The sequence below is a fragment of the Scyliorhinus canicula genome, chromosome 8 (assembly GCF_902713615.1).
Source record: "Scyliorhinus canicula chromosome 8, sScyCan1.1, whole genome shotgun sequence".
Taxonomy (NCBI): domain Eukaryota; kingdom Metazoa; phylum Chordata; class Chondrichthyes; order Carcharhiniformes; family Scyliorhinidae; genus Scyliorhinus; species Scyliorhinus canicula.
In genome coordinates this window covers 153,473,723-153,617,901 of record NC_052153.1, presented here as the reverse complement: position 1 = coordinate 153,617,901, position 144,179 = coordinate 153,473,723, and the positions used below count along the sequence as shown (strand labels likewise).

At 47.9% G+C, this 144,179-nt stretch overlaps 2 protein-coding genes across 5 annotated transcripts in view; one reads left to right on the top strand and one right to left on the bottom strand.

Annotated features, from left to right (window-relative positions):
- Positions 1–25,743, top strand: part of gfm2 (GTP dependent ribosome recycling factor mitochondrial 2) — a 68,306-nt gene extending 42,563 nt beyond the window's left edge. For both annotated transcript variants that reach the window (XM_038805479.1, XM_038805480.1), the window contains exons 10-16: positions 2,883–3,063; positions 3,162–3,238; positions 4,095–4,233; positions 5,218–5,403; positions 7,950–8,065; positions 20,868–21,050; positions 23,152–25,743. In XM_038805479.1, coding sequence (XP_038661407.1) covers positions 2,883–3,063; positions 3,162–3,238; positions 4,095–4,233; positions 5,218–5,403; positions 7,950–8,065; positions 20,868–21,050; positions 23,152–23,280 — 1,011 coding nt within the window. In that variant the 3' untranslated portion in view covers positions 23,281–25,743. The remainder of the gene's footprint in view (positions 1–2,882; positions 3,064–3,161; positions 3,239–4,094; positions 4,234–5,217; positions 5,404–7,949; positions 8,066–20,867; positions 21,051–23,151) is intronic.
- A 30,132-nt stretch (positions 25,744–55,875) lies between these two features.
- On the bottom strand, positions 55,876–130,311 carry hexb (hexosaminidase B (beta polypeptide)). 3 transcript variants are annotated; one of them, XM_038805476.1, is made up of 13 exons: positions 129,836–130,308; positions 106,920–106,985; positions 106,496–106,542; positions 104,655–104,765; positions 103,028–103,129; positions 86,266–86,395; positions 83,979–84,159; positions 78,135–78,221; positions 75,898–75,970; positions 67,144–67,318; positions 60,753–60,843; positions 58,575–58,679; positions 55,876–56,377 (listed from the first exon to the last, which is right to left on the bottom strand). In XM_038805476.1, the coding sequence occupies exons 1-13, from the start codon at positions 130,248–130,250 to the stop codon at positions 56,317–56,319; spliced, it is 1,644 nt and encodes a 547-aa protein (XP_038661404.1). In that variant the 5' UTR covers positions 130,251–130,308; the 3' UTR covers positions 55,876–56,316. The 3 variants fall into 3 exon arrangements, 2 of the variants coding, with proteins under 2 accessions (XP_038661404.1, XP_038661405.1); XM_038805477.1 differs by lacking the exon at positions 67,144–67,318 and adding an exon at positions 66,380–66,551 and having other exon boundaries at positions 129,836–130,307; XR_005461648.1 differs by lacking the exon at positions 55,876–56,377 and adding an exon at positions 66,380–66,551 and having other exon boundaries at positions 129,836–130,311.
- Between the last annotated feature and the right edge of the window lie 13,868 nt (positions 130,312–144,179).

Genomic DNA, 144,179 nt, shown 5'->3' with positions numbered 1-144,179 from the left:
GCCCTTCTTTGCAGAATTCTAAACTGCTCCCAATCCTCAGACCTATTATTTTTCTTGGCCAATCTGTATGCTTCTTCCTTGGATCGGATACTATTTCTAATTACCTTTGTAAGCCACGGACTGGTCCTCTTACCCCTTTTGCTTTTGTGCCAGACAGGAATGAACAGTTGCTGTGGTTCCTCCATGCGTTCCTTGAATGTTTGCCATTGTCTATCCACTGTCATCCCTTTAAGGAACTCTCCTAAATCGATCAAGGCCAACTCGCGCCTCATATCCTCATAGTTCCCTTTATTAAGATTCAGCACCCTAGTCTCCGAATCAACTACTTCACTCTCCATCTTGATAAAAAATTGTATCATGTTATGGTCGCTCATCCCCAAGGGGTCTCGTACAGCCAGATTGGCAATAATTCCCTTCTCATTACTGCAACTGTGCGTTGGTGGTGCAGGGAGTGAATGCTTGTGGAAGGGATGCCTATCAAACGGGCTGCTTTGCCCTGGATGGTGTCGAGCCTCTTGAGAGTTGTTGGAGCTGCACTCATCCAGGAAAGTGTGAAGTGTTCCATCATACTCCTGACTTCTGCCTTGTAGGTGGTGGACAAGCTTTGGGGAGTCAGGAGGTGAGTTACTCACCATAGGATTCCAAGCCTCTGATGTGCTTTTGTAGCCACAGTATTAATCTGGCTAGTTCAGTTCAGTTTGTGGTCAGTGGTAACCCCCAGGATGTTGATAGTGGGGAATCCAGTGATGATAATGTCATTGAATGTCAAGGGGCGATTGTTTGATTCTCTCTTATTGGAGATGGTCATTGCCTGGCACTTGTGTGGCGCAAAGGTAACTTGCCACTTTTCAGCCCAAGCCTAGATATTGTCCAGGTCTTGCTGCATTTGCACATGGACTGACTGCTTCAGTGTCTGAGTCATGAATGGTGTTGAATATTATGCAGTCATCTGCGAACATCCCCACTTCTGAGCTTATGTTGAAAGGAAGGTCATTGATGATGCAGTTGGAGATGGTTGAGCCAAGGATACTACCCTGAGGAACTCCTGCAGTGATGTCCCGGGATTGAGATGATTGCCCTCCAACCACCACAACCATCTTTCTTTGTGCCAGGTATGACTCCAACCAGTGGAGAGTTTTGCCCCTGATTCCCATACTCCAATTTTGTCAGGGCTTCTTGACGCATTACACAATCAAATGCTGCCTTGATGTCAAAAGCAGTCACTCGTATCACCTCTGGAGTTCAGCTCTTGTGTCCATGTTTGAAGTATGGCTCTAATGAGGTCAGGAGCTGAGTGACCCTGGCAGAACCCAAACTGAGCACCTGTGAACAGATTATTGTTATGCAAGTGCTGCTTGATAGCACTGTGATGATCCCTTCCATCACTTTACTGATGATTGAGGTTAGACTTATGGGGCAGTAATTGGCTAGGTTGGATTTGTCCTGATTTTTGTGTACATGACATATCTGGGCAATTTTCCACATTGCTGGGTTGATGCCAATGTTGTAGCTGTACTGGAACAGGTTGACTAGGGGTGCAACAAGTTCTAGAGCACAAGTCTTCAGTACTATTGCCGGAATATTGTCAGGGCATTAGCTTTTGCAGTATCCAATGCCTTCAGCCATTGTTTGATATCACATGGGGTGAATCGTATTGGCTGAAGACTGACATCCATGATCCTGGGGACCTCTGGAGGAGACTGATTTGGATCCTCCATTCAGCACTTCTGGCTGAAGATTATGGCGAATGCTTCAGCCTTGCCTTTTACACATATGTGCTGGGCTTCTCCATCATTGAGGATGGGATATTTGTGGAGCCTCCTCCTCCAATGAGTTGTTTAATAGTCCACCAGCATTCACAGCTGGATGTGGCAGGACTGCAGAGCTTAGATCTGATCCGTTGATTGTGGGATCGCATGGTTCTGTCTGTTACTTCCTGCTTATGTTATTTTGCACAGCTCCTGTTGTAGCTTCACCAGGTTGACACCTCATTTTTCAGTATGTCTGGTGTTGCTCCTGGCATGCTCTCCTGCACACTTCATTGAACAAGGGTTGAAACCCTGGCTTGGTGATAATGGTAGAATTGGGGATATACCGGGCCATGAGGTTGCAGATTGTGGTTGAATACAATTCTGCTATTGCTGATGGCCCACAGTGCCTCATGGATGCCCAGTCTTGAGTTCCTAGATCTGTTCTGAATCTATCCGATTTAGCACGGTGGTAGTGCCACACAACACGAACGAGGGTATCCTCAATGTAAAGTATCGCCGAAGAAATAATGATATCAGATCACATGGCTGAGAAAAGAGATGTGGACGGAGGAGAAGCTTGTGTAGAGATGCAAATGTGGAAATACTTGCTGTAAATAAAGAGTAATGCTATTGAGAAACTACAGACTCAAGTATGATACTTTGGGAGAATAGAATATCCCCAAAAGTCTTATCTAGGCCCTGACCACACATTGAAACATGGGACAGAATTTTACGCTCTTCCCACCCCAGGTTCTGGTTGGGGGGGGGGGGGGTTTAAAATTGCATCATCGGGATTCCCCCCGGGATCCCGCCTGTCCTGATCCAGACTCAATTTCGCGGTTGGACGTGCAGGGCCTTGGGTGGGAAACCTGCTTTTCACCTATTAAGGTCCTTAAGTGGCCACTTAAGAGCCTTTTCCTCCTAAAGTGCTGTGTCTGGACAGGTTCGAGAGCTGTCCGCCAAGGGCGGGACTCCCCTCTAAGGGTGGACAAAAGTCCTGCCCAATACCAAGCAACGCAAACTTGGGAGTTTGAGAGTCGGCAGTAGCCTGTTAGGCGCTGACTCTAAGGATGGAGAGCTCTCTTAAAATTCTACCCATTAATATTTGACACATCTTTCCATTGCTGTCAGACAGCAACAGGTGACACAATAGTTTCATCAAAGTCATCGGCAGCAGCTGCAGCCTGTCGCACAGGAAAGAAATCTGGGGGAAAATACAAGGAGCAGGAAGATCCCATGTTGGCTGCAGTTGAAATTCCAGAGCCAGTCTTCTTTTGTACAATTGAGCCACCATCAGTGGCAAAGCAATCAGGTACAGTACATTACAATGTGTTTGTCAATATCCAAGCAATGAGACTACATTTTGCAGATCCTTACAATATTTGACCTAACTTGTTTCTGCATATATAGATTTGGACCGTGCTCTTACCTGCCTCCAGCGGGAAGATCCCAGTTTAAAGGTGAAGATTGACCCGGATTCTGGTCAGGTGATGTATAACTTCACAAGTTATGGGCAGGATTCTCCGTCCCGCCGCACCGACAGCAGAATTTTCCGTCCCACCAGCCGGCCAATGGCGATTCCCCATTGTGGGCAGTGTGTGCGCTGCTGGCACAACGGAGAATCCCGCCAGTGGAGAATCCAGCCCTATATCTTTTTTTCTTTACCGCGTAGTGTTGTGCTCATCTTTTTGAAACTTAGATGCTATTTGTGTTAGTTCTGCGACTCAGTGGTTAACTTCATTAGATCAAATTTTAATGTGTGGGCACTCAATTCGAGGTCCAATTGATTTGCAGCGACTATAAAGGTATGGTGCACACCATGACTATACTGAAGTATTATGGTATCAAAGGTCCACTTTACAGCCTTGCTATTTAAATTGGCAGTGCAGAAGCGTGAAAAATGTCCTCATTGACTGAACTTCTCTCTCAAGCTTTTGAGAAGCTTGCAATCAATCGACAAGGTAACAAATTGCCACTTCAGGGCATTCTGTGTCAGACTATATTCTGCATCACACTGTATCTCTCTTTCATCACCCACAACATTTACATTTGCACATTTTCTTCACAGCTAGAAGTGTTACTTAGTTTAATTTGGCATGGCTATTTTTGTAGGTATGGGAGTCGGTAGATTAGTGCACCCAAACCATTTACAATAGAATGTAAAATGAAGAATATTGTCTAGACAGATGAATACACAGAACAGTAGTAATTTTACTCGATACAAATTAACTAATAGGAAGCCATTAAGCCCCTCAATCCTGTTTGCCGTTCAGTTCGATTTAACCCCATTTACCCTCCCCCTCCAAAATGAAACATCACTTGACTGTTCTGCTACTTTGATAGACTATCTTATGTGGAATGGGTGAGCTGCACATTGAGATAATCCATGATCGTATCAAGAGAGAGTATGGAATTGAGGCGTATCTCGGACCCCTCCAGGTGGCCTACAGAGAAACTATAATGCAGTCTGCTAGTTCAAGTGGTAAGCTCTTAATGTGCTGCGATATTCGGTCAATTTAATGTCATTGAAGCAATTCCCTAAATTCGGTTTTTCACTAATAATAATCTTTATTGTCACAAGTAGGCTTACAACTACACCAGTACACAGGCAGAGGCTGTATGCTTTTCAAACGCTGCTCACGTAGCCCTTTTGCTTCCAGTATTTCCCACTAGAAATGAAATGAGGTGTTATAACACATCCACCCAGAAATTGGCAGGTGTGCTATAATTGTTCACAAGTTACAGTAACACACCACACATTGGATTTCCTTAATCATATTAGCTGCAAAGGACACCTGCTTGTTTCTAGCACCCAACATTGTTCTGGGTGGAGGGAATTTAAGGTGTTTGCAGTCAATTTCATCCCACAACCAAGGGTACTGGCTCACAGAGGCTGTGCAGCTGACCGCCAAACACAAACTAACCTGGCTATGAAATATCATCACAGGATCCAGGACCCATCTTGGTCACTGACAGAGGTTGCAGCCTGGCAGGAGTTCATTGAAATTCTGCAATGTTCAAAAAATATTAATCCTCATTCACCTTTGCAATATGGAGGCCAAAGATTAAACCAGTTGCAACAACTAGAAAAAAAAGTCAAATGAAATCACAACAAATAATGTCGAAGAATGTCTGTTTCTTGGTTCGGGCGCCACTCCACTTCAGAGATTTAAGTACATTATCCAGGCTGACACTTCAATACAGTACATTAGGCATTCAACCAAGATTCCACCTGCCTGCTCAAGGTGATGCAGAACAACCCATGGAAATATCTGAAGAGAAGGGAAATTCCTTCACTGTCCTGGCAAACAATGTCACACAACCAACATCACTGAAACAGATAATCTGCTCATGTATTTAATTTCTCTTTTTGGGATTTTGCTATGGCACATTGTTTATTCTATTGTCTTCTAAAACAGTGACTACACATTTTGAGCAGTTTCAATGCAGTTGTTTCTTTCTTCAGATACATTGGACAGAACAGTTGGGGGGAAACGTAACCTGGTAACCGCTGAGCTTTCTGTCCATCCATGGCTCGGAGAAGGGACAATGTCAGCGCCACTAATTGAGATTTCAGATCTGCTAATTGAACAGCTTTCTCAGGAAACACTGCATGCTGTAGAAAATGGAATCCAAAACTCGTGTCTGCAAGGTACCAAACTACACGTCCAATCTTTATCAAGTGTATTCAACTGGGGGCACAGTGGTTAACACTGCTGCCTCACTGCGCCAGGGTTCAATTCCGAACTTGGGTGACTGTCTGTGTGGATTTTGCACGTTCTCCCCGTGTCTGTGTGGGTTTCCTCCAGGTGCTCCGGTTTTCTCCCACAGTACAAGGATGTGCAGGTTATCCAGAGGCTTTATGGATGCAGATGGAGTTGAGCTTGTGTAGGGGGTCGGGGTTAAGGGTGCTGGTCATGGCTTCTCTACCTTTTTCTCCAAGGAAGTACTGAGGGAATTGGGTGATGGCATCCACACTGAAGAATTTCGGCAGCATTTTAAATTGCGGGTGGTATTGAAGTTGGTGCCGGTTTACACAAACTACGGGGGTGATTCTCCGAGCCCCGTGGCGGGCCGGAGAATCGGCGCCATTTCCGCCGGCGCGTTTGGTGCGGTTCCGGCCATGGGCTGCTGGAATCAGATGGGCCGAGCGGCTGCGCTGATACAACAGAGTCCCGCCGGCGCCGTTCACCACTGGTTGCTGCCGGCGGGAATTATGCGGGGACAGTCGGGGGCGGGGGGGGGGGGGGCCTCCTTCACCAGGGGGCCTCCGATGGGGTCTGGCCCGCAATCGGGGCCCACCGATCGGCGGGCCGGCCTCTTTCCCCCCCCCCCCCCCCTCCCCGGGCCTACTTCCTGGTCCAGCCGGCCCCTGAACACCAACCCCATGTTGGTCGGGGCCGGTGGGCTAAAGAAGTCCCCTGCGTATGCGCAGGTTGGCGTGGCCCAACTGCGCATGCGCGGGTTGGCGCGGTGCCCATTTAACACCACATAAGGAGGCTGGAGCGGCATGAACCGCTCCAGTGCCGTGCTGACCCCCTGTGGGGGCCGGAATCTGTCGTACCCGGGTCCGGTTCGCGCCATCGTGAAACGTAACAGCGTTCACAACGGCGCAAACACTTTGACCCAATATTGTAGAATCGCCCACCACATGCTTGAGCTGGCGAGGCTGGATGCTAAGGTTTAGGGGATGGGTGGAAACGTGGCGTTTCTGTGATGAAGGATTTTTTTTTTGGAGGGTTAATTTGCGAGCCTTGAGGAGTTGTTCAAGAAATTTGGGCTCTCACAAGCGGATGTACCCAGATATTTACAGGGTCGTGAATTTGTGAAGAAAATCTGTCCGGCATTCCCCATGGTGCCCCCTTCCTTGTTTCCGCCTTGTTCTTGGCGGAAGGGAGTACCTCAGCGGTTTATGGGAGGCTTTTAGCGGAGGGGGGTATCCTTGGAAAGGGTGAAGGCCAAATAGGAGGAGGAGCTGATGTCTTGAGTTGCCAGAGGGGGTTTGGTGTGAGATTCTGCGTAGGGTGACCGCAACATCATCCTGTGCAAGGCTGACGTGTATAGAGCCCAGTTGACCAAGTCCAGGAGGAACAGGATATTTGCAAGATTGAAGGGTGAGTGTGTGTATTGTGGGAGGGGCGGGCCCAGCTAATCATGTACATATGTTCTGGTCATGTCCTAAGCTTGAGGGTTTCTGGGTCTCCTCCTTTGGCACCATGTTGGTGATTCTACAAATTGAAGGGCAGCACGGTAGCATGGTGGTTAGCATCAATGCTTCATAGCTCCAGGGTCCCAGGTTCGATTCCCGGCTGGGTCACTGTCTGTGCGGAGTCTGCACGTCCTCCCCGTGTGTGCGTGGGTTTCCTCCGGGTGCTCCGGTTTCCTCCCACAGTCCAAAGATGTGCGGGTTAGGTGGATTGGCTATGCTAAATTGACCTTAGTGACCTAAAAAACAAGGTTAATGGGGGGGGGGGGGGGGTGTTGTTGTTGGGTTACTGGTATAGGGTGGATACGTTGACTTGAGTAGGGTGATCATTGCTCGGCACAACATCGAGGGCCGAAGGGCCTGTTCTGTGCTGTACTGTTCTATGAATCCTTGTCCTCTCGGAACCATATTCGGGGTATCGGACTTGCTGGAGCAGAGGTCAGCTTCTCCACCCAGCGCCTCTTTATGGCTGGGCGATCTTATGGGGTTTTTGTATCTCGAGAAATTTAAGTGCACCATAAGTGGCACAATTGAAGGGTTTTACCGAAGGTTACAGCTGTTTATTTTATATTTTAAAGAGCTGGTCACCGTTAGTTGTTGGGGCGGGCATTGGTGGAGTTTTTGGTTGGCTCTCTGGTTGGGGGCGGGGGGGGTGTTTGTTGTTATGTATAACATTTGGAAAAAGCTGAATAAAGATATATTTTTTTGAAAAGATGTGCAGGCAAGTAGGATTGGCGTACTAAATTGCCCCTTAATGTCCAATGGTTAGGTGGGGTTACTGTGGAGTAGGCCTAAGTAGGGTGCTCTTTCAGAGGGTTGTTACAGACTTGATGGGCTGAATGGCATTCTTCTACACTGTAAGGTTTCTATGATTTATTTTAGATTTATTTCAATTTTATTCATAGATGACAAAGTGTCATGTTCTGTAAGTCACAAAGTGCGAAGTCTGAAGCAAATGGCAATTATGTCCATTTGCCTGTTTCTCGTTGTAGGTCCTCTGTTGAGATTCCCTGTTCAGGATGTGGTGGTTGTACTGCAGTGTCTCAGTGTGCATCCTGGAACATCATTGGCAATGATTTCTGCGTGCGTGTCACGTGGCGTGCAGAAGGTAAGGCCTTGAGAAATCCGTGCTAAATACTGTACACAACTGTTTTTCCAGACAGTGTCAGGTACTACCTGTTTATAGGGTTATAATCTGATTAAAACATTCAAGGAACATCATAATCCAGGAGGTGGTTAATAAGGGCAAGTTGAACTCTGAAATTAAATTGCTGCCTTGGAAGTGCTCCAGGATTTCTGTTATCTCCACCACTCATTTTAGAGGTGGTCTTGGTGTACAGCTATAATAATGAGCCACTGATGGTGCGATTGCCCAATAACACCTGCTGAATCTGCACTGAGCCTGAAATAGAATGACAACGTTTAGTTGTGTGGCAGGATAATTGAACAGGAAAAACTGCTCTGTTCAGGGTGGTGTCAAGCTTCTTGAACCCATCTGCGTGAGTGATGAGTCATCTGCCATACTCCTGACTTTGAGCCTTTTATATGTTGGAGAGGTTTTGAGAGCAATCATTGCGGAATAGCCGCTTTCTCCCCGGTTTGTGCTAGGTTGGCTGATGCAGTTAAGTTGTTAATAAATGTAGACGCCCCTACCCCTGGCCCCCAACTTCCAAGATGATGGGAATTTCAGCAATGATCGTACTGTGTTAAGGGTTAGGGAGAGAGGGTGGGCCTTTCCTTTGTTTGTGCTGGCAGCACTTAGTTGCCTGTCACTTGTCAGCCCCTTACTGAAGGATGATGTGGAGATGACTGTGTTGGTTCATTCACCTGAGGAAGGAGCAGTGCTCCGAAAGCTAGTGTTTGAAACAAACCTGTTGGACTTTAACCTGGTGTTGTAAGACTTCTTACTGAAGGCTGACACGGTTTTCCTTGTCTGAAGACCAGTCACTGGCTGGTCTTCAGACAACTGAAAAGAGGGATTGTGAATGAAACTGGCACTAAAATCAGCAGCAGAATATGTTCCTGGTGTTCTGATGGGGAGAAGGTCGTTTCTGAAACAGCTGATCGGACAATAATTTATTTGTGCTATTTTCTGGATTTTACGTAACTAGAGTATTTTCCACATTATTAGGTAGACGTTAGCGTTGTTGTACTGGAGCAGCTTGGCTAAGGAAATGTCTACCTGTGCTTTTCAACTCTATAGCTTAAAGGTTTTCAGGTCCCATAACCATGACTGTGTTCACTGTACTCCAAACTGCTTAAGTAGCATAGTCACTGGCTGGTCTTCAGACAACTGAAAAGCCTTGGTTCGAATCCTCATACGATGAGCAAACAGGTACCGAGGCTCCTCATGTGCAACATAGTGAGCAGCACAACTTACCATAAGATCAGCGAGTGCATTGTGTTGAATTTTCCACTTGCACTGAATCCGGCCATACTTTCACCCGGAGCATTGCTGATGACAACAGAAGTTTGATAGCAAACAGCACACTTTCATTTGAGTTCATCTAAAACCCACTAAACTGCATCTGTATTGGAGAATCCCAATTCTTGTGAGCAGCAGTGTGGAAATTTGCTTGGTGAGGAACAAATGTGCAAGCCCAAGTTTCAGTGTTAGGAATTTACAATACCTTGAAGAATCATTCATGTAAGCTGGTGCAGTGGCACAAAATTATATACATTGGCAATAGTCATGGGTGATTTTTGCCTGCTTAACCATGAAGAGTATTGCAAAGCTCAGGAAGCCCCAAAAGTGAGGGAGAAATGAACTTGTTTCCCCCTTTTAAAGAGGCACTTTCTCCTGAGGGGCAACGGATTGCCAGACTTCTTCCAGTGTCACTGTGAAATCACCTGCAAAGAGGCACACTAGTGGAATAACTTAGTCCCTTTCTCTCCCTGTAAATGAGCTCTTTGCTTTTTCTTTTTTTTAAATAAACATTTTATTGAGGTATTTTTGGTGTAGTAACAACAACAATATACATGAAACCATAAACATAGTGCAAAAGCCATTTACCTTTTGTACAGGTCCCACCCTTATTGACCCCCTACTCTAATCTAAACTACTCTTCCCCCCCCCGGTCCCCCCGTCTTTTCCGCAAAGAAGTCGACGAACGGTTGCCACCTCCAAGGCGAACTTGATTTTCTCCAAACAGAGAAAGCTAGCCATGTCCGATAGCCAGGTCTCCGACTTCGGGGGCTTTGAGCCTCTCCAAGCTAATAGTATCCGTCTCCAGGCTACCAAGGAAGCATAGGCCAGAACATCTGCCTCTTTCTCCTCCTGGATTCCCGGGTCTTCTGACACCCTGAAAATCGCCACCTCTGGACTCAGCGCAACCCTTGTTTTTAACACCGTGGACATGATGTCCGCAAACCCCTGCCAAAATCCCCTCAGCTTTGAACATGTCCAAAATATGTGGACCTGTCCTCCACCCCAAAGAATCTGCTTGTCCGGGCCACTGTCATATGAGCCCAGTGGACAACCTTAAATTGTACCAGGCTGAGCCTGGCTCATGTTGCGGACGCGTTGGCTCTAATCAACGCGCCTGCCCATAGACCATCCTCTATCTCTCCTCCCAGCTCCTCCTCCCACTTGCGCTCCAGCTCCTCGGTCCACGTCTCCTCCAACCCATAAGCTCCTTATAAATGTCCGAGACGCTCCCTTCTCCTACCCACACTCTGGAAACTACCCTGTCCTGAATCCCCCTTAGCAGTAGGAGTGGGAAGGTTGGCACTTGTTTAAGAAGAAAGTCCCGCACCTGCAGATACCTGAATTAGTTTCCACTCGCCAACCCAAACTTTTCCTCCAACGGCCTCATACTCAGAAAGCTCCCCTCTCTGAACATATCCCCCATCCTCTCAATCCCTGCTCTCTGCTATATCCGGAACCCCCCATCCATTCTCCCCGGGGCAAACCGGTGATTATCACAGATTGGGGCCCAGACCGATGCTCCCACATGCCTCCTCCATTGGCTCCAAACTCTCAGGGCTGCCGCCACCACGGGGCTGGTGGAGTATCGCGCCGGCCGGAGCGGCAGAGGCGTAGTTACCAACGCCCCCAGATTAGGGTCCTTACAAGAAGCTGCCTCTATACGTACCCATGCCGACCCCTACCCCACCCCCCACTTCCTGATCATGGCTATATTAGCCGCCCAGTAATAGTTACTAAAATTTGCCAGCTCCAGCCCGTCCTCTCCCTGACTCCGCTCAAGCATTGCTTTCCATACTCTTCGATTTTTCTGACCACTTCTTAAATTTGACTTCAACACATTGATGATCACTCGCAATCACATCCTGTTGCTTTGTGGCGCAGTATTTTGAGGCTGTAATGCATTGCTAAAATAGGAAGTTCAAAAAACTGCAGTTTCACAAAGCTTTGAATAGAAAAACGAGCTTGAACCTGATTGGCATTGAAATCAGATTCAAACTGCTTTATTTTTCTGAGCTACTTACAAAGATCCCATCTTATTTGGCTCAACCATCTCTATCCGTTCGTGTTGGGTATGAGTAGCTGTAACTAAACAACCAGTGCTTCCTGTGGGGAAGGAGACTGCTTGTTTAATTTAGAAGCTGACTGTTAAAGAGCCAAAGCAAGTAGTCAACCCAAAAAGAAAATGAAGAAGATAATGAGATAAACTCGCTGATCTTGTAGTCCTAGTGGAGGACCATGTTCAAGGACAGCCTGATCTGCCGGTTGGTCTGTAACATTGTTACCCTGATTAAAATACTGCTATCAGTAGGGGGGTTCATTAAGCTGTAAGATTGTCTTTAAAAACTCAACTCTTTAGTGGTTAGCACTGCTGCTTCACAGCGTAGGGTCCCAGATTCAATTCTGTCCTTGGGGGACTGTATTTGTGGAGTTTGCATGTTCTCCCTGTGTCTGCATGAGTTTCCTCTGAGTGCTCCGGTTTCCTTCCACAGTCCAAAGTTGTGTAGGTTGGGTGGATTGGCCATGATAAAAAGTTGCTTTGAGAGTCATCCAGACTCGAAATGTTAGCTCAGTTCTCTCTTTCTCTCTCCACAGATGCTGTCAGACCTGCTGATATTGTTCATGGGTCCTGACAATATCCTGGCAATAGAACTGAAGACTTGAGTTCCAGAACTTGCCGCATCCCTAACCAAGTTGTTCCAGTACAGCTACAACATTGGCAATTACCCAACAATGTGGAGAATTTCCCAGGTGTGTCCTGTACACAAGAAACAGGACAAATCCAATCCAGTCAATTACTGCCCTATCAGTCTACTCTCCATCATCAGCAAAATGATGGAAGGAGTCATCAACAGTGCTATCAAGTGGCATTTACACAGCAATAACATGCTCACAGATGTTATTGATCGTGTTTTCGGGTTCCTTAAGGGGGAGAGGGAGCAGTCCCAAGTCGTGGTCCACATAGGTACCATGACATAGGTAGGAAAAGGGATAGGGATGTAAGGCAGGAATTCGGGGAGCTAGGGTGGAAACTTAGAGCTAGAACAAACAGAGTTATTATCTCTGGGTTGTTACCCGTGCCACGTGCTAGCGAGACGAGGAATAGGGAGAGAGAGCAGTTGAACACGTGGCTGCAGGAATGGTGCAGGAGGGAGGGTTTCAGATTCCTGGACAATTGGGGCTCATTCTGGGGTAGGTGGGACCTCTACAAACGGGATGGTCTCCACATGGACCAGAGGGGTACTAATATCCTCGGGGGGAGGTTTGCTAATGCTCTTCGGGAGGGTTTAAACTAGTTCAGCAGGGGATTGGGGACCTGAATTGTAGCTCTAGTACACAAGAAGCTGAGAGTAGTGAGGTCATGAGTAAGGTTTCAAAGTTGCAGGAGTGTACCGGCAGGAAGGAAGGTGGTCTAAAGTAATAAAGTTACTTCAATGCCAGGAGCATCCGGAATAAGGTGGGTGAGCTTGCGGCATGGGTTAGTACCTGGGACTTCGATGTTGTGGCCATTTCGGAGACATGGATAGAGCAGGGCGAGGAATGGTTGTTGCAGGTGCCGGGGTTTAGATATTTCAGTAAGTTCAGGGAAGGTGGTAAGAGAGGGGGAGGGGTGGCATTGTTAGTCAAGGACAGTATTACGGTGGCTGAGAGGACATTTGATGAGGACTCGAATACTGAGGTAGTATGGGCTGAGTTAAGAAACAGGAAAGGAGAGGTCACCCTGTTAGGCATTTTCTACAGGCCTCCGAAAAGTTCCAGAGATGTAGAGGAAAGGATTGCAAAGGTGATTCTGGATAGGAGCGAAAATAACAGGGTAGTTGTTATGGGGGACTTTAACTTTCCAAATATTGACTGGAAACACTATAGTTCGAGTACTTTAGATGGATCCGTTTTTGTCCAATGTGTGCAGGAGGGTTTCCTGATGCAGTATGTAGATAGGCCAACAAGAGGCGAGGCCGTATTGGATTTGGTACTGGGTAATGAACCAGGACAGGTGTTAGATTTGGAGGTAGGTGAGCATTTTGGTGATAGTGATCACAATTCGATTATGTTTACTTTAGCGATGGAAAGGGATAGGTATAAACCGCAGGGCAAGAGTTATTGCTGGGGGAAAGGCAATTATGATGCGATGAGGCAAGACTTGGGATGCATCGCCTGGAGAAGAAAACTGCAGGGAATGTGGAGCATGTTCAAGGAACAGCTACTGCGTGTCCTTGATAAGTATGTACCTGTTAGGCAGGGAGGAAGTGGTCGAGTGAGGGAACCATGGGTTACTAAAGCAGTCGAATCACTTGTCAAGAGGAAGAAGGAGGCTTATGTGAAGATGAGATGTGATGGTTCAGTTGGGTCGCTTGAGAGTTACAAGTTAGCTAGGAAGGCTCTAAAGAGAGAGCTAAGAAGAGCCAAGTGAGGACATGAGAAGTCTTTGGCAGGTAGGATCAAGGATAACCCTAAAGCTTTCTATAGGTATGTCAGGAATAAAAGAATGACTAAGGTAAGAGTAGGGCCAGTCAAGGACAGTAGTGAGAAGTTGTGTGTAGAGTCCGAGAGGATAGGAGAGGTGCTAAATGAGTATTTTTCGTCAGTATTCACACAGGAAAAAGACAAAGTTGTCGAGGAGAATACGGGGATACAGTCTACTAGACTAGAAGGGCTTGAGGTTCATAAGGAGGAGGCGTTAGCGATTCTGGAAAGTGTGAAAATAGATAAGTCCCCTGGGCCGGATGGGATTTATCCTAGGATTCTCTGGGAAGCTAGGGAGGAGATTGCTGAGCCTTTGGCTTTGATCTTTAAGTCATCTTTGTCTACAGGAATAGTGCCAGAGGATTGGAGGATAGCAAATGTTGTCCCCTTGTACAAGAAGGGGAGTAGAGATAACCCCGGTAACTATAGACCAGTGAGACTTACTTCTGTTGTGGGAAAAGTCTTGGAAAGGTTTACAAGAGATAGGATGTATAATCATCTGGAAAGGAATAATTTGATTAGAGATAGTCAATATGGTTTTGTGAAGGATAGGTCGTGCCTCACAAACCTCATTGAGTTCTTCGAGAAGGTGACCAAACAGGTGGATGAGGGTAAAGCAGTTGATGTGGTGTATATGGATTTCAGTAAAGCGTTTGATAACGTTCCCCACGATAGGCTATTGCAGAAAATACAGAGGCATGGGATTTAGCAGTTTGGATCAGAAATTGGCTAGCTGATAGAAGACAAAGAGTGGTGGTTGATGGGAAATGCTCTGACTGGTGTCCAGTTACTAGTGGTGTGCCACAAGGATCTGTTTTGGGGCCGTTGCTGTTTGTCATTTTTATAAATGACCTGGAGGAGGGTGTAGAAGGATGGGTGAGTAAATTTGTAGATGACACTAAAGTCGGTGGAGTTGTGGACAGTGCAGAAGGATGTTACAAGTTACAGAGGGACATAGATAAGCTGCAGAACTGGGCTGACAGGTGGCAAATGGAGTTTAATGCAGAAAAGTGTGAGGTGATTCATTTTCGAAGGAATAACAGAAAGGCAGAGTACTGGGCAAATGGTAAGATTCTTGGTAGTGTGGACGAGCAGAGAGATCTCGGTGTCCATGTCCATAGATCCCTGAAAGTTGCCACCCAGGTTGAGAGGGTTGTTAAGAAGGCGTGCGGTGTGTTAGCTTTTATTGGTAGAGGAATTGAGTTTCGGAGCCATGAGGTCATGTTGCAGTTGTACAAAACTCTGGTGCGGCCGCATTTGGAGTATTGTGAGCAGTTCTGGTCGCCACATTATAGGAAGGATGTGGAAGCATTGGAAAGGGTACAGAGGAGATTTACAAGAATGTTGCCTGGTATGGAGGGAAGATCATATGAGGAAAGGCTGAAGGACTTGAGGCTGTTTTCGTTAGAGAGAAGAAGGTTAAGAGGGGACTTAATTGAGGCATACAAGATGATCAGAGGATGAGATAGGGTGGACATCGAGAGCCTTTTTCCTCGGATGGTGATGTCCAGCACGAGGGGACATAGCTTTAAATTGAGGGGAGATAGATATAGGACAGATGTCAGAGGTAGGTTCTTTACTCAGAGAGTAGTAAGGGCGTGGAATGCCCTGCCTGCAACAGTAGTGGACTCGCCAACACTAAACGCATTCAAATGGTCATTGGATAGGCATATGGACGATAAGGGAATAGTGTAGAGGGACTTTAGAAGGGTTTCACAGGACGGTGCAACATCGTGGGCCGAAGGGCCTGTACTGCGCTGTAATGTTCTATGTTCTATGATGCTCAGTTTGGGTTCCACCAGAGTTACTCAGTTCCTGACCTCATTACAGCCTTGGTTCAACCGTGGACAAAAGAGCTGAATGCTTGAGGTGAGAGTGACTGCCCTTGACATCAAGGCAGCATTTGACCAAGTGTGGCATCAAGGAGCCCTAGCTAATCTGGAGTCACTGGGAATCAGGAGGAAAACTCTCTGCTGGTTGGAGTCGTAACTGGCCGAAAGGAAGATGGTTGTGGTGGTTGGAGGTCAATTATCTCAACTCCAGGACATCACTGCAGGAGTTCCTCAGGGTAGTGTCCTAGGTCCAACCACCTTCAGCTGCTTTATCAATGACCTCCCTTCCCTCACAAGGTTAGAAGTGGGGGTGTTTGCAGATGACTGCACAATGTTCAGAAACATTTGCGACTCCTCAGATAATGAAACAGTCGATGTCCAAATGCAACAAGACCTGGACAATATTCAGGCTTGGGCTGACAAGTGGCAAGTTATATTTGCACCACACAAGTGCCAGACAATGACCATCTCCTACAAAAAAGGACCTAACCACCACCCCCTTGACATTCAATGGCTTTATCATAGCTGCCATCCAGGACAAAGCAGCCCACTTGATTGCTCCTCCTTCCACAAACATTCAAACCCTCTACCACCAACGAACAAGGACAGCCATGTGTACCATCTACAAGATGCACTGCAGTAACTCACCAAGACACCTTAGACAACACCTTCCAAACCCACGACAACTATCGTCTAGAAGGACGAGAGCAACAGATACTTGGAGGTTCCCCTCCAAGTCACTCACCACCCCGACTTGGAAATATATCGCCGTTCTGTCACCGTCGCTGGGGCAAAATCCTGGAACTCTCTTCCTAACAGCACAGTGGGTGTACCTACACCTCAAGGACTGAAGCGGTTCAAGAAGGCGCCTCAGCGCCACCTTCTCAAGGGCAACTAGGGACGGGCAATAAATGCTGGCCTAACCAGCAATGCCCACATCCCGCAAATGAATCTTTAAAAAAAAATCTGCAGTAATCAGCTGTTATCTAAAATTTGTGTCCAAAGATGTACAGGCCTCCCCGGACAGGCGCCGGAATGTGCCGACTAGGGGCTTTTCACAGTAACTTCATTGAAGCCTACTCGTGACAATAAGCGATTTTCATTTTCATTAATTTTCAGGTTAGTCGGATTTACAGGGACAGGGCTGGGTGGTTGGACTTGGGTGGGTGCTCTTTCGGACTCAATGGGCCGAATGGCCTTCTGCACTTTAGGGATGCTATGGAAGGAAACTTGCCATCCTTACCCAGTTTGGCCTACTTGTGTGACTTCGGTTCCACAGCCTTCGGAAGCTGTCTATCAAGCCAGTCAGTTGCATCAAACCACTTGTTGAAGGTTCATGCCCAACCCCCAGTCTGCTCTCCAGATGATCCAGAGGAATTAGAGATGGGCAATAAATGCTGACCATGCCTGTGATGCCCACATTCCAAGAATGAATTAAAATAAAGTTCTCTAACTCAGACTCCCTTTGAGTGTGATTCCTCACTGGGAACATAAGATCAGTGAATTTACCCTTCTATTGTGACAGATACAGCAAAAAAAGGAAGATTTTTAAAAAAAAGTAATTTTAAAAAGCTAAACATGAATAAAGTACTGATGGAAGATGGAGTCTCTTGAAGAGGTTTTCCAGATGTATAACCTGACAATCCATGAAAATTAAACAAAATGGAATAGATTGCCATTGAGGAAAAAGAATAAAATATGATAAGCATAATCAAAGGCTGTCAACACCAAAGCATTTCCTGACTGACGTCTCACAAGGCAGTTACCTAACAATCTCTCATTTCCTGAATGAGGAAACTTGGCTGTTAGCAAACCATTTCCCAGTTGCTGATTTTGAAGATGAGCTTGTAGTCAACCGTAGCTGGAAATGCTCAATGTTTTTATATATAGTATTTAGAAAGTTTTTACGTATAGTATTTAGAAATCTGAATTCCGTTTAGTTCTCATTCATTCTGGTGGTAGTGTTTAAGGGCAGAATGGTCTACTTATGTGCCTAATGCGTAGGTTTATATGTCAAATTTAATTCCAGAAACCAGAATGTGGAATCAAAGTAACCATGAGGCTCAGGGAGCTCAATGCTACTCCTGTTTAAATGGTAAAGCAGCTTCTGGCAAGTGGCGATACATGGTTAAACTCAAATATCTAAAGGTTGCTGCCTAATTTGTTTTGCTCCATTGTAATCTTTACAAAAATGACACTTCACTGTCTGTTTCACTGTTGAATGGTGTGAAGTTACTGTGTTTGAGCAGTAGTTACAAACTAAGCTCTCCACATAGTTTAGACTTGTTCATTTCATTCACTTTTAATAATGTGTTAAATGGTCATTTCAGTCAAACAACCTTGCTGGCACTGAAAATTAACTGTTACAAATGAGGAATCTCATCCCTTCAGGTCTTCGTTGGTGTTGTCAGATTTAGCATTTTCAATATTTTTTTCATTATTGCCCACTTTTTCTCTCAATCCAAGTTTTTTTTTCTTTCTCCATTTCTTTTTCTATACATGATTGGACATTGAAATCACTCCTTCTAACTTACAGTTCCTTTCTCTGCCCTTGTGCTGTTAATTTCTCAGCCCTCCAATCTGATTGGTTAAGGTGTAACACAGTTGCTCGTCCTGTTCAGCAGATACCAGAGACAGTATCATTATCATCTCACATTTCTGACAACTTGCCATGCAAAAGATTTAAAAAGCTAAACAAACAAATATGACTCATGTCATTTGCTATGGAAAGTTTAAAAAAAAAAAAAATTTAGAGTACTCATTTTTTTTTTTCAATTAATGGGCAATTTAGCGTGGCCAATCCACCTACCCTGTACATGTTTGGGTGTGGGGGTGAAACCCACACAGACGGGGAGAACGTGCAAACTTCACACGGACAGTGACCCAGGACTGGAATTCGAAATCCGGGCCATAGGCAGCAGTGCTAACCACTGTGCCACCTTGCCGTCCAATCTGCTATGGAAAGCTGGAGTCCCTAAAAATAATTTTGAAGCTAAATATAATTTAGCATAATAATGAATAGCTCCAAACAATAGAACTTCATTCCCAAACTGTTAACTCAGAACTTATCTCCACTAAATACTGTTCAGTCATCACATCTGGCCTACCTTGGCTTCTGGTCCTCCTAAAATTAAAAATTATTTGTAGCAGACTTCCCTTGGCCCTATCTCTGTAACTTCCTCTAGTTTTACAACCATCTTCCAAACTCTGTTGTTAGGATACTGGACCAGACCCCAACATTTGTTAGGATACCGGGCGAGAACCCTAAACAATTTATTTCAATTTATAAAAATGTGAGGAATGGATACTTCACCCCGGTAGTGATGACTCTGACCAATAGGTATCTTTTATGTTAAAACCAAACTTTAATTTAAACACAGAATTAACCACATCAACATCAAATTAAATGGCTCTACAATTATCAGTTAAACAGTTCTTAGACAAAAAGAAAAACTTAAACTTACTATCTATACCTGCTACTGACTCCAATTAAGCACCCCAATACAGTTCGAATGCCACTTAGAAATAAAGTTAACAAACAGCTTACTTGCTTAGTTGTGTAGAGACTTGGGAGAGAGACCCTTTCAGGAGCAGAATCAGTACAGTTCTGTTCAACCTAGCAGCATTTGTCAGACTTAAATCCTACGGCAAACTGAAAAACTATAGACAGACCTGGCTTTTCCCATTAATTGCATCATCTGTGTTCCACTAAGATGTCACATGACCTTATCTAGGACTAAATACACCCCCTTATAAATTAACTACTCCAGGAATCTCCAGCAAGCATAACAATATTTAATTAGCCCTCTATATGTAAACAAGTAAATGGTTAGAAGCAATCATGACCTCACCTTTTAAGACTCCTTAATTATAGCTTGAGCAGATGCACAATCTGGAAAACGTAACCTAGTTTTTTTTAACAATATTGCTACAACAAATATATACCTAAACTCAGGATTTCGATAATATTACTGTCACAAATATAAAATGTAATATGGGCAGCAGGGTAGCATGGTGGTTAGCATAAATGCTTCACAGCTCCAGGGTCCCAGGTTCGATTCCCGGCTGGGTCACTGTCTGTGTGGAGTCTGCACGTCCTCCCCCTGTGTGCGTGGGTTTCCTCCGGGTGCTCCGGTTTCCTCCCACAGTCCAAAGATGTGCGGGTTAGGTGATTTGGCCATGCTAAATTGCCCGTAGTGTTCTAATAAAAAAGTAAGGTTAAGGGGGGGGTTGTTGGGTTACGGGTATAGGGTGGATACGTGGGTTTGAGTAGGGTGATCATGGCTCGGCACAACATTGAGGGCCGAAGGGCCTGTTCTGTGCTGTACTGTTCTATGTTCTATGTAACAATGTCTATATTCATCAAATTGTTAATTTGACTCCAGCCTCCTTTACTTCCGCCCCTCACTTTCATCACCAACTTTGTCCCAGTTTCGAATTTCCTCCTACACCCTGCTTTCTCTTCTTGAAGACCACCTCTTTGACAGAACTTTTGAATGACCCTTCTAATCTTTCTTACTTTGACTCATCATCCCTTTTCACTCACCTCGGTGAACGACCGTGGAATATTTTCTAGCCAAACAATGATGTATGAATATAAATTGTTGTTGATGATGACATGGTTTAAATTACAGTCAATTAAAAACAACCTTCAAGGTGTTGATAAAAGCAAAATACTGAGGATGCTGGAAATCTGACAGAAAAATGCTGGATAAACGCAGCAGGTTTGACGGCATCTGAGGAGAGAGAAACATTAACTGCTTCGAGTCCATTGACTCTTCTACAGGCCCTTTAACATTAACACTGTATTTCTCTCCACAGAGAGAATAATAATAATAATTGCTTATTGTTACAAGTAGGCTTCAGTGAAGGTACTGTGAAAAGCCCCTTTTTGAGGTTTTGAGACCAGTCTAAATTGGGGTCTAAAGACAAGTAAAAGATTTTCTGTCATTTTATTTAAGGATTCAATCTTTACTTCAACAGTGTAACCAGGGTAGAGTTTCAATGGTTTATGAATATTTACACTTTTGTTTGGCTGCAGATCAACTCAGTGACATAATCTCCTCATTAAAGTTGTACATACATTGTACATTCATGAATTGTAGACTTTTTTCTTCAAACTCTAGCTTTCTCAGTTCCATAGCCTGAATTTGCTATTGATCAAAGTGACACTGTTCCTTTACATTTAGGCATTAAAACAGGCTCAAAGCCAGGTGCTGGAACCTGTGATGAGCCTGGAAATCACAGTAGAAGAGGATTACCTTAGTGTGGTGCTGGCAGATCTGGCCCAGCGAAGAGGAAGTATCCGAGAAATTCAAAACCGGCAGGACAGCCGAGTCGCATTGGCTTCTGTTCCACTTGCAGAAATGATGGTAAGTTATAAAACACCTCCAGCTGAGCATTTGAAGGGTTTTATGAAAGGTTGGACCAGGGTTTTGTACACTTTAAGCCAGTAAAAGTAAGTAAGTAAAGTTCCCATAATCCAGGATGGCCATAGGCTGACTGGTGGTGATTTAACCTGAGGATCACCACACCTCAGGCGAGGGAAAATGTTATGAATGCGGGGCCTTCATGAATAACCTCAGTCGATATGGGGATTGAACCCGCACTGCTGGCCTTGCTGTGCATCACGAGCTAGCTGTCCAGCCAACTGAGCGAAACCGGCCCCTGGCTCAACAGTCGCAATGAAGAGAATTGTTCCAGAAAATTCTGAACAGCATGAGTAAACTAAGTGAATTGAGGTTAAAAATGTGTTTTCTGGGCAGCATGGTGGCGCAGTGGTAGCACTGCAGTCTCACGGCGCTGAGGTCCCAGGTTCGATCCCGGCTCTGGGTCACTGTCCGTGTGGAGTTTGCACATTCTCCCCGTGTTTGCGTGGGTTTCACCCCCACAACCCAAAGATGTGCAGTGTAGGTGGATTGAACACACTAAATTGCCCCTTAATTGGAAAAAATGAATTGGGTACTCTAAATTTAAAAAAAAAAAAAGAAAAATGTGTTTTCTGACTGATCTGCTCCTGAACGTGAGCCCGAAGAATCTGGGCATTGCCACATGTAAACAAAACTAAAGGAAAGTTTCCACTGTCAGAGAATTTTCTGCTACCTTGTTGGAGCACAGCTGGTTCGTCAGCAGTGCAGTGAACTGGTTACCTCAGTTTCCCACATATCGTTTTGTTTGGATAATTTATTCGTAGCTGTCTGCAAAGCTTACAGCCCTAATGGTGAAAGGGGAAAATCTGGCCAACAGGTCCAAATTTAAGGAATATGTATATTTAAAGGTAAGAGGGGTGTGTGTGGGGATGATATGATCTCAATCATTATCAGACTTCAAAATAACCTTTCAATGTTTATCAGCCATGGTCAAGGCAGGGGAAACGTGCAAGCAAATATAAATTGTGAGGAAACCCAATGCAGGGGTTGACAAAACCTATTCTCTGTGCAACTGAAGTTGTGCAGCACCCACTCTACATTATGCTGCGGGGATGGTTATTGTATTTCACATTGCAGGATGCCCTCCGACTCAGGTGCAGCTCACCATTCTTGATTGCTTGTGAAAACCAGACTCCACTCTATGCCCGATACCTGCAGGTCAGATGGATAAGAAAGCGCGAATAATCTATCAAAGAAAGAGTACCCAACATTGCTATATATTACATAGACGACTCAAGATTGAATCCCATAAGCTGTTGCTCGTTACCTGTTCATGTTTACAGCAGACGTTACAACCTTCTAGCTCTTTTATTGCATGTGCTGGACACCCATACCTCAGTAAGACATGCCTTCACCGTGCAACATGCACACCCCTTTTGAGACCTACCTGAGGGCTGCTACCAGCAGGTTGACCAGGGGAAGTGTTTAAGTGCATGTAACTCTTTAGACAATTTAAACTAAAGCTCAACATTAACTGATCCTTCGGCCTGCCTGTTTTTGGATACCATGGTGTGGAGATGCTGGCGTTGGACTGGGGTGAGCAAAGTAAGAAGTCTTACAACACCAGGTTAAAGTCCAACATGTTTGTTTCAAACACTAGCTTTCGGAGCACTGCTTCACCTGAGGAAGGAGCAGTGCTCCGAAAGCTAGTGTTTGAAACAAACATGTTGGACTTTAACCTGGTGTTGTAAGACTTCTTGCTGTGTTTCTGGATAGGGATAGCTCCCTGCGCCCAGTTCATTCCACCCAAGCAGCACAATCAAATTTTAACCTCATAGTTTACTGCTAAATTCAAAGAAATTTTGCACTCAGATTTGCATTGTCTTCAAATACATTTGTGATATATTGTATAAGACTGTTTAAATTATGAAATAATAGAATTGTGAGAAATTATTCTCATGTGAACATTATTTTTGATTTTGATTGAAGTCTCTTGTTTACAGTATAAATGATTTTGGTTGTATAACTCATTCTTGGCTTTGCCGGCAGTTTTAATGCTGTACGTTTTCCGATGGATCTGAACTTCTTTGTTAATTGGTTGCAGAGTTATTCAACTGCACTTCGCACTTTGACGTCAGGCAATGCTACTTTCACGTTGGAGTTGTCCAGCTACGAGGCAATGACTCCACAAGATCAAAAGGTGCTTTTCAACAAGGTGATGGGTGAGGTGTAAGGTCCTGTGAAGGTGAACAAGTGACTGGCGGAAATTCCAGACTGAACTCTTTTAAGGGTTAGATTTTCCCTTGAAACAGAAAATAATCCATCCGCATTCCAACAAGGTTGTTTAAACTCTGGATACGGATCAGGGTATTCATGGGATGTTACCTGAATCCTGTTGAGAACAGAAAAGACTTCACCTCCTTGGGACATCATTTCTGACCAGAGTATCGACAAAATCCCAATCTGTGCTCAAGTAAATCTTTGGTAGGAAGTCTATCTGTAAAGTTACCTCTCTGGTTTGTAGGGTTGCCAACTCAGAGTGAAGCTGTTTCTGGAGATTTATTTTGCCTGAATCTGATTATGTCTTTGATTGACCTTTGACCTGTCATTCCCAAATTGTGCACAGTAAAGCCAAGTTTTCTATTTTAGTGTGAGACTCTTGAGTTATCTCTCGGTGAAAAGCTTTCTACGTTTTAGGCCTTTGTAGCCAATGCAATGTTTCCAGCCCAGTGGTAAAACTGGAAACAGCGCTCCCGCATACCTCTCAGTCTCTTGGGACTTTCTCTTCAGCAAGGGTCCCATGAGCCGCTAAAGCTTTCTAGGCTAGGATGGACTGGTGGGTATCAATTCTCCAGCCAGGCAGGGGCAGTTGAAAGTTCAAACAGTAGCCCTTTATTGCATGCTCCTTTAGCTCCTGGCTGGGCTGGGTCCTTTGGTTTCTAATTGTCAGTCTCTCCTCGAGGTTGGGTTCACCTGAGGCTGGCTCGTTCTCCTGCTCAGTGCCAGATTCCGGTGGGGAAGTGAAACAGGCTGGGCGATATCGTGAGCGGAGTATGTGTGCGTGGCCGTGACATAAACATCCAGGTCATCGCGCTGCGTCTCCAGGAGTGCTGTCTGCAAACACATTTATCCATCACCATTAAGTAAATGGACTCTGTGGCCGCTGGGAATCAATAAACGGAATCCTGTCATTTCAAAATCTTCTGGACTGCTTTTAGCATCTGCCGGGAGATTGCTGAGGGCGAATCCAGTCGTCTCTCAGTCATTCCAACAGGAATGGCAACCCGACAAGTTTGGTGTGTATTGTTTGAAATCATGAAGCAGATCTCTCTGGTGCATCTTTATCTAAAGTGAACGATCTACAAAGTTTATTATTTAACTTTTTTATGCCGTAAAGTTTATATGCCAGGACGTTTCATTAAAATAACACCTTGACATCATGTTATTGCAAAACACAAGCACATACGGTTTGCACTGCACTGTGCGAGAGAAAATGGTACTGGTCAGTAGACGTCTGGGATAATAAGGCCCGTTGAACCTGCATTTGAAAGAAGAGCAAGTTGGCAACTCTCCCTTTCCTCAGGCTTTAGATACCTGGCTAATTTAGGCCTTGGGTCAGTTGGAGGTTGAACCAGGGTCTAAATTTAATTCAGGCTAATCTTTAGGCCGATTCTGCCCCCACCTCAACTGATTCCATTCTCTGCTGGTGCTGATACACCTGGGGGTGGGGGGTGTTCAATGGAGAAAACGCGTAGGATCATCTGCCATCCCCTTATCAAGTTCTGGGCAGCACTGAAGCTGGGGCATATCATGCACTGCGACAGTCTAACCTATTTTTACACATACCCGCTTTGCCACACTGTTCAATACGTCTACCTGCCAATGTAATTTTGGTCATTTGGCCAATGGCGACGGTAATGTAAAGGCGCCCTCTTTGCTGCTGGCATCCAACTTTGCAACATCAGAATGGGAGATTTCAAAGAACTCTTCCAGCTACAGTAGGAGGCAGTTTGGACCTTCATGTCTGTACTAGCTCTTTGAAAGAGCTGTCCAGTTAATCCCACACTCCTGCTCTTTCCGCATAATACTTCAGATTCCCTTTTGAAAATTTCTACTGCATCTGTGCTGTTTTCGAAAAAGCAGTAAACCTACACAATTGCACAGGATAGGTTTCTGACACCTGGAGCCAAGAAGCCAATTACATTGAAGAATTCTCACAAAATGGAAACCAGGAAATAAAATGCACTAAATTCTACAGAGAGCAAAATAAAGATAAGGACATAAACATTAAAAACGGAAATATAATTTTTTTCTTTAAAAAATGATTTATATTTAACTAACATATTCATCATAATTGAAAAAGTTAACATTACATAAAGAAAAGTTTTCCAGGGCTGCTGTTGGATGTTGTTAAAAACCCAGTTCTGCCTCATTAACAAGGCATAACTTTTAAGGGTTTTTCAAAAGTTATATTACAACACAAATGGACAAAGTATCATGGGAGTGTATCTTTAAGAAATGAATGTTTATAAATAGCTGCAGTGATGTCAGTGTGTGGGTGGAGCTGGGCTGTCTGTCTTTCACTTTTGTTTTGAGCTGGCAGCTGCAATGTGTTTAGTTTCGTTTTCAGAGTTGGAGAGCTGTATTTAAAGCAAGCAGATGTGTAAAATGCTATTTCTCTCTACAAGCTAAAAAATTTAGCTCATTAGTCTTTAACTCATTGATGATTTCAAAGTAATACCTGTTTCTGTAGAGAAGTTAAACCTGCTGTCTTTGTTTAAAAAAGGGGTTTAACTTGTGGGTGTTGCTAGGAAAGGTATCAAGGGTTACCTATAGAGTACTGTATCTTTTTGGGGGGTTATCAGGGTTGGTAGTTGATAAACTGTTTACTGTGTGTTTATAAAATGTTAACTGGATTCATAGAATAAACATTGTTTTTGTTTAAAAATACTTTTAGTTCTCTGTTGCATCACACCTGTAAAGTGGATCCTTGTGCTCCCTATAACCAAAATCTATTAAAAATTGTGAGTCAGGTGAACTCCCTGATATACTTTGGGGTTCTATAAACCCTGGCCCGTAATAAAAATCTTGTCAGTTCAATGATTTTTAAAGATTGTCATCTGTGGGATTTCAGTGCATCCTGTGAAGGAGCAGGGAGTCACTGACAGCAACTTCATCATTAACTGGGCTTATGAGCCAGCCAGCAGTTGCTGTCAATTGCACAATAAGAATGGTCAACTTTGACATATTTGCTGTTAGTGTAAGTGCGATGTCTAGTGACGGAGATGTGCTGAGCGGCGCAGGAAAGGTGGCTCTCCTGGAAGTTGGAATTTGGCACCTTTAGCACAAAAATAGGCTACTAAATTTGCGAAAAAAAACCCCTCATCCTTCAAGATCACCACAGCTACCGGAAAATGCCACAAACAATTCTAGGAGCTGAAAAGATGGCAGGATCAGTAAGAGCCTGGAAAGGAAGGATGCTGGATACAACATGGCACACAGGGCAACAGCAGAAACCAGAACACCAAGAACTGCCACCTTGGTTGACCCCCAAATAAAGGGAAACCCTGGAGTGCAGGGGCCCCATCCACATGGTGGATATGATGACAACGGCCGTTTTGGATGGCACCTGGACAAAGGGAAACCCTGGAATGCAGGGGTGCATCCACATGGCGAACACGTGACAATAGCCATTTTGGACTGCCACCCCCCCCCCCCCCCCCCCCCCCCCCCACACACACACACAAAGGGAAAACCCAGAGTGCAGGGGGGCATTCACAAGATAAGTATGGTTGACCCTGCAGGAAGGGATCAGGATAGTCACCTGAAACGTCAGAGGACTTAATGGCCAGTGAAAAGATCCTGCATCTTTGCCCATCTGAAAAATCTTGAGGGCCGACCAATTGGGAGTAGGAAAGAGTTGGGTTGGGCAGACTTACCTATCGTGCTTCAGGACGAGGGCTCAACAAGAGGACAGCCTTCACGGCGACAAGATGGTCACAGACCCAGGGGGGTGGTATGTTATGTTAGGGGTGTCCTGGAAGGGGCACCAGTGGTCCTTATAAACGTGTACGCACCCGACTGCAACGATATGGAATTTATAAATGCAACTCTGGCAGAAATCCTCAACATAGACACACACCGGTTTGCTATTTGGGGGGGGGGGGGGGGGGGAGAGAACTGTGTACAGGACCCACGAATGGACAGATCCAGTCCCAAATCAGGGAAACTATCAAACATGGCGAACAAATTGAATAACTTCAAGGAGCAGATGGGGGCAGTGGACCCCTGGAAGTTCACGCACCCAGGGGAGAAGTTCTCTTTCTCCTCCCAGGTACATACGTTCTACACCTGGATCGACTTCTTCACAATGTGGAAAGCGGTGCTTCCAGGGATAGTAGGAGTGGAGTACTCCGCAATCGTAATCTCCAACCTCACTCCATATTACGTGGATGTGAGGTTGGAGACGGGCCGAACACAACGCCCTCCATGGAGGCTGGACACGGCCTTCCTTGCCGACAAGGCGTTCTATGAACAGATATCACAGGCCATAGATGGGCATGTTACTAATGTTGTGCCTAAACCACAGTGTGTCTTTAACTCGTATACGATGGACAAGTGACTGAGAAGTACCGGGCAGATATGGCCTTATCTGGAGTCCGCAGTGTTTAAAGCCTATTGCTGGTCGTAGTTGTTCTTATTTCTGGTCCTTCCGTCGATGGCATAGATGGTCTTCCTCTTTAGCCGGTGAAGGGTCATCGTTGTTGGTTGCTGTTGAGAGCAGCTGTCGAGAGAGCGAGTGGTGAGCTACGCTGTTAGATAATTTGAAGATTCTGAATTCTCCCTCTGTGTATCTGAACAGGCGCTGGAATGTGGCGACTAGGGCATTTTCACGGTACTTTCACAAACACTCTCCATTGCAGGGAGAGTGCAGACAATCAAAATGAACGTACTGCCCAGGTTCCTTTCCTGTTCAGATCTCTCCCGATCTACATTCGGGGTATCAGAGCAGCCAGAGCTCTTCATGGGGAGGGGGCTGACTCCCTAGCCTTTGCCTCCATGATTGCTTGCCAGAGACACCTGCTTGGCTGATAATTGGCAGCAACACCCAAGGCTGCAGACTGGAAGAGAACGTTTGCCATCCATGGGTCAGACAAAGGTTTTTACAGGACGTGGAAGCCATTCACACCAACTTGTTCCAAGATTTGTTCGTGGTCGGCAACCAATAAAGTACCGGCGGGGGGGGGGGGGGGGGGGGGGGGGGGGGGGGGGGGGGGGAGACACCGAGCAAGTCACGAAACAAGGAAGAAAAAGAAAGATGGGCGGGAAGAATACACCCAAGAGAAACACAGGAGACAGGCAGAAGGGAGGAAAACAACAAGAGACCGGTTAATGCCTGAACCACAATGTATATAAACCACTGCAAATACGTGTTTTGGCCAAGTCTGGCAATGTAAAGTCTGCAAGAGAAGTATTTTTGTTAAGGGGAGCTATTGTTACAATTGCTGGTTGGAACTTCTTTTTGTGTTGGTCTTGTTTGGCCCTGTGAATTTGTGATATAAACTTTTTTTCAAATTTTCCCCCAAAAAGTACAAAATCCAGGCTTTTCTATATGTTTTGCAACAGAGCAATAAACCCATATAGTCCTGGATCATGTGACAGTGTCATGCTTATAAAATAACGTGGGTGTATTTACATAATCTCCACAGACACGGGCCTTTCCACCAATCACAAGAGTTTTGCTTAGTTCCTGTGAAGCAATATAATTTCACAATGCAATTTTACATTCCGCACAATGATATCTACCGTATGCACTTGAGTGAAAGCCGATCCTGGATTTACAGGGATCTGACCACGTTGTGATTGTTAATTACTTACCGGCAATTACTACAGTTCATTCATCTAAAGGCACAGGAACCTTTACATTTCCTCTCCACCAATGATGGCAGCAACCTCACAGCTAAATGTGTATCACAATCAAGCATGCAAGTCTATCCCTCAAAAATATTACCCATGTAAACATTGACCTTTACTTTTGGCCCAAAATATTGGTCTCAAAAATGTGACTTTACACAAGTATATACGGTAATTACAGGGACTTCTTCCTGTCTGCTATTTCAGTCATAACGAAAATCTTTTTGAAATATTGCACGTTTCTTATAACTTTATGTAGGCAACAATGTCACACTAATTCATTCTGTCTGTAAGAGGGAGTTATTCCCTAACCTGAAACCAAAGTGGGAAGCAGCTTAAATATGCAAATTAGAGTCTTCCATTGTCTGTAATTTTCTCGTTATGAATGGATAGATAGGGGTCTGTATAGAGACTGTTGGTGTTCGCTCGGAGCCCAGCACTTTAATGTTTCACATAGGCCCAGGAGGAAATAGTGAGTTCAAAGGTGGTCCAGTGATTTCCAAATAGCTGGATGCAGTCATCTATTTATGGTTTGCCTTTGTCCTGGTATGTTGCACAATTAAAGGCATTGTTCCTTTCTGCCTGTTCAAGATAAAATGCTTTTATATTTCTCTGCTGAGATATCACACCCCTCAATTCTGCAGTTACATCATTCCTGGCTTGAAATGCATTTACGAGGATATACAATGCTATTTTCCACATTCGACCTTTGGCCACCCAGCTTTCAGGTGCCAAACAGACAGAGATTTCTCTCCTTGCATGTCATCCAAAGCAGCATTGAGTATTTCCAAATCACCAGCAGACACTCTGTGTCAGCGAATTCAACCAACCTCAGAGATATGCCTCCTGTTGCACCAATATGAACGTTTCCATTTCTCAGAAAGCCAACCTTCTAACTTCTTAGCTAATTTGTGTTTGTTTTGTGGGAGTATGCCGGAATCTATTATTAAGGGGGTTGTAGCAAAGCACTTATAAAATCTCAGTGCAATCAAGCCGTCACCAGGTTTTTGTGAAAGTGAAATTGTGTTTGATTTATTTATTAGAAATCTTTGAGGAAGTAACAAGCAACTTGGATAAGGTGGAACCTGTGGTGTCCTTAGATTTCCAGAAGGCATTTGACAATCAGGAGTATTGTGCTGTCAGACCGCACGGGAGCGTCGTTCCAGCATTTCAAACCAGGGCCCATGGAGTAAAGCATGGGAAGCACAGTGTCGGAGAGCGGGACCCAGGGAGGAGTGGCTAACTGCGGGCCCTGGAATGAGACGCTGCGGAGCCCCAGGTTGTGTGTGTGTGGTAGTGGTGATTGTGAGTGACAGTGAGCGTGTGTGTGCGTGCGGGTGTGTGTGACAGAGCGTGTCAATGAGTGCGAGTGAGTAAGAGTGCATGTGTGAATGAGTGTGAATGTCTTGAGAGAGAGTGCGTATGTGAGTGTGTCTATGAGAATGCGTGTAAGAGAGTGCATGTGAGTGAAAGACGGTGAGCGTGTGTGAGAGGGCGAGTGCGTGTGTGAGAGGTGAGTGCGTGTGTGAGAGCGCGAGTGCGTGTGTGTGAGACTTTCAGTGGCATCAATGGTGTGAGTGGTCCCAGAGGTGGATGGAGCGCACAGGTCTCTGAGGCAGAAGCCAAGAGCTCTGGTGCCGCCATGAGTGGTGATTGTAAGACTCCACAAGTTTGTGGAAAAAGAGAAGATCCTGCAGTGGGCCAGGGAGAAGTGGAACTGTGAATGGGAGGGGAACAAGGGCAGCACGGTAGCATGGTGGTTAGCACAATTGCTTCACAGCTCCAGGGTACTAGGTTCGATTCCTGGCTTGGTTCACTGTCTGTGCGGAGTCTGCACATTCTCCCCGTATGTGCGTGAGTTTCCTCCGGTTTCCTCCCACAGTCCAAAGATGTGCAGGTTAGGTGGATTGGCCATGATAAATTGCCCTTAGTGTTGGGTGGGGTTACTGGGTTATGGGGATAGGGTGGAGATGTGGGCTTGGGTAGGGTGCTCTTTCAAAGAGCCGGTGCAGACTCGATGGGCTGAATGGCCTCCTTCTGTACTGTAAATTCAATGATTCTATGATGATTCTAATTGTCAAAAGTAGGCTTACATTAACACTGCAATTAAGTAATAAAACAGTAGAAACAATAACAAAACAAACGAGTGAATATTAACATAGTGTAATAAGAGAATATAGAATAACAATTAAATAGACATTACCCCACGCGACCCAGTCTTCCCACACCATCCCAATGAAGCACTCACCCCCCCACAGATTGCTGCTGCTGCTGACATTTTAATCTTCCCCGTGAAAGTTGACGAACGGCTGCCACCCCCGAGAGAACCCTAGCGTAGACCCTCTTCAGGCAACTTTTATTTTCTCGAGGCTGAGTAACCCAGCCATGTCGGTAACCCAAGGCTCTACACTCGGGGGCTTCGAGTCCCTCCACATTAATAAAATCCGTCTCCGGGCTACTGGGGAAGCAAAGTCCCCTGAACTGCCGGGTCTTCTGACACTCCAAAGATCGCTATCTCTGGACTTGGCACCACCCGTGTGTGAAGCACCTTGGACATTGCCCTCACCAATCCTTGCCAGAACTCTCTAAGCTCCGGGCATGCCCAAAACATATGGACATGGTTTGCAGGGCTGCCCTTGCACCTCATACAACTGTCTTCTACCCCAAAAAACTTGCTCATTCTTGCTGTTGTCATGCCGGTGGACCACCTTAAATTGAATTAGACTGAGCCTGGCACATGAGGAGGAATTAACCCTGCCCAGCACCTCTGCCCACAGACGCGCTTCCAACTCCTCACCTAGCTCATCCTCCCACTTGCCCTTGAGCTCCTCCACCGGGGTTTCCTCCGCCTCCTGTAGTTCCTGGTATATCTGACACCTTCCCCTCCTCCACCCAGGTGCCGGAGACCATCCTGTCCTGTATCCTCAGTGGCGGCAGCATCGGAAAAGCCACTAACTTTTTTCAGGAAGGCTCGTACTTGCAGATATTTAAAGGCATTTCCTGGCGGCAGTTTAAATTTGTCCTTTAGCACCTTCAAACTGGGAAAGCTTCCGTCTATGAACAGATCTCCCATCCTTCTGATGCCTGCCCTCTGCCAGCTCTGGAACCCACCATCCATCCTACCTGGGACAAACCTGCGATTGTTGCATATCGGGGTCCAGATCGACGCTCCCTCCACCTTCTTGTACCTCCTCTACTGTCCCCAGATCCGCAGTGTCGCCACCACCACCGGACTTGTGGAATAACGGGTTGGCAAGAACGGCAAAGGAGCCATTATCAAAGCTCCCGGACTAGTACCTTTACGTGACACCGCCTCCAGCTGCTCCCACGCTGCACCCCCCCCCCCCCCCCCCCCCCCCGATCGGCCACTTCCTAATCATAGCTACATTGGCCGCCTAGTAGTAGTTGCGAAAGTTCAGCAGCGCCAACAACCCCACCCCCCGCTCCGACTGCGCTCCAACAGCGATCTCCTTACTCGCAGGGTCTTATTCGCCCACACAAAGCCCCGTAATGATCCTACTCACCCGCTTAAAAAAGGCCTTGGGGATGAAGATGGGGAGGCACTGAAAGACAAACAAAAATCTGGGAGGACAGTCATTTTCATGGTCTGCACGCTCCCAGCCAGTGATAGCGGGAGCATGACCTACCTTTTAAAGTCCCCTTCCATTTGCTCCACCAACCAGGTCAGGTTGAGCCGGTGCAGGGTGGTGAATGTGTAACCACTATAATTCACACTGTACATTACTGTGTCCCTGTGGGCTCCATCTGTGAGCCGTTGCACGGCTCTGCCCATAGGGGGAGATGAGGAGCATGTACAGGGCTCCGTGCTCGGCTCCACCCCCTTCAGGAAGTATAAGTGCTGCGGTCCGCCTTTAGTTCAGCATAGTCGCAGGCAGGCTCAGCTGTAAGCCGATTAAAGCCACAGTTTACTTCAACTCGTGTCTCTGAGTGAATTGATGGTCGCATCAATTTAATCGGCTTAAGAAAACTACTATGGAATCAACCCTCAAACCTGACCGACTGGAACTCGATCCACAGGCCGCAGAGGCAAAGGAAATTTTTCTGCATTGGCTTCGGTGCTTCAAGGTCTACCTAGCTGCGTCGACTACCTCCTCTGTTACAGAAGAACAGAAACTCAGTCTTCTCCACGCACTGGTGAGCCATCGTATTTCTACTCAACTTGATGTAACTGACTCTTATACTGAGGCCCTCGCGATACTCGACCGCCTGTACGTGCGGCCCGTGAATGAAATCTACGAGCGACACATCTTTACAACTCGCTGCCAGCGAAGAAGAAGACTATCTGCGCGACCTTAAAGCCCTAGCATGCGAATGTAACTTCCAGGCCGTGACAGCCTCCCAGCACATGAAACTCGCCGTCCGAGACGTGTATGTTGCAGGGGTCTAATCCAATTATGTACAGCAGCGTCTTCTCAAGAAAGGGGCTCAGGACCCGGAGGACACGGTAAAACTAGCGACCTCGTCTAACCGCGTTGCCGGCCGATCACGCGACCCCATCGTGGACCCCCGACCAGAGACTGCCCCAAGCCTGTGCCGGGCAGCCACCCGCCCACCCCGGAGGGCTATCGTACCACTTTTGCAGCCAGCCCCAACACCCCCGGCAGCAATGCCCGGCCCGCAACGCAACCTGCAGCAGCTGCGGGCGGAAAGGGCACTTTGCTAAGGTCTGCCTGGCCAGAGCTAAAAACTCGAACCCTAACCCGAACACTCGCTCCTCCGACTCCCAGGCCCACAGACCCCGCAATGTGGCAGCATGTCTGCCGACTCCGCCACCGCACAACATATGCGACTCACGGGGGCCGCCATCTTGGCAATCCTCCCCCATGCGGCCGGCCATGTGCAATCCATGGTGGGTGCCATCTTCCTCGCCGCTCGCCACGTGTGATCCATGGGGGTGGCCATCTTGGACGCCATCTTCCTCGCCGCCCGCCACATGCGATCAACGGGGGCCGCCACCTTGGCCATCACCCGCTACGCCACTTGAAGATTACAACCTCTGCGAACAGTCATCACGGGGCCGCTCCAGCACCACCGACCACGCCACCGACTATCCGCAGCTCAGTGCAGTCACTTTGGATCAGTCGCGGCCAAAGGATCTCAAGAGCTCCATGATGTCCGTCCAGATCAACAGATACGAGACACCGTGCCTGTTCGACTCTGGGAGCTTCGTTCACCCAGATCTGGTAAGGCGCTGCTCGCTCCCGATATTCCCGACACAGCAAACAATCTCCCTCGCCTTGGGGTTGCACTCAGTTCACATACAGGGGCGCACTACTGTGACTCTGACAATACAGAGTGCCGACTACACCAATTTCCAATTGTATGTGCTCCCAGATCTCTGCACCCCCCCCCCCCCCCCCCCTCCCTCCTGGGACTGGATTTCCACTGCAACCTCAGGAGCTTTGGCGGACCCCTTCCCCGACTCACTATATGTAGCCTAGCAACTCTGAAAATCGACCCCCTCCACTCTTCACTAATCTCACCGCCAACTGCAGACCAGTGGCCACTCGCAGCAGGAGATATAGTCTACAGGACAGGGTGTTTATCAGATCCGAAGTCCGGCGTCTTTTGCGTGAAGGAGTCATAGAGGCCAGTAATAGCCTCTGGAGAGCTCAGGTGGTGGTCGGCAAAACCGGGGAAAAGCTCCGGATGGAGGTTGATTACAGCCAGACCATTAACCGGTTCCCGCACCTCGATGCGTACCCCCTCCCCAGAATTGCAGACATGGTGAATCAGATCGCCCATTACCGCATATTCTCCACCGGGGATCTGAAGTCTGCATACCACCAGCTCCCAATCGGCCCGGAGGACCACCACTACACGGCGTTCGAGGCAGACGGCCGCCTTTTCCATTTCCTCTGGGTTCCCTTTGGCGTCACAAATGGGGTTTTGGTGTTCCAACGAGCAATGGACCGAATGGTGGACCAATACGGGCTGCGGGCCACGTTTCCGTACTTGGATAATGTCACCATCTGCGGCCATGACCAGCAGGACCACGACGCCAACCTCCACCGATTTCTCCAAACCGCCCAAAAATTCAATCTCACCTATAATACGGAGAAATGCGTTTTCCGCACAACCAGGCTAGCCATCCTCGGCTACGTCGTGGAAAATGGGGTCCTAGGACCCAACCCTGACCGTATGCGTCCCCTCTTACAACTCCCTCTCCCTCACTGTCCCAAGGCCCTCAAGAGGTGCCTCGGATTTTTCTCATACTATGCCCAGTGGGTCCCCCAGTATGCGGACAAAGCCCTCCCACTATTTAAGGCCACACTCTTCCCACTGTCAGCCGAAGCTCGGCAGGCCTTCAACTGAATTAAGGCGGACATTGCCAAAGCCGCCGTGCGGGCGGTAGATGAGTCCGTCCCATTCCAGGTGGAGAGCGACGCCTCCGAAGTCGCTCTCGCTGCCACTCTGAACCAGGCAGGCAGGCCAGTAGCGTTCTTTTCCCGACAGGCTATCCACAATGACCTCTGCCATCCGGGGGGTCACCCGGCTCGCCCACTACATCAAGGCCAGCAACCTGCCCTTCTCCACCGAGGAGGTTAAAGCTGTCATCAGGAATTGCCCGATCTGCGCAGAGTGTAAACCACACTTCTATAGACCAGACAAGGCCTACCTGGTAAAGGCATCCCGGCCCTTTGAACACATGAGTATTGATTTCAAATGGCCCCTCCCTTCGACAACCGTAACATCTACTTTCTCAATATTATAGACGAGTTCTCCCGATTCCCTTTTGCTATCCCGTGCCCCGATATGACCACCCCCACGGTTATCAGAGCCCTGCACAGCGTCTTCACCCTGTTCGGTTTCCCCAACTATGTCCACAGTGACAGGGGTTCGTCCTTCATGAGCGACGGACTGCGTCAGTACCTGCTCGGAAAGGGCATCGCCTCGAGCAGGACTACCAGTTATAACCCCAGGGGTAACGGGCAGGTGGAGAGGGAGAACGCAACGGTCTGGAAGACCGTCCTACTGACCCTACGGTCCAGGAATCTCCCAACCTCCCACTGGCAGGAGGTCCTCCCCGACGTGCTCCATGCAATTAGGTCCCTCCTTTGTACGGCCACGAATCAGACTCCTCATGATCGCTTATTTGTCTTTCCTAGGGGCACTACCACGGGGGCCTCACTTCCATCCTGGTTGAGGATACCGGGCCCTGTCCTCCTTTGGAAGCACGTCCGGACACATAAAACAGACCCCCTGGTAGAGAGGGTCCTACTCCTGCACTCAAACCTCCACTACGCGTTTATCGAACACCCCAATGGCCGACAGGACACCGTTTCCCTCCGGGACCTGGCACCTGCAGGATCTACTACTACCACTACCATTACCACTACCGCCGATGTACCTCCCACCCTACACCCCACCCGACCTCCCATGCCCTGCGCCCCTGCACCTATTTGCTTCCTGCGCTCCCTTCCACTCGACACACCAGTCCGCAGGAACGAAGCTTAGGAAGAACCACCCCGGACCCTCGCACCGAACATCCTTCCACAGCCATCCAAAACGGCTGCAACACCAGTGCTTCGTCGGTCGCAACGCACGATTCGGGCACCGGACCGACTGAACTTGTCGACCCGTCACCCCCGCCAGACTTGATTTTTAACAGGGGGTGAATGTGGTGAATGTGTAACCACGATAATTCACACTACATTACTGTGTCCCTGTGGGCTCTATCTGTGAGCCGTTGCGTGGCTCTGCCCACAGGGGGAGATGAGGAGCATGTACAGGGCTCCGCCCTCAGCTCCACCCCCTTCAGGAAGTATAAGTGCTGCGGTCCTGCGAGTCCGCCTTTAGTTCAGCATAGTTGCAGGCAGGCTTAGTTGTAAGCTAATTAAAGCCACAGTTTACTTCTACTCATGTCTCTGAGTGAATTGGTGGTCGCATCGCAGGGCATCCCATTTCCTGGCCACCTGTATATCCAGGTAACAAAAACTTTTCTCTACCATCCTGAGCGGCAGCTCTTTCAGTCTCTCCTCCTGCCCCTTGGCCTGGATCACAAACAACTCGCTCTTTTCCATGATCAGTTTGTATCCTGAAAAACTACCAAAATCCCTCAGGATCCGCAGAACCTTCCCCATCCCCTCCACAGGGTCTGGAATGTACAGGAGCAAATCATCCGCGTATAGCGAGAACCGATGTTCCAACCCCCCCCCCCCCCCCCCCGGACCAGTCCCCAGCAGTTCCTCAAGGCTCTGAGCGCCGTAGCTAGTGATTCTATAGCTAGGGCAAATAGTAACGGGGAGTGGGGACACCCCTGCCTCGTTCCCCAGTGAAGCTCGAAGTACCCCAACCTCAGCCGGTTTGTACCTACACTTGCTACAGGCGGCTGGTACAGCGATTTCACCCAGCTAATAAAGCCCGAACCTCCCCAGCGTTTCCCACATGTACTCCCACTCCACCCGGTCAAAGGCTTTCCCTGCGTCCATCGCTGTTACCACCTCCGCCTCCCCTCCCGCTGAGGGCATCATAATAATATTCAAAAGTCTCCGGACATTGGTGTTGAGTTGTCTGCCTTTAACAAACCCAGTCTGGTCATCCTCTATCACCCCTGGGACGCAATCCTCAATTCTTGTGGCCAGAATCTTAGCTAGCAATTTGGCATCTACGTTTAAAAGCGAAATCGGCCTGTATGACCCGCAATGTTCCGGGTCCTTTCCTCGTTTAAGAATGAGTGAGATTAAGGTCTGTGACATTGTTGGAGGGAGGGTTCCTTTCTCTCTAGCCTCATTGAAGGTCCTCTTTAGGAGTGGGCCCAATAGTTCTGAAAATTTCTTATAGAATTCTACCTGGTAACCATCCGGCCCTGGGGCTTTACCCGATTGCATGCCCTCTATACCCTTGACAATCTCCTCCAATTCAATCGGGGCCCCCAGCCCCTCCACCAGGCCCTCTTCCACCTTTGAAAACCTCAACTGGTCCAAAAATTGCCTCATCCCTTCCGCTCCCGTCGGGGGCTCTGACTCGTATAGCTTACTATGGAACTCCTTAAAGACTCCGTTCACCCCCCCCCCCCCCCCCCCGGATCCAAGACCGCGTTACCCTCCTTATTCTTTACTCCCCCGATTTCCCTAGCCACCTCCCTCTTTCGCAGTTGTCGTGCCAGCATTCCACTCACTTTCTCACCGTACTCAGCCTGCCCCCCTTGCCTTCCTAAGCTGTGATACCCCTTTCCCTGTGGTCAGCAGTTCAAACTCCACCTGCAGACTCTGCCGCTCCCTCAGTAGCCCCACCTCAGGGGCTTCCGTGTATCTCCTGTCCACTCGGAGTATCTCCTCCACCAGTCTCTCCCTCTCCGCTCTTTCTCTCTTTTCCCTATGGGTTGGAATTTAGATGAGTTCCCCTCTGACAACTGCCTTCAGAGCCTCCCAGACCGTTGCCACTGCTACCTCACCCATATCGTTTGTTTCCAGGTAATCCTGGGTAGAACATAGAACAGTACAGCACAGAACAGGCCCTTCGGCCCTCGATGTTGTGCCGAGCCATGATCACCCTACTCAAACCAACGTATCCACCCTATACCCGCAACCCAACCTTAACCTTACTTTTTAGGACACTACAGGCAATTTAGCATGGCCAATCCACCTAACCCGCACATCTTTGGACTGTGGGAGGAAACCGGAGCACCCGGAGGAAACCCACGCACACAGGGGGAGGACGTGCAGACTCCACACAGACAGTGACCCAGCCGGGAATCGAACCTGGGACCCTGGAGCTGTGAAGCATTGATGCTAACCACCATGCTACACTGCTGCCCATTAAAGAGTTTTAATTCCAGATATTTTATTGAATTTAAATTTCACCGCCTGCCATGGCGGGATTTGAACCAGGGTGTCCATATCATTATCCTGAATCTCTGGATTACTAGTCCAGCGACAACACCACTATGCCATTGCCTCCCCTAAATGTGTTCCTGCTAATCCGGCCGCAAACCTCTTTGTCCGCCAGCAGCCCCACATCCAGTCTCCAGAGTGGGCGCTGCCCTCTCTCCTCACTAAGCCACAGGTCCACCCAGTGCTGGGAATGGTTCGATACTGTGATTGCTGAGTATTCTGTCCCCGCCACCTTTGGAATTAACGCCCTGCTGAAGACAAAGCAGTCTATGCGGGAATATACCTTATGATCGTGAGAGAAAAAAAAAAAGAGAACCCCTTTGCTCTCGGCCGTGCAAACCTCCAGGGGGCCGCGCAAACCTCCAGGGATCTCCCCCCCCTCTCAAATCTGCTCCATAAAACCCTTCAGTTCCTTAGCCGCTGCCGGTTGCTTCCCTGTCCTGGACTTCAACCGGTCCAGTTCGGGGTCAATGACAATGCTAAAGTCTCCCCCCATGATCAGGTTGTGTGACTGTAAGTCCGGGATTTTGCCTAGCATTCGTCTCATAAATTCCACATCATCCCAATTCAGAGCGTAGACATTCACAAACACCACACGGACCCCCTCCCACTTTCCACTCACCATTATCTGCCACAATTCTCCCAGCCTCGAATGCCACACCCTTACGGATCAGAATTGCTACCCCCCGGTCTTCGAATCCAGCCCTGAATGGAACACCTGGCCTACCCATCCCTTTCTCGATGTCGTGTGATCTGCGAGCTATAAATGTGTCTCCTGAAGCATTGCCACATCTGCCTTGAACCCCTTTAAATGCGCGAACATGCGCATTCTTTTGACCAGCCCATTCAAACCCCTCACATTCCACGTGATCAGCCTGGGGGGGGGGGGGGGGCGCTAAGCCCCCCCCCCCCCCGACTAGCCATCGCCCTTTTTTGGCCAACCCGGAGCCCGCATGTCTTCCTCGAGCACCCCCACATGGAGCAACCGCCCCCGACCCTCAATTGGTACCCCAAAATTGATACTTCCTCTGTCAGCAAAGCAGCATCGCCCCCTCCCCTCCACCCCCCCCCAACAGCCCCACAACCCAAAACCCCCCGCCAAGCGCCAGCTGAGCACTTGCTCACCCCCCATTACGCTCCCGAGAGTCAGCTGACCCATGCTGACCTCGGCAACTCCCACCCCTGGCACCGATCAGACTGTCGCCTCATTGTCCGGACCCCTCTCCCCACATGAATAAACCAATTAAAGTACCTCTCCAGCCCCAGTGAGTAAATAGTAATAGGAAGCGAAAAATAAACAGAAGACACCAACATTGCCCCGTGTGGAGACACTTATTGAACCAAGGCTCCAACTTCCCGAAAAATCGCACTAAGTACAGGGCCCCCTCCGTATCTCAACTTTGCCGAAAACACAGCACCCTCCAGCCACCTCCCACCACCCCAGCCCTTGCACGCACCCAACATTGTATACAATCTTATATAAAAATGGTACCATGTTACCCAGCCCCACCACCGCATTCCATCAAAGCTTAACTGTCCTTTAATTAGAGTCCAGCTTTTCTTGTTTAACAAATGACCACGCCTCGTCTGGCGTCTCAAAATAGTGATGCCGTTCCTTGTACGTGACCCATAGCCTCACTGGGTGTAGCATCCGAAATTTCACCCCCTTGCTGAAGAGGGTCGCCTTCACCCGGTTGAATCCAGCATGCCTCTTGGCCAGTTCCGCACCCAGATCTTGGTAGATGTGTATCACGCTGTCCTCCCACCTGCTGCTCTGTTCTTTTTTAGCCCACCGCAAGACAAGTTCCTTGTCTGATAAGCGATGAAATCTCACCACCATGGCCCTCGGCAGTTCATTCACCTTGGGCTTCCTTGCGAGGCCTCTGTGCACCCCGTCCAGCTCCAGGGGTCGAGGGAATACCCCCCCTCCCTATCAGTGTCTCCAGCACCTTGGACACAAATGCTCCCGCATCCGACCATGCACCCTGGTCTATACCGGCCACCACGCCGTGCCTCGGCGCCCGCTCCGCACGCTTTTGTCTGTTGGGACTTAAACGCTTCACCCGGCCACTCCTGGTCCAGCTATCCGTACACCAGAGAGGGAATCCTTTTGGAAGTGTTCACTTCACCAATCTGCCCCAATTAGTCCGTGATAGGTCCGAGAGTCCGTTCCAGATGGGAGCTGCCGAATGCGTGACCTACTCCTCCGTGGCCGCCACCGGAAGTCTCGTCACCACTTCTTCAATGGCCTTGTGATCTTTTCACAGTTGTTCCCTCTGCTGCTGGAATTCAGCATTAATAAAGGCCCTCAAGTCAGCTTGAAGCCTTTAAGCTTGCCGTTCCCCCGCCTGCATGCTGGAAGAGGCTTTTGTTTTTGCTGCAGCTCCAGCCAAATCCCTCACTGTTTCTGCCGGGTCTGGTAACCAAGAGACATACCATCCTGGGGGAAAGTACTCCTCCAACATTCACCTACATCTTTTCATCAAAATTCCACCCCATATTGATTAAAAAAAGAGCTCTTTTCTGTAACCTTGGGGAGGAGCTGCCTTGTGTGTGACCACTTACTCCATGGTCCACACCGGAAGTCACCAATGACTTTATTAAAGAGCACAAACTGGGGGAACAACTGAACTTTATTAGGAGATGGAGGTGCCGGCACTTTGGAATATGGAAGAGTGGGGGATGGAGGGTGGGGGGTTTTCTTTTGCTTCCAGGTGGAGGGTTTTTCTTTTTTTTGTTGGGTCGACAATGGGTAGCAGCGGTGAAAAGTTTGTAAGGGGACAACAGTGCTCTGTACAGAGCGAATTAGAGGGAGCAAAACCAAAAGGAGAGGATGGCGGTCGAGGGGAATTATTTTATTTTAATATATAAGTTACAGTGCAGAAGGAGGCCATTCAGCCCATCGAGTCTGCACCGGCTCTTGGAAAGAGCACCCTATCCAAGCCCACACCTCCACCCTAGCCCCATAACCCAGTAACCCCTCCCAACACTAAGGGCAATTTTGGACACTAAGGGCAATTTAGCATGACCAATCCATCTAACCTGCACATCTTTGGACTGTGGGAGGAAACCGGAGCACCCGGAGGAAACCCACGCACACACGGGGAGAATGTGCAGACTCCACACAGACAGTGACCCAAGCCGGGAAGATTAAGATCCCGGGAAGGCTTATTACATGGAACTGCGAGAGCTCAATGGACCAGTGAAAAGATTGCAGATCTTCGCACATCTCAGGTGTCTGAAGGCGGGTGTGGTCTTTCTGCAGGAGACACAGCTCCGCGTGAAGGACCAGGTTAGGTTGAGAAAGGGACGGGTGGTCAGGTATTTCACTCAGGATTTGACTCAAAGCCGTGGGAGGGGGGGGGGGTGGAATCTTCATGAGCAAGACAGGGATTGTGAGTGCGACAGAAATGAGGAACTGGGGGGGGGGGGGCGGAGATATATGATGGTGAGCGGGGTATTGGAGGGGTGCCAGTGGTGATGGTGAATGTATACGTACCGAATTGGGCCGATCTGGTGGTTATGAGGGGTTGCTGGCAGTGATTCTGAATTTGGCTACACTCCAGTTGATCATGGGAGGGGAGTTTAATTGTGTGCTAGAGCAGTGGGTAGACAGGTCGAGCCTCAGGTCAATGAGACGGCTATGGATGGCAAAGGTGCTGGGACAGTTCATGGAAAGGATTGGCATGGTGCACCAGTGGCGTTTTAAGAACTCGGGGTGGGGGGGGGGGGGGGGGGGGGGGGGGAGGAGATACTCCTTTTGCATGTTTACAGGGTATACTCCAGAATTGATTTTTTCATGATGAGCCATGAGGTGTTGATCGGGGTGGTGGGGACAGAGGATGCGGGGATAGGTATTTCGGACCATGCATCCCACTGGCTGGAGGTTCGGCTTAGATTGAGATGGGAGCAGAGGCCGGTATGGAGGTTTGATTCGGGGTTGCTAGGTTTTGTGATAAGGTGCAGTCGGTGATTAAAGATTGTGAAGTTGAAGCAAAACGGAGAAGTGTCAGCAGTCCCATTTTGGGAAGCACTGAAGGCGGTGGTCCGAGGGGAGCTTATCTTGTTTAAGGCACTTGAGGATAGGAATAGGAGTGAGGAGTATGAGCGGTTGCTGGGCGACGTAGTCGATGTGGACACGGAGCATTCGAGGTCACTCACAACAGATGGATTGGTGAGAAGGAAAAAGCTACAGGGGCAATTCGATAGGTTGATGACAAGAAGGGCGATGGGACAGCTGCATCAGGCAAGGGGGCTGCAGTCTGAGTACGGGGAGAAGGCAAGTTGAATGTTGGCACTCCGGTTACGGAGGCAGGCCGCGTCCAGGGAAATATTGAGGATACGGGCAGAGACAGGGGAGGTGGTATTGGAGCCGGGGAAGATAAATGAGACATTTAGGATATATCATATTCAAAATCCTCCCGGGGGTGGGGGGTGTGTGAAGAGGGAGACATGGGCGGTTTTTGGATGGACCAGAGTTCCTGCAGCTGGAGGAAGAGAAGAGGGAGACGCTAGAGGAGCCTTTGGGGCTGAGCGAGGTATTAGAAAGTATAAGGGATATGAAGTCAGGGAAGGGCCCAGAACTGGATGGTTATCCGGAGGAATTTTATTAAAATTACGCGACGGAACTGGCACCGCATCTGCTGGGGACGTTTAGTGAGGCGTTGGAGAAGGTGGAGCCACCTGAGGCGATGACGCAGGTGACAATTACATTAATACCGAAGAGGGGGGGGAAGGACCTGTTAGAATGTGGGTCGTATAGGCCCATAATCGCTGTGAAATACGAATGTAAAAGTGCTGGATAAATTGGTGGCAGGAAGGATGGAAGGTTTGTGTCCCGGGGGTGGTTGCGGACGACCAAACAGGTTTTGTGAAGGGCAGACAACTCTCCAGCAATATAAGGCGGCTGTTAAATGTGACTATGACCCTGTCGAGAGATCAGGTACCGGAGGTAGTGTTGTCCATGGATGTGGAGAAGGCATTTGACAGGGTGGAGTGACAGTACCTGTTCGAGGTCCTGGGAAGGTTTGGGTTTAGGCCAGAGTTTGTGGCGTGGGTGTGCCTGTTGTTATATGTGGCACCGGTGGTGAGCATACGGACCAACGATAGGAGCTCACAAAGTTTCAGGTTACACAAGGGCAGTGATGCTCACTATCACTATTCACACTGGCAATAGAGCCCATGGGAATGGCCGTTCGGTGGTCGGCAGAGTGGCAAGGGATTACGAGGGGGAGTAGAGAGCATTGGGTGTCACTATATGCAGACGACCTGTTACTGTGTGTGTCAGACCCACTGGAGAATGTGAGGAGGATTATGGGCCTATTAAAGAGGTTTTGGGCTTTCTCAGGATACTAGTTGAATGTAGGGAAAAGTGAGGTGTTCCTGGTGAATGAATTGAGCCGGAGAGCCAGCCTGGGGGGGACTGCCATTCAAGGTAGCCAGAGATAAGTTCAGATACCTGTGGATCCAGCTAACGTTGCATAAATGGAATTTAACAAAGCTGGTGGAGAAGGTTAGGGAGGATCTTAAGAGGTGGGATATGTTGCATCTACTCTGGCAGGGAGGGTCCAAGTGGTGAAGATAAATGTCCTGCCAAGGTTTCTATTCATATTTCAGACGCTTCCGATTTTTGTACAAAAGGTCTTTTTCCGGAAGGTGGATACGATTATTTCAGAGTTCGTGTGGGCGGGGAAGGTGCCAAGGGTAAAGAAGGCCCTGTTATGGCGCAGAAGGCAGAGTTGGCATTGCCAAAGTTGTTACATTATTACTGGGTGCCGAACGTGAGGGTGAAGAAGATGAGGCGGTGGTGAGAGGGAGAGGGGGCAGAATGAGTTAGGATGGAGGAAGAATCTTGTCGAGGGTCCAGTCGGAGGGCTATGGTGATGGCGGCGTTGCCACTAGCTCCAAGGTGATATATAGAGAACCCACTTGTGCAATCACGATGAAGGCGTGGAACCAACTGAGACGGCATTTTAGGACAGTGGGGATGTCAGTCTTAACGCCGTTGTGTGAAAACCACGGATTAGAGAGCCGGTGGGGGGGGGAGAATGGGACAAAAGACCGAATGTATAGGAAATGGAGAGAAGTAGGGCTGGTGAGGGTGAGGGATCTGTACCTAGATGAGAGGTTTACTAGTATAGTGGAACTGAAGTAGAGGGTAGAGCTCCCGAGATGAAGCTAGTTTAGATATTTACAGGTAAGGGACTTTGCACGGAAGGTCTGGAATGAGTTCCCCAAGCTGCCGAAATATACCCTACTGGTTGCTGTTCCCGGATATGTAAGAGGAGGGAGGGCAGGATCAGAGACATCTATGGAGGCTGGGAGAACAGGAGGGTGAGCAGGTAGTGAAGAATAAAGAGAAGTGGAAAGGGGAGCTGGGAAGGGAGATAAATTGGGGAGTGTGGAATGAGGCGATATGCAGGGTAAATGAGAGCCTGATATAATACAAGGTGGTACACAGGGTGCATATGACTCGGACGAGAAAGAATGGGCTCTTCCAGGGAGTGGCAGACGAGTGTGAGAAGTGTAGGTGGGGGCCAGCGAATCACACACATGTTCTGGGGCTGTGAAAAGCTGGAGAGATACCGGGCGAGAGTGTTCGCGAAACTAACAAAGATTGTGGGTGTGGCGGTCGGGCTGGACCCTATGGTGGCGATATTCGGGATATCAGAGAAGCCGGAGCTGATGGAGGGGAGGAAGGCCGATGTCATGGCCTTCACCTCTCTCGTTGCCCGGTGAAGGATCTTGTTGGAATGGTGGTCGGAAACGCCGCTGAGGGTGGTAGTCTGGCTTGGGGACCTACATGACTTTTCCATTTGGAAATGATTAAATATGAACTGAGGAGTTCAGTGGAGGGCTTCGGGGCAAGGTGGGAGCTGTTCATGACCATGTTTGAGGAGCTGGGCAATACGATGGCACAGTGGTTAGCATTGCTGCCTCATGGTGCCGAGGTCCCAGGTTCGATCCCGGCTCTGGTTCACTGTCCATGTGGAGTTTGCACATTCTCCCCATGTTTGCGTGGGTTTCACCCCCACAACCCAAAGATGTGCAGGGTAGGTGGATTGGCCACGTTAAATTGCCCCTTAATTGGAAAAGAAGAATTGGGTACTCTAAATTTATTTTTAAAATGCTTGGAGGAGCTGTTCATCGCGTGCAGGGGAATAAAATGGAGAAAAATCTGTTCAAACTGTAGAACAGTGCGCTGGGGCGCATGTTCCCTAGATTGTTCATGTTTTGTGACTGTTTGAATAAGTTTGGAATAAAATAGATTTTTTTTTTAAAGTGAGAGACTGCATGGATGAGGGAGAGTGTGCGGGGAAGTGAGAAAGCATCTGCGTGAGTGAGAGTGTGCGTATGTGAGTGAGAGTGCGTGTGTGTGTGTGTGAGTGCATGAGAGGGTACGTGCGTGAGTGGTAGTGCATGTGTGACGGTGCATGTGTGAGTGAGAGTGCATGTCAATGAGTACAAGTGAGAGTGCGTGTGTGAGCGAGAGAGTGCGCGTGAGTGCGCGTGTGTGAGCGAGAGTGCGAGCGAGTGTGCGTGTGTGAGCGAGAGAGTGCGTGTGTGAGCGAGAGAGTGCGCGTGTGAGCGAGAGAGTGCGCGTGTGAGCGAGAGAGTGCGCGTGTGAGCGAGAGAGTGCGCGTGTGAGCGAGAGAGTGCGCGTGTGAGCGAGAGTGCGCGTGTGAGCGAGAGAGTGCGCGTGTGAGTGCGCGTGTGTGAGCGAGAGAGTGCGTGTGTGAGCGAGAGAGTGCGTGTGTGAGCGAGAGAGTGCGCGTGTGAGCGAGAGTGCGCGTGTGAGCGAGAGAGTGCGTGTGTGAGCGAGAGAGTGCGCGTGTGAGTGCGCGTGTGTGAGCGAGAGTGCGAGCGAGAGTGCGAGCGAGAGTGCGCGTGTGAGCGAGAGAGTGCGTGTGTGAGCGAGAGAGTGCGCGTGTGAGTGCGCGTGTGTGAGCGAGAGTGCGAGCGAGAGTGCGAGCGAGTGTGCGTGTGTGAGCGAGAGTGCGTGTGTGAGCGAGAGAGTGCGTGTGTGAGCGAGAGAGTGCGCGTGTGAGCGAGAGAGTGCGCGTGTGAGCGAGAGAGTGCGCGTGTGAGCGAGAGAGTGCGTGTGTGAGCGAGAGTGTGAGCGAGAGTGTGCGTGTGTGAGCGAGAGAGTGCGTGTGTGAGCGAGAGAGTGCGTGTGTGAGCGAGAGAGTGCGTGTGTGAGCGAGAGAGTGCGCGTGTGTGAGCGAGAGTGCGAGCGAGTGTGCGTGTGTGAGCGAGAGAGTGCGCGTGTGAGCGAGAGAGTGCGCGTGTGAGCGAGAGAGTGCGCGTGTGAGCGCGAGAGAGTGCGCGTGTGAGCGAGAGAGTGCGCGTGTGAGCGAGAGAGTGCGCGTGTGAGCGAGAGAGTGCGCGTGTGAGCGAGAGAGTGCGCGTGTGTGAGCGAGAGAGTGCGTGTGTGAGCGAGAGTGCGTGTGTGAGCGAGAGAGTGCGCGTGTGAGCGAGAGTGCGCGTGTGAGCGAGAGAGTGCGTGTGTGAGCGAGAGAGTGCGCGTGTGAGTGCGCGTGTGAGCGAGAGTGCGAGCGAGAGTGCGAGCGAGTGTGCGTGTGTGAGCGAGAGTGCGTGTGTGAGCGAGAGAGTGCGCGTGTGAGCGAGAGAGTGCGCGTGTGTAGCGAGAGAGTGCGCGTGTGTGAGCGAGAGAGTGCGTGTGTGAGCGAGAGTGTGAGCGAGAGTGTGCGTGTGTGAGCGAGAGAGTGCGTGTGTGAGCGAGAGAGTGCGTGTGTGAGCGAGAGAGTGCGTGTGTGAGCGAGAGAGTGCGTGTGTGAGCGAGAGAGTGCGCGTGTGAGCGAGAGAGTGCGCGTGTGAGCGAGAGAGTGCGCGTGTGAGCGAGAGTGAGCGTGTGAGCGAGTGCGTGTTTAAGCGAGAGTGCGTGTTTAAGCGAGAGTGCGGGTGTGAGAAAGTGCGAGTGAGAGTGCATGTACGAATGAGTGCGCATGAGTGAAAGGGGTGTGATTGAGGGGGTTTGCATGTGCGTGCATGATGAGTGCATGTGTGTGCATAAGTGAGAGTGCATGCATGAGTGCGTGAGTGACTGAGAGCTTAAGGTGTGTGATTGAGAGTGTCTGTGTGATTGATAATGCCTGTGAGTGTGTGCGGGAGTGCCTAAATGAAAGTGAGCGAATGAATGAGAGTGTGTGGTGTGTGTGTGTGTGTGTGTGTGTGTGCGTGTGCGCGCACGCGCGCGTGATTGAGTGAGTGGATGAGAGTGCATGCGTGAGTGTGTGCGTAAGAGGGCATGCGTGAGTGAGAGTGCGTATGGGACTGCATGGGTGTGAGAGAGTGCATGTGGGTGTGTTTGTGAGCGAGTGTGGGGTTTTGCCCATCTTACTCCCAGTCTCCGTTTTCTCACTTCCCCTCATTAGCACACTCGCCCAGTGACGGAGGGACGGAGGGTGAATGAGTAAGCTCTCTGAGACTGGAAGTGAACCTGGCACACATACTCTTGTCCTCACATTCTGATCATTTTTATTAATTGCTCTTGTTTTAACTTAATAACTGCCTAGCATAAGGAGGTGGAGTTGACCCTGGGAAGACCCTCACTGCACATCTCCCCCCCACCCCATCGAAAACCAGGCCAAGTTCCCCCTCCCATTTCCTTTTTCCCCTCATCCAACGGAGCCTACTCATTCAACAACATCCGACCATAATCTTTCCCTCCCCATACCGGTCAGCGAAATAATCCTATCCAAAAAAGAGAGGACGAGGGTTCTAGAGAAAAGGAAGGAATCTCCTTGTGCCAAACGTTGTGTAATAAACCTACATATGTCATTCTTCAGGAGTTGGAATTTGTCCAACAGCGAATCCAAACCTGCCGGCACAAAGGGATGCCCACTGCAGATTGGGGCTAACATCAACATGGAGCTCAGCTTAAAACGTTCCCTGAACTGCTTCCAAATCCTTAGAGTTGTCACCACTACTAAACCCAAGTAAATTTTGCAGGGGAAAATGGAAGCGGAGCAGTAACCAAGGCCCTCAAACTAGTATCTCTACAAGAGCTGGTCTTCATCCACCCCCATATGGAATCTGGATCCTTAAGCCACCTGTGTACCTTTTCAATGTTCACAGTCCAGTGATAAAATAACAGATTAGTCAGTGCTACGCCTCCCAGCTGCTGCTCCCTCTGGAGAAACATCCTACGAATCCATGGAGTTTGCCTGCCCAAATAAAGGAAGATATCATTTTATTAACCTTAACAAAGAAAGACTTGGAGAGAAAAATGGGGAGTCACTGAAACAAAAATAAAAACCTCATAAGGATGTTCATTTTTACCATCTGAACCCTGCCCGCCAAGGACAGAGGGAGGTTATCCTCCACATTGGGGAGTGGATTTGTTAAATACAGCAACAGAACAGCTGCATAGAAGTAAATCCCTCCACTCTCTATCACTCTCCACCCCCAACGCTATGGCCAGAGTTTCAATTGCCTGAGGAAACAAAAGGCGAGGACAATGGGCAGTCCTACCTCATACCCCTATTCAACTGGAAGTATTTGAGCTCACGGCATTCGTATGAACACTTATGCTGGGCGCCCTGTTTAGCAGACAGATCCAAGTTATAAACTTAGACCCAAAAACTAACCCTCCAAGGATCTCGAAAAGGTACCCCCACTCTACCCTAGAAACGCTTTTCAGTCTATGGAAATATTCACCTCTGGCTCAGGGACTTGAGAGGGTGACAGGATGATACTGAGCAGTCGACGTACGTTGGCAGATCGTGTCAGCCCTTAATAAAACCAGTCTGTTCCTTCGAAATTACCCCCAAAAGGCAGGGCTCCAAACACATTACCATCACATTTGCACACAGCTTAGTGTCGTTGTTCAGTAATGAGATGGGTCGGTCCGACCCACTCTCTGTCGGATCCTTATCCTTCTTCAAAATTAAGGTGATCAATGACTGCGCCAATGTGATCAGCAGTACCCCCGGGACATGGAATCCTTGAACTTATCTAACAATGAGATCAGCTGACCCCCAAAACCCTTATGGAATTCAATCGGGAATCCATCTGGGCCCGGAGTTTTACCAGAATGCATTAAACCCACACATTTCATGAACTCCTCTGGCTCAATGGGGACTCCAACACCGTACTTCTCTCCCAACCACCACAGGGATGGACAAGCCATCCAAAAATTCCACCATGGGCTCTGATTTATAGAGGCTTCAGTAAAAGGCCTCAAAAGAAACATTGACCTTTGCTGGGGTGGAGAGCAACACGTCACTCGATTCCCTCGCTTGCACTATCTCACGGGTGACAGCCTGCCACCTCAGCTGGTGTGTTAACTGACCTCCCCATGTTCATAAAAGGTCCCACTTGAGCGTCGCAGCTGGTGCACTGCCTTGCCCATTGAGAGCAGCTCAAATTCCACCTGCGAGCAGCATGGTGGTGCAGTGGGTTAGCCCTGCTGCCTGACGGCGCCGAGGTCCCAGGTTCAATCCTGGCTCTGGGTCACTGTCCGTGTGGAGTTTGCACATTCTCCCCATGTTTGCGTGGGTTTCACACCCACAACCCAAAAGATGTGCAAGCTAGGTGGATTGGCTAAATTGCCCCTTAATTGGAAAAAATGGATTGGGTACTCAAAAAAAAAATTCCATCTGCAACCTCTTCCCACTCGACAATGACTCCAGTGCCAGGGCAAGCGAGTACAGGTGGTCCACCGCGAGGATGGAATGTATCAACCCTTTCATTCTTCTCCTTATGTGCCTTGTGGAGATTACCTCCCCCCATCCCTGCTAATGACTGCTTTGATTAAATTCAATGTACTTCCCAATAGCGGAGAATATGCTCTCACATAATCCTTTGTCCGCCAGTAACGCCATTTCCATTCTCCACGGGGGGGGGGGGGGGGGGGGGTTATTGAGAAGGGCCTGGCTCCAACATTAAATCTACAAAATGTGGAGCATGATCCATAATAACTATTAGCGAGTATCATACCCTATTCACCCCAGAGAGACCTACCCACCATAAAAAGTCAATCCAGTAGTAGACCTGATGGACATGAGGAAAATGAAAAATCCTTCTCACTTGGACGTAAAATTCGCCATGGGTCTGCCCCCCCACCTGTTCCATAAAAGCTAATAATGCCTTTGCCACTTCCGATGGAATCAAAGACTTGGGTCTTGATCTATCTAGCCGAGGTCCATAAAGTCCCGCTCCAGAATTAACTGGTGCGAGTCGAGGTCAGGAATTGAAGCGAGCAACTGGTTGACAAAACCTCTGTCGTCCTAATTCAGTGCTTACAAATTAGCTAAGGTCATTGGAGTACCTGCCAATGACCCACTAATGATCACATACCTCTTGTTATTTTAACCGCCAAAAATGATACCCTTGTATTAATCAAAATCACAGCCCCCCTGGGCCCTGCTATCAAAGCCCGAATGGAATACCTGCCCCACCCAGCCCTTCCATAACCTTATCTGGTCCTTGAGCCGCAAGAATTCCCTACAAAAATACCACATCAGCATTAAGACTCTTTAAGGTGCACAAACACCCTGGATCTTTTCACTGGGCTGTTCGACCTCTTTACATTGCAAGTGAACAGCTGGACAGGAGGCCTTCTACCACTCCAAAACAGCCATTACCTGGGTTGTAACCCAGCAACTACTGAGTGCCAACACTGGGTCCATCAAAGATGGTGGCCAACCCCCCGCACCCCACCACAATCAGAACAGAACAATGAAAAGATTGTAGTCACAATCATAAAAATAATCCCTCCCCACCACCCACCAACACCACACCCATATAAACCAACAAGCAGCAACAAGGTAAGCAAAAGCCCCCACCCTTCCCCCCACACCCCTAAACCCAAACAAAACTAAATCGAAAATCCTAAACTCATCATTAAAATGCCCCTACAGTAATGAGCTCCCATTAGTTAACTCTACAGGCAGCAGGGTGGCCTCTGCTCAGAGTAAAAATAGAACAAATAACCATAGCACCAATCAGCCCCCACCACCAACCAACTTTAATAGTCAAAGAAAAAAGAACAATACGCATCCCATAAACAGAACAGGAAAAATACAAATACAGAACCCCCCCCCCCCCCCCCCCCCCAGAAAATCCCAAAAATCACATACCCTCCCCCCAAACAGAGACCTCACAATAAGTACAATTTAAAGTTAGCCCAATCCCAGCCTATGCTTCTTCACAAATGCATCTGCCTCCTCCAGCATATCAAAATAGTAGTCTTTCCAGTCATAAGTCACTCGGAGGCATGCAGGAGATACCACACCAAATCGAACACTGTTCCTGTACAATGTGGCCTTGTTGATGCCACACACCTCCTAGCCAGTTCCCCCATCCAGATAGAGCCGAATGGCATTGTTCTCCCATTTATAGTCTGGATTGTCCTTTGCCCACTGCATGATTCGTTCCTTCTTCTGGTAGCTATGGAACCACACGATGATCAACTGCAGTGGTTCACTAGAATGGGGTTTTTGCTTGAGTGGCCAAAGTTGGAGCAGGATCCTCTGCCATTTTCTCAGCAGAGGATGCTCGAGAGGCTTTGGAGTCTGACAATGATTCTTTACTTGTCTGCTGCCTTGTCTCGTACCTTTTGGGCATTCTTTTTACGTGGGAACCTTATTCCATCGAACAAATAAACTTTTCCCCCAAATCACCCACAAAAAACTGGGCGCGAAGAACCAAACTAAAGGTACTCTGGCGGGAGCTACCTCGTGTGTGACTGCTCTCTACATGCCGCCACCGGAAGTCGCTATTATTAAATATTAACAAAACATTATGAAAATACATGGATTGCCCCGAAGCTTAGATTGTGCGCCTCAGTACACCTGGGGAATTGACACAGTGAAACAGAAAGAGGTACGCTGACTTTCATCAGAACTATGACCAAGTTGCATTGTTTGAGGATTTCCTGAGACTTCCCCAACCTGTAGAGCATGGTGAACGTCTGCCGCAGACACAGGCCTAGTTAGGAGGAGCTGTTCCAGCCTTCCACATCTTCTGTAAGTCAAACGGCTGGCCCAAGATATAGCAGTCTTGGAGAATGCTGTGGAAAAGGCTATCCTGGATGCTAATAGACTGGAGGGTTCTGGGATTGGCTAAAGGGATCGTACATATATACTTTTTTTAAATGCCTACTCATTTAGAGAAGTCAAGAGTATTTTTGTAACACTACCCCTTTTGGGAGATGATCTATCCTCTTTTTTTTTATACCTGATTTGACCAATTCACTGCATTTTCTTCAAATTCCTTCCACTTTATTTTTCATTCTTTAAATTCCATTAGTTAAGGACACAAGACTTTCTCTGGTCATTCATTTTATCACTTTCCAAAATCTGGGTTCAGTCCGATGGCAAGAATGTACACATCCTTATTTATTTTTAATAAAATTTGGTTTGCAACCAAATGCATGGAAAGGCCACCTCAAATCTCCCTTGAGGCTTCTGCAATGAATCAACTAGCCACCTCAAACCCCTGATACAATGGATGGCTAGGACAGGACAGAAATGGTACACAAGTTGGGGTGGCTGGTGCTTTTAAATGTTAGCTGTTATCACCAGTAGCTGTACAACTTGCAGGTTGTGCTTTTCCCTGATTTTTCTCTTCAAAGCCGAATAACAAGACTTCAGCAAGATGCATCAAGCAGCAGTATGTGCTTGTTACACAAATGGACATTAAGAATTTACTTGCAGATTCTCAATTGACAGCTTTAATTGCAACAGAAGCACCATTTACTGGTTATTCAGGATTTCCACTGGGCAGCTGATGTAAGAATTTCAAAAGGAAATTCCCCGATGTAACGGTCTCCAGTGAATATGGGGACAAACAAAAAGGTCAAATACTTGAGATTTAGGACAGAGAGCAAGTGCAACATTAAATAAAGGATTATAAATTGTCAATTAACCAACTATACAATTGAAGCAAAAGTCAGGTGAACACTAAAGAACAAACTGTGTCTGCTTCAAATGCAAGATGGCCACCAGTACTTGAATGGCAAGTGCACTGGCTTGTGTATGTACAGAAAACTAATGACGCCACTCCGCTGTGCACATAACTGGTTAATCTGCTTTGAGAATAGAGTGAGAGTGATAATTGATAATGGAGAATTCAAATAGTTTTAATGGATTTTGTGGATTTTAGCACTCTTGCACTGTTCTCTGGTTGGATATCTTCAAAATATGACAGGTACAAATGTTGCTAGTTGTCGAAAGTTTAATTCCACCTGTGTTGGGACACCTGGAAGATTCTGAATATCATAACTGAATGTTAATGTACATCAGATTAAAAGGTTTGCATCTGTGCTAGCAAAACATTTTATGTAACTCTGGATAAATTCCTGAAGTGTACAGTAGATCCAGGCAATGAGGAATAAGCAGCAGCAGTTGTAAAATACTAGTCTGCAACCCCAACAATTGTTTAAGGATCTCTGTTCCTGGCCACTGCTTACTCTCTGAATGATGTCAGAGCAAATTTATTGCCATGGTGTTGGCAATAAATGCAGCCTAAAGGAACATTCCCATCATCAACTACCTGAAGGGATTGATAGTAGTGCTTGTGCAGAGAATGAATATTGACCAACTTAGTCAAATAGCCCTTGTCCTATGTAATTTTCTATTGCTGATGCTTTTTTTCTACTAGCTTATCTGGACCAATTCTCCTCTTTCTTCAAATCAGTGTTCCTGGTCAATTTTGATAAACCCAATTGTGCTTTGGAGAATATTCTCCATCCCTTTATTTGCCATACTTTGCTACCTAGATTCAGCACTGGCCAGTGTGCTACCTAGATTCAGCACTGGCCAATGTTAATGGTCTATGATCTTTCATGGGACCCCTTAAACTTAAAAAAAAGTCACAGGAATGTGGGCTTCATTGGCATGGTCAGCCCATTCCCCATTGCCCCGAGAATGTTGCAAGTTGCCTTCTTAAACACTGCAGTCCATCTGGTGCAGGTACTACCAAAGTGCTGTTAAGTTCCAGGATTTTGAAACAGCACCACAGGACCAAAGTCAGGATGATATGTAGCTTTGGAAGAGAACTTGGTGGTAGTGATCACAGGTTTGGACGGTGCTCTTGGAAGTTGCCACTTGCATACAAAGCTTGGAGTATCATTGTGGTTGCAATCATCTAGGCAAGTGAAGATTATTGCATCACACACCTGATGTCTGCATCAGATGGTGGACTGACCTCTGACTGGATGAAGGGAAGGTCATTAATGAAGTGGCTGAGGATGATTGGGGCCTAGGAAACTAGAACTCAATGACCGAAGGCTATAATCACAATCATCTTCCTTTGTGCTAGGTCGTACTTCAACCAGGGGAAATAGTCCCTTTCACCCAATTCTTCCAGCAGTCAAATACTGCTGTGTCAAGGAGAGTGACCCTCACCACTCGAGTTCAGTTTGTTTGTCAATGTTTGGATCAAGGCTGAAATGAGTTCTGGAGCCTAGTAACACTGGCAGAATTCCAATGGAGTGGAAGGGTATTGTTGAGAGTGCCCCTTGATAGCACTGTTTACGACACCTTCAAATCAGAGGATGATTGAAGGGAGGCTGATGGGGCAGTAATTGGAAGATTGGATTTGTGGATAGGACATAGCTGGGAATTGCCAGCTAAATGTCAATGTTATAGCCTTGGTCAGGGGTGCAGTGCACAAGTCTTCAGTATATAATTGCTGGGATATTGTCACAGTCCACAGTCTTTGCAGCATCCAGTACCTTCAGCTGTTTCTTGAAATCATGAGGTGTATCAAATTGGCTGAATATCACACTATTGTCAGCTGTAAGAAGCCGATATGAAATCATGCACTTGACTCTTCTGACGAAAGAAGCCTTGGCCTTTTGCACAATATCCTTGGCTTCCCCCATCATGGAGGATACCGATATTTATGAGGCCACTTCCACACTTGCAACTCACTTCACAGATGCTGCCCAACTTGCTGCTGAGTGTTTCCATTGAAATTGCCAAGTTATTTTTATCCCCCCAAACACTACCAGATAACTAATCCAGAAATAAGTGGCTCTATAACTGCTTGATAAGCATTAAAAAGCAAAATTTTACAGGTGCGACAGATCAATTTTAAAAATATTTATTAAATTTAAAGGCAGCACATCCTAATCATTGTTGGGATATACATTAATCACCGTTTCAAATGTAGAGGAAATATAGCCCAGAGATATCAAAATGTGACAAGAATCAAATATTTGACTCATTTGGCAAGATAAAAGTAGACATTATTACATTTGCACCATTGGCTGAATAACGCACTAAAAAAAGCTAAATCAAGATCCAGAAGAGAGCAACAATAAAATTATAAAAATATGAACTTCATTGTACAATCCTTCCAAACCTTTATATTAAAAAAAATCAAACATTCATTCTTGTTCAAAAACAAAATTCTCTATAACTTGTGTAAAATCAATTTTCATTCAAATTTATCTTGGTTTTTACTGAGTTACAAAGTAGACACCCCAGTTTTTCCAGTGAAGATCCATTTGATCAGTTGAACTTTTGTTACCCTTTGTACTCATGATCACAGTAGCCAATGTACAGCGGTTGAGCTGATATCCCACGTCTGCAAGAGGGAGAAAAATAAGTCACTTGCTTGTGCAAACTAATTCAGTAAACAGTAGGGTTCAAATGAAAGACTTTCAATTTGCTGCAAAAGCACTTCGTTATTAATTTAGAGTACCTAATCTTCCCCCCCCCCCAATTAAGAGGCAATTTAGCATGGCCAATTCACATACCCTGCACATATTTTTGGGTTGCGGGGGTGAGACCCATGCAGACAGGGAGAATGTGCAGCTCCATAATCATTTCCAATGCTCTAGAATTCTGTTTTGAGAATATTTTTATTGGAATTCTGTATTTAATATTAAAATAATAGTAACCACAACACCACCACAAGTGTCATGCGCTGCCACTGTGCCAGTAGCTCCAGTACTGCAATTCCATACCTTATTTGTATTAGTATTTTAAAAAAAGGTGTTTTTATTAGGACTTCATAATTGTACACAACTTAGTTACTGGCAGGATTATTTCCAACTACTCATTTTTCTGGTTGGGGAGGGGGACAAAAAAAACCTCCCTTACGGTTCTCCCCCCCCCCCCCCAACCGGATTAAGCACCTCCATCCAGGGTCCTCCCCCCAATCTCCATACCCAGCTCCTCCTCCCATTTCTGTCTGGTCTCATCCGGTGGGGTCCTGACCTTTTCCAGGAGTTCAGGGATGTCACCAAGTCCAACCCTACCATCATGCCCAGGTCTTCGTGGGAATGGTGTGTCCTCGTGGAGAAAGGGGCACAGCTGCAGGAACCCAAGCATATATGTGTGTGTATTTGGGGGCGGGGGACAGGACAGCAGAGAGATGCGGTGTCCAGTGCTCCAATGGGGGGGGGGGGGGGGGGAGATAAGAAAGAGGATAGAGGAGATAAAAAAAAGAGAAGCGAAGAGGAGGTCGGCAGCGGAGAGAGAGACACGGTATCCAGCACTCGAAGAAATGTCCCCGTGCAGAGGCCTCCTCTCCTCGGATCCAGTCTGCCTCCCTTAGCCCTCACAATGTTTGCCGCCCAGTGGTAGAATAGGAGGCTTGGTTGCCTTTGCTACCACAGGGAACCTTCCCCCTCTCCCCCTCGGACAAAGACCACGAATTAACTTGTTGACCCTGGTGAAGAAGGATTTGAGGAGGAACCTAGGCATTTTGACCTTCTGCGCTATTCCCCTAGCGAAAGAGGGAGTGAGTCCCATCTTTGCAGGTTCCTCTTCACCACCTCCACCAGACTGGAGAGGTTCCATTTGTGCAGCCTCTTCCAGGTGTGGGCCACTTGGACCTCCAGGTACCCGAACTTGGTTGGGGTCACCCAATGTCAGTTCCTCCAGCTCCGCTCCTCCCTCTTCGGGTTTACCAGTTGATTTTGCTCTTTCCCAGATGGAGTTTGTAACCAGAGAAGGCACTGAACTCCAAGGAGCCCTGTTATCTTTCCCATGCTGGCTAGGGGGTTAGACATGTAGAGGAGCAGGTTATCCACATAGAACAAGACTATGCTCTCTGCCACTTCTCCGAATCCCTGTCCAATGCTCTGCCGATCCAAGGGCGATGGTCACCGTTCAATTGCCAGCGCAACAGGAGCAGTTATAATGGCAACACCTGCCAAGTTCCCCTGTGTAGCCAAAAGTATTTGGAGCAGTTTGTTTCCTTGCCTTAGGAGCACTGTACAGGAGCTTCACCCACACAGTGAACCCTGCTCCAAGCCCAAACCATTCGGAGGCACTTACATACATGTGTGTGTCCACATGCGTGCGCATGTGTGGTGCCTTGCTGACAGGCCATTCAAGATGTCCACCGTCTTGACCAGGCTTGCTACCTCAGCCTAGAGTTCCCTTGGTCGGTGGCAGCTTCAGAGATCCCATGTTGTTTTTTCCCCTCGGCATGTAGCCTCTGCTCCATATTGTCCATTGCCTCCTTGAGAGGGGCTGTCGATGCTTCCACTGCTGACCCGTCTCCTCCCCATGTCTCTGGAGCTTGGGAGGTGGAGCAGCCCGTCAACCTGTCCATCAGCACCTGGGTCTGTGCTGGGAGCTCTGCAGGGTCGACCCTCACCAGTTCTGTACCTCCACATGCAGTTCCATGTTCAGAAGCGGAGGTTTCCCTCACCTTTACTGGCTTTTCAACTGGGGCAGCCGATTCTTTCCCACCCTACATGGCAATGCGTTTGATCACAATTGTTAAAGCTATTTCACAATGCAATGTGTAATTTTGAAATCACTCTTACCGGACCATGCGACAGCGATGTTTGGTTAACCTCTTGTATGCATCATTTATATCTGTTGTCTCTTCACTACTCCAAAGACGCTCACCAACAGCACTTGCCCGAGGCCTTCAGGGAAATGAAAAATGAATGTTTGAAACATTTGATCGTGCGTTCAGCAACTAACCAAAATGTTCACTTGACTCAGCAGAATTTGTTCAGTTATTCCAAATTCAGCACTCCCTCCAAGCAGCAAACCAAACTCTTTCACAGCTGCTCAAACTCCCAAGATACCTCCTGTACTCATCTCCAATACAAAAGCATGCAAATGAGATCTAACGGAGAAGAATTTGGGGAGATAATCTCAAATTTCAATAGTCCCATCAGTTAAATAATGGTGTCTGTGGCACCACAGATGTTACAAATCCATGACCCAGCATCGATGTCCCTTCAGGAGTCATGCTGTCTCGACTGACCTAGAGGGCAGTAGCGGTAAACCAGGGAATTACAAACTGGTGAGTTCCACGTCAGTGGTAGAAAATTACTGGAGGAAATTCTGAAGGAGAAGGCATGGGTTGATTAGGGATAGTCAGCATGCTTTTGTCAGAGGGAGGTCATGCCCAACGAATGTGATTTAATTTTTTGATAAGAAGTGATGGATTGGAAACTGGCTTAGTAATAGGACAAAAGATGGTGATAGAAAGCTGTTCGAGTAACTGGAGGCCAGTGTCCAGCAGCATACCACAGGTACGGGAGAATGAAAAGTTTACAGATGACACCAAGATTGGTAGGATGGTTAACAGTCGTAGGTTACAGGAAAATATAGATGGGTTGGTCAGATGATTTTAACCCTGATAAGTACGAGGTGATGCACTTTGGAAGAAGAAACATGACAAGGCAGTATGTAATGAATGGCAGGACACTGGGAAGCTCAGAGGAACAGATGGATCTTGTGGTATTTGATCAGAGATCCTCAAAGGCAGCAGAGCAGGTGAATAGCATAGTTAAGGCCCAGTTATCAGTCATGGTTATATTGGAGCTGTACAGAATGTTGGTTATGCCACAGCTGGAGTACTGTGTGCAGTTCTGGTCAACTCACTATAGGGAAGGTGATTGCACTGGAGGAGGTACAGAAAAGATCAGCAGGATGTTGCCTGGGATGCAGCACCCGAGCAAAAAAAGGAGGGGTTGGATGTTTTCTTTCAAGCAGAGAAAGCTGAAGGGGGAATATGACTGAGGTGTGCAAGATGGAGGGTTATGGACAGGGCAAATAGGAATGAGCTGTTTCCCTTGGTTGGGATCAATCACAATGGGGCATAAATGGTAAGGGGCAGGGAACTAAGAGAAAAAGAAATCATTAAGAGGGTGAGTCATAGAATCCCCAAGTGCAGAAGAAGTGCATTCGGATAGGGCTATGCCTACCCTTCGAAAGAGCACCCTACCTGGGCTCAATCCCAGCTCTAGCCCTGTATGTATGCCCACCCAATCTTTGGACACCAAGGAGCAATTCAGCATGGCCAATCCACCTACCTGCAGTGATGAGAATGTGGAATGCACTGCCTGGGAAATTAGTGGAGGCTGGAAACCTCAACCATTAAAAAGCACTTTGAACACTATCACATTTAAGGATAGTATGTGGGATTAACAAAAGATTAGGGGTAGCTATTGTTGCTGCAGACTTGATGGGCCCCATGACTGACTCAAATTTGTTGCCCTGCCCCCCCCCCCCCCCCCCCCCCCCCCACACACACACACTTTGCCCTGCCGCCCTGCCCCCCCCCCCCCCCCCTCCAAAACACACTTTTATTAAAATAAATTTAGAGTGCCCGATTTTCCCCCCCTCAATTAAGGGGCAATTTAGCATGGCCAATCCACCTACCCGGTGCATCTTTGGCCAAGGGCAGCATCATGACCAGTACAAGCTTGTAGGGCCGAAGGGCCTCTTCCTGTGCTGTATTGTTCTTTGTGGGGGGCAAGACCTATGCAGACACCAGGACAATGTGCAAACGCCACATGGCCTGTGGCTGGGATCGAACCCGGGTTCTCGACACAGACAGCAGTCAAACCACTGGGGCGCCCCAAATCCAAACAGGCAACCCCTATTGAATTACATTGCCTTGCATTAATACAGGTTTTATTTGGAAATGGAAAATAAATGAATAGCTAATGCATTACAGAAAAGAAATAAAATAGGTTTGCTACCATAAACGTGAAGCAAGATTGGTTGCATCTACATATTCGCCCCAGAGACAAGCCTCTCCCCCAATCACTAGCTTCTTCTGTGCTGCAGTTCCTGGATTTGAAAAAAAAAGAGGGAAGGTTACTACTGGACTTACATATCGTTAAGCCTGGTGCTTAGTTCAATTATCCAAAATCAATAAAAGTAGATTTTTAGAACTAAGATTATATTGTAGAAGTTAGTTAACGAACATTCATTGTAAAATCAGCACAACATACAACATTTCAATTGGCCAAAATAGTGCACGGACAATTATGCTACAAAATGCAGGTCTCCTTAATTTACAGACTAGAAATGAAAAAGGTCTACTTCACTTTGTATCCAGGTTTGAGCTCATTAAGTTCTAAATCATTTACATACTATGGGTTTTATAAAGTAGGGGATTGGGCTGCATCAGTTAATTTGCACTATATCTTATTTGTGGAATGGTGACTTTTCTCCTTCATTCCAATCACACATTCACTTGTGTGGTTGGGGCAATGGGATTCAAGAGTTTTCTCGTGAAATATAGGCAAAGTTTTTTCACCTTTCAACAAGATGACATTCAGCAGTTTGTGTCAGAATAGCTTTGGTACTAGTCACCTAGCATCAATTTCAGTGTTCATTGCAGAATGTTTTTGAGCTTGTTCACATGTTCAAGTCCAGCATTCCAAAACCCCACCGTGTGGGTCCAATTGCTAGATTATAATTCATGAGAAAAGTTGTGGTCAACAACTCAAATAACAAAGCGCAAATACAAGTTAGGTGGTGGTGTGTAGTTAGATGGGGTTTCGGTCCCATATTCTAGCCACTGTTGGGGTCTGGTCTGGGATCACTATAAACTCAGCTCGTAACTTTTTTGGTAATGGCATCCTCTTGTATTTAAAAAAAATTCATTTTTGAGAGGCGTGGGCTTCGCTGGCTAGGCCAGCATTTGTTGCCCATCCCGAAATTCCCTTGAGGCGGTGATGGTGAGTTGCCTTCTTCAGATAAATCCACTGTGTTGTTAGGAAGGGAGTTCCAGGACTTCTGGTCCAGCGACAGTGAAGGAATAGCAATATGTTTCCAAGTCAGGATGGGTGAGTGATTTGGGGTGGAACATCCAGGTGGTGGTGTTTCCATATATCTGCTGTCCCTGTCCTTCTAGGGATGGTAGTGGCTGTGGGTTTGGAAGATGCTGCCTAAGGAGCCTTTGTGAGCTCCTGCAGTGCATCTTGTAGATAGTATACAATGCTGCTACTGTGTTGGTGCTGGAGGGAAGATTTGAGGAAGAGTGTGCCAATCAAATGGGCTGCTTTGCCCTGGATGGTGTCAAGCTTCTTGTGCTGTTGGGAGTCTCACTCATCAGTCATATGGATCACACTCTTGACTTATGGCTTGTAGGTGGTGGACAGGCTTTGGAGAATCAGGTGGTGAGCTACTCAACACCGTATTTATATGGTTAGCCTGGTTCAGCTTATGGCCAATGCTGAATGATGTTGAACATCAGTGAACATCCCCACATCTGATTTTATGTTGGAAGGTAGGTTGAAGAAGAAGCTGAAAATGGTTGCGCCTAAGACACTACCACATCCGAAATCACTGGAGCACCTTGGGACATTAGGTTAATATAAAAAACAAAAGGACTTCCGGAGACGGCGGGCGGGAAGCGGCCGCGCAACGGAGGGCTCCTGATTACGAACGGCATTTTCGGGGCTTTAAGCCCGGTCCCAAGGTCCACGGAGGCATCAAAGACACGGAGGAGGCACAGCAGAAGAAGATGTAAAGGGTCGGTAAGAAAATGGCCATTAAAAGAACAGCTGAGGGCCCGTTGGGGACAGGAGAGGTCACCACAGGGTCACCAGGAAAAAATAAAGGAGGCTGGAGCATCAGGGGAGACCTCATTGCTGAAGGCTGAAGAAATTACCAAGGTAATGGCTGCAGAATTCGAAAGGCAGTTTACAAAGCACCTGGAAGCGTTGAGGAAGGAGGGAGGTTTTGAGTGTGCTGGTGGAGGAGGCGATTTCCTTGGTGACGACGGCGGTGGCGAGCGCAGTGGCGGAGGTGCGGGCGCAAGGAGAGGCGCTGATGGTAGTGGAGGAGACGGTGGAGCAGCACGGTGATCAACTTACCTCGATGGGGAAGGAGATGCGGAAGGTGATGGAGGTGAACAAGGATCCGCGAGGAAAATTGGAAGACCTGGAAAACAGGTCCAGGCGTCAGAATTTGAGGATTGTGGGGCTGCCCGAAGGGGTTGAAGGGCCGAGGCCAACGGAGTATTTTGCCGCTATGCTGGCGAAGCTATTGGGGGAGGATCCCTCCCGATACGTGCTGGACCAGGCTCATCAGTCGGGGAGGCCTGTACCAAAGGCGGTGAGCCGCCAAGAGTAGTGACCTTGTGCTTCTGTGTGAAGGAGAAGGTCCTGTGCTGGGCCAAGCAGAAGCAGGTGATGCAGTGGGCTGGAGCTGGTATGTGTATACCAGGACTTTACGGCAGAGCTGGCGAGGAGGCGGGCTGCTTTCAACCGGGTGAAGAGGGCACTGTACATTAGCACGGTGCAGTGCGGCATTGTGTATCCAGCGAAGCTGAGGGTGACTTATAAGCTCAAGGACTTTATTTTGGAATGGCGGAGGAGTTTGCGAAGGCAGAAGGACTGTGGCAGAACTGAGAAATTGAGGTATGGCCATGTGCCGATGTAACGTCAGGACTGTATTTTCTTCATTTTTGTCTCTTCTTTTTTTTGTTTTACTGCGTGCGGGTGTATGGGCTAATGGGGCCAATGTTGTATATATTTGGACAAGGGAGGTGCTGGGACTTGCACTCGAAGTGAGGGCTCTTTGGGGTGTAGGTGGATGTGCAGGGTGTGTGCGCTAAAAGGAGATTTCTGGGCTTTCCTAGGGGCAGGCAAGGGGGAAAAGGGACCCGGGTGGGGGCCTCCGCACTGGCCAGTTTGAACCGGTCAGTGACCGGGAGTGAAGTGGGGGGGGGGGGGGGGGAAAGGAGGGGCTGTGGTCATCAGAGCCTGGCAGAACAGGTTCAGAGTGGTCTAGCCGGGGTGGAAAGTTGGGGGGGGAAGGAACCGAGGTTGGGGGGAGGAGTTTTACAAGAGGCAGTGGGCGGGAGGAGTTGGAGGGGAGGGGAGGGTTTACAACTCTTGGGTATCACATACGGTACTTTTTCAGAGGTTGGACGGCGTTGAGTATGGTGGAGTGGGGGAGGAGTGGACACTATGGTGACCATGGGCGGTCCCGGACTCCTTTCTGTTTTTCTCGTGTTTTTTGTTTCCACCGTGGGAGGGTTTTGTTTCATTGGGTACATATATTGATAGGGTGGGCTGTTGTTTGGGGTGGTGGGAGAATGGGATCGCTGTTATTGTTACGAGGATTGACTTTGTATTTGTTACTGTTTACTGTTTGGGGGTAGGGGGTGAATTTTGGGGGAAAATGTGAAAATGGAGAAAACATTTTTAAAAAAATATATAAAAAACAAACTGTATAACTTGCACTTGGAATGACCCAGTTAATCAGAGGTAGCATGAATAATAATTACGGCTATATGATACTAAAGACAATGAGAGGGAAAAACACTTCAACTGAACTTACAAGAAACTGACTCATCAAATTTCTAAGAAATTAAATAGAATCATCGATAAAAAGGTGGATTAAAGATGGAAAACAGCAAATATATACCCAAAGAACAAAATTAGTGAGCAGGAAGAATAGGCAGAGACAACTTATTGACTGTTGACAACGTGATTGTGTTGTAGTCTTGACTCCTATACAAAAAGGTCAAGGTAATTCTGGGGAATTTAACATAGGACCTGCTGTTTGAGAAAATCTGACCTATTTCAGCCATGTTGTCCCCCCACCAATTCTAATACTCAACATATACCTGCAGTCAAGTAAACAGGAGTCAAAGGGATACAATGATTAAAAACAGAAAGGGTTAAAAAAAAGTATTTGTTGGAGAGGTGTTTAGTAATGGTCCATCAGATCTCACCATTGGTACCATTATTATTTGGTTTACAAAATAATAGTGGTCAAATCTGGAGATGCCTCCAAGGTAGAAAAGGTGCGAAATTAGTAAATCAAGGCAGCAAAAAAAAAAAAAAAAAAAATGTTTAAATTGAGATGGACATACATAAGCAGGCAGAAAAATGGCAGATCATATCAAGTGTTGCACAAGGGAAAAAACGTCAAAATATTTCATGAAGAAGCCAGAAATGGCCAAGTGAGGCAGAATGAAAACTAAGGTTTTAGGCAGCAGGGTAGCATGGTGGTTAGCATAAATGCTTCACAGCTCCAGGGTCCCAGGTTCGATTCCCGGCTGGGTCACTGTCTGTGTGGAGTCTGCACGTCCTCCCCGTGTGCGTGGGTTTCCTCCGGGTGCTCCGGTTTCCTCCCACAGTCCAAAGATGTGTGGGTTAGGTGGATTGGCCATGCTAAATTGCCCGTAGTCTCCTAATAAAAGTAAGGTTAAGGGGGGGGGGGGGGGGGGGGGGGGGGTGTTGGGTTACGGGTATAGGGTGGATACGTGGGTTTGAGTAGGGTGATCATGGCTCGGCACAACATTGAGGGCCGAAGGGCCTGTTCTGTGCTGTACTGTTCTATGTTCTATGTTCAACTTATGCTGAATGTATACAACTAATGCACAGTTACAACCAAAGCTCAGAAAATGCCACTGAAAAGAACTTTACCTCCTTACTCAACTAATGTGGTTAGCGGAGTGCCTCCAATCCAAAATTAGTTTCAGCTAAACCAATACTCTTGTCCACTTCTTATGTTATGCCCTCCTATTCCATGTCTTTGTTGATATCAAAAGTTACCCTCAACACATGTTTTTAAAATTTGTATTCCCTTATCAGATTGAGAAAATTACTTGAGTGTGGTTTAACTAGATTAAGTAATCGGGCCGAATGCCTACTTCACTGTTGTACTGCTCGATGATAACCAATTGTTCGCTACAACTAAAACAGTTGGCATGTTTGCCAAGAATGAGGAAAAGGATTGTAGTTTGTTCATGAAACTCATGGGGAAGATTGCTCAGTTGCAATTTGCACATATACCAAACTGAGATAAGAAACTAGGCAAGTGTATTGGAGAGATTAAAAAATGCTGAAAAGCAGAGGCGGTAGATGGAATGAGAGGTTACACATGGGAGTAGAAACAGACTAATTTGGGCTGAATATGGTCCATTTCTGTTCTGTATCCCTCTGAAGTGCAACAGATTTCAGAGGTTAAGAATTTGCATATTTTTTGTTAGCCATCGACCCACAGACAGCAGCAGGGTTTGGGGGGGGGGGGGGGGGGGGGGTAAGCTGCTCCCTTACTTCCCATTCCACCCCTTTAACACGGTTGAGAAATACAAAAGGTTGGAAACATCAAGTATGCAGTTTCCCTCTGCTCCATTTTTAGCCCTTACTTTATTTTATTTTATTTTTTTTAAATGAAAGGATTACCAATTGCTTTCATTATTATTATTATTTTTGGCACAACATTCTATGCCCTAGCAATCCCAAAATAAATGTAGCTTTAAAACAAAATTAAAGCTCAATAACAGATGGCCAAAACCACTAAAAAAAAGCAGAGTATAGAATTCATTCACGTGGTTAGTTGTAGCTGTATAACACACCATTGAAGTTGAGTGGTTCCACTCTGTATATCCCCAGCCAGTCTTGACCATATGAAATGACATTCAAATACCATGGAGAGGACAGAAGTGTGTGAAACTTAGCAGCAGTTACAGCTGCCAGTTGCTGCTTGTAGCCACTTTTCCACACATGGATAATGGTGTCCGGCTTCAACTATAAAACCAAAAAGAAACATGTGCGAAGACAAGAAGCCCAATGTCAGAAATTTCAATGAGTTCTCCAACTTACAATGTTGAAAAATGAGATCTTAGAAAGTCAGGATGTGCATCATACTTTTAAAATTTAATACTACCATCTCACTGCCCACCTATAACGTCAATTCAGCAGACATTCAATAGCAGGCAATGCAGGCTCCCCATCCCCAACAAAAAGCTCAGATCCCCAAGAAAAAGTATCCATCGTTTGCCCAGAGACTAGCAAGGTTTCTCCACAAGCAGAACAGCTAGATGAGATTGCAGAGAATGAATGTTCACAGATAACAGCACAGAAAGTACCCTAGACTCATGCTGATCATTCAAAATTCTGACTGCTTCAGCCCATAGTAAAAATCAATCTATACATCATCAAAAAGGCATAATACAAATGCAAGGAACATGGTATTAATGAATGTCAAGTAAATTTATTTTGTGAATGTTTAAAAATTACAGCTGCACTCTTAAATAGAGCATCCACAAATACCACTGTAATTAGGAAGGGACAAAATATGCTACATCATTCCTCAATTTAAATAATGAAATTAACCAACCATTGAAACGGAGGGGCTCAACTTGATGGTACTTTTGCCAGTCCTGTCCATAGGCAATGTAATCTAAGTACCAGGGTGCTGCAAGAATGGTTGTGAACCCAGCTAGTGTTACTTTAGATAACTCTGCTTTCATATTTTTCTCCATCCACACTTCAACTATAGTGTCTGGCTTAATCTGCAAAAATAAGTATATTTATAATTTATACGGCCAACTATAATTAGGTATATATATTTAATCTATAAAAAGGTGTATAATTGAAGATTCTCTATTTTCACGTATTAGGGTTAAGAATTGTATTTTCTTTCTGAAAAATATTAATTTGGCACAAGTTGAATAACGAGGCAGCTCCAGTACAAGCTGTGTTAAACAAACCTATTGTATAAGTTGAATGTCTAAGTTAGGAACAGAAGTAGGCCATTCAGCCCCTCGGGCCTGTCCTGCCTTTCAATGAGATTACAGCTGATTTGTGACCAACTCCGTATACCTGCCTTTGGCCCATATCTTTTAATATTTTTGCTGAACAAAAGCCTCAAGATTTAAAATTTATAACTGATCTAGCTTCAACTGCAGTTTCTGGGAAAGTGTTCTAAAACTTCTACAAAGTTCTTCCTTTTAAAAAAAAAATGATCTTTATTGTCACAAGTAGGCTTACATTAACACTGCAATTAACACTTTACTGTGAAAATCCCCTAGTCACCACATTCCAGCACCTGTTCGGGTACACAGAGGAAGTATTCAGAATGTCCAAATTACGTATCAGCACGTCTTTTGGGACTTGTGGGTACAAACAAGAGCCCCAGAGGAAACCCACGCAGACAGAATGTGCAGACTCCACACAGACAGTGACCCAAGCCGGGAATCAAACCTGGGACCCTGAAGCTGTGAAGCAAGTGCTACTATCTCTCCTGAACGGTCTAGCCCTAATTTCTAGACTATGTCCCCAAGTTTTAGAATCTCCAACCAGAGGAAATAGTATCTTGATCTACTCTCTTTCCCTGTTAATCAGATGACCTTTTCTAGCAAAATCAGGTCTAGTTTGAGTAATCTCTCCTTTGTAAACCAATCCCTGTAATCCAGATATAATTTTTGTAAACCCATGTTGCACTCCCTACAAGGCCAAAATATCCTTTCTTTGGTGTGGTGTCCAGAACTGCTGCTCACAGTACTCCCAAGTGGATCCAACTAGGGTTGTGTACACCAGTTTAGGTCTTTATACACCAATGCTCTAGATATAAAAGCTAGCATTTAACTAGCCTTTTTGATTATTTTCTGCACTTGTTCCTGGCATTTTAAGGACCCATGCACCCCCAGTCTCTTTGGACGTAACCTCTTTCCATTTAGAAAGTACTCTGCTCTATCCTTCTGGTCCAAAATGGATAAACTTACACGCTTAAATTCCATCCACCAGAATTTTGCCCATTCACCTAGTCTCTCAATACCTCCTTGTAATACTGTGCTATCATCTATGCCACAAGATCAGGGAGGCAATGGTATTGTCTCTGGGCTAGTAAACCAGAGTAATGCTCTGGGGACCCAGGTTCAAATCCCACCACTGGAGATGGTGAAATTTGAATTCAATATATTAAAAAATCTGGAATTAAAAGTCTAATGATGACCATAAAACCATTGTTGATTTGTCGTAAAAACCCATCTGGTAAGAGGCGGCAAGGCAATGTTTGATAAGTAGGAACTTAGTATACGGATAATTAGGGGATAGGGTGGGGGCAGTAGGGGACGTTGTTTACAGTTTTTTTTTATAAAAAAAGGTTTTTGTGTGTGTCGGCCCACGCGGTTATTTAAGAAATGTTAATGTGTTAAGACTGTGAAAATTACAAATGCTTCAATAAAATATTTTCTAAAAAAAAAAATCTGCTTCACTCATGTCCTTTAGGAAGGAAGTCTGGCGTCCCTTACCTGACGTAGCCTACGTGTGACTCCAGATCCATGGCAGTGTGGTTGACAAGTGACCCTCAAGGGCAATTAGGGATGGGCAATAAATGGCCAAATTAAAAAAAAAAATCTTGGCTGTCTATAACGCTACCTAACTTTGTATCATCCACAAATTTGGCTTTGATACATGACTTTCTATGCCATTATCCAAGTTATTAATGAATGCTGAGGCCCCAACACAGATCCCGGTGATTCACCACCGGCAAATTAGAGTAATATACCCATTATCCCCACTCAGCCACCTGCCATTCAAACAATTTCCTAACTATTGGTTAGTTAATTACTTAATACAAAATTTGCATTATGGGACACGCCACCTTTTATAGCAGCTGAATAGAGACATGGCAGAAAGGAAACTACATTAAATTCTAAAGGGCAGCACAGTGAAATCAAATGAAAATCACTTATTGTCACAAGTAGGCTTCAAATGAAGTTACTGTGAAAAGCCCCTAGTCGCCACATTCCAGTGCCTGTTTGGGGAGGCTGGTACGGGAATTGAACTGTGCTGCTGGCCTGCATTGGTCTGCTTTAAAGCCAGCTATTTGGCCTAGTGTGCTAAACCAGCCCCTCAGCCAAAAGAAGAAATTACTGCGAAAAGCCCCTAGTCGCCACATTCCGGCACCCGTTCGGGGAGGCCGGTATGGGAATTGAACCCGCCCTATTGGCATTGTTCTGCATCGCAAGCCAGCTATTTAGTCCACTGTGCTAAACCAGCCCCTTGCAGTGGTGCAATGCCCCTCATTGCAGTGGTGCAATGATTAGCACTGCTGCTTCACAGCACGGAGGACGCCAGTTCGATCCTGGACCAGGGTCACTGTCTGTGTGGAGCTTGCACATTCTCCCCATTTCTGCATGGTTCTCATCCTACAACCCAAAGATGTGCAGAGTAGGTGGATTGGCCATGTTAAATTGCCCCTTAATTGGAAAGAAAAAAAAGATTGTTGTGGAAATACTTCAAAAGCAACTAAATTAAAAACACCAATATGTATAACAATAGCGTGGTTATAGAACCACGGAAGGGACCCATCAATTCCGCAAGAGCAACTGCCCTTCACCTACAAACTTGCAAATATTTAAAACTGCAGATGTTTGTCCAATTTTGAAAGCCACAATTAAGGCTGCCTCAACTACTCTTTCAAACAGTACAATCTACATCATAACCGTTGGTTCATTTAGTCAGAATTTTATGGTCGCTGATTCTTGGAGTGAAGTTTTTTCCCCACAAAAAATCTTTCATGGATGTGGGAGTCACTGTCCAGGCTAGCATTTTTGCTTTCCATCCTCAATTGCTCTCAAGAATTTCTGCCTTACAAAGAAAATTATAGCACAGGAACAGGCCCTTTGACCCTCCAAAGCCTGCACCGACCATGCTGCCCGTCTGAACCAAAACCCCTTACCCTTCCGGGGACCATATCCCTCTATTCCCATCCTATTTACGTATTTGTCAAGACACCCCTTAAAAGTCACCATCGTATTTGCTTACACTACCTCCTCCGGCAGCAGGTTCCAGGCCCCCACCACCCTCGGTTTAAAAAATAAAATTGCCTCATACATCTCGTTTAAACCTTGGCCATCGGTAATTGACTCTTCCACCCTGGGAAAAAGCTTAGACTATCCACTCTGTCCATGCTCCTCAATCTTGTAGACTTCTTTCAAGGCACCCCTCAACCTGTCGCTCCAGTGAGAACAAACCAAGTTTCTCCAACCTCTCCTCATAACTAATGCTTTCCATACCAGGCAACATTCTGTTTTCTGAACCCTCTCCAAAGCCTCCACATCTTTCTGGTAGTGTGGTGACCAGAATTGAACACTATATTTCAAGTGCAGCCTTACTGAAGGTTCTATAAAGCTGCAATATGACTTGCCAATTTTTAAACTCAATTCCCTGGCCGATGGAAGGCAAGCATGCCGTATGCCTTCTTGACTACCTTCTCTACCTGCGATGCCACTTTCAGTGACCTGTGTACTGTACACCCAGATCCCTCTGCCTATCAATGCTCTCAAGGGTTCTGCCATTTACTGTATATTTCCCATTTGTATTAGACCTTCCAAAATGCATTACCTCACATTTGTCCGGATAAGACTGCATCCGCCATCTCTCCGCTCAAGTCTCCAACTTATCTATATCCTGCTGCATCCTCAGATGGTCCTCATCGCTATCCACAATTCCTGTGTCATTCGCAAACTTACTAATCAAACCAGTTACATTTTCCTCCAAATCATTTATATATATTTCAAACAGCAACGGTCCCAGCACTGATCTCCGAGGATCGCCACAAGTCACAGCCCTCTATTCAGAAATGCACCCTTCCACTATTACCCTGTCTTTTATGACCGAGCCAGTTCTGTATCCAACTTGCCAGCTCACCTCCAATGCTGTGCGACTTCAACTTCTGTACCAGTCTGCCATGAAGGACCTTGTCAAAGTCCTTACTGAAGTCCATGTAGACAACATCCACTGTGCTACCCTCAATCATCTTCATCACTTCTTCGAAAAACTTGATCAAGTTAGAGAGACACAACTTCCCCTTCACAAAGCCATGTTGCCTCTCACTAATACACCCATTTATTTCAAAGTGGGAGTAAATCCTGTCTTGAAGAATCCTCTCAAATAATTTGCCTAGTACTGACGCAAGGGTCACTGGCCTGTAATTACCTAGATTATTCTTGCTATCCTTCGTAAACAGTAGAACATCGGCTATTCTCCAATCCTCCTGGTTGGTGAGGAGCTCAAGTGTTGTTGGAGCTGCACTCACTCCTACCTTTTAGAAGGCAGACAGGCTTTCCGAATGAGTTGTTACCACAGAATTCCCAGTCTCTGGATTTGGATTTATTGTTATGTTCAATGAGGTACAGTGAATTTCTGTGTATAGTCCAGAGAGACTGTTGTTTCGTACATGAAGGACATATGATAGATACATAGGCAACGGGTGCATTTTGTGAAGCATACAAAGCTGTTGGCGAAGATTTTAGCCACGAGGATAGAGGACTGTGTGCCGCAGGTTACACACGAGGATCAAACGGGATTCGTGGAGGGGAGGCAACTGAACACTAACATACGGAGGCTCTTGAATGTTTTAATTATGCCAGCGGTAGAAGGGGAGGCGGAGATAGTGGTGGCATTGGACGCAGAGAAGGCCTTCGATAGGGTTGAGTGGGGGTACTTGTGGGAGGTGCTGGAAAGGTTCGGGGATGGGTTTATCAGGTGCGTGAGGCTGTTATATGAGGCCCCGATGGCAAGTGTGGCCACGAATAGGAGGAGGTCGGAGTATTTTCAGTTATAACCGAGGGATGAGGCAGGGGTGTCCCTTGTCCCCCCTGCTTTTTGCGCTGGCAATTGAACCCCTGGCCATGGTGCCGAGAGAGTCGAGTAACTGGAGGGGGCTAGTGTGGGGTGGGGAGGAACACAGTGTCGCTCTATGAGGATGACTTATTGTTATATGTGGCGGACCCGGAGGGGGGAATGGCAGAGGTGATGAGGATTCTCCAGGACTTTGGGGATTCTCAGGGTACAAGCTCAACTTGGGGAAGATGCGAGCTGCTCGTTGTACACCCGGGGGACCAGGAGGGGGCGATTGGTAGGCTCCCACTAAAAAGGGCGGAGAGGAACTTCAGGTACTTGGGGGTCCAGGTGGCCAGGAGCTGGGGGACCTTGCATAAGCTTAACCTCAAGGCTGGTGGAGCAAGAGTTCAAGAGATGGGACATGTTGCCGCTGACTCTGGCGGGTAGGGTGCAATCAGTCAAGATGACGGTGCTCCCGAGATTTCTGTTCCTGTTCCAGTGCCTCCCCATCCTTATCCCGAAGGCCTTTTTCAGGCGGGTTAACAGAAGCATTACGGGGTTTGTGTGGGCGCACGGGACCCCAAGGGTGAGAAGGGTGTTCTTGGAGCGGGGCAGGGATAGGGGGGCTGGCACTGCCCAACCTCTGTGGGTATTATTGGGCTGCCAACGCAGCAATGGTGCATAAGTGGGTAATGGACGGGGAAGGGGCAGCATGGAAGAGGATGGAGATGGCGTCCTGTGTGGGCACGAGGCTGGAGGCACTGGTAACGGCGCTGCTGCCGCTCCCTCCAACGGAGGTATACCACGAGCCCGGTGGTGGCGGTCACCCTCAAAATTTGGGGGCAATGGAGACGGCACAGGGGGGAGGTGGGGGCCTCGATGGTGTCCCCGACATGGGGGAACCACCGGTTTGTCCCGGGGAGAATTGATGGCGGATTCCAGAGTTGGCACAGGGCAGGTGTTAAGAGGTTGAGGGACCCGTTTGTAGACGGGAAGTTTGCGAGCCTAGGTGAGCTGGAAGAGAAGTTCAGGCTCCCCCTGGGGAACATCTTTAGGTACATGCAAGTAAGGGCATTTATCAGGCGGCAGAGTTCCCTCTGCTGCCGCCGCGTGGGGTTCAGGACAGGGTGCTCTCAAGGGTGTGGGTTGGAGAGGGAAGGATCTCGGCAACATACCAAGTGATGCAGGAGGTAGATGAGGCCTCGGTGGAGGAGCTGAAGGGTAAATGGGAGGAGGAGCTGGGTGAGGGGATTGAGGGGGGGGGGACGTGGGCGGACGCCCTAGGAAGGGTGAACTCTTCTTGTGCGAGACTTAGCCTCATACAGTTTAAGGTGCTGCATAGGGCTCACATGACCAGGACAAGGATGAGCCGGTTTTTTGGGAGTGAGGACAGGTGTATTAGGTGCTCAGGGAGCCCAGAAAACCATACCCATATGTTCTGGGCATGCCCAGCGCTGGAGGAATTTTGGAATGGCGTAGCAAGGACGGTGTCGAGGGTGGTAGGATCCAGGGTCAAACCGGGCTGGGGGCTCGCAATATTTGGGGTTGCAGAGGAGCCAGGAGGCGAAAGAGGCCGGCATTCTGGCCTTTGCGTCCCTAGTAGCCTGGCGGAGGATTCTTCTTCAGTGAAAGGATGCGAGGCCCCCCCCAAGCGTGGAGGCCTGGGTCAACGATATGGCAGGGTTTATTAAATTGGAGAGGGTGAAATTTGCCCTAAGGGGATCAGTGCAGGGGTTTGCCAGGTGGTGGCAACCAATCCTAGATCTCCTGGCAGAACGGTATAAAAAGGCCAGCAGCAGCAGCCCCGGGGGGGGGGGGGGGGGGGGTCTCTTTGTTTTGGGCTGAAGGGACGTGTATATATGTTCTTTGCTAATGACAGGCGTTAATTTATTTCTTTTTTTTTTATATACACATGGGGGGGGGGGGGGGGGGGGAGATGGGTTGTTTTTTCTGTTATTGATATTTTGTGAAAATTTGAATAAAAATTATATTTTTTTTTTAAAAAAGGAACACATTAGGAAATCAGAGCAAGGGTAGGCCATTTTGCCCACTGAAACTGCTCTGCCATAAGAACACAGCTGATCATCCATCCACCTCAAAAAAGGGCAATTTTCCCCTGCACCACTCAAAATCAACTGATCTCTATTCAATATACTCTATGACAGCCTCCTCAGCCCTGTGGGGTAGAGAATTCCAACGGTTCACCACTCAGGTGAAGAAATCCCTTGTTATTTCAGTCCTAAATGGCCTTCCTCTTATTCTGAGATGGTCTCTCCTGGTTTTAGCTGTAATCAGCAAGAGGAAACATCCTACCTGCATCATCCTTGTAGAGCCTGGTTTAGAATTTTTATGCTTACAATGAGATGATCTCTCATTATGTCAATAGGCCAGTCTCCACAACCTCTCTTCTGCAGACAATCCCACCACCCCAGGGATTAGTCTGGTGATCTGTTGCACTCCCTCTATGGCAAGAATACCCTTTCCTTAGGCAAGGAAACAAAAATTGAACTCAATACTCCAGGTGTGGTGCAAGATATATTCAAGGGGCGAATGGGATCAAAGGCTATGGGGAGAAAGCAGGATTAGGCAATGCAGTTGGATCATCAGCCATGATTGTGATAAATGGCAGAGCATGCTCGAAGGGCCAAAAGGCCTCCTCCTGCTCCTATCTTCTATGTATCTATGCAAGATATCATTACTCTGTCTTCAAATACTCATGCAATAAAAAGGCCAAGATCCCATATGACTTTTAGAAACTTAGGAATACTGCATTTTCCCAACCAGTGGATAACTTCACACATTTGTCCACATTATATTTCATCCACCATGTTCTTGCCACTCACTTAGCCCACCCAATTCCCCATGAAGCCTCTTTTTCATTTTCCATGAACTAAAATTCCAACCTAGTTTTGTCACCAGCAGTCTTCAAGTGATAGAGATTGTGAATAGCTAGAGATTGTGAATGTCTAAGGCCCCAAACACTCATTACTAACAGCTTGCCAACCCAAGATTACCCATTTATTCCTTCTTTAAAACACCAATTCCCAATCCATGCCCAGTACACTACCCCCAATCAACATTAGGAAAATAAAGTACTACTGCAAAGCAACTGAACTTAGAAGTGTATAGACAACATGGTGAACCTGCTCCAAAAGTACCATATATTATACCTAAAACGACCATATTATATCTAAAACAAGTTGGAGGAAAGCACAAACAGGTTTTACAGATTGGTTGTAAAAATAAATATTTTGTTTAAATTATTTGCTTAGTGGTATTTCCTCCAATAAATTAATACCATGAACCCTTATGAACATTAAGCTACAAACAAGTCATGCAATGCCAAGCACAAAAGCAGAAGCCAAAAAGATAGGAAACAAACATAGAAATGTTCAACAGATTGTAAATATCACATTCCGATTCTGCTCCCTTAATTAATATTCTACTGGAAACACCAAGACTATATTGCATTGTGTAGATTTCAAATAATATATGCTGACCAAGTTAACTATATACTTACCTTCGCTCCATTATCAAAGACTTCCTGCCAGACCATGTAACCCTTCATATTGGCCGTTACAATATCCAAAACACTGCAATTAAGCACACATGCATTTAGTATATTCATCTGCAAAAAGCTGCTAAATTACCAAGAGGTACATGTGTCTAGCTACAGCATTAATTGCAAGAAACCTTTTACACAATTTTATCCATTAAACGCACTAGTATTGCAACTGGTCAGGTTCCTCATGCCACTACCTGGAAATGGCAAATGACAAATGTGGCTTCAGGCAAAATTATATTAATGGGGCATGTCTACTGTAAAAATGAATGAAGCTAATAACACTTGTTTACTTATGCCTAAACTGTTGAGGGAAAGTGCAAATATACAAAAAATTACTGCTCATGTTGCATAGCTCTTTTAGCTTTGCAAAATGGCACCTGACAATCTGATAATGTGCAAGGTTGCTGCATTTTTAGTAGAAAGTAAGGTCATATTTAGATTAAGCTGTAAGAGCAGGACGGTGGCACAGTGGTTAATACTGCTTCCTCACGGTGCCACGGTTCGATCCCAGCTCTGGGTCACTGTCCATGTGGAGCTTGCACATTCTCAGTGTTTGTGTGGGTCCCCTCAACCCAAAAGATGTGCAGGGTAGTTGGATTGGCCACACTAAAATCGCCCCTTAATTGGAAAAAATGAATTGGGTATTCTAAATTTATATTTTAAAAAGTACACTATAAAAAAAAAAGTGTACTAGCTTCCAGTCAACATCTGACACTGAAAATTATTAACAAGCCTTTAGTCTCATTCTTTCAGGTATGAAAGTCTAATTTGAAAGATCCTGGCCCCCAATCTTGGTCTATTTCTGCATTTCATTCACACAATCACATCTATACTTCCTTTGCACCCTTTAATGTGATTCAGAGAGTTGCCTGTTTACTTGAGGCCCAGGCACATGTGTTTCCAATGCGCTTTTTATCAATTTGCCATGCAAAATGTGCAAGGGTAGGCAGGTCTAATGAATAGCAATTGCAGCTAGATGTCATGCTACAGCATAGTCCCATAATCTCACATTGATGTGAAACTCCCACAATACAAGATGATTCACCAAAAATAAAAATGTAAGAAAAGACACCTCATCTACAAACTAGCCAATTGGCAGCCATTTTAATCTTTAGCATTTCCATTTATCACAAAAACAAAAATTAAATTCCATTTTACTGATGTGAGCAACTGTTGCTCATCATTAATCAGTGAAAGAGAATCTTGGGATGAGCAAAGCAAAAATACCTGTCTTATAATCAACACAGTGAAGTGATTCCAGCAACAAATTGGGAACAATTCCCTTTTAGTTAAGTAACTTAGTTAGATTCAAAACCTTCTGAACTATTCTTTTACATTTTTGAATATGGACAATCTGTTGGAGTAGACGGACAGAATTGAGGCACTTGAATAATCTACTATCCTTGTTGCCAATGTAAAACTCAAGGGATATAGTATTCATAAATGAAAATAATTTGAGGATCCACTTGCGTTAGTACTTTAATTTGCAACTTCATAGATGTTTAATTTTTTAATTTCATTGATACAAAATTAAAGTTTCTAGGTTTCATAACAAGAGATGGGACATAAAAGAATGAATGAGGCACCATTGAAAGATAAACTGCTGGTGAAACATTGGAAGTGCTCAGTTTTGGACGTCACAAGTCAGGGACGATTTACTGATCATAGATAGCAAAAGGTGAACTAGGCCTGGGATGAAAGCAGACTCAAGTCAGAGCCCTAATGGTTATGCCACCCATTACACCAGAACTCATTCTCTCTCAAGCGAATCCCATCCCTCTATCCTTTAAAAGTTTTGTTCCCTCCCATTTAAAACTTTTGCTTCCACCACTTTCTGTATGTCATTGCTTGACCTCCAACTATGATCTGAATAGCCTCATCATTCAAATGGGGTTATATGCCAAATAACCAAAAGTTTTATTGCAGAGTGCAAGTTGATATCTACAATTCAGTTAGTAAGAGTAACTAAAACCTGTTGCACTGATTGCAGCAAGAGCCTGTACAAACAATACAAAATACAGCAACATATCTAGATTAATTCATATCTAAATCATGTCAGACAATGCAAAAATCGAAGGCTATGAGCAAGTGAATAGGAATGCACAATACGGAGAGTGACAAAATGAGAAGATGACCTGCCCTTGGGCAGTTCACTGCTAAAAATAACAATGGTAATGTATCAAAATGCTTACTTTTGAATATAGAAAGACTCAAGTTTTCTGTAATCACTTCCAAAACCTTGCTTTTGCATGAACTGAGTAACAGCAGGGTTAGATTTCCTACAGGAAAAATATAAAAATGGAAGGTCAAAATCAGCAGACTGGCTCCAGCCAATATTTTTGTTTTCTTCAACAAGGATTTAATAAGTATGCATGCTTCATACAAATCAATGACACTCGTACAGCAATATTGGTGCAATTTGTTTAGGTGTACTATGAAACAAGTGTCCAGGTCTACCTGGTTATGACCAACGACTAGTACCTTTATTTACACCTTCATAATGCAGGATGTGCAGTCTGAAGTCTCAACCTGATCCAAATGACAGGTTTTTAGAAATATCGCATCAAACCCCCCAAGCCACCGGCATCAACGCAGAACAGGTAGAGCACAAAACAAAAGTCATTGCAAGCATAGAAACAAACAAGACAGAGTGAATCAGTGGAATATCCCAACATCTTCTCTCCACTGAGCATACAGGCAATAGTACACATTTACACCACATCCATAGCTTCAAACAAGGAAAAATCCTGAAAACTCCAGAGCCAAGGGGAAATTACGCTGACATCTCAAAACACAAGTCGAATTCTCCTCCGGCCCCAGGATAGAATAGAAAACCATTGTTTGGCTGCGCGAGGCTACAAGAGGGGACTGGGTGCCACAAGTCCAAGGAAACTTCAGACCTCAAAACCCAAGGTCTCCCAAGTGCAAGAGTAAAGAACAAAGACCCAAGCTACCAAACCCCATCTCTGGATCCCCGATGAAAATGAAAATTGCTTATTGTTGTCACAATTAGGCTTCAAACGAAGTTACTGTGAAAAGCCCCTAATTGTCACATTCCGGTGCCTGTTCAGGGAGGCTGGTACGGGAAGGTCTAAGGAAGGAACAGGCCACGAGACCATCAACAATGACATACCCTTTATAATAGCTTTAAATTGAGGGGTGGTAGATATAGGACAGATGTCAGAGGTTACTCAGTGAAGTAGGGGTGTGGAACGCCCTGCCTGCAACAATAGTAGACTCACCAACTTTAAGGGCATTTAAGTGGTCACTGGATAGACATATGGATGAAAATGGAATAGTGTAGGTCAGATAGGCTTCAGATGGTTTCACGGGTCGGTGCAACATCGAGGGCCGAAGGGCCTGTACTGCACTGCAATATTCTATGTTCTACCCCTTGGATAACTAGGAGGCCCATGGTCAAGGCGAATATAGTCAGATCCCAGCCAACAAAGGGGAACATTGAGAGGGGCGCACGTCAGGGCACCCTCCAAGAGGAGAGCACCCTGGGAGCCACCCCACCCACCCCAGCACAAGGAAACCCACCCCGACAACCAGAACCACAAAGTAAAAGGATGAGGGCTACCACAATACAGCATAACCCACCATCTTGGTTTAGGACACTGGGCTAAATCGCTGGCTTTTAGAGCAGACCAAGGCAGGCCAGCAGCACAGTTCAATTCCCATACCAGCCTCCCCAAACAGGCGCCGGAATGTGGCGACTAGGGGCTTTTCACAGCAACTTCATTGAAGCCTACTCGTGACAATAAGCGATTTCTTCTTCTTCTTTCTTTCCATCACCGCAATAGCTCAGGTGAAAATCACCACAAAGTGAGGGACACATTGGAAGGAACACCTTCAAGGTCTCTCCGAAGGAAGAAGAGTAAATAACAAGATTCGAACCACTACCCAAGGCATTGCAAAAGGACAAGAGCCAGCCAAGTAAGCCACAAGGTGGTCTCGCTCGGAAGTGGAGAAAAAGGATAACTATTTCATACAATACTGTCTGTCCTAAAGTAATCACTTGCCCAAGTTAGATCCAGCCACACCGGACTCCTCCAGTGTCCCAAAAAGGAGCACCCTGTTCCTGGGGAAACAGGATACCGAACATCTGGCCTAGTGCAGCACCATCATAAGGAAACTCCAGAGAACCTGACCCAGGGATTGTCCCAACCCTTATACCCCACTTACAGTCCCATAGAGGACAAGCCCCTCCACACAAGAATGTACAGCAGAGACCTAGCCAAGGGGGAGCCCCCCCAGAGGAAGAGCCACCTAGCTCTAACAGGGGAGGGGGTGCCTTCTGCGATCAGATGGGACAAAATTAACCCTACCATCCCCAATGCAGTTCTGCTCATTTTTCTTCCACATGAAGTACCCCACCCCTCCCCCAAATCCAGGATTGTCAGACAATTAGGCCCACACATATTAAGATAAAGACTGTGCACAATTCCCACATTCCTCTCAACATTATATAAAAATTTGTTAAATTGTGATAGCTGGGGCAGAATGGTGATGCAGTGGTTAGCACTGCTGCCTCATGGCACTGAGGACCCAGGTTCGATCCTGGCCCACTGTCCGTGTGGAGTTTGCACATTCTCCCAGTGTTTGCATGAGTCTCCCCCGACAACCCAAAGATGTGTAGGCTAGGTGGATTGGCCACACTAAATTACCCTTTGGGGGGGAAAAATATTGGGTACTCTTAAATTGAAAAAACAAAAATCAGGATAGCCAACAATAAGGGTCATGAACAACTACATTATTCACTTCCTTGTAAAATGGAGAAAATTGACATAAAGCAGGCAACAATGTGGTCAACAGGGAACAAAGTCCAGGATAATAGGAGATGTGAGGCAGTCCTTAGGATAAAGACTTCTCCACTGGTACAGGAAGAAAGCAGAATCAAGAATGAGGCAGAGTCAGATCAATAAGCACTCTTCAGGATCTCTCAAGGGCTTCAATGATCAAAGCACAAGGCATCATTTCTTCCAGCATGCAGGGTGAGAGGAGGAATAACTTGACTGGTTTGGCCCCCTCCAAGAACTCATTTAAAAAAAAAAAAATTTTTTAATATAAATTTAGATTACCCAATTATTTTTTCCAATTAAGGGCAATTTAGCGTGGCCAATCCACCTACTCTGCACATTTTTGGGTTGTGGGGGCGAAACCATGCAGACACGGGGAGAATGTGCAAACTCCACACGGACAGTGACCCAGGGCCGGGATTGAACCTGGGACCTCATCGCCGTGAGGCAGCTGTGCTAACCACTAGGCCACCGTGCTGCCCCCCCCCCCCCCCCCCTCCAAGCCCTCATGACCAACATCTGGAATAGGACAACACAGGACCAGCGGCTGGAAGATCAACCCAACCAAAGGCCCTGAAGGCAACAAGTGTGCCCCATCAAATTTAATTGGTCTAGTCTCCAGATAGAAATCCCCAAAACATGGCATCCAATTCTCAAACTCAAACTGAGAACACACACCACCTCATCCTGGGAACCATGCTCAGCAACACTCCCTCTTTCTCCCTCCTGGCTAAGTCAGGATGGATGGCATGCCATGCAGCAGGAATTCAACATTATGGAGGCGGGCACTCAGCAGGGACCATGCTCCACTGCAAGAGCCTCATCAGCCTCCATAAAAACACCTGGAATTGGACTTTGATGACCTGCACCACAGGCCAAGACTTTCAGATAAAACAGCATCTCTGTTGGCAGCCACCATGTCGATGCACACCACAGCACAGTCAGGGTGGGAGCCCACTCAAAAGCAACTGGCACCAAAGAGTGCCCCACCTCAGCCCCTTTCAGCTGCCACGACAGCAACGATTTAACATTCTATCCCTGCTCGCTCATATAAAACAACCACCAGAATGTAAACCAAGAAAAGACAACAAAACGTGTACATGATGAAGTGGTAAGATTAAAAGAGCAGAGCCAGAGTGTGCAAAAACACAGCCACTCCTACGCTCACATCAAGTGACACCCCACCCAAGTGATTTTTAAAAAAAATTTTTTTTTTTTTTTTTTTTTAAAGAAAAAGAACACTGTTGCAAGCACAAATCCAGTTTTCCTTTACAAAAGGCAGAGCTGCAGACTAAAAATCATCAGGCAAGTTTTTAAAAAAAAAAATTCCTAGAATATGGGCATCGTTGGCCAGGCCAGCATTTCTATTGCCCTCGAAGGAGGTGGTGGGTTGCCCAGTGCTCTTTGGGAGGGAATGCCTGACAGGATCTTAACCCAGTGAGAGTGATGGAATGGCAACATAGTTCAAAGTCAGGATGGCGTGTGGCTTGGAGGGAAAGTTGTAGGTGGTGGTGTTTCCATGCATCTGCTGCCTTGTCCTTCTAGGCAGTAGAGGGCTCTGGTTTGGAAGGTGCCGTCAAAGATGTATTGGCGAGTTATTGCAATGCATCTTGCACAGGAGAATGAAATGAATGAAATGAAAATCGCTTATCGTCACAAGTAGGCTTCAAATGAAGTTACTGTGAAAAGCCCCTAGTCGCCACATTCCGGCGCCTGTTCAGGGAGGCTGATACGGGAATCGAATCGTGCTGCTGGCCTGCTTTCGAAGCCAGCGATTTAGCCCTGTGCTAAACAGCCCCTGCTTATGTGCGTATATGGTACGCACTGCTGCCACTGTGTGTCAATGGTAGAGGGAGTGGATGAGAGAGGGAGTGGATAGGGTACTAATCAAGCAGGCTGCTTTATTAGGCAGCAGTCATCGGTACTAATGCCATGGTAGACAAATTTGTAACAATAGCAAGTGGAATACTTGCTGGTTTCCTCACTTGGTTTCTCACTACTTGGTGAGCACCCAGTCTGGCAGCAGCACCCTTCAGGACTCAGTGTTAGTATTAAGTCATTTTTGTGAGGGGACAAAATTCCCAATTCAAGGCAGCATTCTATGCCATTGCATAAAACTATCTCCCAAGAGATATTAAACAAAAAAAAAAATTATTCATTAGTTGCACAACAGGCTGTAGTTAAACAACAGATTTCCAGACTTCAACCACATACAAATTCCAGTACGGCATTTGGGGTGGCACAGTAGCACAATAGTTAACACTGTTGTTTCACAGCACCACAGACCCAGGTTCGATTCCCAGCTTGGATCACGTGTCAGTGCAGAGTCGCACATTCTCCCAGTGTCTGGTTGGGTTCCTCTCAAGTCCCGAGAGCTGTGCTTGTTAGGTGAATTGGACATTGTGAATTCTCCGTGTACCCGAACAGGCGCCGGAGTGTGGCAACTAGGGGATTTTCACAGTAACTTCATTGCAGTGTTAGTGTAAACCTACTTGTGACACTAATAGATTATTATTAGTTGTATTTTTTTTTTAAATTTAGAGCACCCAATTTATTTATTCCAATTATGGGGCAATTTAGCATGGCCAATCCACATACCCTGCACATCTTTTGGGTTGTGGAGGCGAAACCCACGCAAACACGGAGAACATGCAAACTCCACACGGACAGTGACCCAGAGCCGGGATCAAATCTGGGACCTCGGTGCCGTGAGGCAGCAGTGTAAACCACTTTGACTGTGCTGCCCTCAAGTTGTATTGTTGAAATGCCACACAGTTTGGTTCTTGACTGCATCAAGGAAGCTGACATCTCAATTAGCAAGATAATTATTCAACTAAATAGGATAAGGACTCAATAGTTCAAGTGAGGGCAGCACAGTAGTTAGCACAATTGCGTCACAGCTCCAGGGTCCCAGGTTCAATTCCCGGCTTGGGTCACTATCTGTGCGGAGTTTGCACGGGTTTCCTCCGGCTGCCTCCCACAGTCCAAAGATGTGCAGGTTAGGTAGATTGGCCATGATAAATTGCCCTCAAGTGTCCAAAAAGGTGAGGTGGGGGTTACTGGTTATGGGGATAGGGTGCAGGCATGGGCTTAAGTAGGGTGCCCTTTCCAAGAGCCGGTATAGACATGATGGGCCGAATGGTCTCTTCTGCACTGTAAATTCTACAATTCTAAGAATGAATAAAGCAAGGTAGTCAAGTGGGGGCAAAAAAAAAAAGTCAATAATTTACATACCAGCATTCAAAGTTCACTTCATCTCCTCCCAGATGGATATAATTATCTGGAAATACCAAGCTGACCTCTTTAAAGAATTGATTAAAAAAATCATAGGTTGTATTTAAAGAGGGATTTATAGGTCCAAACGTTCCAGTAGTTTTTGCACCACTGTAACATGGAGTAAGAAGGTTTTTTATGCCTAGACAAAAAAATGGAAGGGAAAGTTGATTACTCAAGCAAGGTCAATACGACAGTTTATTTAATTATGCAACTATAATAATTCTACCCACTTAAGGTGGGGTTTATTTTAAAGAATTCTACACACCAAGGTGGGGTTTAAGTGAACACTATTTCTTTAAAATTTTGGATTGATGTGTTCAAAGCCAATGTTGGGCAACAAAATATTTTCCTATCCAGTGTCAAACATTGATTTACTTGGTCATATGGCACTACTCAGACAAAAAGAAAAGATCTCCGCCCTCATGGACTGGCATTCGAATTGGAGCATGATAGTTATAATTGTGATAAGAACTCTGCTCTCATCCAGACCATTAAAGAGGACTGGGCTGGGCAGCATGGTGGCACAGTGGTTAGCACTGCTGCCTCATGGCACCGAGGACCAAGGCTTGATCCCGGCCCCAGGTCACTGTCCTTGTGGAGTTTGCACATTCACTGATGGTCTGTATTGGTGTTACCCCCAACAACCAAAAAATATGTGCAGGGTAGGTGAATTGGCCACACTAAAACGGCCCTTAAGAAAACAAAAAAGGACTGGCCTACATTATTATTCCTGGCTGGAAGGTCTAATCGCTCTTGCATTGAATGATGAACCATGGCCCATGATATTGGTGCTGGTCCTAAACAACCACCTAATTATCCTAATCACATTTTCCAACACTTGGCCCATAGCCTTGTACGCCATGGCATCACAAGTGGACATCTAAATACTTAAATGTTACAGGGTCTCCACCATCCTTTCAGGCAGTCGAGTTTCAGACTCCCACCACCCTCTGGGTGAAAAAGCTTTTTCTCCCCACATTCCCTCCAAACCTCCTACCCCATGGTCATTTGAACCATCAGAAACATTTCTTCCTGTCTACTCTATTTACGCCCATCAATTTTATACATCTCAATTATGTCCCTCATCAGTCTCCTCTGCTCCAAGGAAAACAACCTCAGGTCTATACAATCTCTCTTTATAATTAAAACTTTCCAGTCAGAAAAACACCCTTCAACCATCACCCTCTACGTCCTCCCACTCAGCCAATTCTAGAGCCATTTCCGGATCCAATTTGCCAAATTTCCTTAGATCCCAGGGCTCATCAGTTTCCCAAGCTATCTGTCTCCCACTGAAGTCCAAGTATTGCCCTTATCTGCACACCCCGATTAGCTTCAATCAAGTTGGTCAGAAGTTACTTGCTCTTAACAAACCCATGCTGACTGTTCTCGATTAATCACTGCCTCTCCAAATGCAGATTAATTCTGATACATTGTTTCCAATAGTTGCCCCACCACGGAGGTTAGACTGACTGGCCTGCAGTTTCCTGGTTTATCTCTTCTTTAATAATGGTGCCACTCTGACACTCCATAAAGGAATTGCATCAGTATTTGTTATAAATGGTCATTGAATTTTACATTTGTCCAAAATTTGAGTATTCAGAAATACTCCAATCAATTCCCATTTTAATTTTTAAAAAACTTCCTCTTACCTAATCTGTATTTAAGTTTTTAAGAAATCTAGATTCTGAACTTAATTAGGAACACAAACAGGTTGTGTGATGCCTAAAGTGTCCAAGTCAGGAAGGGCTGCTGCTCACTACTATGCTCATCAGCAATCACAGCTGCATTGCATAAAAGTTCAGAGCTGCTTTGTATGGAGTAGTCATTTAAAACAGGTAAAGCTGTATTCCTTTGCCTCGTTTCTCTGGCCCAAGTGCATCACCTCTCACGGGCAGCACGGTAGCACAAGTGGCTAGCACTGTGGCTTCACAGCGCCAGGGTCCCAGGTTTGATTCCCTGCTGGGTCACTGTCTGTGCAGAGTCTGCAGTTCTCCCCCTGTCTGCATGCTGCATTCCTCTGGGTGCTCCAGTTTCCTCCCACAGTCCAAAGACGTGCAGGTTAGGTGGATTGACCATGCTAAATTGCCCTCAGTGTCCAAAAAGGGTAGGAGGGGTTATTGGGATATAGGGAAAGGTGTGAGGGTTTAAATGGGACGGTGCAGACTCGATGGGCTGAATGGCCTCCTTCTGCACTGTATGTTCTATGAAAGGGTAAAATTGCTTATTTAGGTGCTAATGCACTCACCTTTCCATGACTGCGTGTGCCCTGGAGAGTCAAACTCTGGAACGACCCGAATTCCTCTCTCACGAGCATACTCAATAACCATTTTCACATCTGCCAATGTATAAATGTGCGTAACTGGATGGAATGCACCCTACAAAAAAATAAAGTGACAAAAATTCAGGCCAGCGTTATAAACAGAATCCCAGCAGAACAAGGATGCCAGCTAGAGGTTTGACAAATGGCGCAGATTTTTAAAATTAAATAAAAAGCAATAAACATTTTTTAATTGTGTTCATTTATCAAAGCAACTTAATGTACTACTGAACAATATTTGAAGAAAATATTCCAGGTGCATAGAGTCAGACATGATCCTGGACTACACAAAGGAAAAAATTGTTACAATTTTGATGCTGCTATTCACTGCAAACAGGGTACAGAAGTTTCAACTGAGGCACAGCCATCAAATTGGAGGGTCAAAAACAAGGCCACTTACTCTGGGACGAGGCCAGAGATTTCAATCTGTTATGGGACTACACCAACGTTACAAAGACAGGCAAAGCCATGGAGACTTTAGGAACATTGGGATGAGAATTATATATTCCAGGTAACAGGATATAGTGTAGCTCAATGGCTCTCATCTTCACAAATCCAAAGGAAATACAGCATGGTGACACAGCTTCCTCACAGCACCAGGGTTCAATTTTTACCGCAACGGTCTGTGTGGAGTTTACAAGTTCTCCCAGTATCTGTGTGGGTTTCCTCCAGGTGCTCTGATTTCCTCTCAGACCAAAATATGTGCAAGTTAGCTGGGGTTACAGAGATGGGAGGGGGCTCCTTGCAGAGCAGTTAGGAAGTCAAATGTTACGATTGGCCTTCATTACAAGGGAGTTGGAGTACACATTACAAGAGGATTGGAGTACAGGAGCAAGGATGTCTTACTTCAGCTATGCAAAGCCTTGGTGAAGCTACACCTGGAGCAGTGTGCGCATTTTGGTCTCCTTATCCAAGAAAGACTATACTTGCCAGAGGGAGTGCAGTGAAGGTTCACCAGATGGATTCCTAGGATGGCAGGATTGTTTTACGAGCAGAGATTAGGTCGACTCGGCCTGTATTCACTGGAGTCAAGAATGGGGGGCATCTCAAATGAAACAAAAATTCTAACAGTTGGACAGACTAAATACAGGGAAGATGTCTGAGCAAGGGGTCAGTGTCTCAGATTATGCAGTAGGCCATTTAGGACTAAAAGGAGGAGGCGACACTTCTTCACTCAGAGGCTGGTGAACCTGTGGAATTCTCTACCACAAGGCTGTGGAGTCACTGAACGCATTTAAGAAATAGATTACTCAACACGAGTCATCATGGGCAAGGGGAGAGAGAGGATCACAGCCATGACCACCTTGAATGGGTGAGCAGACTGGATGGGCCAAATGGCCTACTTCCCATTATCACCAAATTGGAGTAGACATGTCAGATACCACCAAAGTTCGGCTCTGCAGGACAATCAGGAGGTGGTGCGCTGTTTTGACAAACTCTTAGCGTCTTTTCTACTGACCATCTGCATAAACCAGTTTTCTATTATAAATGGACGGGAAGTTTCGGAATGAAATCCTGGCTCAAAAGTCCGTAACTTCATCGTGGAGGGAGAGTCACAAGGCCGCTAATTAGTTTTAAGAAAAGGAAACATGAAAAGTTGGATTATACAATTATTACTTTACTTCCCCCACAGCTAATCAATTACACAGATTCGAAGATTAACACGGATTATAGACTACATTTTTAAAAAAAATAATTTTAATTGAAATTTTTTTACAAAATATATAACAAACAGTAACAAGCAACAATAAAACAACATAATAAGCACCCCCAAGACCGTAGCAACGCATATATTGAGCCCCCCCCACCCCCAGTAAACAATAAGAGAACTTGAAAATAAATTTAAATTAATAAACATAGTCATAGTCAACCCCCCCCCCCCCCCCCCCGTTGCTGCTGCTGCTGACCTAGTTCCCTATCGCTGAGCCAGAAAGTAGAGGAAAGGCTGCCACCGCCTAAAGAACCCTTGTACCGATCCACTCAGGGCGAATTTGACCTTCTCCAGCTTAATAAACCGCGCCATGTCATTGATCCAGGTCTCCACGCTTGGGGGTCTCGCATCCTTCCACTGTAGCTAGATCCTCCGCCGGGCTACTAGGGACGCAAAGGCCAAAACACCGGCCTCTCTCGCCTCCTGCACTCCCGGCTCCACCGCAACCCCAAAAATCGTAAGTCCCCAGCCTGGCTTGACCCTGGATCCTACCACCCTCGACACCGTCCTCACCACCCCCTTCCAGAACTCCTCCAGTGCCGGACATGCCCAGAACACATGGGCATGGTTCGCTGGACTCCCCGAACACCTGACACACCTGCCTTCGCCCCCAAAGAACCTACTCATCCTAGTCCCGGACATATGGGCCCGGTGTAGCACCTTGAATTGGAGGAGGCTAAGCCGCGCACATGAGGAGGAAGAGTTAACCCTCTCCAGGGCATCTGCCCATGTCCCACCCTCGATCTGCTCCCCAGCTCCCCCCTCCCACTTAGCCTTTAGCTCCTCTACTGACGCCTCCTCCACCTCCTGCATTACCTTGTAGATATCAGATACCTTCCCATCTCCGACCCAGACCCCCGAGAGCACCCTGTCCCTCACCCCCCTCGCGGGCAGCAAAGGGAATCCCTCCACCTGCCGCCTAGCAAACGCCTTTACCTGCATGCACCTGAACATGTTCCCTGAGGGGAGCTCAAATTTCTCCTCCAACTCTCCCAGACCGCTCGCAAACCTCCCGTCAATGAACAGGTCCCTCAGCTTTCTGATGCCCGTTCTGTGCCAACCCTGAAATCCCCCATCAATGTTCCCCGGGACGAACCGATGGTTCCCCCTTAGCAGGGCCTCCATCGAGCCCCCCACTTCCCCCTTATGTCTCCTCCACTGCCCCCAGATCTTGAGGGTAGCCGCCACCACCGGACTCATGGTATACCTCGTAGGAGGGAGCGGCAACGGCACCGTTACCAGGGCCCCCAGGCTTGTGCCTCCACAGGACGCCATCTCCAACCTTTTCCATGCTGCCCCCTCCATCACCCACTTGCGCACCATCGACACATTGGCCGCCCAATAATACCCCGAGAGATTGGGTAACGCCAGCCCCCCACCATCTCTGCCCCGCTCCAAGAAGACCCTCTTAACCCTCAGGGTCCCATGCGCCCAAACAAAGCTCATGATGCTGCTAGTCACCCTCCTAAAAAAGGCCCCAGGGATAAAGATGGGCAGGCACTGAAAAAGGAACAAGAACCTCGGGAGCACCGTCATTTTGACGGACTGCACTCTACCCGCCAGTGATAGCGGCACCATGTCCCACCTTTTAAATTCCTCCTCTATCTGCTCCACAAGCCTGGTAAAATTAAGCTTAGAACATAGAACATAGAACAGTACAGCACAGAACAGGCCCTTCGGCCCTCAATGTTGTGCCGAGCCATGATCACCCTACTCAAACCCACGTATCCACCCTATACCCGTAACCCAACAACCCCCTCTTAACCTTACTTTAATTAGGACACTACGGGCAATTTAGCATGGCCAATCCACCTAACCCGCACATCTTTGGACTGTGGGAGGAAACCGGAGCACCCGGAGGAAACCCACGCACACAGGGGGAGGACGTGCAGACTCCACACAGACAGTGACCCAGCCGGGAATCAAACCTGGGACCCTGGAGCTGTGAAGCACTTATGCTAACCACCATGCTACCCTGCTGCCCAAAGCTTAGAACATAGAACATAGAACAATACAGCGCAGTACAGGCCCTTCGGCCCTCGATGTTGCACCGACATGGAAAAAAAACTAAAGGCCATCTAACCTACACTATGCCCTTATCACCCATATGCTTATCCAATAAATTTTTTAATGCCCTCAATGTTGGCGAGTTCACTACTGTTGCAGGTAGGGCATTCCACGGCCTCACCACTCTTTGCGTAAAAAACCCACCTCTGACCTCTGTCCTATATCTATTACCCCTCAATTTAAGGCTATGTCCCCTCGTGCTAGCCACCTCCATCCGCGGGAGAAGGCTCTCGCTGTCCACCCTATCTAACCCTCTGATCATTTTGTATGCCTCTATTAAGTCACCTCTTAACCTTCTTCTCTCTAATGAAAACAACCTCAAGTCCATCAGCCTTTCCTCATAAGATTTTCCCTCCATACCAGGCAACATCCTGGTAAATCTCCTCTGCACCCGTTCCAAAGCTTCCACGTCCTTCCTATAATGAGGTGACCAGAACTGTACGCAATACTCCAAATGCGGCCGTACTAGAGTTTTGTACAACTGCAACATGACCTCATGGCTCCGGAACTCAATCCCTCTACCAATAAAGGCCAACACACCATAGGCCTTCTTCACAACCCTATCAACCTGGGTGGCAACTTTCAGGGATCTATGTACATGGACGCCGAGATCCCTCTGCTCATCCACACTACCAAGAATTTTACCATTAGCCCAATATTCCACATTCCTGTTATTCTTTCCAAAGTGAATCACCTCACACTTCTCCACATTAAACTCCATTTGCCACCTCTCAGCCCAGCTCTGCAGCTTATCTATGTCCCTCTGTAACCTGCAACATCCTTCCGCACTGTCTACAACTCCACCGACTTTAGTGTCGTCTGCAAATTTACTCACCCATCCTTCTGCGCCCTCCTCTAGGTCATTTATAAAAATGACAAACAGCAACGGGCCCAGAACAGATCCTTGTGGTACGCCACTCGTAACTGAACTCCATTCTGAACATTTCCCATCAACTACCACTCTCTGTCTTCTTTCAACTAGCCAATTTCTGATCCACATCTCTAAATCACCCTCAATCCCCAGCCTCCGTATTTTCTGCAATAGCCGAACGTGGGGAACCTTATCAAACGCTTTACTGAAATCCATATACACCACATCAACTGCTCTACCCTCGTCTACCTGTTCAGTCACCTTCTCAAAGAACTCGATAAGGTTTGTGAGGCATGACCTACCCTTCACAAAACCATGCTGACTATCCCTAATCATATTATTCCTATCTAGATGATTATAAATCGTATCTTTTATAATCCTCTCCAAGACCTTACCCACCACAGACGTTAGGCTCACCGGCCTATAGTTACCGGGGTTATCTCTACTCCCCTTCTTGAACAAAGGGACCACATTTGCTATCCTCCAGTCCTCTGGCACTATTCCTGTAGCCAATGATGACCTAAAAATCAAAGCCAAAGGCTCAGCAATCTCTTCCCTGGCTTCCCAGAGAATCCTAGGATAAATCCCATCAGGCCCCGGGGACTTATCTATTTTCACCTTGTCCAGAATTGCCAACACTTCTTCCCTACGCACCTCAATGCCATCTATTCTAATAGCCTGGGTCTCAGCATTCTCCTCCACAATATTATCTTTTTCTTGAGTGAATACTGACGAAAAGTATTCATTTAGTATCTCGCTTATCTCCTCAGCCTCCACACACAACTTCCCACCACTGTCCTTGACTGGCCCTACTCTTACCCTAGTCATTCTTTTATTCCTGACATACCTATAGAAAGCTTTTGGGTTTTCCTTGATCCTACCTGCCAAAGACTTCTCATGTCCCCTCCTTGCTCGTCTCAGCTCTCTCTTTAGATCATTCCTTGTAACTATCAAGCGCCCCAACTGAAACTTCATGCCTCATCTTCACATAGGCCTCCTTCTTCCTCTTAACAAGAGATTCCACTTCTTTGGTAAACCACGGTTCCCTCGCTCGACCCCTTCCTCCCTGCCTGACTGGTACGTACTTATCAAGAACATGCAATAGCTGTTCCTTGAACAAGCTCCACATATCCAGTGTGCCCAACCCTTGCAGCCTACTTCTCCACCCAACACATCCTAAGTCATGTCTAATGGCATCATAATTGCCCTTCCCCCAGCTATAACTCTTGCCCTGCGGGGTATACTTATCCCTTTCCATCACTAACGTAAAGGTCACCGAATTGTGGTCACTGTTTCCAAAGTGCTCACCTACCTCCAGATCTAACACCTGGCCTGGTTCATTACCCAAAACCAAATCCAATGTGGCCTCGCCTCTTGTTGGCCTGTCAACATATTGTGTCAGGAAACCCTCCTGCACACATTGTACAAAGAACGACCCATCTAATGTACTCGAACTATATCTTTTCCAGTCAATATTTGGAAAGTTAAAGTCTCCCATAACAACTACCCTGTTACTTTCGCTCTTTTCCAGAATCATCTTCGCCATCCTTTCCTCTACATCCCTAGAACTATTAGGTGGCCTATAGAAAACTCCCAACAGGGTGACCTCTCCTTTCCTGTTTCTAACCTCAGCCCATACTACCTCAGAAGAAGAGTCCCCATCTAGCATCCTTTCCGCCACCGTAATACTGTCCTTGACTAGCAGCGCCACACCTCCCCCTCTTTTGCCCCCTTCTCTGAGCTTACTAAAACACCTAAACCCCGGAACCTGCAACAACCATTCCTGTCCCTGCTCTATCCATGTCTCTGAAATGGCCACAACGTCGAAGTCCCAGGTACCAACCCATGCTGCCAGTTCCCCAACCTTATTTCGTATACTCCTGGCATTGAAGTAGACACACTTCAAACCACCTACCTGAACACTGGCACCCTCCTGCGAAGTCAAATCTGTGCTCCTGACCTCTATACTCTCAATCTCCCGTACCCCAAAACTACAATCCAGGTTCCCATGCCCCTGCTGAATTAGTTTAAACCCCCCCAAAGAGCACTAACAAATCTCCCCCCCAGGATATTGGTGCCCCTCAGGTTCAGATGTAGACCATCCTGTCTATAGAGGTCGCACCTTCCCCAGAAAGAGCCCCAGTTATCCAGAAATCTGAATCCCTCCCGTCTGCACCATCCCTGTAGCCACGTGTTTAATTGCTCTCTCTCCCTATTCCTCATATCACTATCACGTGGCACGGGCAACAACCCAGAGATAACAACTCTGTTTGTTCTCGCTCTGAGCTTCCATCCTAGCTCCCTAAAGGCCTGCCTGACATCCTTGTCCCCTTTCCTACCTATGTCGTTAGTGCCAATGTGGACTACGACTTGGGGCTGCTCCCCCTCCCCCTTAAGGACCCGGAAAACACGATCCGAGACATCACTTACCCTTGCACCTGGGAGGCAACATACCAAACGCGAGTCTCTCTCGCTCCCACAAAATCTCCTATCTGTGCCCCTGACTATTGAGTCCCCAATTACTAATGTTCTACTCCTTTCCCCCCTTCCCTTCTGAGCAACAGGGACAGACTCCGTGCCAGAGGCCCGTACCCCATGGCTTACCCCTGGTAAGTCGTCCCCCCCACAAGTATCCAAAACGGTATACTTGTTACTCAGGGGAACGACCGCAGGGGGTCCCTGCACTGACTGCTTCTTCCCAGTCCCTCTTACAGTTACCCATCTATCTCCAGTCTTTGGTGTAACTACTTCCCTGAAGCTCCTATCTATGACCCCCTCTGCCTCCCGAATGATCCGAAGTTCATCCAGCTCAAGCTCCAGGTCCCTAACACGGTTTTTGAGGAGCTGGAGTTGGGTGCACTTCCCACAGATGAAATCAGCAGGGACACTGACTGCGTCCCTCACCTCAAACATTCTGCAGGAGGAGCATTGTACTGCCTTCCCTGACATCACCTCTAGATTAAAAATTGAGTCCCCCAACTCCTGGCCACCTGCACCCCCAGGTACCCAAAACTCTTCACTGCCCTCTTAAACGGGAGCCTACCAATTCCCTCCTCCTGATCACCCGGGTGCACTACAAACACCTCGCTCTTACCTAGATTCAGCTTATAGCCCGAGAAGCCCCCAAACTCAGCCAACAGCTCCATCACCCCCGGCATCCCCCCCACTGGGTCCGCCACATACAGCAGCAGGTCGTCCACATACAGCGATACCCGATGTTCCTCCCCACCCCACACCAGACCTCTCCACCTCCCCCAACGCCATAGCCAGAGGTTCAATTGCCAGTGCAAAATGCAAGGGGGACAGGGGGCACCCCTGCCTGGTCCCACAGTAGAGCCTGAAGTACTCTGACCTCCTTCCATTAGTAGCTACACTCGCCATCGGGGCCTCATAAAGCAACCTCACCCATTTGATGAACCCCTCCCCAAATCCAAACCTCTCCAGCACCTCCCACAGGTACCCCCACTCAACTCTACCAACGGCCTTCTCTGCATCTAGCGCCACCACTATCTCCGCCTCCCCCTCAACCGCCAGCATCATAATAACATTTAACAACCTCCGCACATTCGTGTTAAGCTGTCTTCCCTTGACAAATCCCGTCTGATCCTCGTGTATCCCCCCTGGCACACAGTCCTCTATCCTGGTGGCCAGGATCTTCGCCAGCAACTTTAGCATCCACATTGAGGAGCGAGATTGGCCTGTATGATCCACACTGTAGGGGGTCCTTATCCCGCTTCAGGATCAAAGAAATCAGCGCCCGTGACATCGTCGGGGGCAAAGCCCCCCCTCCCATGCCCCATTGAAGGCCCGCACCAACAGGGGGCCCACCAGGTCCACAAAATTCCACCAGGAACCCATCTGGCCCCGGCGCCTTCCCTGACTGCATTTGACCAATCCCCCGACTAGCTCCTCCAACTCAAATCGGCGCCCCCAGCCCCTCCAGCACCTTTGCGAAACGTAGCCTGTTCATAAAGCTCTCCATCCCTCTCCTCCTCCCCCCCCCGCCGCACCGGTGGCTCCAACCGGTACAGTTCCTCGTAAAAGTCCTGAAAGACCCCGTTCACCTCTGCCCACTTCCGCACCACATTCCCACCCTTATCCACCACATTCCCACCCTTATCCATCACTCCACCAATTTCCCTAGCCGCATCCCGCCTGCGGAGCTGATGCGCCAGCATCCTGCTTGCCTTCTCCCCATACTCATAAACCACACCTTGCGCCTTCCTCCACTGTGTCTCCGCCTTTCTGGTGGTCAGCAAGTCGAACTTGGCCTGCAAGCTATGCCGTTCCCCCAACAATCCCTCCTCCGGGGCCTCCGCATACCTCCTATCCACATCTAGGAGCTCCCCCACCAGTCTCTCCCTCTCCCTCTCCCTCTCCCTCCTTTCCCTATGGGCCCGGATGGAAATCAGCTCCCCCCGGATCACTACCTTCAGAGCCTCCCAAACCATCCCCACCCGGACCTCCCCCGTATCGTTGGCCTCAAGGTACCCCTCAATACTTCCCCGGACCCTCCTACACACCTCCTCATCAGCCAGCAACCCCACGTCCAGATGCCACAGCGGGCGCTGGTCCCGCACCTCCCCCATCTCCAGATCGACCCAGTGCGGAACATGGTCTGAAATTGCCATGGCCGAATACTCGGCATCCTCCACCCTCGGGATCAATCCCCTGCTCAGAAAAAAAAAAAAATCTATTCGGGAGTAAACCCTATGCACATGGGAGAAAAAGGAATACTCCCGCGCCTTCGGCCTCCCAAACCTCCAGGGATCCACCCCTCCCATCTGATCCATAAACCCCTTCAGCACCTTGGCCGCCGCCGGCCTCCTACCCGTCCTTGAACTGGACCGGTCTAGTGGGGGATCCAGCACCATGTTAAAGTCTCCCCCCCATGATCAGGCCCCCCGCCTCCAGGTCCGGAATGCAGCCCAACATACGCCTCAAAGCCAGCGTCATCCCAATTCAGGGCATACACGCTTACCAGCACCACCTTCTCTCCCTGCAGCCTACCCTTCACCATAACAAACCTGCTCTCCTTGTCCGCCACCACCTCAGACGCCTCGAACGCCACCTTCTTCCCCACCAGAATCGCCATTCCCCGGTTCTTTGCATCTAATCCTGAGTGGAAAACCTGCCCCCCCCCCCCCCCCCCAGACGAACTTGGTCCGCCACCTTCAAGTGGGTCTCCTGGAGCATAGCCACGTCCGCCTTCAGCCCCTTCAAATGAGAAAATACCCTAGCCCGCTTAACCGGCCCATTCAGCGCCCTCACGTTCCTGGTGATCAGCCAGATCAGAGGGCACCCCACCCCCCTCCGACTAGCCATAGCTCATCGACTGCTCGCCCCAGGCCAGCACACCCCACCCAACCCATTCCCCATGACGATAGCACCTCTTCTCCACCCCCCCCCGGCCCACACCAGCTCCTTCCTGGCCATTCGTGGGCCGAAGGGCCTGTTCCGTGCTGTATTTCTCTATATCTATTCCAGCAGCAACCTGGTATCGCCCCCCCCCCCCCCCCCCCCCCCCCTCAGGCTAGGACCCCTCCTAGCTACGACGCACCCTCCATGGTACTTCCGTGAGTCAGCTGACTTCTGCTGACTCTGGCAACTCCTGCCAAAACCCGACCCCTCCCGACATGGGGTCATCCCTCCTCCTGCCACTCCTCCCTGGCACCGCTCCAGCGCGGGGAAAAAAAACAGTAGAGGCCACACCCCCACCGCCAGCTACACCCCTCCTGCCCCGCAGCGCAGGAAACTAGAGGAGGGCCCGCGCTGTCACACTGCCCCACCCTTCGGACACAGCTCCCAAATTCCAGCTCCACCCCATCCCCGTACAGAAAAAAAACAAACCCCCAACATTCCCCACAACACAAAACCATACCCAACAGAACCACCCGGAAACAGAGCAAGAACCAGCTTTAAAAAAAATATCAAAATTACAAAAACAGCAACAGCAAAAACCGTAATACACAAGACCCCACAGCCCCCAAACCCTAGTTCGAGTCCAGCTTCTCCGCCTGCACAAAGGCCCACACCTCCTCCGGGGACTCGAAGTAGTAATGCCGGCCCTTATATGTCACCCACAGACGCACAGGCTGCAGCATTCCAAATTTAACCTGCTTGTTATGCAGCACCGCCTTCGTCCGGTTAAACCCGGTCTGCCGCTTAGCCACCTCCGCACTCCAGTCCTGGTAGATTCGCACTACTGAGTTCTCTCACTTGCTGCTCCTCTCCTTCTTGGCCCAGCGAAGCACACTCTCCCGGTCACTGAACCGATGGAACCGCACCAGCACCGCCCGCGGGGGTTCATTTGCCTTGGGCCTCCTGGCCAGCACTCTGTGGGCTCCCTCAAGCTCCAGGGGCAGATGGAAGGACCCCGCCCCCACCAACGAATTCAGCATCGTGGCCATATAGGACGGTAGATCCGACCCCTCCAGCCCCTCCGCAAGGCCCAGGATCCTCAAATTCTTCCGCCTCGTGCGAAAGTCCAGCTCCTCCAAGTGGTCTTGCCACTTTTTGTGAAGTGCCTCGTGCATCTCCACCTTCCCCACGAGGACCATGGCCTCCTCCTCCCGATCAGCGGCCTGCTGCTACAACTCCTGAATGGCTGCCCCCTGGGCTGTCTGGGTCTCAAGCAGCTTGCTGGTAGTCGCCTTCAGGGAGCCCAGCAACTCCGCCTTCAGCTCCACAAAACAGCGCAGAAGAGCAGCTTGCTGCTCCTGCGCCCACTGCCACCAATTCTCGGGTGCTCCGCCGGCCATTTTGTCCTCCCCCGCTTTTTCTGGGGAGCTGCTGCAGCCTTTTTCTTTGCCCCACTCCGGGTGCGCACCATAAATTCTGGGGAATGTTCCTCCAAGCACCTTCCCCCACCAGGAATCGTCAAAACAGCACCGTTTGGGGCCCAAAAACAGGCCTGAAAGTCCTTAGATAGCAGGAGCTGCCGACGTGCAGCTTAGCTCCGCTTCACCGCAACCGGAAGCGGATTATAGACTACATTTTAAGATGCAATGGACTCATGACACAAGCTTCCTTTAAGTACACAAGATATCAGTGGTCAAATACATGCACTTTGCTCTGAACCAAGTTAGTGTCTGTTAATTTCTCCTCTCCTCAGAATTCCCCCCAGGTGGTCATGCAAGTTTCCAAACTCCTCTCTCAAAAACTCACTTTAAAAATCTTCTCAATTTCCCTTAGCAGTTTGCATTCCGAGATAGAGACTAGGTTTTCCCAAATGACAGTGAATCCAGGCAAGGATTTTACACCAACCCCTTGAGAATTTTTGCTTTGACTGTTATGCAAATTCTTGATTCCCAACTGTAAAAATGGCATCAAACATTTGATTCATCTCTGAAAGCTGTTGCCCCACTTAAAAATTGACTTTCACAGACTCATTGTTTACTCTTCCTCGAATTCTTCTGACTTAATACCTTGTTCTCTGTTCACTTAACTGGAGTCTTAAAAGTGTTCTTTCTGTCCCAATTCCTTGGTAATTTGGATTGTATCTTGTTCTGGAGGAAGCTTGTATCTTTGCAGCTCCCTGGTCCTGTCCTGCCAGAGTTGAAAGGTTCACTCCCCAGTGTCCGATGTTACAGACACCTAGTCAGCTCTTAACCATGGCTAAGAGACTGAACCAGCCAGCTTTAAGACAGTGCGGAGATCAATTTGTTCCAGGAGTGATGATATAAGAAACAGAGCAGCCCGTGGCTATTTTAAAATACAAAATAAGAGAAAACAAATATTTGAACTTACTCTTCAACATCAACGGATTAGATGTAGTTTCTTAACCTTAACACGCTAACCTTAACCCAACAAGCAACGACAATACTTGCATTTAAGAAACAGCTTTTATTCTGTTAGGGACATTTATTCAAAGGCATTTTCCGAAGCCTGTGTCAGTGGCAAGCTTCATGACATCTCTCAGTCAATTTCCAAAGCCTTCTCCTCCAACTGTTCAGAGCAGCAAGTTCTCTCGCTAAGCTCTGCCCAGCTTCTCAAAAAGTATCCTGCTGGGGTTTCCAGGCTTGAATTCAGTTATCTTGGCGGTTTGATTGCCCACTCATTTACACAAAAGAACTGAGCCTTTCTATTGATATGCAACTAACCTCCCATTGACAGTCAGAGGCAATCAGACTCTAATGGGCTAATAGCTGGTCAGACAGCAGAGTTCCACAGAACATAGAATTGACAGTGCAGAGGACGCCATTCAGCCCATCGAGTCTGCACCAGCTCTTGGAAAGAGCAACCAACTTAAGCCCACACCTCCACCCTATCCCCGTAACCCCACCTAACCTTTTGGACACCAAGGAGCAATTTAGCATAACCAATCCACCTAACCTGCACATCTTTGGACTGTAGGAGGGAAGCAGAGCACCTGGAGGAAACCCATGCAAAAACGGGGATAACGTGCAGACTCTGCACAGCCAGTGACCCAAGCCAGGAATTGAACCTGGGACCCTGGAGCTGTGAAGCCATTATGCTAACCACTATGCTACCCTGTTCCAAAGAACAATGGATCCGAGGCATCTGTATATTCATTAATGAGTTTGTGTCTGTCTGGGACAACGTAACTCAGCCAAGTGTGGGCATATCCCTCTAGACTGGTGCTAGCAACACCCCCTCCCCTCCTCAGTCTATCTAATCGCTAATTTGCCTGCTACATTGAGATCTCATTTCTGGACTTCTCAGCTTTTATTTATTTTTATGCTTAACCCTCTCCAAGCGCAATAGAATCACAGCTGGAATTGAAACCAACCCCCACACATGCAGCACCTTTTTATGCAGCATGAAGCTAATGTATTTTCCTTCCAGGCATAGAAACATTAAATTAAACCCACTCTACCGTATTTCTATTTTCCCCAATTACAAATATAAATCCCTTAAAACTACCTTTATTTTCCTAACACACCTCAAGTCCAAGGAGCTCTTGGATTTTGACACCAAGATGGAGGCAACTGGCTCAGTTGTTTGTTCCAACCATGGTTACCTACCAAACCAAGCAGTCATCCCTCACCTTGCCCCAATCCTGAACATGTATCTTTCTCCATTTTCATACATCACCCCACATACCCTGAACCAACGTTGCCAACAGGGTTAGGTTCCTACTAACCAAACAAAGAAACTATTCCACTCCTCCATCATCTTTCCCTTGTAATCACAGAAGGTGCAACACCTGTCCTTACCTTCTCACCACTGATTACACTCTTTTCAGGTGAGGCAGCATTTCACTTGCACTGTATTGTTAGTCTATTGTATTCACTGCTCCCAATACAATTTCCTCTACACTGGGGATAAACTTCCCTGTCACTTGCCATTTAAAGTCAAGTCATCTTGCTCTCATGCCCATATATCTGTTGCAATGTTCCAGAGAAGCCCAATGCAAACTGCAGGAACAGCACCTCATTTTCCAACTAGACACTCAAGACCATGAACTCTCTCCTCTATCTTGACCCCTTTTTAATCCAATATTGTGTCCCACCCACCCCCACAGGGCCGAAGGTCACTGGTTCTTTAAGTTTTGCTTTGAAAGAGCGCAGACCTTTGTTCTGCTTTCTTACCTTCATGCCACTATCAGCACCTTCTTAGTCTTGAACACTAACATTCCATTAACACATCCTTGGTCTTGTGGCCATGACATCTTTATCAATCTCTCCTGGGCTCCTGCCTATCCCTGGCCTTTTTGCTTCATCCCCAACAGTATAAAATCCAGCATGTTTTGCCCTCTTTAGCTCTGAAGACATTTGAACTCAAAAAGCTAATGTTTCTTTCTGCACAGATGCTGCTGGACCCGCTGAATCTATCCAGCATTTTCTGCTTTAAGTGACAACTATTCTGTTTGCCCAATCATGGTTATAATTGAAGTACAGTTGCCTTGCAATGGAAGATAAACATGCAAATTGTCCAGTGAAAGTAAAGTGCACAGTGCCACTAACTGTCACACACGAGGGCTGGGACCAGCACTGAACACAAAAATCATGTGCGCACGAAGGGAGTCAATGTTGTGACCTTTGCCTTTGATTGCCCGGCGATAGATATTATTGAACTAGAGGTCAGCAGCATCACCAGGGGTCATGGCTTGGCTGGGGAAATTGAATGAATTTCTCAGGCTGGAGAAGATAAAGTTCACCTTTAGGGTTTTTTTTGTGTGGTGGAGGCATTTCTGTCCATGCTGGAGGAATTGTTTGTCTGGGGTGGAAAAATTGAACAAACTGTATGTACTATGTTCATGTCTCGTGTGTTTGGAATAAAATATATATTTTTTTTAATCCCATGAGCACAGTTTTACTCGCCAGAAGTCATAATGGTGGCCTTAAAAGTGAACCAGTACTGTATTCAACAGAACCATTATTTGACACTTCAACATCTCCAGGATTTAATGCTAACTAACCAGTGTTTAGTATCTATACAGATTATGTACACACCAAATCAGGTATGGGGAGATGGATTTGAATACTTCTACAGCAGAGGCTTTCCAGACATAATTTACTAGTATCGACTTGGATAAATTACAAACCAAACAAACCAAAAAAATTTTTAATGCAAATTTAAATTTGAAAATTGATCACAAAATTTGCCATGGCAAACCACTGTCTAATACGACAATTTCTATCCCCAATAGGAATTACCATGTTCACATTATCGGCTCAGATACTAATAACTTGGTTAAGTAAAGTAACAAGTTTAATTAGTAAAGTAATAACAAAATCATGTCTACAAGAGCAGACGTTTTATACCATCATGCTGAATTGGCAATCAGTAGCTAGTGGTGTCCCTCAGGGATCCGTGTTGGGCCCACAATTGTTCACAATTTACATTGATGATTTGGAGTTGGGGACCAAGGGCAATGTGTCCAAGTTTGCTGATGACACTAAGATGAGTGGTAAAGCGAAAAGTGCAGAGGATACTGGAAGTCTGCAGAGGGATTTGGATAGGTTAAGTGAATGGGTTCGGGTCTGGCAGATGGAATACAATGTTGACAAATGTGAGGTTATCCATTTTGGTAGGAATAACAGCAAACGGGATTATTATTTAAACGATAAAATATTAAAGCATGCCGCTGTTCAGAGAGACTTGGGTGTGCTAGTGCATGAGTCACAGAAGGTTGGTTTACAAGTGCAACAGGTGATTAAGAAGGCAAATGGAATTTTGTCCTTCATTGCTAGAGGGATGGAGTTTAAGACTAGGGAGGTTATGTTGCAATTGTATAAGGTGTTAGTGCGGCCACACCTGGAGTATTGTGTTCAGTTTTGGTCTCCTTACTTGAGAAAGGACGTACTGGCGCTGGAGGGTGTGCAGAGGAGATTCACTAGGTTAATCCCAGAGCTGAAGGGGTTGGATTATGAGGAGAGGTTGAGTAGACTGGGACTGTACTCGTTGGAATTTAGAAGGATGAGGGGGGGGGGGATCTTATAGAAACATTTAAAATTATGAAGGGAATAGATAGGATAGATGCGGGCAGGTTGTTTCCACTGGCGGGTGACAGCAGAACTAGGGGGCATAGCCTCAAAATAAGGGGAAGTAGATGTAGGACTGAGTTTAGGAGGAACTTCTTCACCCAAAGGGTTGTGAATCTATGGAATTCCTTGCCCAGTGAAGCAGTTGAGGCTCCTTCATTACATGTTTTTAAGGTAAAGATAGATAGTTTTTTGATGAATAAAGGGATTAAGGGTTATGGTGTTCGGGCCGGAAAGTGGAGCTGAGTCCACAAAAGATCAGCCATGATCTAATTGAATGGCGGAGCAGGCTCGAGGGGCCAGATGGCCTACTCCTGCTCCTAGTTCTTATGTTCTTATGTTCTTATAAGCACACACAACTCTTAGAATCCAAAGTCTAGGTTAGATAGATGCTGGTCTGGTCTGGAGAACCAAGCTGGTCAGAACAGAATCAGTTTCCTCCAATGTCTTTGTAATCTATGCAGAGTTCCATAAGCTTTGTGGCACAAATGTTTTTGTATGTTATTTACATTACTAAATTGGGTGTTCAAATCACTGAATCCAGAAGCTGCATTCACATGGTTACAATATAGGTAAAATATCTTTACTAACCTGTGCGCTAAGCTCAGGAAAGGTGATACTTTGATAAGGGAATGATGGGTCATCCACAATATGCCAATGGAAAACATTAAACTTATTGAATGACATAGCATCCTGAAGAAAAATAATAAAAAAGTAGCTTATAGTCAACTACTGTTTATTATAATTTTAAAAGTACAAGACATTAGCACAGAAGACTATTGAATTTTTAAAAGGCTAGAACTAATAAAGACAAGATGACATAACTGGCTAGTATCACAGCTTTGAGAAAGTTATTTAGGTTCAAAATGTTAAGTTCCTTTTCTCTCCACAGATGCCGTTAAACCTGCTGAGATTGTCCAGTATTTTCGTTTTTTGTTTCAGATTCCAGCATCCGCAGTAATTTGCTTGTATCACAATGGTCTTGGAATCACTCGAGTTAGTCATTAATTGCCATTTTCTTTGTAATCTTTCGTCACTTTTGAGCACAGCAAGTACACAAATTATTGATTCAACAGCGGTCTAGTTTAAAAAAAAAAAAATTCTAAAGTATAGCATGGGCACTAATTACCTGGCTCAGAAAACGGTTTAGTACAAATACGAAATGCATATTCTATGATTTTGAAATTATATATTTAGACACTTCAGATAACTAAAAAGGGACAAGTATTCCTGTGGGCTTAATATTTATGGAGGTTATGCTAAATCCACATAAAACACAGCAAATTATTATGCTCAATTTAGGTAGGATACAAATTGCTGTTAAATGAATAGACTAGAGAAGCTGGGGTTGTTCTAGTCTCTGCTCTTATGGATTTTTTTTTTTTTTTAATTTAGAGTTCCCAATTCATTTTTTTCCAATCCACCTATCCTGCACATCTTTTGGGTGGTGGGGGGCGAAACCCACGCAAACACAGGAAGAATGTGCAAACTCCACACAAACAGTGATCGAACCTGGGACCTCAGCGATGTGAGGCAGCAGCACTAACCACTGCGCCACCGTGCTGTCAACTCTTATGGAGATTTTATAGAGATGATGATTAAAATCATGAAGGGGTCACAAAGCACAAATAAAGGACTATTTCCATTAGCTGAATGAGGGAATGAGCCAAATGTCTATGCTATTCCATGCTTCTATTAACAACCATAGGGGAACAAAAAAAAAAACCTTAATATTGCAGGTTCAAGATTTTCAACAGATCAGAAATGGACCAGTGAACTACTTCAGTTAACCCACCTTCAAGAAATAGGCAGATATGCTGTACATTTCCAGCATTTTTGATTTCAATTTCGGTGCTATTTGCTTTAGCTTCAAATCAAGTTTCAGGATGGAGAATTATAAACAATTACTCTTTAGAGACACAGGGACAGCATGGTAGCACAGTGGTTAGCACTGTTGCTTCACATTGCCCAGGTTCGACTCTCACTTGGACCACTGTCTGTGCAGAGTCTGCACGTTCTCCCCATGTCTGTGCGAGTTTCATCCAGGTGCTCCGGTTTCCTCCCCACAAGTCCCGAAAGACATGCTATTAGGTGAATTGGACATTCGGAATTCTCCGAGTACCCGAACAGGCACCGGAGTACGGCGGCGAGGGGATTTTCACAGTAACTTCATTGCAGTGTTAGTGACTAATAGTACTCACTCACTAGGGTTTCTTACCAAGGTTTCAAGGATTACTTTAAGAGGTAAATAGTGCCGAGACGTATCAAGTAAAATTCCTCTGTGAGCAAATCTTGGAGCATCCACAATCTCAGTTTTATTAATGAGTATCTGAAAGAGGAGAATGCATTTTGAATGGCAGATCAATTTTTCCACCCGTGAAGAAGCTTGAAACTTCCTGCCATTTATAATCCTCAGAATATTAATAGTTACTGAATATACACTCTTCACACAGAACATGTAGTTTCATTCAAGGTTGGGAGTGAAAGAGAAAAGATACACATACTTAGACTAGTACATATACAAAAATTGCAAATTGTGCAATGTTCCCAAAGTGAGGCAAATCCAGCCACATTATACTCATTGCAAGCAATTATTCATAATACATTTTATACATCACCCCACCTAGTATTATTTTAAGTTGTATGATTCATCACCCCACCCACTATTATTTTAAAATTGTATGGGTGTGCTTATTTGATGTAATTCATTGTCCAGGTTTTGTACAGTCTTAGGCCTGAAAAAAGTGGCAATGCTGGGAGTAGCTTCACCACACCAGAGTCCAGCAAATTTGAAAGGAAATAGCAGGCCTCCACCCTGGACTGATGGGACATCAAAATTCTTGCATTGTCCCTGGAGTAATTGCTCAAACCACCAACACAACTTTAAGGCAAGGCAGTTAGTTCGAGGTTTTTTTTAAAAAAATTTGTTCATGAGACATGGGTGTCACAGGCTGTGCCAGCATTTATTGCCCATCCCCAATTGCCCTTGAGGGGCAGTTAAGAATCAACCACATTGCTGTGGGTCTGGAGTCACATATAGACCAGACAAGGATGGCAGATTTCATGCCCTTAAAAAAAAAAGGACATTAGTGAACTAGATAGATTTTTAGGACAATTGACAATGGTTTCATAGTCATTAGACTTTCAATTCCACCATCTAGTGACGGGATTGGAACCTGGGACACCAGAGTACTCTGGGTCTCAATAGTCCAGTGACAATACCATTACACCACTGCCTCCTCTAGATGTGTATCAGTCAACAAACGGCAATGAACAGCAAGATATCTTCTTTCTGGTGCAACATGAGCCAATGATATAGCAGGAATCATATGGCTCAGAAGAACAAATTAAAGTCTAAGGGAAAGGAACAAGAAGGAACGAAAATTCAGGTCCATGGCTATTCACCAATATGCTTCTTTTTTTTTTTTTTGCAGCCCTTAAACCTTTTATGCACAGTCAAAAATGCACAACAGCTTAAAAGGGTCAACTTGTCCATGGCCTGCACGGGAACCTTTGGTTGTTGCAGCTTACAGGGAACAATATTATTTATCCTCATATTTCCCCAACGGTAAGAGCAGAAATTGCTCTTTTTCTACCATTTGGTAAATCCATGCAGAACATTTTAAACTGGTTATTTTTCCATTTACTGTGGTGATCTCTAGAGCCAGATTCCAAATCAACATGTAAAAAGACAAACATGGATAAGAGACCCCACATAATGATAAGCCACACATCAGCAAGTTCTTTAGAAAAAAGTGGAGAATTACAATTTGGGTTAAACATGTCACCTTTTGTCCAAGAAACAAAGGCAACGTATCAATTCTGTAGTTGGTATTCAAATGAATCATGCTCAGCAGAGTTTGTAGCACAACAGATGCTTGTTAATTTGTCTAAGTTTCTGTTGCTTAGTTAAATAAACCTTTCCAATAAAGGTCTATACTTGAAGAACCCCAAGTTACTGCACAATTGGTGTGCCAACCTTACTTGTGAAATATTTTGACAAAGAGCAAAGGAAAAACTATTAAATGTCCAGAAATCAGAATTCTGAAAATAGCTTACAGTTTCATATTCATCCTCATAAACCAACTGGCTGAAGGTCTCCAATCCTGAAACAAATTTTAATTGCATGAATATATATATTTTTTAATTATCAAAGTCAATTGACAGTTTAGTTAGCCTACAAAGTCGAACTAGCAGTAAAAACATTGTTCGGACATGGGGGATTTGATTTTCTCCCACACTGAACAGTTTAAAGTGGTCAGCAGATGAATTGTGTATTTAATTTATCAAACTTCAGTTAACCATTCAATACAAATTTACTAATGGATCCCAGATGTCACATTTAATAATAGGTGGTATAATGCTTCATCCATTATAAGGGAATGGGTACAATTAGTTTACATGTGCCATCCTGTTCTGTTTGAAATACAAAGTTGCTAATTTAGCAAGATAAAGGTTTTGCCGCAATCCTTTCATCACTTACCTCGCAGTGCACCCCACACATTTTCTGATTTCAGAGTAGCTACAGGTTGAGTAACACTGATTTCATCTAAAAAAATAAAACGCAAGTAGACAAAATCAGTCAGATTCTGACCAAAGAAAGCAGAACAATTTGATTACACATTAAGAAATATCCTTAATTTATATGGCAAATTAACATACTGTTGGGCAACTTCAAAAAGCTTAGTCAGCTGGCAGAATACTTGCTAACATTCTAGGTTTAAATCCCACTCCAGAACTTCAGCACAAAAGGCTGACACTTTGGTGTAGTATTGACTGAGTGCTGCATCATTGGGAGGTGCCAACCTTTAGATGAGAAATTAAACAGAGACTTAATTTACCTGTTTGGGCGGATATAAATGGTACTATGGCAATAGGAGCAGGGGAGTTAATTCTGGTGTCAAAGCCAATAGTTATCTTTCCGTCTACACCACAAACAGATTATCTGGTCATTATCAAACTGCTATTTGAGAATTTGCTGCATGTGATTTGGCCGTCACATTTCCTACACAACTACAGTGACTACATTTCAAAAGAACTTCAGAGATGTTCAGTGGCATCAGTGGGAAAAGAACAAAGAAAATTACAGAACAGGACCTCCAAGCCTGTACCAACCATGCTGCCCATCTGAACTAAAACCTCTACACTTCCGGGGACCATATCCCTCTATTCCCATCCTATTCATGGATTTGTCCAGACGCCCTTAAAGGTCACTATCGTATCTGCTTCCACTACCTCACCTGGAGAGTTCCAGGCTCCCACTGTATAAAAACCAAAAAACTTGCCTCATACATCTCCTTTAAACCTTGCCCCTCACACCGTATACCTATGCCCCCTAGTAATTCTTCCACCCTGGGAAAAGCTTCTGACTACCCATTCTGTCCATGCCCCACAATCTTTTACACTTCTATTAATATTAAGGTCACCACTCAACCTCCATCCTTCCAGTGAGAACAAACCAAGTTTCTCCAGACTTTCCTCACAGCTAATACCCTCCATACCAGGCAACATCCTGGTAAATCCTTTCTGTACTCTCGCCAAAGCCTCCACAACACTATATTTCAAGTGCAGCCCAACTAAGGTTCCATAAAGCAGCAACATGACGTACCAATTTTTGGAGAGGACTTCCGGCGGCAGAGGGGAGCGGTCGCATACAGAGGAGCTCCGGGGGGGGGGGGGGGGGGGGGGGGGGGGGGGGGGGGGGGGGGGGGGTCCCGTTCCCCCACGTAGAACGTGCGCCCGGGTGCATGAGCCAGGCCGACTGGGCCCCTGCACGGCAGGAGCGAAGGAAAAGGAGGGGGGGGGGGCAGAGACCCAGGCGCTCGGGAACGGAGCGAGCAGCTGGAGAGGCACGTGGGGAGAGCACTCCCCCCCGGGAGAAGGAGAGGAGGCCACAGGGAGCCGAGCCAGAGAGAGGAAAGGTACCCGGGAGGAGCCACGGGCCGGAGACCAGGAAGTGACCCAAGAGAGTCACATCATGCCCCCCACCGAATGGAGACGGCACAGCGGAGCGCGGGCCTGCCTGCTCAATCGAGCCCCCCCCCGCGGCAACCACCACGAGGCAGGCAGCGGTGGAACAAAGGGGGACTCCCGGCCCAAGAAGCTTTTCTCTCTCCCTCTGGTCCCAGGGTGAATGAGGAAGAGGAGGGGGAGGGGGAAAGAGGGGCAGGAGAAAAAGAGAGAAGGGGGGGAAAAAAAGAGAAAATGAAAACTCCCGCTTTGAGGGTGGATTTAAAAAAAGACAGACTTCGAAAAAGAAAACTGTTAAGGGACAGAACACTCCCCCTCTCCTTCCATGCTTATCAAAAAAGAAAACCAAACTTACCTGAAAAGTCTCCTCAGAAGGGGGGGGGGGGGGGGGGAAAGAGAAGAGAAAAAGAGGGGAAGGGGGAAGAAAATGCCAGAAGGGAGCCAAAGCAGAGGAAGAAAGGGTACCAAGAGCAAACGGGGCAATAGACGAGCCCACTCAGACGAGCTAACTGGCACACGAAGCAGCGGAATGGAAGCCTCGTTGCAACTAAAAGAACTGGGCAGACAGGAGCTTCTACCCCCTGGGCCAGAGGGGAACTAGGAGACAGCCTTTGCTGAGGTGCTGAGGGAACACAAGCAGGAAAGCTAGGCAGACACCAAAGCAGACATAGAGGCCGCAGTGCAGGCAGCAATGGCCAAGGCCCTGGCGGAGGTGCAGCTCGCCCTGGGCAGAGCAGAGAAGAAACTGGAAGCCCAGGAGGAGAAGCTGGAAACCCAAAAGGCAACCATTAAAATGATCTGGAAAGGGCTGCGACTGACATGAGCGACCGGATCAAGGCCCTGGAGAAGGAGATGGCGAGACTGGGCACAAGCCCGAAAGGCAGGGTGGACGAGCAGGAAAACCGCTCAAGACGACGAAATGTCAGGATAGTGGGCCTACCAGAGGGGATTGAGGGTAGAAACCCCACAGCCTACGTGGCCGAGATGCTGGGCAACTTAGTGGGGAGGGAAACCTTTCCCAACCCACCAGAAATGGACAGAGCGCACTGATCGCTGTGTCCGAAACCCAGGGCGGGGGAACACCCGAGGGCAGTTATAGCCAAACTGCACCGGTACAAAGACAGGGAAACAATCCTGCGCTGGGCCAGGCAAAACAGAAGCTGCAGATGGGAAGGGCACCTGATTAGAGTGTACGAAGACATTGGGGCCGAATTCAATAGAGCAAAAGCAGCCCTTCACAGGAACAAGGTGCAATTCGGTATGCTGTACCCAACGAACCTCTGGGTCACATACAAAGAAACAGTATTTCTTCACATCCCTCGCCGACGCAAACAAATTCATCGAAGAACATGGACTGGAAAACCAACAGCAAGGGTAGAAACACAGGGGGGCCCTGTTAAGGTGCAACAACGTGCTGATGGGGGGGGTAAGGCAGTGCCAGGCCCCACCGCCCCCAACATGGGAAGCGCACCCTGAACAAAAAGCAAACTGCTACCCAACAAACCAATGTAGCTTGGAAACCAGACCCCAGCACAAGGGTATGAGAGTAGTGGAGAAGGGTGAGCAAACAGGAGGAGCACAGGGTAGGGCGGGGAAGTGGGCGAAAAAATGCAGAGGCTGGGCAGGGGAGGAGCGAGACAGTAACTCCCCAGGAAAGGGGGGGGGGGGGGGGGGGGGGGGGGGGGGTCGCCACACTAGCAAGAAGGCTAGCACTGGGGACATGCAAAAAAGCAGGACTGCAGCGCGCCCCCAACAGAGGGGACGGCGAAGGGGGACAAGAGCAGGGGAAAGAGGGACATACGGGGGAGGGGGAGAAAAGGGACGGACTTGGGGGCAGGGAGGGGGAAAGAGAGGGTTGGAGGGGCGGACACAGGGACAAAAGGAACAGCAATAGGGCTACTGAGTGCCGCAACCAAGGGCTCGGAACAAGGAATCGCTGCAAACATCCACCCAGTACAGCCTCTGGGTGAAGGGAAACCGCAAAGTGAAGGGGTCTACCCACATGGCAGCTGCATAGCAGGTGACCATGGCAGGGGGCCCCCTGGACAGAGGGAGGCCCCAGAGCGCAGGGGCCCGACTGCATAGAGAGCGCAGTGACAGCGGACATCCTGGACGGCCCCCTAACAAAGGGAAACCCCAGAGGGCAGGGGCACGTCCACCATCCAAGTATGGTTTATCCCACAGGAGCAAAGAGACAGAAGCCCCCTACCAGGATAGTCACCTGGAACGCAAGGGGACTCAACGGCCCAGTGAAAAGACTCAAGAGTCCTCACCCACCTAAAAAACATGAAGGCAGCCATAATCTTCCTTCAAGTGACGCACCAGAGACAGCACGACCAACTGCGGGTAAGAAAGGGCTGGGTGGGACAGAACTACCATTCTTGTTACGGGATGAGAGCCAGGGGGGTGGCAATACTAGTCAGCAAATAGACGATGTTTAGGGCGACAAAGACAGTTGCAGACCCTGGGGGACAGCAAGTCGTGGTTAGTGGGACCCTGGATGGGGCACCGGTAGTACTAGTTAACGTGTACACGCCCAACTGGGACGACCCGAGCTTCATCAAGACGACCATGGCAGAAATCCCTGACATAGCGATGCACTGGCTAATCATGTGTGGTGGTGGGGGGGGGGGGGGGGGGGGGGGGGGGGGGGGGGAAAGAGAGAGAAACAGTGAAAACCGCAAACATGGCAAGGGAACTCGGTCACTTTATGGAACAGATGGGAGCGGTGGACCCCTGGAGGTTCACCCACCCAGGGGAGAAGAAGGAGTTTTCCTTCTTCTCCCCAGTACATAACGTATACACCAGAATTGGCTTTTGTTGTGGTGAAAACAGTGCTTTCGGGGATAGACAAAGTAGAATACTCCGCAATTGTGATATCAGACCATGCTCCACACTACATGGACATGAGGCTGGAAACGTGCAGGGCCCAACAGCCCACAGCGTAAGCTCCATGCAGGTGGAGAAGGCACCAGGACCAGAAAGATTCCCAGCCAACTTCTACAAACAATTTGCGACAGCACTGGCCCTGCGGGCCAGATGTTCACAGACTCGCTGGCGAAGGGCACACTGCCACCCAAGCTAACATAGGCCTCAATCTCGCTGATACCCAAGAAAGATAAAGACCCAACGGAATGTGGGCCATACAGATCCATCTCACTGCTGAACGCAGATGCCAAAATATTGGCCAAGATCCTAGCCAAAAGGCTAGAAGACTGCGTGCCAGAGGTGGTCGCAGATGACCAGACGGGCTTTGTCAAACGTAGACAGCTTACCTCCAACGTCAGGCGCCTGCTGAACGTGATAATGACCCCCTCCGGGGAGAGAACACCAGAGGTGATCGTCTCCCAAGACGCAGAGAAGGCCTTCGACAGAGTTGAATGGAAATACCTCAGAGAGGTACTGGAGCAGTTTGGGCTTGGAACATGATTCACCTCCTGGGTAAAACTCCTATACAACACTCCCATGGCGAGCGTACGGACAAACAACACCAACTCCTGATTATTCCAGCTGCACAGGGGCACAGACAAGGATGCCCACTGTCCCCGCTGCTGTTCACCCTAGCGATTGAGCCACTAGCAATTGTGCTCAGAGCAGCAAAAAGCTGGATGGGGATCCGAAGGGGTGGCAGAGAGCACAGAGTCGCACTCTATGCAGATGCCTGCTCCTCTACATCTCGGACCCACAAAGCAGCATGGACGGAATCATTTCGCTCCTGAAAGAGTTTGGCACCTTGTTGGGCTACAAACTCAACAAGAGCAAAAGCAAGATCTTCCCGGTACACCCACAAGTAGGTGGGGCAGCACTAACGGGACTGTCGTTTAAACAAGCCCGACTCAAATTCCACTACCTGGGGATCCAAATAGCCCATGACTGGAAAGGGATCCACAAATGGAACCTCACCAGTCTGTCAGAGGAAGTAAAAAAGGACCTGCAAAGATGAACACACTTCCACTCTCCTTTGCGGGGAGTGTACAGACAATCAAAATGAACGTACTGCCCAGGTACCTCTTCTATTCAGAACCATCCCGATCTAGGTCCCCAAGGCCTTTGTCTAAACAGTAGACAAACTAATCGTGGATTTCGTATGGGGGCTGGGAAAAGAATGCTAGGATCACAAAACAAAAAGGGGAGGGCTAGCCCTCCCAAACCTGCAATTTTACCACTGGGCAGCGACGGCCGAGCAAGTAAGGGGATGGATCAAGGAGCCAGAAGCCAAGTGGGTGCCCACGGAGGAGGTCTGCTGTAAGGGGACCTCCTGGAATCAGCTACAGCAGCAATTTGGCCTGGCCAAAATGTCAGACAAAGCTCCCATCTGTAACAACCATAGGTTCCCACCAGCACTGACTGATGCCACCTTCAAAAAGGTGGAGCCAGGACGAGGGGACACTGACAGTCAGGGACCTATACACCGACGGCAGGGTTGCGACACTGGACGAACTGAAAGAGAAACCCAGCTGGCCAGGGGGAAATGAGCTAAGGTCCCTGCAGCTCAAAAACTTCCTATTGAATGGAGATAAGGACTTGCCCACAACAGACATTACTGGAAGAGTTATTAGACACAAGCATATTAGAGAGAGGAAACTGTAGTGACATGTACAACCGACTGGTAGAAGGGGCCAACACCGTACTGGACGCAACAAGAAGGAAATGGGAGGAGGAACTGGGGAATGAGATAGGGTGGGGACTCTGGAGCGAAGCATTGCATAGAGTCAACTCTACCTCCACCTGCGCAAGACTCAGCCTGACAACTAAAAGTGGCACATAGAGCCCACTTAACAAGAACCCGTATGAGTAGGTTCTTCCCAGAGGTGGAGGACAGATGTGAACGGTGCCAAGGAGACCCGGCCAGCCACGCCCACATGTTCGGTCCTGCCCCAGACTTGGAGTACTGGACTGCCTTCTTCAAGGAAAATGTCCAAAGTGGTGGGGGTGAGGGTGGAGCCATGCTCGAAAGTGGCAGTCTTCGGGGTTTCAGACCAGCCAGATCTATTTCTGGGGAGGAGGGCAGATGCCCTTGCCTTTGCCTCTTTCATCGCCCGACGTAGAATCCTGTTCGGCTAGCGGTCAGCAGCATCACCTAAAACTGCAGACTGGCTGTCCGACCTCTTGGAATCTCTCCAAATGAAGAAAATTAAATTTGCCATCTGAGGGTCAGACGACGGCTTCCACAGAACGTGGGAGCCATTCACCCGATTGCTCTGGGACTCGTTTGTAGCCAACAAACAAGGAGAAGAATAACCAGGAACCAGGGGAAAGTAGCCAAAGCCGAGAGGGGGAGATAGAACCGGGGGTGGGGGGGGGGGGGGAAGAGAGAGAGGATGTTAACCAACCTGACATCCACAGGAACAGAGAAAAAAGGAGAACACAGGCAGAGGATAGGGGGGCAGGATGAAGCGGCAACATTTACAAGACGACAACGGCAGCAAAATCCAACCAGGGGAAGGGAGGGGCAACACCGGCACCAAACTCACTAGAGGATTGCCCTCCCGAAGTGCCTCATCGGCACGAACGGAGGCCTACTTGCGTCTATATAGATATATCATATCCTGTGTAAATAACAGCAAATTATACTCTTGTGCAAAAATCCAATGAAAAACATTTTTTTTTTTTTAAAACATGACTTGCCAATTTTTTTACTCAAATGCCCTGGCCAATGAAGGCAAGCATGTCGTATGCCTTCTTGACTACCTTCTCCACCAGCGTTGCCACTTTGTGACCTGTACCTGTATCATAGAATTTAGTGCAGGTGACCATTAAGTCAAGTCTGCACCAACCCAAGCCCTTGGAAGCAAAGTACTCATTTAACACCTCCACCAATTTCCTCTGGCTCCACACAGATTCCCTCCCCCTGGCCTTGAGTGGGCAAACCCTATTGCTCTTTACATATAAAGAGCCTTGGTATTTTCCCTCCACCCTATCCCCCTAACCCAGTAACTGCACCCAACCTTTTTGGACACCCAAAGGCAATTTAACATGGCTAATCCCCCTAACCCAACCTGCACATCTTTGGACTGTGGGAGGAAACTGGAGCACCCGGAGGAAACCCACGCAGACATGGAGAACATGTAGACTCCGCACAGACAGTGTCCCAAGCTGGGAATCAAACCAGAGACCCTGGAGCTGTGAAGCAACTGTGCTACCGTGCAGTACACCCAGATCCCCCATGAATACTCCCAAGGGTTCTGCCATTTACTGTATTTCCCATCTGTATTAGATCTTCTAAAATGCATTACCTCACATTTATCCAGAATAAACTCCATCTGCCATGTCTCCACCCAAGTCTCCAACTGGTCTATATCCCGACGGTCCTCATCGCTATCCGCAATTCCATGAACCTTTGTGTAGCCCGCAAACTTACTAATCAAACCATTGCTCTTTATATACGTATAAAGAGCCTTGGTATTTTCTTTAATCGTGCTGGCCAATGACTTTTTGTGAAAAGTACTATATAAAAACACAAGTCTTTGTTTCTACAGAAAATTATTTCTGACTTCACACTTTACATAGGCAAATTGAGCAGCCAATTTATCTCACATTGGCAAACTAGATCCTATTTTGTTTCAAGAATATAGGGTGAACCCTGCTGAAAAGGGGGGCCATAGATTCTTCCAGAATGGACCTCAGTTGGCACTTCCAACAATGCATCATTCGTCAAGTATCACAGTGAAGCCAGTGTAGGTCAAGAATTCAGTTTCCCACACCGTGGCATTACCAACCTGAACAACAAACTCAGTTAGTTGAGCCAATTACCTTTTTTTTTTTAAAAAAAGGTAAGCTGCAACTTTTATCAGCTCATCAGGATCTACTCCCATTTGGGAGCAAGTGGACGTATTAACGAGAGGCAGCACAATTTTGTGAAGGGGAGATAGTGTCTCACTACCCTGATAAGAGTTTTTCGAGGAGGTCACAAAGATGATTTATACAGGTAGGGCAGTGGATGTTGTCTATATGGACTTCAGTAAGGCCTTTGACAAGGTCCCTCATGGCAGACTAGCACAAAAGGTGAAGTCACACAGGATCAGGGGTGAGCTGGCAAGGTTAGGTTTGCACTGGAGTGCTGAACTGGTTGCATTCGAGTGCTACAGTGAGAGTTTGGTGACTGAGTGAGTACGGTGCTCCTTACATTTCATTTCCTATATTTATCAAAGAGCATGAAGGGAGCCAGGAGTTTAGAGTGCAGCTGACTGGACGCAGAGTCGGAGAGCGGAGGTCCAGTTGGTCTACAGGGCAGCTAATTCTGTAAAGCAAGAGGGGACGGAGGCTAGGGCAGATGCATGCTCCTCCTGTAGGATGTGGGTGGTGAGGGATACCACTGGTGTCCCCGCTGACTATACCCGCGGGAAGTGCACGCAACTCCAGCTCCTCAGAGACCGTGTTAGGGAACTGGAGCTGGATGAACTTTGGATCATCCGGGAGGCAGAGGGGGTTATCGAGAAGAGTTACAGGGAGGTAGCCACACCCAAGGTTTTGGATGCTGTTGGGGGGGGGGGGGGGGGGGAGGAAATGACTTACCGGGGGACGGCCCTAGCTGCCAGGTCTCTGGCACTGAGTCTGGCTCTGGGGCTCAGAGGGGGGGGGGGGGGGGGGGGGGAAGAGAGCGAGAGAGAGAGCGAGAGAGAATAGAAAAGCAATAGTAATAGGAGATTCAATGGTTAGGGGAATAGATAGGAGATTCTGTGGTCACGAGCGAGACTCCTGGAAAGTATGTTGCCTTCCGGGTGCCAGGGATGTCTCGGATCGTGGCTTGAGGATCCTGAAGAGGGAGGGCGAGCAGCCAGAAGTCATGGTGCACATTGGTACCAACGATGTAGGTAGGGGTGTGGAGGTAATAAACAAGTTTAGGGAGTTAGGCTGGAAGTTAAAGGCCAGGACAGACAGAGTTGTCATCTCTGGTTTGTTGCCGGTGCCACGTGATAGCAAGGCTAGGAATAGGGAGAGTGCGCAATTGAACACATGGCTGCAGGAATGGTGTAGGAGGGAGGGCTTCAGGTATTTGAATAATTGGAGCGCATTCTGGGGAAAGTGGGACCTGTACAAGCAGGACGGGTTGCATCTGAACCAGAGGGGCACCAATATCCTGGGCGGGAGGTTTTCTAGTACTCTTCGGGAGGGTTTAAACTAATTTGGCTGGGGAATGGGAACCGGATTTGTAGTCCAGCAACTAAGGAAGCTGATATTCAGGACACCAAAGCACATAGTGATGCAGTGGGAAAGGTAACACTGACAAAGGAGTGTACTTGCAGGCAAGGAGATGGGTTGAAGTGTGTATACTTCAATGCAAGATGCATCAGGAATAAGGTGGGTGAACTTAAGGCATGGATCGGTACTTGGGACTACGATGTGGTGGCCATTACAGAAACTTGGATAGAAGAGGGGCAGAAATGGTTGTTGGAAGTCCCAGGTTATAGATGTTTCAACAAGATTAGGGAGGATGGTAAAAGAGGTTGGGGGGGGTGGGGGGTAGCATTGTTAATTTGAGATAGTATAACAGCTGCAGAAAGGCAGTTTGAGGGGGATCTGCCTACTGAGGTAATATTGGTTGAAGTCAGAAATAGGAAAGGAGCAGTCACCTTGTTGGGAGTTTTCTATAGGCCCCCCAATAGCAGCAGAGATGTGGAGGAACAGATTGGGAAACAGAATTTGGAAAGGTGTAGAAGTCACAGGTGACTTCAACTTCCCAAATGAGTGGAAACTCTTTAGATCAAATAGTTTGGATGTGGTAATGTTTGTGCAGTGTGTCCAGGAAGCTTTTCTAACTCGGTATGCAGAGGGGATGCCATATTGGATTTGGTACTTGGTAATGAACCAGGGCAGGTGATAGATTTGTTAGTGGGGGAGCATTTTGGAGGTAGTGACCACAATTCTGTGACTTTCACTTAGTAATGGAGAGGGATAAGTGTGTGCAACAGGGCAAGGTTTACAATTGGGGGAAGGGTAAATACAATTCTGTCAGACAAGAATTGAAGTGCATAAATTGGGAACATAGGCTGTCAGGGAAGGACACAAGTGAAATGTGGAACTTGTTCAAGGGGAACAGGTACTACGTGTTTTTTTTATGCATGTCCCTGTCAGGCAGAGAAGAGATGGTCGAGTGAGGGAACCATGGTTGACAAGAAATGAAATGAAAATCGCTTATTGTCACAAGTAGGCTTCAATGAAGTTACTGTGAAAAGCCCCTAGTCGCCACATTCCGGCGCCTGTCCGGGGAGGCTGGTACGGGAATCGGACCGTGCTGCTGGCCTGCTTGGTCTGCTTTAAAAGCCAGCGATTTAGCCGAGTGAGCTAAACCAGAGAGGTTGAATGTCTTGTTAAGAGGAAGGAGACTTATGCAAGGCTGAGGAAACAAGGTTCAGACAGGGTGCTGGAGGGATACAAGATAGCCAGGAGGGAACTGAAGAAAGGGATTAGGAGAGCCAAGAGAGGGCATGAAAAATCTTTGGCAGGTAGGATCAAGGAAAACTCCAAGGCCTTTTACACATGTGAGAAATATGAGAATGACTAGAGCGAGGGTAGGTCCGATCAAGGACAGTAGCGGGAGATTGTGTATTGAGTCTGAAGAGATAGGAGAGGTCTTGAACAAGTATTTTGCTTCAGTATTTACAAACGAGGGGGGTCATATTGTTGGAGAGGACAAGTGTGAAACAGACTGGCAAGCTCGAGGAGATACTTGTTAGGAAGGAAGAAGTGTTGGGCATTTTGAAAAACTTGAGGATAGACAAGTCCCCCGGGCCTGACAGGATATATTCAAGGATTCTATGGGAAGCAAGAAATGAAATTGCAGAGCCGTTGGCAATGATCTTTTCATCCTCGCTGTCAACAGGGGTGGTACCAGAGGATTGGAGAGTGGCAAATGTTGTGCCCCTGTTCAAAAAAGGGAATAGGGATAACCCTGGGAATTACAGGCCAGTTAGTCTTACTTCGGTGGTAGGCAAAGTAATGGAAAGGGTATCGAGGGATAGGATTTCTGAGCATCTGGAAAGACACTGCTTGATTAGGGATAGTCAGCACAGATTTGTGAGGGGTAGGTCTTGCCTTACAAGTCTTATTGACTTCTTTAAGGAGGTGACTAAGCATGTGGATGAAGGTAAAGCAGTGGATGGATTTTAGTAAGGCATTTGATAAGGTTCCCCATGGTAGGCTTATGCAGAAACTAAGGAGGCATGGGATAGTGGGAAATTTGGCCAGTTGGATAACAAACTGGCTAACCGATAGAAGACAGAGTGGTGGTGGATGGCAAATATTCAGCCTGGAGCCCAGTTATCAGTGGCGTACCGCAGGGATCAGTTCTGGGTCCTCTGTAGTTTGTGATTTTCATTAACGACTTGGATGAGGGAGTTGAAGAGTGCGTCAGTAAATTTGCAGATGATACGAAGATTGGTGGAGTTGTGGATAGTGAAGAGGGCTGTTGTCGGCTTCAAAGAGACATAGATAGGATGCAGAGCTGGGCTGAGAAGTGGCAGATGGAGTTTAATCCTGACAAGTGTGAGGTTGTCCATTTTGGAAGGACAAATATGAATGCGGAATACAGGGTTAACGGTAGGGTTCTTGGCAATGTAGAGGAGCAGAGAGATCTTGGGGTCTATGTTCATAGATCTTTGAAAGTTGCCACTCAAGTGGATAGAGCTGTGAAGAAGGCCTATGGTGTGCTAGCGTTCATTAGCAGAGGGATTGAATTTAAGAGCCGTGAGGTGATGATGCAGCTGTACAAAACCTTGGTCAGGCCACATTTGGAGTACTGTGTGCAGTTCTGGTCACCTCATTTTAGGAAGGATGTGGAAGCTTTGGAAAAGGTGCAAAGGAGATTTACCAAGATGTTGCCTGGAATGGAGAGTAGGTCTTACGAGGAAAGGTTGAGGGTGCTAGGCCTTTTCTCATTAGAAAAGAGAAGGATGAGGGACGACTTGATAGAGGTTTATAAGATGATCAAGGGAATAGATAGAGTAGACAGTCAGAGATGTTTTCCCCGGGTGGAACAAACCATTACAAGGGGACATAAATTTAAGGTAAATGGTGGAAGATATAGGGGGGGATGTCAGAGGTAGGTTATTTACCCAGAGAGTAGTGGGGGCATGGAATGCACTGCCTGTGGAAGTAGTTGAGTCGGAAACCTTAGGGACCTTCAAGCAGCTATTGGATAGGTACATGGATTAGGGTAGAATAATGGAGTGTAGATTAATTTCTTCTTAAGGGCAGCACGGTAGCATTGTGGATAGCACAATCGCCTCACAGCTCCAGGGTCCCAGGTTCGATTTCGACTTGGGTCACTGCCTGTGTGGAGTCTGCACATCCTCCGTGTGTGCGTGGGTTTCCTCCCACAGTCCAAAGATGTGCAGGTTGGGTGGATTGGCTATGATAAATTGCCCTTAGTGTCCAAAATTCTATGTATGAGCACATGCCCCATCCTCTCAATCCCCGCTGTCTGCCATACACTGAACCACCCCCCCCCCCCCCCAATACACCCCAGGGTAACCAGTGGTTATCACAAATTGGGGCCCAGACCGATGCTCCCACATGCTGCCTCCACTGGCCCCAAACTCAGGGCTGCCACCACCACGGGACTGGTGGAGTACCACGTCGGCGGGAACCACAGAGGTGCTGTTACCAGCGCCCCCAGACTAGTGCCCTTACAAGAAGCTGCCTCCATACGCACCCACACCTACCTCTCCCCCACCACCCACTTCCTGATCATGGCTATATTTGCCACCCAGTAATAATTACTAAAATTTGGCAGTACCAGGCGCCCTCTCCCTGGCTCTGCTAGAGCATTACCTTCCTTACCCGCGGGGTCTTGTCCGTCCAGACAAAGCCTATGATCACCCTGTTGACTCGCTTAAAAAAAAAGGACCGCGGAATAAAAATGGGGAGACATTGAAATACAAATAGGAACCTCGGGAGGACCGTCATTGTCACTGTTTGTACCCCCCCGGCCAGTGACAACTGGAGCGCGTCCCATCTCCGGAAATTGTCCTTCATTTGGTAAACTAGCCGGGCTAAATTTATGCAGCCGGTTCCATTCCCACACCACTTGGATGCCCAGGTACCCAAAACTGCCCCCTACTGACCTAAACAGCAGCTCCCCCAGTCACCCCGCCTGTCCCCTCACCTGAACCACCAACATCTCACTCTTATCCACATTTAGCTTATACCCAGAAAACCAGCCGAATTCCCCCCCAAATCTTCATATTTCCTCTATCCCTTCTACTCGGTCTGAAACGTACAGAAGCAGTTCATCTGCATAGAGCGAAACCCTGTGCTCTTTCCCCCCCCCCCCCCTCCCCACAAAACCAGTCCCCTCCAGCCCCTTGAAGCTCTCAGAGCAGAGAATATTCTTGATAACAATAATCTTCATTAGTGTCACAAGTAGTGTCACAAACATTGCAATGAAGTTACTGTGAAAGTCCCCTAGTCGTCACACTACGGCACCCGTTTGGGTACATGGAGGGAGAATTCAGAATGTCCAATTCACCTAACAGCACATCTTTCGGGACTTGTGGGAGGAAACCCACGCAGACACAAAGTACAGACTCTGCACAGACAGTGACACTAGCAGGAATCGAACCTTCAGTTCCTGGCAGTGAAGCAACAGTGCTAACCATTGTGCTACCGTGCGTTTTCCAGAGGTTTTTCCCTTGGACCTCTACATCAGCTCATCATTTATATTAAAATTACTAGGATAAAAGGATAAGAGAATGGTCTATAGATGCCACTGTTGGCAAGCACAGCAGGTCTGTAAACAGAAGCGAAAAGTTACAAAGCAAGTGGGGAAATTTTGTGGTATGTAAAGGTCAATGCAGGAAAGAGCATGAGATGTATCGAGGACTTCCGGTGTGCATCATGAAGTGAGTGAGCACACAAGGCAGCTCCTGCCTAAGGTTGCAGAAAAGAGCTCTTTTTTGGGCAGCACGGGTTGGAATTTCGATGAAAAGGCGTGGGTGAATGTTCAAGGAGTATTTTCCCCCAGGAATAGGATGTTTCTTGGTTATCAGACCCTCAGAAACAGTGCAAGATTTGTCTGAACAACAGCAAACAAAAGGCTCTGCAAGCATGCTAGCGGGGGAAGGGCCAGCTTATAGGTCTCAAGCTGACCTGAGGGCCTTTATGAAAGCTGAATTCTAGCAGCAGAGGGAAGAACTGTGAAAAGATCTCACCAAGGCCATTGAAGAAGCGGAGACGGACTTCCGGTAGCGGTGATGCGGAGCTAAGACGCACGTTCAGTGGCTCCCACTATTTTCGGACTTTGGGGCTCTTTTAAGGGATCGTAGTGGTGCTGTTTGGAATTTTCCCCGTGTGGGAACACTCCTTCTCAGATTCTCCACCGGTGGATGGCCTGGACTAGGAGTGGAGCGGTCAGAAAACCGGCTTTGCAGTTGCGGCTAAGCCGCACCGCAGCTCCCGCTACTCAAGGACTTTTGGGCCGATTTGAGGGCCCCAAACGGCGCTGTCGCAACGAATCCCGGTGGGGGAAGGTGTCTAGAGGAGCATTCCCCATAATTTATGGTGCTCACCCGGAGTGGGGCAAAGGAAAAAGCTGCAGCAGCTCCCCAAGAAAAGCAGGGGAAGAAAGACAAAATGGCAGCCGGCGGAACACCCGAGGACTGGTGGAAGTGGGCGCAGGAGCAGCAAGCTGCTCTTCTGCGCTGTTTTGCGGAGCTGAAGGCTGAGTTGCTGGACTCACTGAATGCGACTACCAACAAGCTGCTTGGAGCTCAGGCGGCCCAGGAGGTGTCTATCCGGGAGTTGCAGCAGCAGGCCGCTGAGAGGGAGGAGGAGGCAGTGGTCCTCGTGGGGAAAGTGGAGTTGCACGAGGCACTTCACAAAAAGTGGCAAGACCGCTTGGAGGAGCTGGACGTTCGCACGAGGCAAAAGAATTTGAGGATCCTGGGCCTGGCGGGGTCGGATCTCCCGTGGTACGTGACCACGATGTTGAGCTCGTTGATGGGAGCGGGGTCCTTCCATTTGCCCCTGGATCTTGAGGGAGCTCACAGAGTGCTGGCCAGGAGTCCCAAGGCAAATGAAGCCCCGCGGGCGGTGCTGGTGCGGTTCCATCGATTTAGTGACCAGGAGTGTGTGCTGCGCTGGGCCAAGAAAGAGAGGAGCAGCAAGTGGGAGAATTCGGTAGTGCGAATCTACCAGGACTGGAGTGCGGAGGTGGCAAAGCGGAGGGCCGGGTTCAACCGGACGAAGGCGGTGCTGCATGCCAAGCAGGTCAGATTTGGAATGCTGCAGCCTGCGCGTCTGTGGGTGACATATAAGGGCCGGCACCACTACTTCGAGTCCCCGGAGGAGGCGTGGGCCTTTGCACAGGCGGAGAAACTGGACTCGAACTAGGATCTGGGGACACACTATGGCCGTTGCTGTTTTCGCTGTTGCTGTTCTTCAATTTTGACACATGTTTTTTTATGCTGCTTTTCTTTTTGCTCTGTTTCCGGGTGGGTTTGTCTGTTGGGTATGGGTGTGGGGTATGTAGGGAACGTTGGGGGTATGTGCTTTATATGTTCTCTTCTGTACGGGGCCGGGGTGAAACTGGATTTTGAGGAGCTGCGTCGGAAGGGTGGGGTGTGGCAGTGTGAAAGCGCGGGCTTTCCTCTGGTTGTCCGCGCTGCGGGGCGGGGCTGGAGGTGGGGGCGTGGCCTCTACTGGATTTCTTTCCCGCGCTGAAGCAGTGCCAAGGAGGTGTGGCAAGAGAGGGATGACCCCATGCCAGGAGGAGATGGGTTTTGGCAGGAGCTGCCGGGTCAGCAGAAGTCAGCTGACTCACGGAAGTACCATGGAGGGTGCGTCGCGGCTAGGTGGGGTCCTAGCCTGGGGGGGTGGGGGGGGATACCGGGTTGCTGCTGGAATGGCCAGGAAGGAGCTGGCGTGGGCCGGGGGGGGGGGGTAGAGGAGAAGCGTTATCGCCATGGGGAACGGGTGAGGCGGGGCGAGCTGGCCTGGGGCGAGCAGTCGATAAGCTATGGCTAGCCGGCGGGGGAGAGGGGCAGGTTGCTCTCTGATTCGGCTGATTACCTGGAACGTGAGGGGGCTGAATGGGCCGGTTAAGAGAACCAGGGTATTTTCTCATCTGAAGGGGCTGAAGGCGGACGTGGCTATGCTCCAGGAGACCCACTTGAAGGTGGCGGACCAGGTTCGTCTGAGGAAGGGGTGGGTGGGGCAGGTTTTTCACTCAGGATTGGACGCAAAGAACCGGGGGGTGGTGATCCTGGTGGGGAAGAGGGTGGCGTTCGAGGCGGCTGAGGTGGTGTCGGACAAGGAGGGCAGATATATTATGGTGAAGGGTAGGCTGTAGGGAGAGAAGGTGGTGCTGGTTAATGTATATGCCCCGAATTGGGATGATGCCGGCTTCATGAGGCGCTTGTTGGGGCGCATTCCGGACCTGGAGACAGGGGGCCTGATCATGGGGGGAGACTTTAATACAGTTCTGGATCCCCCACTGGACCGGTCCAGTTCAAGGACGGGTAGGAGACCAGCGGCGGCCAGAGTGCTGAGGGGGTTTATGGACCAGATGGGAGGGGTGGATCCCTAGAGGTTTGAGAGGCCGAGAGCGCGGGAGTATTCCTTTTTCTCCCATGTCCATAGGGTCTATTCCCGAATAGATTTTTTCATCCTGAGCAGGGGATTGATCCCGAAGGTGCAGGATGCAGAGTATTCGGCCATAGCGATCTCAGACCATGCTCCGCACTGGGTTGATCTGGAGATGGGGGAGGCGCGGGACCAGCGCCCGCTCTGGCGCCTGGATGTGGGGCTGCTGGCTGATGAGGAGGTGTGTAGGAGGGTCCGGGGGAGTATTGAGGGGTATCTTGATACCAATGATACGGGGGAGGTCCGGGTGGGGATGGTCTGGGAGGCTCTGAAAGCAGTGATCCGGGGGGAGCTGATCTCCATCCGGGCCCATAGGGAAAGGAGGGAGAGGAAGGAGAGGGAGAGACTGGTGGGGGAGCTCCTGGATGTGGACAGGAGATACGCGGAGGGACCGGAGGACGGGGTTGCTGGGGGAACTGCGCAGTTTGCAGGCCGAATTTGACTTGTTGACCACCAGAAAGGCGGAGACACAGTGGAGGAGGTCGCGGGGCACGGTATACGAGTATGGGGAGAAAGCGAGCAGGATGTTGGCGCATCAGCTCCGCAGGCGAGATGCGGCTAGGGAAATTGGTGGAGTGACGGATAGGGGTGGGAATGTAGTGCAGAAGGGGACAGAAGTAAATGGGGTCTTTAGGGACTTCTACGAGGAACTGTACCGGTCAGAACCTCCGATGGGGAGAGGGGGGGTGGAGAGCTTCATGAACAGGCTACGGTTCCCAAGGGTTCAAGAGGAGCTGGTAGAGGGGCTGGGGGCGCCGATAGAGTTGGAGGAGCTAGTCAGGGGGATTGGACAAATGCAGTCAGGTAAGGCGCCGGGGCCAGACGGGTTCCCGGTGGAATTTTATAAAACGTATGCGGTTCTGGTGGGCCCCCTGTTGGTGCGAGCTTTCAACGAGGCATGGGAGGGGGGGCTTTGCCCCCGACGATGTCGCGGGCACTGATCTCTCTGATCCTAAAGCGGGATAAGGACCCCTTGCAGTGTGGATCATCCAGGCCTATCTCGCTCCTCAATGTTGACGCTAAGTTGCTGGCGAAGATCCTGGCCACCAGGATAGAGGACTGTGTACCAGGGGTGATACACGAGGATCAGACAGGATTTGTCAAGGGACGGCAGCTCAACACGAATGTGCGGAGACTGCTAAATGTTATTATGATGCCGGCAGTGGAGGGGGAGGCGGTGATAGTGGTGGCGCTGGATGTGGAGAAAGCGTTTGATAGAGTTGAGTGGGGGTACCTGTGGGAGGTGCTGGAGCGGTTCGGATTCGGGGAAGGATTCATCAAATGGGTGAGGCTGCTCTACGTGGCTCCGATGGCAAGTGTAGTTACAAATGGAAGGAGATCGGAGTACTTTAGGCTCTACCGTGGGACCAGGCAGGGGTGCCCCCTGTCCCCCTTGCTCTTTGCACTGGCGATTGAACCTTTGGCTATGGCGTTGAGGGAGTCAGGGAGATGGAGGGGTCTGGTGCGGGGTGGGGAGGAACATCGTGTATCGCTGTATGCGGACGACCTGCTGTTGTATGTGGCGGATCCAGAAGGGGGAATGCCGGGGGTGATGGAGCTGTTAGCGGAATTTGGGGGCTTCTCGGGCTATAAGTTAAATTTAGGCAAGAGTGAGGTATTTGTAGTACACCCGGGTGATCAGGAGGAGGGAATTGGGAGACTCCCATTTAAGAGGGCAGTGAAGAGTTTCAGATACCTGGGGGTGCAGGTGGCCAGGAGTTGGGGGACTCTCCATAAGCTTAATTTTACCAGGCTGGTGGAGCAGATGGAAGAGGAATTTAAAAGGTGGGACATGGTGCCGCTATCGTTGGCGGGTAGAGTGCAGTCCGTCAAAATGACGGTTCTCCCGAGGTTCTTGTTCCTTTTTCAGTGTTTGCCCATCTTTATCCCTAGGGCCTTTTTTAGAAGGGTTACGAGCAGCATCATGAGCTTTGTTTGGGCGCATGGGACCCCGAGGGTGAAGAGGGTCTTCTTGGAGCGGGGTAGAGAGGGGGGGGGGGGGGGCTGGCGCTACCCAATCTCTCGGGGTATTATTGGGCGGCCAATGTGTCGATGGTGCGCAAGTGGGTAATGGAGGGGGAGGGGGCAGCATGGAAACGGATGGAGAGGGCGTCCTGTGGAGATACAAGCCTGGGGGCCCTGGTAACTGCGCCGTGGCCGCTCCCTCCTACGAGGTATACCACGAGTCCGGTGGTGGCGGCTACCCTCAAGATTTGGGGGCAGTGGAGGCGACATAGGGGAGAAGTGGGGGGCTCGATGGAGGCTCCGTTGAGGGGGAACCATAGGTTCGTCCCCGGGAACATTGATGGGGGATTTCAGGGTTGGTACAGAGCGGGCATCAGACAGCTGAGGGACCTGTTTATTGATGGGAGGTTTGCGAGCGTGGGGGAGTTGGAGGAGAAATTTGGGCTCCCCCCGGGGAACATGTTCAGGTATCTGCAGGTAAAGGCATTTGCTAGGCGGCAGGTGGAGGGATTCCCTTCGCTTCCCGCGAGGGGGGTGAGCGACAGGGTGCTTTCGGGGGTCTGGGTCGGAGAGGGGAAGATATCTGATATCTACAAGGTTATGCAGGAGGCGGAGGAGGCGTCAGTAGAGGAGCTGAAAGCTAAGTGGGAGGGGGAACTGGGGGAACAGATCAAAGACGGGACATGGGCTGATGCCCTGGAGAGGGTTAATTCTTCCTCCTCGTGTGCGCGGCTTAGCCTCATCCAATTCAAGGTGCTGCACCGGGCCCACATGACTGGGACAAGGATGAGTAGGTTCTTTGGGGTGAAGACAGGTGTGTCAGGTGCTCGGGGAGTCCAGCGAACCATGCCCATATGTTCTGGGCATGCCCGGCACTGGAGGAGTTCTGGAAGGGGGTGGCGAGAACAGTGTCGAGGGTGGTGGGATCCAGGGTCAAGCCAGGATGGGGACTCGCGATTTTTGGGGTTGTGGTGGAGCCGGGAGTGCAGGAGGCGAAAGAGGCCGGTGTGCTGGCCTTTGCGTCCCTAGTAGCCCGGCGAAGGATCTTGCTACAATGGAAGGATGCGAGGCCCCCAAGCGTGGAGACCTGGATCAATGACATGGCGGGTTTCATTACGCTAGAGAAGGTCAAATTCGCCCTGAGAGGGTCGGTACAAGGGTTCTTTAGGCGGTGGCAACCTTTTCTCGACTTTCTGGCTCAACGATAGGGTACGGGGACAGTAGCAGCAGCAACCCGGGGGGGGGGGGGGGGGGGGGGAACGATGACTATATTTGTTTATTTCATTTAAATTTATTTTGAAGTTCTTTTGGTGTTCATTGGGGTTGGGGGGGTGGGGGATGGGATACATGCGTCGATACGGTCTGGGGGTGGTACGGTTATTATGGGTTATTTTGTTGCATTTCATTGTTTGTCGTTATGTTTTATATTTTCTGTAAAAAATTCCAATAAAAATTATATTAAAAAAAAAAGAGATGTATCAAACAGAGGACTAGTTTGAACATGACTTCTGGGAGAAAATGACTGCACAGTGCCTTCCAATCTAAAAAAACATTAACCTCTCATTCAACAGACTTCTTACCCACACAGCAATTGCCCATCTAATCCCTTGGGACTTCGAAGATGATACCCTTCCTACACATCAAGGAATGAAAAACAGCAAAGGCAATGTAAATAAGGTACCATAATGCAGCAGAATGGCAATACAGCCTGGAGCATCTAAATGTCCTACTCCTGTATTAATGTCACCCTCATGGATAGTCAAAGAGTCAGAAACACCCCAAGAGAAACCATGCTAGGCTACACTGAGCAATCTGCTTTCTGAATCAGGAATTTTCCTGCAACGATTATCAGTGCACAAAAGACCAAGAGGCGATCGAATCATAACACCACTACAAGTGAGCTGGGTATGTTTTAAAAGAATGCAGATGAACCAAAATTTCTCTTCAGGAACCTCTCCCCAGTCTTTTATTCTTTAAAGTAACATACATCACTCTATATAGGCAATAGCACGATAGGCTCAAAAATACCACTGTAGCAGCTTCCCAAAATTGGCAAAACACACGTGTTCTGAAGCGTCAAATACAGCTCAAAACAACACTCCACAGGTACTGCCAGGCCTGCATAGTTTTTATAGCATTTTGTTTCAAATTCCCAGCATCCATGATCTGCTTTTAAAACTTGGAGGGGGTTGTTCAGTGAATGATCAATGCCAGTTCCAAAGATAGTGTCACTGTGGCAATGTAGGTCAAACTACCTGCAACATTTATAAGATCCAAAAATACATTCACCTGAAACATGGTCTGGTTTAGCTCAGTGGGCTAGAAAGTTTGTTTGTAATGCAGAACAAGGCCAGCAGCACATGTTAAATCCCTGTACCGGCTTACCCGAACAGGCGGCGGAATGTGGCGCTCAGGGGCTTTATTAACAACAGGTTGGGATAATACAAGAACACAAGAAATAGGAGCAGGAGTAGGCCATCTGGCCCCTCGAGCCTGCTCCGCTATTCAATGAGATCATGGCTGATCTTTTTTGGACTCAGCTCCACTTTCCGGCCTGAACACCATAACCCTTAATCCCTTTATTCTTCAAAAAAAAAACTATCTTAATCTTAAAAACATGTAATGAAGGAGCCTCAACTGCTTCACTGGGCAAGGAATTCCATACATCCACAACCCTTTGGGTGAAGAGGTTCCTTCTAAAATCAGTCCTAAATCTACTTCCCCTTATTTTGAGGCTATGCCCCCTAGTTCTGCTTTCACCCACCAGTACAAACAACCTGCCCACATCTATCCTATCTATTCCCTTCATAATTTTATACATTTCTACAAGATCCCCCCCCCCCCCCCCCCCCCGCATCTTTCCAAATTCCAATGAGTACAGTCCCAGTCTACTCAACCTCTCCTCATAATCCAACCCCTTCAGCTCTGGGATTAACCTAGTGAATCACCTCTGCACACACTCCACCGCCAGTACGTCCTTTCTCAGGTAAGGAGACCAAAACTGAACAGTATTCCAGGTGTGGCCTCGCTAATAGCTTATACAATTGCAGCATAACCTTCCTAGTCTTAAACTCCATCCCTCTAGCAATGAAGGACAAAATTCCATTTGCCTTCTTAAATCACCTGTAAACCAACTCTAGCTGAAGAAATCCTCCTCATCTGATTTAAAGGATTATCCCTTCAGTCAGAGATCAAGTCCTCTGCTTCTAGTTTTCCTTCTCCAAACCCACTATCCAGGCCTTGCAGCATCCTGCACATTTCAATAAGATCCCCCCTCATCCTTCCAAACTCCAACAAGTACAGACCCAGAGTCCTCAACTGTTTCTCATACAACAAGCTGTTCATTCCAGGGATCATTCTTGTGAATGCCTCTGAACCTTGTCCAAGATGATTTATTCATCCCCCAATTCCTTCCAATAATTTTCCCAGCACTGATTTGTCTGCAATTATTTGAAGAGTAAATAAACAGTTTTAACTTGCCCTCTTAAAAAGGCTTTGGGACTTCAGAGGCTTTAAAGGCACTATAAGAATGCAGGCACTGCAAGAGTTTGGAAGCACATTCTCCCTGTGTCTGCAATGAAGTTGCTCTGAAAAGCCACTAGTCACAATATTCCACCACCTGTTCAGATACAGAGGGAGAATTCAGAATATCCAATTCACCTAACAGCACATCTTCCAGGACTTGTGGGGAGGAAACCAGAGCACCCAGAGAAAATCAACACAGACACAGGGAGAACGTGCAGACTCCAGACAGTGATCCAAGCTGGGAATTGAACCCAGGACCCAGCGAACCAATAGTGCTAACCGCTGTGCTACCCCACACAGGGAGGGGGGGTTATTTCCAGGTGCACCCCGCCGCCTTCTCCCCGGAACAATACTCACAAGCTTCGTTGCTAGTGATGCTGGGATGCTGGTTACACTCAGGGTCACTGGCGGTAATAGTGACCTGTAGATGACGCAGCTCCCCGGTGTGGCCCTGGCTAGCAGCCGGCCGCTGGGGTCTTCTACTGGCCGCGTTGCTGCCGAAGATGTAGTAGAAATATCTGCGGAAGGCGTTGTCCAGCAGGGAACAGCCAACAGCGGCGGTGGAGCTGGGCGAGTGGACGATCTGAAACGTGCGGCCACTCAGCCAGTAAAGCTCGGGGCTGATGTGGAGGCTTTTGGGCAATGGCCAGAGCGAGCCGGAGGGAGAGTCGCCCACCTCGGGCTGGTACACCATATCGTCCTCCGCCCAATCGGAGAGAGCGGAGGCGGGCCGGAGGAGCAGCAGCACGACCAGGCTCCCTAGATTCGCCATCGCCTGCCAGACTGGGCACTGCCGGCTCGCGCTGCGCTTTAAGAGGCGGCGCGCGCGGACGGTCATGTGAGCAGCTGTCGGTCACGTGACACGTTTAAAATCGCATTTAACCGCCGATCGGCCCCGACCTCCAAAGCCCCGGCGGGTCCTAGCGCCCGGTTCCTATCGCACACACGGCTGCGCCTGCTCAGTGAGGGGTGGATGACCGCTGGTCAGTGGGTCCTGAGCCACACCACGGAAACTAAAAGCAAAATCAAAGCCGCTCTGCGCCACCAAATGCATTATCAAACAAAAACAAATCTGTAATGTGAACAATAGAATCTTCAGGCACAGAAAATAAGCCATTCGGCCCATGGAGTCCGTCCCAGTTCCTGTTCAATTGCCAAAGCCCTGCAAGTTTATTTCCCTCAAGAGCCCGTCCAGTTATTAAATTATCATCTTATTGGCAGCATCCAGGGGCGGCACGGTGGCCCAGTAATAATAATAATTGTTAGCTCTGCTGCCTCATAACGCTAAGGACCCGCGTTCGATCCAAGCCCTGGGTCACTGTACGTGTGGGTCTCAAACCCTCCCGCACCTCTGCCTGTCAGTATCCCGCACCATCGGCCCCCCGGTCCTGCTGCCAGGAATACCGTTGGCTGGCACTGCACTGACTGGGGGCTGCCATGGAGGGTGTGGCCCTGGGCGGTTGGCGGCCGGATGGGTGGGGTGTTTGGGGCCGAGGGGGTGCGTGCTGTGGCGGGCGGGGGGGGCACACCCGTACGGCCGGTGTCACTGTAGACCACGGGCTGAGGTGGGTGGTCAGTGGGTGCGCAGCAAGATGGCCGCCGTAATGGCAGTCAGTGGGCACCGCCCGAGTCCTGTGGGGGGGCACCTCGGCTGCTCGCCTGTCACCCCACTCCCCTCCCCCCTCCCCTCCCTGAGCCTTGGCAGGGTCCCCCACCGCAACCGTGGCCCACAATTGACGAGGCTCCATAGGTGGAACCTCACCAACCTGGTGGAGGAGGTAAAGAGGGATCTGAAAAAGATGGGACTCACTCCCTCTTTCACTAGCAGGAAGAGTACAGACGGTCAAAATAAATGTACTGCCTAGGTTCCTCTTCGTATTCAGATCGCTCCTAATCTTTATCCCCAAATCCTTTTTCATCTGGGTCAAAAAACTAATTATGACCTTTGCCTGGGGAGGCGGGTGGCGGAAGAATCTCTCGGATACGTAAGACCACCTTACAGGGAGGGCGGCACGTGGGAGGTCTGACTCTACCGAATCTCCTATTCTACCACTGGGTAGCAAACTCGGAGAGGATGAGGGTTGTGGCTGAAGGAGCCGGAGGCGGGCTGGCTCCGAATGGAGGAAGCCTCCTGCACGAGGATGTCCCTCCGGATGTCCGCCTCACACCTGCCCCCCCCCCCCCCCCCCCCCCCCCCCCAGCACACACACTCCAGGAGCCTGGTGGAAAACCGGGGAGGGGGATTATCTTAACCCCCCCCCCCTTCTAGAACACAATTGTGGATCAGGGCACCCCCATCTGGATGAATGCATATACAGTATAAACTTGTTGGACTTTAACCTGGTGTTGTAAGACGTATTACTATATAAAGAAAGTCAAGAGTTTGGATATGGACGGTAATTACGAATGTAAATAACAGAATGCGAGCACTGGAACCTTGGTCACAGACAAGTTTGTACAGATATGCAACTATTGTTGCCTAGTTTCTTTGTTTAGGTATTTGGCAATGGCTCTGTTTTGTTTGGTTACATATAAAAATGATTTTACCAAATGTAAAAATCCCAATAAAAATATTTTTTAAAAATGGAAATATATCACTGTTCCTTCACTGTTACTCTGTCAAAATCATGGAACCTTCCTAACAGCACTGTGGGTGTACCTACACCACATGGACTGCAGTAGTTTAAGAAGGCAGCTCACCTTCTCAAGGGCAATTAGGGATGGGCAATAAATGCTGGCCTAACCAGCAAAATCTATTTCCCGTAAATGAATCATTTAAAAAATGACATAAAGGGATATGGGGATAGTGTGGGGAAAGGGCATTGAAGTGGATGATCAGCATTGATCCTATTGAATGGTCTCGATAATACAAATACTATTAAAAAGATGGGCAATTTCTTCATTTTTCTCCAAAGACAAATAACAGGTGCTGTTACAACAGTTCAATTTCATGTTTTGTGAAAAAGCAATATGTAAAGTTTCTAATGTCCAAGCACGATGTGAGACCATGTCCAGTCCATATAACCTGCACGTCTTTGGTCTGTGGGAGGAAACCGGACCACCCGGAGGAAACCCACGCAGACACGGGGAGAACTTGCAGACTCCACACAGAAGTGACCCAGCCGGGAATCAAACCTGGGACCCTGGTGCTGTGAAGCCACAGTGCTGTCCACTTGTGCTACCGTGCTGCCTTAAAAACATTTAACGAGGTAGCCTCAACTGCTTCACTGGGCAGGGAATTCCAAATTTTAAAAGGAAACTGCAGACAATATGTAGGATTAAACCAGAAAATCTGTGAACCAAACCTGAACTCAGTTACTTAAATGTGGTTTCATTAACAAAATGGGATAACATTGCGAGTAATGTTAATTTGCAAAGCAACATTCATTACCAAAAAACTGTACAGCTAAAATTTAAATTAGATTGTTAAATCTCTAAATAAATGATCCATTGAATAACTACATACTCTCCAACCTGCTTCAAAATTACTAAATTATTGAAACAGTTGGGAAGAGCAGTAAGAATAAGGATTTCCCTTCTACATTGGGGTGACTAACTGAAATCAGGGTATTTGTAAGAATACCTTCAAGGGAACAATTTTTTAAAACTTCTTGGAAAAGTGGACAGTAAATCTTAAAACATTCACTAACTATGAAGATATTATTAATTCAAAAATCATACATATTTGTGTATGTGATGCAGATATTGTTAAATTGTTTGGCCATTGTGCAAATAAATGGCAACGTAAGTGAGGAAGCCGGAGAGGAAAAGTACATGAGCACCCTCTGCTGTCAAAGAAGGTTTACAGCAAGCAAGTCTCAGACAATGGTGGAATTATCTGATATTTTTTGAAGGGTCAATCTCGGCGGAAAAACCAGGAAAACACTGCCGGTGTAATGAGTCCACGGAGGCAGAAGTCCCTTCACCAGGCGTAATGAACTCCAATTGGCTTTATTGATTGGCCAATTGGAGTATGAGCTCCCTCAATGTTAGGTCATTGAGGGGACCCATATAAGCACCTGTGTAGGCTTTGTGAGCCAGTCTTAAGTTGACTGGACTGCTAGCATCACTGTTTGTAGCTGCTTGTAACTGCTCCTGTAATATCGTTATTGTAAATAAATATTGGTGTGGTGATGGAACTCCTGCCTCCCGTGGATTACTACAGTGGCGACGAGGTAAACTAAGAATTTTGCGGAGACCAGCTGCCGCACTCGGAGGGTGCCATTTAAAAAATGCCCTTTTTTGGGAGGTTAGAGGCATTCGACCCGGCTATTGAGGACTGGTCCCAGTATGTGGAGAGAATGTGTTACTTCTTCCGGGCAAATGATATACTGACGGATGAAAGGAAACGGGTTATCCTGCTGTCGGCGTGCGGACCCTCAGCTTTCGCCATTATACGTAGTCTGACTTATCCCGATGCGCCGGACACGAAAACTTTCCAAGAAGTAACGGAATTGGTGAAAGAGCACTACGACCCAAAACCACCCCTCATTTTGCGTAGGTACTGATTCTACACAGCGAAGTGGGAAGACAGGGAGTCAGTCACAAATTTCTTGACACGCCTGAGAAGGCTGGCGGAAAAATGTGAGTTCGGCCCGACGCTGAATGAAATGCTTCGGGAGCGGTTAGTGTGTGGTATAAACAACCTCACAATACAGAAACGCCTGTTGGCAGAAACGGAGCTAGACTGCAGGCAGGCGTTACAGCTCGCACTGTCCCTAGAAAAGGCAGCAAGTGGGGCGCAGGAACTACAGGGCACACCAATGGAGGTAGATACCTGTGCGAGGGACTACCACAACGGGTCCTGCTACCAGATAGCTGCTCTCAGGAAAAACCTGAGGAATAGAAGGAAAAAGGATAACCCCAGAACTGCCCCCAAGTCTGCCAGGACTAACTGGAGACAGAGGGAAGTATCGGCTGAGGCTCCCCCAACAGAGAAGGACCGTTTCTGGCACCAGACAGAGTGGGGTAACAGAAACCCTAGAAGGAGGTGGCAAAAGAGGAATAGCAGGTGGGGACGCAGGGAAGTACACAACCTAGACGCCCCATCCTCCTCCGAAGGGGAACAATTATATAATATTGCAACGAAGAAAGCAGAACCCATTAAGATTACCCCACGGGCGGCTGACAATAATGGAAATAGACACGGGTGCAGCCGTATCAGTAATGGGAGTGGCAGCATTGAGAAAAATCAAAGATGGACTCCAGCCACTAACCCTAACAAAAACATCGACAAAACTTAAAACCTACATGGGGGAACCCCTGGAAGTTCTAGGCATGACTCATGTACCCGTGGAATATGAGAAACAATTTCTCAGATTACCGTTGACGATAGTAGAGGGCTCCGGACCAAGCTTAATTGGACGAAACTGGCTGAAAGACCTAAAATTAGATTGGATGAAAATTTTCCAGATTGGAAGCGGGCAGTTGAATGGAGTACTCCAAAAATACCCGGAGGTCTTCCAGGAAGGTTTGGGGGAAATCATAGGCGCCAAAGCAACTTTGCACGTGGACCCAGAAGCCCTTCCGAAATTTTGTAAGGCCAGGCTGGTGCATTAAGGAAGAAAGTAGATGACGAAATAGAAAGGTTACGGCGCAACGGCATTATCAGACCAGTACAGTTCTCAGAATGGGCAGCGCCGGTGGTACCAATTTTGAAGCCAGACGGCTCGATACGTCTCTGTGGAGATTTCAAACAGATGGTAAACAAATACGCACTGCTGGACAAATACCCAATCCCGAAAATAGACAACCTATATGCCAAATTGCCAGGTGGGCTTTTGTTCACGAAACTGGACATGAGCCACGCCTACCTGCAGTTAAAACTGGACAAGGACTCCCAGAAGTTCGCTACGATCACAACCCTGAAGGGCCTTTCTCGTTATACTAGGCTACCTTTCGGAGTGTCATTAGCCTGCGCTATATTCCAGCATACGATGGAAAATATTCTGCAGGGACTGTGTTGTTCCTCGAGTCTTAATAAAGCTCGTAGTCTCAAATGTGGAGAAGATGCTTTATTGTGAATTCGTTCTCTCTTCAGAGCTTAACCTACGGCTACCTCAAATGCTACTAGCTGGTGTGTCTGTGTCCTGCTACCAGTTCTGCCTTTCGTGAAGTGTGTCCTCACTTCCTGTCCCGGTCTATTTATATGGCTCTCCCGTGCTCCCTCTAGTGTTTGCTCAGTTGTATTGCATCTAGTTAACTTGTGATCACCACATCCCCCTTTTTCTCTTTACATATTTTCTGTACATCGTTAAAGAAAATTGTACATCCTGTCCCGGTGTATTTATAGCTCTCCCTCTAGTGTTTGCTCAATTGTATTGTATCTAGTCAATCTACGATCACCACAGGGACTACCGCAGGTGGCGATTTATTTGGACGATGTCTTAAGCACAGGTAGGACAAACAGGGAACACTTAAGGAACCTGGAGGAAGTGCTCAGGCATTTCGCAAAGGCAGGCGTACGGCTAAAAAGGGAAAAATGTGTTTTTCTGGCCCCACAAGTGACGTACCTGGGATATAAAGTAGACGAGTCAGACTTACACCCATTAAAAGACAGAGTAAGGGCAATAAAAGAAGCCCCAGCTCCCACCACTGTCCAGGAGTTACGATCATTTCTAGGGTTGGTAACCTATTATGGAAAATTTATTGAAAATAGGGCGTCCATCCTAGAACCCCTCCACCAGCTACTAAAAAAGGGGCAAGAATGGAAATGGTCCGCCCGCCAAAACCGAGCATTTAGGGACATTAAGGAACAGCTGTCATCCGAAAATGTCCTAGAGCATTATGACCCAAGGAAGGAGTTGGTGGTCACTTGTGATGCATCCCCCTACGGGGTAGGAGCCGTCTTAGTCCATAGAGGAAGGAATGGGGAAGAACGACCAATAGCCTATGCTTCGAGGACCTTGGCGATGGCTGAGAGGAAGTACTCCCAAATTGAGAAGGAAGGACTGGCGGTGATATTCGCAGTAAAAGAATTTCACCAGTATCTATACGGGCAGAAATTCACCATAGTGACGGACCATAAGCCGTTATTAGGGTTATTAAAAGAAGACAAGTCAATACCCCCGATTGCATCAGCTAGAATCCAACGCTGGGCGTTGCTACTGGCGGCATATAGATACGTTCTGGAGCACAGACCGGGAACGCCAGTAGCAAATGCAGATGCTTTGAGCAGACCTCCCCTCCCGGACACTCCGCCGCAAATACCAAAAGTAGAGGAGACAGTAATGACTAAATTTTTTGGACACCCTGCCAGTAGACGCACAACATATTCGGTTGTGGACGCAAAAAGACCCAGTTTTAGCCAAGATGAAGCATTTACTGCTAACAGAGGAACTGGAAAGACCAGTGGAGCCCCAGATGCACCCATACTGGAGCAGAAGGGACCAAATAACCGTAGAAGACGGTATCCTATTATGGGGAGCCCGGGTAATAGTCCCAGCTCAGGGCCGTCAGGCAATCTTAACTGAGTTACATCACGGACACCCAGGGGTGTCTAAAATGAAGATGCTAGCTCGAAGCTACGTTTGGTGGCCAGGTTTGGACACAGACATAGCAGCCTTGGTACGTCGGTGCGAGGAGTGCCAACAGGGGCAAAGAGTGCCACCAGCGGCGCCATTGCACCCGTGGGAATGGCCAGGCAGACCGTGGACCCGCCTGCATATTGACCACGCCGGCCCTTTCATGGGCTCAATGTTTTTGGTGATTGTGGACGCCCACTCCAAATGGTTGGGCGTCCACCGGGTAACACCAAGCACAGCATCGACAATTGAAAAGCTCAGGGCCTCGTTTGCAACACATTAACTTCCGGAGGTATTGGTGTCGGACAACGGAACGGCATTCACTAGTGGGGAATTTGCAAAATTCCTGAAGGGAAATGGAGTCCGTCACATCAAAACGGCCCCTTACCATGCAGCGACCAACGGCCTGGCAGAGAGAGCGGTCCAGACACTTAAAGCGGGACTCAAGAAGCAGTCGGCAGCGTCAATGGACACAAAGCTCTCCCGCTGGCTGTTTGATTACAGGACCACACCGCATTCCACAACGGGCATACCGCCAGCTGAACTCTTAATGGGAAGGCGGCTGCGAACGAGGCTGAGTCTCCTTTTCCCAAATTTAACGGGGAAAGTGGAGAAACAACAGGAGGCCCAACGCAGGGGGCATGATAATAGTCGGCAGCAGAGACATTTCCAGGTGGGGGCACCGGTTTGGGTCAAGAATTATGGGAATGGACCAACGTGGGTCAAAGGCACGGTAGAGTCCCAAACAGGGCCCATATCCTATGAGGTTTTGATAGGAGGTAAGGTGCTGAAGAAACACCTAGACCAAATAAGGGCACCGGAACCACACGTGGAGGCAGGCGAAGCAGGACCGCCACAAGCTGGGATAGCCCAGACGAAAAGGATACCCACACCCCAGCCCCGAGAAATTTCTCCAGACCCCGTCATCCAGTCGTCAGAGTCGGAGATGGACACGTTCGACGAGGCCGCCACGACACCTCTCCCCGAGGAGGAGGAAGAACAACTTCCAAGGAGGTCGTCAAGGAAAAGACGGGCACCTATAAGGTACACCCCGCCCACTTCGGAGAACGACCCGGCAGACGACACAGAGGTGACAGACCCAGACATGAGGAGCAGGACGAAGCTCAGAGGAATGCCAGCTGGCAGGAATTCCTCGGACCTCGGGGGGGAGGGGTGTAATGAACTCCAATTGGCTTTATTGATTGGCCAATTGGAGTATGAGCTCCCTCAATGATAGCTCATTGAGGGGGCCCATATAAGCACCTGTGTAGGCTTTGTGAGCCAGTCTTAAGTTGACTGGACTGCTAGCAGCATTGTTTGTAGCTGCTCCTGTAATATCGTTATTGTAAATAAATATTGGTGTGGTGACGGAGCTCCTGCCTATCGTGGATTACTACACCAGGATTCCTTTTATTTACTAAACCAACAGCCGAACAACCAGGTGCATTCAGCTTGCTGTCTACACTGGGAGTGCAGGGATCTGACACTCCCTGTTATATACACAGAAATGGGTTCCCTGATTGGGCCACCAATCAGGGAACTCAGATTCTAACCGGTCAATCTCAAAGGCCTGGTCTAAGTCATTACACCCCTCCCCCCCCCAAAGTCCGAGGAGCCCCTGTGGTCCACGTGACTCACGGGTCTCCTGCTTCGTTTCTGCACCGAGTCCGGATCCTCCACTTCGGATCCTACGTAGGGCAGGGTATAACATCTAGGCGGCCATCTTTTCCAATAAGAGTGCCTGGGGGCTATTCACCCCCTTCCTCCGGCGGCAAGGGGACAACCGCGGCGTCATCCATGGTGTCCATATTAGAGTCCGATGTCCTCACCAGTGGTGTCGGAGGGGCGTGAATAATTTGTTGGGGAGGTCCTCCGTATGCTGGTCTGAGTCAGCTCCTGGGAAGGGAACGAATCTGAGGCCTGCACCTGGTCCAGATGTTTTTTTACTACGTGTTCTCCCACACGTATCTCATACGACACAGGTCCTCTCCTGGCCTTGACCATTCCTGCTCCCCATGTGGGGCCATTCGCATAATTTCTGCCCACATCTTTTCACCTGAGTTGAACTGCCTTTCTCGGTGAGTGTTGTCATGGCCCCTGCATTGGGCCTCTTGGTGTCTTTCCACTTGTCTGCCTAAATTTGGGAATAGTAAACTCAGCCTGGTTCGGAGTCTTCTGCCCATGAGTAGCTCCGCCGGTGCTATTCCCGTTGTGGTGTGTGGGGTTGTCCTATAGTCGAATAGCCAGTGCGACAGTTTGGTGTCGACTGATGCTGCTGACTGTTTTTTCAACCCAACTTTTAGGGTCTGGACGGCTCTCTCCGCCAACCCATTTGATGCCGGGTGGTATAATGCCGTCCTTATGTGCCGAATGGCGTTTGACTTCATGAATTTTGTGACCTCCTGGCTGGTGAAAACCGATCTGAAACAAAACCTCTAGGATACCATGTGTTGCAAACGAGGTGCAAAGTTTTTCGATGGTTGCTGTTGTATTTGCCAAATTCATTTTGTAGACATCCAGTTATTTGGAATAGGCGTCTACTATCACAAAAAATATTGAACCCACAAACAGCCTGCAAAACCGACATGAAGTTGCGACCATGGTCTACCCGGCCATTCCCATGGGTGCAGTGGGGCTGCCATTGGCACCTTCTGCCCTTTTTGGCATTCTTGGCACCGACCTACCAATGCCTCTATGTCTTGTGTCCAGGCCAGGCCACCAGACATAGTTCCTGGCCAGCATTTTCATTTTTGAGACTCTAGGGTGCCCATGATGTAGTTCAGCCAGTACAGCTCAACGCCCTTGACTTGGAACTATTACTCGAGCTCCCCAAAGCAGTACCGCGTCTTCCACTGTGATCTACTCTCTTCTGCTCCAGTAGGGGTGGAATTCCACCTGGACCAGTCTTTCCATCTCCCCCTTTAGCACCATTTTTGCTAAAACCGGGTCCCTTTGTGTCCACAAATGTTTTGTGCGGCCACCGGAAGGGTGTCCAGGAAATGTAATGTCATCACCGTTTCTTCTATTCTGGGTATCAATGGTGGGGTGTCCGGTAATGGCAGCCTGCTTAGTGAGTCGGAGTTTGCCACCCGGGTTCCCGGCCGATGCTCCAGTTGATATTGGTATGCTGCCAGTAGTAGGGTCCAGCTTTGGATCTGGACCGAAGCTCTTGGTGGCATCGCTTTGTCTTCTTTCAGCAAGCTCAGCAATGGCTTGTGGTCTGTGATTATCGTGAATATCCACCCATACATGTACCGTTGAAAGTCATATTGTTTTGCATTGCCGGGAACCTGGTTTCCATCTGAATATGAATCCTGTGAGCTTCAGAAGATTTTTGGCCGTGGAAGATAATTGTATTTGGTTTCCCATCACTTCCCTACTCTACTTCAAATATAATCATAATATTTGTCTTCATTAATACATGTGTAATTGCTATGGCATTATAACCTTCAACGACGTACATACCAGCTCTTCTCTCCCATTGTTAGCTTACCCTACTAGCTGAATACATTAAATACACCAGCTGCTGGATCTTACATTTCACAACAATATCGTTATTATGGATTCCAAATGTTTCTGTAAACACTCTGCTTAATCTATGAAATGGACCACACACTGGCAGTTTAGATCATTGATAATAGAATTATAAGAAGATTAGCAGCATCCTTTCTGACAATGACATGAGAAGTGATATGTAATAGAGAACAGATTCCCATGAAATGTAATTCCTTTTGAATCTGAATAACTGAAGAAACCTTGGCGAATTACTGTGGTGCATCTTAATACAGGACACACTGCTGCACTGAGTGAATCTTTAAGGTGGTGGGTGGGTGCCAATCAAGCTGGCTGCTTTGTCCTGAATGGTGTTGAGCTTCTTGAGTGTTGTTGGAGCAGCACTCATCCAGGCAAGTGTTCATTTACACTCCAGCGTCGGGCCACCCCAAAGGTGCGGAGCACCTTTAGGGGCCAAGCCCTCACATTGAGGGGCTAGGCCCGCGCCGGAGTGGTTCCTACTCCGCCGGCTGGCATGATCGGCCTTTGGCGCCACGCCAGCCGGGGCCGAAAGGACTTCGACGGCCGGCGTACGTCTGCGCATGTGCCGGAGCGTCAGCGGCTGCTGATGTCATACCGGCGCATGCGCAGGGGAGGGGGTCTCTTCCGCCTCCGCCATGGTGAAGACCAAAGCAAAGGCAGAAGAAAAAGAGTGCCCACACGGCACAGGCCTGCCAGCGATCGGTGGGCCCCGATCGCGGACCAGGCCACCGTGGGGGCACCCCCCGGGGTCAGATCAACCCGCGTCCCCCCCCCCAGGACCCTGGAGCCCGCCTGCGCCGCCAATCCCGCCGCTCAGGTAGGTGGTTTAATCCACGCCAGCGGGAGATGCCTGTCAGCGGCGGGGCTTTGGCCCATCGCGGGCCGGAGAATCGCCACGGGGGGCCCGCCGACCGGCGCGGGGGGCCCGCCAACCGGCGCAGCGCAATTCCCGCCCACGCCGAATCTCGGGAGGCGGAGAATTCGGGACACGGCGGGGGTGGGATTGACGCCGGCCCCGCAGCGGGTCGGAGAATCCCGCCCAAGATCTCTATTTATCCTTCCTATTTGTAGTACTTTGCGATTGTCTGTATAAACTGTCCTTGTCCATTGTTCTGTCCACTGACTTATTTCATCTGTGCTGTTATTTAATCTTTGAGTGGCCTCTTTCAATTCCCCTGTGCTTCTGCGTTTGATATAGCCCATATTCTTATGCTCAGATACTTACGATCGTCTTAGCTGCCCCTGATCAAATACTTATGATGAGGAGCAGCATGGTAGCACAGTGGTTAGCACTGTGGCTTCACAGCACCAGGGGCCCAGGTTCAATTCTCTGCTGGGTCACTGTCCATGCAGAGTCTGCACGTTCTCCCCCTGTCTGCGTGGGTTTCCTCCGGGTGTTCCGGTTTCCTCCCACAGTCCAAAGACGTTAGGTGTATTGGACACGCTAAATTCCCCATAGTGTCCAAAAAGGTTAGGAGGGGTTATTGGGGTTACGGGGATTGGGTGGAAGTGAGGGCTTAATTGGGTTGGTGCAGACTCGCTGGGCTGAATGACCACCTTCTGCACTGTATGTTCCATGTTCTATGTTAACTTTGATGGAATGGTTTTAAAAACAACAAAATGTAAATTTGACCCAGAACTTGAGTTTTTTAATGGCTATCTTCAAAGTAGGTTTTGTGGATTTTTTTTTTCTTATAAATTTAGATTATCCAATTCTTTTTTCCCCAATTAAGGGACAATTTAGCGTGGCTAATTCACCTATCCTGCACATCTTTGGATTGTGGGGGTGAGAACCACGCAGATACGGGAAGAATGTGCAAACTCCACATGGACAGTGACCTGGGGCCGGGATCGAACCCAAGTCCCCAGTGCCGTGAGGCAGCAGTGCTAACCACAGCGCCACCGTGCTGCCCTTGGCTTTGTGGATATTAGAAAGCAGAGACTAGTTCTCCCTCCATTTTTAAAAATAAATTTAGAGTACCCAATTATTTTTTTTCCAATTAAGGGGCAATTTAGCGTGGCCAATCCACCGAACCTGCACTGTTTTGGGTTGTGGGGGTGAAACCCACACTGACACGGGGAGAGCGTGCAAACTCCACAGGGACAGTGACCCAGGGCCTGGATTTGAACCAGGGTCCTCAGCACCGCAATCCCAGTGCTAACCACTGCTCCACGTGCCACCCCTGTTCTCCCTCCATTTTGTCGTAACTGCTTCAATACCATGACCTGGAGAGCGGCAATGGGAAAAATCTGGACTTGGATAATTAAATGAAGTTTATCTTCTATTAAATCGCATCTCACCCCGTGGGAATACCATTAAGCATTTTAATCAACAACATTGAAATACTTTGGCAGATCACCTAGCTGTGCACGGGCCAAAGCAAAGTCAAGAGCTTCGATTTTAACTTGAGGTAGCAGTTGTACAGGTAGACGCCAAAGCAGGCAGCAAATCAGTTTCAAACTTGGCACTTTGCGGCTTAGGAAACCTGGACTAATGGGCCTCATCGACAGAGACTCCTTCGATGTCCTGCTAATAAGGAATTGACAGCTGACCGGCAGACAGTCGTGGAAGTTCAGGTGGCGGGAGGTCACTGCCACTCTGTGTGGTGAATGTAATAAGATAATTCACACTATGTCTTTGTAAGCGCAGTAACGTTATCTGACCACTAGGGGGAGTAGCTCTGGGAATGCTCTGGAGATTGTACAGGGCTCCACCCTTGGCTCCGTCCACGACTCCTCCCCCTAGTGCTGCTGTATAAATACCCTTGTCCAGAGTCAGCCTGCAGTTCACTAAGAGTTCATCAACGGGTAACAGGCTGGCTCTGTAGTAAGTCGATTAAAGCCTATATTCATATCGGAAACACGTGTCTGGTGAATTAATGGTTCCATCACTCTGAACTGAAGAAATGGTCCCTGGCACTCAGGCAAGTGGTTAGTGAGGGAATTTGGGGAGAAGCAAAGAAGACCTAAACTTCTACTCCTTGCCCCACAAGGGAAGTCCAGAAAAAAACACCTATTTGGAACATCTCTGGCTCCAACTTAATCTTCCAGGTAGGCCGAGTGGGAAAGCCATAACTCAAAGGGCAGAGTCAGGTAGAGTTGCCTTCAGCCTATCTGTAGAGGCTGGAGTTACAATGTTACATGAAACAGCATAATTTGCCAACAGGTTTTCAACACAATTTATTTTTCTGAAATGCTATCAAATGCCTCAACCATCAGGGTTAAAAATTTGACTCTTCTGACATACTCTGAGCGAAAGTGGAATTTCCATTGACCCACCATAATAGGCAGTATAAGAATTGAAAGTCGTCTCTTTCTGGCTGGGATGTTGATCTGGTCATGCAGTCAGATTGAATTTTATGCATTTTTTTGTCTCATGAAAGTTCTGGCAGATGATCCCAAAAGTGTTTAATGGGGCCATGGATGCGAAAGGCTTCACTTTAAATTTATTTCTAACCAAATAATGGGACCCAGGGCTTTTCGCTCTGGTCATTTTGCCAATTCTCTAATTGCATTGTAAATCCATCAACATATTTTTCCAATAATATATTTTCTACATTATTTTAATAAGATGTGCCATCTTTTAGGCAGATAGCAAAAAGATCTCCCAATGATTTTTCTGTAATATGCAGTTCCCTCTTCCA

Excerpts from the sequence above, each read along its gene's own strand:
- hexb (XM_038805476.1), bottom strand. The coding sequence starts at position 130,250 with ATGGCGAATCTAGGGAGCCTGGTCGTGCTGCTGCTCCTCCGGCCCGCC. Across the intron at positions 106,986-129,835 it reads CATCACTAGCAACGAAGCTT|ATGAAATCAGTGTTACTCAA; the intron begins GTGAGTATTGTT and ends TTATTTTTTTAG. Across the intron at positions 56,378-58,574 it reads CATCGCTGTCGCATGGTCCG|ACGTGGGATATCAGCTCAAC; the intron begins GTAAGAGTGATT and ends TCCCTCTTGCAG.